At 43.1% G+C, this 119,789-nt stretch overlaps 2 protein-coding genes and 1 long non-coding RNA gene across 6 annotated transcripts; 2 read left to right on the forward strand and 1 right to left on the reverse strand.

Moving 5' to 3' along the window:
* Nucleotides 1-230: 230 nt before the first annotated feature.
* On the forward strand, nt 231-27,633 carry LOC142587146 (uncharacterized). Its single transcript, XM_075698032.1, has 5 exons — nt 231-381; nt 10,333-10,500; nt 11,571-11,738; nt 12,122-12,304; nt 27,315-27,633. The coding sequence occupies exons 1-5, from the start codon at nt 234-236 to the stop codon at nt 27,347-27,349; spliced, it is 702 nt and encodes a 233-aa protein (XP_075554147.1). The 5' UTR covers nt 231-233; the 3' UTR covers nt 27,350-27,633.
* Nucleotides 27,634-35,137: 7,504 nt separating this feature from the next.
* Nucleotides 35,138-110,457, forward strand: LOC142587944 (tissue factor pathway inhibitor-like). 4 transcript variants are annotated; one of them, XM_075699327.1, is made up of 9 exons: nt 35,138-35,354; nt 37,090-37,269; nt 45,181-45,231; nt 54,325-54,495; nt 55,208-55,348; nt 56,623-56,793; nt 57,527-57,667; nt 107,269-107,451; nt 110,317-110,457. In XM_075699327.1, the coding sequence occupies exons 1-9, from the start codon at nt 35,294-35,296 to the stop codon at nt 110,349-110,351; spliced, it is 1,134 nt and encodes a 377-aa protein (XP_075555442.1). In that variant the 5' UTR covers nt 35,138-35,293; the 3' UTR covers nt 110,352-110,457. The 4 variants fall into 4 exon arrangements, with proteins under 4 accessions (XP_075555442.1, XP_075555443.1, XP_075555440.1 ...); XM_075699325.1 differs by lacking the exons at nt 107,269-107,451; nt 110,317-110,457 and adding exons at nt 62,285-62,467; nt 65,332-65,502 and having other exon boundaries at nt 35,141-35,354; XM_075699326.1 differs by lacking the exons at nt 107,269-107,451; nt 110,317-110,457 and adding exons at nt 62,285-62,467; nt 65,347-65,502 and having other exon boundaries at nt 35,142-35,354.
* On the reverse strand, nt 83,289-87,146 carry LOC142587147 (uncharacterized). The gene is made up of 3 exons (XR_012829370.1): nt 86,965-87,146; nt 86,124-86,214; nt 83,289-83,354 (listed from the first exon to the last, which is right to left on the reverse strand). It is a non-coding gene; the product is annotated as an uncharacterized LOC142587147 (long non-coding RNA).
* Nucleotides 110,458-119,789: the final 9,332 nt, after the last annotated feature.

Raw genomic sequence — 119,789 nt, forward strand, 5'->3', positions numbered from 1 at the left:
GCAAGCCTTTAAGCAAAAAGAAAAACAAATTTACGGTAGACGACTGGGTATCGGCTCCCTTTCCGACAATGTACGAGTGCGCAGCAATCACGTATTCCAAATAAATTTAAGATAGTGTTTCTGCCTAAGGGTAAAAAAAATTACATATTGGTCAGCTATGCTCTTAAGTAATCAATTCATAAACGTCTTGTTCCGTTACAGGTAAAGCAGCATCGAGTCGACAATGCTCATCGATGCCCGGTGATGGTGACTGCGATAGTCAGATCGACAAATGGTATTATAATAAAAAACAAGAAAAATGCGAAAATTTTCAGTACGGAGATTGCCCGAGAAATGAGAACATCTTTGACAATGAAACAGTATGCCAAAATACTTGCAAGAGTAAGCCTGGTTTCAGTTATCTTTGCAGGGTGTGGTGTGCAAGGCGCTATTTCTTACGAACTGGACCTTGATCATCTGCTACTCTATCTCAGTTATTTTTGTTGGGGTAGTGTTTGCAATGGTAGGTGCATGTTTAAAGGCTGAATTATGAGGTATTGATGGTCTAATCTGTTCCGCTAAATACAGCCTAGGGTACTTTTTTCTGCGTTGCATTAAAATAGGTTTCGCCTTCACTACATAATCACTTAGGTGCGAAGAAAATATGTATTTGTTATTCAAATAAGTTGTTTATGGCTGCTGTGGCACTTCTTTATGTCATTCTACAGCCTTCTGTGGCCAATGTAACTTTTACTTTGTCGTCTGACCCTAATGTTCAAACATAGGTGCCCATTGATTACAATCTTACCAGTATGTCACCAAAACATGCGCCACAACGTATATTGTCATCAGAAAACAAATAGGAAACGCTATTCCCTGCCAACACAACAATATGCTGTCTCTGGAGAGGGCAGCACGAATTGCGAATATGTCGATAACATAAGAAGCCTATTCAAAAATTAGTATTCTAAAATTGAGAATCTAACAATTGTAGGCTAAATGTCGACCCCACGGCTTTTCTGTTCACGCAGAGAATTTCCAATAAGTACATAATGGGACGTTCCGGAGATGAAGATGCGTGCTCAGCGTAGTAGAACACGCAAATAATATAGAATATACAGAGAAGTGATTACCCATGACCGCATAAAATTGCGCGATAACAATCCCAGGAAAATGTTAAAATCATGTACACAGTAATCATGGCGGGGTTATTGTCACACAAGATGCTACGTTAACTGATATGATGTGTGCAGTAATCGTGGTGCGGTTATTCTCATGCTAGAGGCTATGTTAACTGATACAGTGACCAACGTGATGTGTATTCTTTAGCACCTGGTATGCAGACGCAGGGAAAAGGCTCTCAAAGATCGAGGTCAGTAGTCAAAACACATAAGGCCTCAAAGCCTGTTGTGGACAAGGCGGCGATTACGTCTACAGATGAGTGCAATCCGTAAATATGAAACGCCAGAGTCACAGCAGCAATGTCTCAGTAATAATAGTATGAAACAATTTATCTTCTGAAAGGCAGTGGTTATGGGGTATTGGATGAAGAATATAAGTCACTCAGAGTATTCTGTTTATGTAAAATAGTCGAAATAAAGTGCACTGCTGCGGACCCACATTCAGTGCGCATAAAAGTTTTAGGTGAGTGGTAGAATGTAGCAAAGCTTGTAGGTGGCCACCAAGTGTCCTGTGCGACGTGTAATGCATTGTAGTGGTAATATAACGAGAAATGTTAAGGTAGTGCCATTGTGACTGACTTCAGGTCTGGAATTATTGTTTTACGTTTTTACTTGAACACCGTAGGCTATCAGCGGAAATAAGCAGTCATATTGTATGCGGGAAATGACTTTCAGTGTTTAGTTGCTGAGGAATTTGCATTTCTAAAATCATATATGCAAACGCTTAAAGTTTCTCGTAGACTCTGAATAAATAACACGTTTATTTTTTATGAAAACGTAAACAGAAATGTCAAATGATTAAAAAAAGTTTGTGTGTCTGAGATGTCAAAAGCTGGTCACATGGCACAGGTGAGCTCCTGAAAAACACCTTTGGAAAGGGGTGAAGCGGTTTAAAATATGAACCCGGGACCTGAAAAAGCTGCGACGTAATGCTAACGCATTTAATGGCTATATGGCCAATGAATTTTGTATGTATTTGGAAGATCCTAGCAGCAAGAACACAAAGAACTAACAAACAATTATTATTGCAAAGAACCATTGCTGTGACGCAAATTCAAAGGCAGAACTCTTCAGCAAAATTTTTGACCACACTTAACTACGAGTTCTCATTATAGTGCTGAAATGATTTAGAACTGATTCATTACATTCATATACTGCTACATGGTCCTACGTGTTACTATTTCCTGTCCTAATATTGTAATTTTCCCGGGCGCTTGCGTATTGGCGGCTACGTATATAAACAAGGTCCTCATATTTTTTGACAACTTCGATAGATGTTGATATACACTGGTGAAAACTGAACGATAGAATTAAAGCTATATCCAAAGTGATGCACTAAAACATATTCCAAGTATTTATTTAATGAGAGCTTTACTAGCATACGCCTACTCCAGTTTCACGGGACAGGCGTAAGGCGATGTAACAGAGTTGCAGATTAGGGGCGGCCATGATATCTTTTAAAACAAACAAACCGTTTGCATTCGCTTAACGGCATTGACAACGTGTGAGAATTCGCAATATTTTCCTTGACAACCAGGAATCGTAGCAGAAATATTGCAATTTACCGTGTAACGCGACGAACTTACCAGACATGCCGTAGTGCGAGATTGCCGATCATTTAGGCAATCTGGAATTAGTTAGCGGGCACCCAATGCACGGCATATATTCTTTGTTTGTATTCCGCCTCAATTCGCATGCGGCCGCCGCAGCAGTGATCAAACTTACAACCTCGTCCTGATCACCGTTACACCAAAGCCACGGAGCTACCCTCAAGTGAGATTACCTGTGACCGTGCAGGCGACGTATTTACTGAGGCAACAAATAACCCCACAAAACCTAACGTGCCATTATTGATGCGCTGAATTCGAAGCTAAAAACATTAATTAAAGCGCTGCAAACCCAATGTAGAGCCCATACTAGCGTTTTTAATATGCTGGAACGAGAGTTCTGCTCTGGATACTGCACCGAACGAATTGCCAATTAATTATCATAGTGATCAATTTTAATTAGTTCTCATTTCACTGTTTTCATCATACCAGTACATACTCGCCATGGCCAGAGATAATGGGAACAAGTCATTTAAATTTTTCTTCGTGTGAAATTGACTGCAGGCTTTGTGGGGATAATATTATGAGGCCAAATACCATTTGTCTGCGTAGTTTTCACGCCTCCACGAGTTAAAACAAAATGGGCAAGTTTATCTGACGTTAAGATTTGTATGCGATTGCAATAGTAGCTTGAGCTTCATTAGGAGTCATACTTCAAGATAGTTCGGCTGTTAATTTTCTCTAATTACGTGCTCAAAGACTTGCTCAGCAGGTCACTGTCGTCTGCCTCGAGTGCGCAGGGTAAAATTCAATTGGTGGACATTCTAAATATTGCCATACACTGCATGTCGCTAATTATGCTTCCCAACTTGAATGTAAAACTTGTTTATGGAACATTCGTGAAAAGACAAATCGAGAATAGTACAGCCATCGCGAATAGCACAATTACGTTTGCTGTGCCCATATTTTCGAATTTACGTCCATGCTGGGATTCAAACTGAAACGAGCGAGCTATTGGACCATGCATTTGCCAACATCACCAGCCTCTGGCAGCTTGCGATGGTTGGCCAGTGGGATATAAATCGGCTGACAACGGACCTAATATGCGAAGCTGTAGTATGAAAGAATTAAAAAAACCAAATGATTTCTACGAACAAAAGCAAGGTGGCGCTGCGTCTGTCCACGCCATAGACGACAGTTATAGCATCACGGGAACTTCCTAGTAGTGTAGTTTTATAAATGCACTGTAGACAGTCATATCTTCATATAGAGTATGAGGAGTTCGGCGTCCAGGAGGCTTGCCTGGCATATAATTAAAAGCAGTGAGCACATGGGCGCTTGCTTACTATTTTATTTGATAAACATATATCACTGACAGAAATACACCATTCTTCTGCAGTCGTCTGCTCCAGGGGCAGTGTCTGCAAACTGCGTGAAACCTCTCTAACGTGCGTTGTCTTGCTTCGGAAGCAGCACGAGGGTGCTGCGAACCCGCTGCCTCCTATAGCTCTTGGAAATGTCTCCCCAAGTTTTGTCGGCAAGACGTGAAGAGAATAATACCCATTTTCAACAGTCGTCGGACTGCAATGTGCCTCTGAATATATCTGCACTTGCTTTTGCAGAATAGCTGGACAAAAAATATATTACTCATCCTTCTCACGAAAGCTCGCGGCCACATCCTTCGTGTAGAAAACAATACTGTCTTGTGAACCAGCCGGCGATCGACTTTTCTCGCTGACATAAAATGATGGTGGAAGGCGATGAGGCAAAATCATAAAAAACACCATACGAGCTCAACGACGTGTGTATTTTGTGCACTACTTATTGGACGCGCACACAGCTGTTTGCCAGCTTTTCCTCATAAGGACAGCATGTGTGTCGCCCGCTTAACGTCGACGCGGCAGCGCACACACAAAAAAAACCTTGCACAAGAATCAGTCACTCTGCATCTCTAGCTCGGTTCACATAGCAAAATTTTGGAATATACAAAACTGTCTCCGTAGGCATCAGTTCGTTTTTGATAATCAAACTACATATCACGACGCTATACTCTTAGATACAGTATATTGACAACTGCTTCGTACATGTGACGTAAAAAGCTATGGTCACAGCGGATGTTTCAGGAACGACTCCCTCTAAGGAATAAAAATACAGGATCCGATACCATTAGAAATTTCTTTTTCTGTAGAAGATCCGCAACGATTGAGCGCAATGGGCAACTTTCTCTGGAATGATATACCCACCTAATGACTAGCATTCACTTATTAACATCTTATTTATAAACATAAGACCTCCAAAGTTCATTTGACGTTTGTACCTAATAGAAAAATTATGGAAAGCGGCTGTTAAAACTGATGAAAAGTTCATATTTATAAAGAGCCCACTCATGCAAAAGGTTGCGGCTTAGTTTGAATGAGATACATAACTCAGTTCTTCAGGAGCGTACGTTACTTTGCCTTAAAACGATTTCCGCGCGAAAACCCACGCTACGGAGACTCACCATTCCGTGTAGCCTTGGCGTGACCAACAGCCCTTGACTTTAAAAAAAGAAGCCCACGATGTAGAGTTATATGTGAACAAGTTATCGACCACGGGGAGTCATTTTCGCTTTCACTTTTTGATCGACAACGCTAACAAAGCACTGACCATTATCCAAAATCACCTCACCTAGATCAACAGGGTGCTACAGCCGCCGCAGCGCAGAATACAACATATCACCTCACTGAACTCCACATGACTCCACTACATGGCTCAAGCACATGATTCAAGCACATTGCATAACAACATGACTCATCTGTATCATAATCATCATCGTCATCGTTATCATCATCCTTATCATCATCATCAGCCTGGTTACGCCCACTGCGGGGCAGAGGCCTCTCCCATACTTCTCCAACTACACCAGTCATGTGCTAATTGTGGCCTTGTTCCTGCAAACTTCTTAATCTCATCCGCCAACCTAACTTCACGGCGCTCCCTGCTACGCTTGCCCTTTCTCGGAATCCAGTCCGTAACCCTTAATGGCCATCGGTTATCTTCCGTTCTCATTACATGTCCTGCGGATGCCCATTTCTTTTTTCTCATTTCAACTCAGATGTCAATATTTCGCGTTTGTTCCCTCACCGAATCTGCTCTTTCTTATCCCTTAGCGTTACACCCATCATTCTTCTTTCCATAGCTAGTCGCGTCGTCCTCAATTTAAGTAGAACCCTTTTCGTAAGCCTTTAGGCACCTGCCCCGTAGGTGAGCACTGGGAAGACATAGCTGTTATACACTTTACTCTTGAGGGATAACGCAACCTGCTGTTCATGATCTGAGAGTGCCTGCCAAAGGCACCCCTGTCCATTCTTATTCTTCTGATTATTCCAGTCTCATGATCCGGATCCGCGGTCACTACCTACCCTTCCCTTACCACTTCCAGTGCCTCGTTACCTATCGTAAGCTGCTGTTCTCTTCCGGGACTGTTAAACATTACTTTCGTTTTCTGCAGATTAATTTTTAGACCTACCCATCCGCTTTGCCTCTCCAGGACAGGGAGCATGCATAGCAATTGGTCCCCTGAGATACTCAGCAAGGCAATATCATCAGCGAATCGCAACTTACTAAGGTATTCTCTATTAACTCTTATCCCCAATCCTTCCCAATCCAGGTCTCTGAATACCTCATGTAAACACGCTGTGAATAGCTTCGGTGAGATCGTGTCTTCATGCCTGACGCCCTTTTTTATTGGGATCATCTGTATACCCCGTGACAACTGTAAGGCGTGGTTATGCGCGTCGCTGGAATGGTTGATTTTGGTTTCACCGTGGAAATGACGAGAAACTATAAGAGCCTGCAAGCTTTATATAAGAATTCTTGCATGGGTTTTAGAGCTGATTTTTTTTAGCTCCCTCCAGAAAGTACACACTACCGATTAGCAGTGGCGTGCTCTAACGTTGCTAAATAAAAAGTAAATTAATGAAGGTTAGGTAACTCGGCTGCTAAATGAAGCAAAAGAAAGCTCTTCTTTCTCTGCTGTCTATGCGAACGTTTGCACAGCAAGTATAATAAAGCTACCAATACCCTATTTTTTTAAGGAGAGACAGTCGTCCCATAAACACACCAAAGACGGTATTATATTGAACTGTTTCATTAAACATCAATTCCAGCTAAATTTGACAGCACTATACCTATAATCTGCAAACTCACAAATTTCGAAGAGGGTATCTTGATTTACGTTTGAGTGGCCAAATATATCATTACATTTGGCCCATAGCGCTGTCAGATTCCAGATTACGGCTGTATATGGATGCAGCTGATAGCAGTGCATTTAGCTCTTTATTATGCAAACTAAGTGATTGGCTGCTCATGGTAGGTATGAGAGCGGCGTAGCGTTGCTCACACTATACTTCATTTACTGCAAATAAATAGTCCACAAATGTAGTTCATTCACTGAAAAACATTGCCCACAATGATTCTAGAAAGATCTGCGCAGTACCGACCAGACAAAAACCAAACTGAAGAAGAAAAATGTGCAACGGCAAATATTTGTAACGATTTCTTCAAGTCGGTCTTCACGGAAGACAATGATACACTTCCCCCTCTTCCACCATCCTGCACCTCAGTGCTTGATACCTTAGTAATAACAGACGCCGGCATCCACAATCTTCTCCTCAACATTGACCCTAAGAAAACAAACGGCCCTGACGACATTCCAAACGAACTCCTAAAAAAATATGCTGAGTGGTGCAGTAGATATCTGGGACAGATTTTTCGCAAGTCACTAGCAACTACTAATCTACCACACGACTGGAAAAAGGCTAAAATAATACCGATCCACAAGAAAGAAGAGAAAAATAATGTTGCCAGTTTCACACCCATATCTCTCACCAGCACTTCATGTAGAATACTAAAACACATCATTCTAAAACACATGACAGTGTTTCTAGAACGCGAAACATCCTATCGCCTCACCAGCACGGTTTTCGATCTGGCTTATCAACCCTCACTCAACTAACAGAGGTAGTTCATAATATTGCTCTTAGTATTAATAATCGTTCTCAAATTGACATGATTTTACTTGACTTATCTAAAGCTTCTGATTGCGTGAGTCACACTAAGCTAATTGCAAAAGTGGAGCAAGCCATCGGGAAGCAAGAAGTTACTGCTTGGATAACAGCTTTTCTAACACACCGCTCAGAATTTGTTATGTTTGATCATATGTCATATGATGTCGTTCCTGTCACATCTGGAGTACCACAAGGCTCGGTACTCGGGCCGCTGTTATTCCCGAACTTTATTAACGATATAACCAATAATATAGCGTGCAAAATCAAACTCTTTGCGGATGACTGCGTGACATAAAGAAATTAACAGCCATAACGACCCTCTCGATCTTTCTGATTACCTTAACACGCTAGCCGAGTGGTGCTCCTAGTGGCAAATGTCCATTAACGTCAATAAATCAGTGGCAATGAAAGTAACAAGAAAAAAGCAACCCTTTCATTTCACCTATATCGTTAACGGCACGCCTCTTTCGATGGTTGAGCGACAGAAATATTTAGGGATAACGCTGACATCTAACCTCAATTGGGAAACACAAATAACTAATATTACAACTACAGCACTGCGAAAGCTATTTTATCTAAAAAGACGCTTGAAGATTGCTCGCACGAACATTAAGCTTCTGGCCCACAAAACATTTGTGAGACCTATTTTAGAATACGCTAGCAGAATTTGGTTCCCTTACAGAGCAACTAACGTAACTAAACTTGAAGCCGTACAAAGAAAAGCCGCAAGGTTCATTCTCAGCAAATATCGTTCTACTGACTCACGTTCACGTCTCTTAGCTTCCTCAGGCCTCAACACATTATCGACGAGAGCAAAACAAGGTCGACTAAAATTCCTGTCGTCAGTGTAAAATTGATATCACCCAGTACATTTCATATTCGCAGTCTAGAATAACACGGCATCAATACGAGCATACGCTAACCGAGTATTTCATTTCTAATGACGCATTCAGGTACTCATTCAGGTACTCTACTAAACCTAAATATGTTTTGTATGCCGACGACGCTAGTATATTTCTATCTGCTCCAGACTGCCATATCTTACACAATGACGCGAATTCTCTCCTTACTAGGCTTAAAACGTGGTCCGTAGTAAACCATCAAAACATAAATGTTAATAAGACGAAAGCTGTAATATTTAGACCTAAATCGAGGAAGCTAAATTCTCATGTAAGCTTCAGTTATGGTGGCGCACCAATAGAAATCACAAATAGTATTAAAATTCTGGGTGTTACATTTTCTCAGAACATGCTATGGTGTAGTCACATTGATGCTATTCTAAGTTAGCTCGAGCAGTCGGCATTATTTCCCATTACAGATCATATCTCCCGTATCAAGTAAAGATCCTGCTTTATAATTCTCTATTTTCCTCTCATCGTAATTACTGTTTCTTGGCCTGGGGCACAACCACGTGTACAAATTTGCAAAGGATCTTTATACTTCAAAAAAAGCTTATCGGAGTACTTTTTAATATACCATACAACAGTCACTCGCAAGATCTTTTCCCCAAAGCATGCATAATACCAGTATTCAATCTTTACAATTATAAGCTAGCACTTGCATTTCAGCGCGAACTAAAAAATTATCTTGAATCTCTGCATGAGTTGTCATTACTGAAAAAGAGCACTGTGTTTTACACTACCCGTCATAAAGAGGAGTGGATTGTACCAACTCCTAGAACCAATTACACAATGGAAAAATTAACCTTCACACTTCCAACTCTATGAAACAACTGCAAAAAATCCGGGACTGACCTACGTAAAATACCTAAACGTGAATTGCGACAGCTTCACTGCATACATTCCTAGTAACTCCACCTGTATTCCTATAATGTGTATACTTAATCCTGTGTTTATTGTACAGCTTTATACCCTCCGCACTTAATGTATTGATTGTTGTTGTATTTCTTTTGTTTCTATTTTATTTCATTTATGAAATGATCCTGTTATTTTGGGTCTGCTAAATTGCGAAGAGATTATATGCATACTTGTGTGTCTTTCCCTGCTTTGCTGTTGTTGCCCTGTAGAAGGGGGCTGTGGGCCTTTGTCAAGCTGCCCTTAGCGAGCAGCTTTTACCCACAACCGCCTCCGTCATCCCGATGGAAATAAAGATTATTATTGTTATTATTCTTTCCTCGGGGAATCATAGAATGAAATGAACCTAACTCGTCATTAACCGCGACAAACTATCCCTCTTCGTTTCACAGCTTGAGCTCATCACAAGAGATTATTAACGAGTTTTAATGTTTGTTCCTTATTCTCTTGAAGTTAAACTGACAGTACATAGAAAACAAATTGTATACACTAGTTTGTTCCCAAATATTTCCCGTTTTTGCTTTGGCTATGATGTGCCCGGGTTATTGTTCATTTTATTCTCTATTGTTTAGTGTTCTATTTGTATTCTTTATCTACCTTATCTTTTGTATTTTGTTGAATATCGTTACTTTTTCATTCTTTGTATAGCTCGCACGTGTATTTATGTACGGAAAAGAAAGTTTTCATGCTCGTCTGCTAGGCTTTCGGCTGAAAGTGGCAGTATTGTAAAATAAAAATAGATTGTTTTCTATTGGTGTATTAGATGCAATCACAAGACCAGAAGAAAACGAGACGGACACCGGCACTGAATCTGTCAAAGGAGGCGGAGGTGGTGAATCGCCAGCGAAGACAATTAGTTCAAAGGGAAGCGACAAGTTGAAGACAAGAAAACCCAAGAAACCAAATAGAAGACCCGTCGGTGTATCTAAATGTAAGTCCGAACCTGTATTTCCTGTTGTGACTGGTGCGATTTGAAATTACGCATAAGTGAAGTGTCAGCGTAGCACAAACATGTCAGGCAGGCTTGCATGATGTCCGGCTAGGAAAGAGGTTATGTACTTGGATGGCCAATAAAAAGCCTTTCTCCTCATTCATTACGACTGTCCAGACATTAGTGGAGGTGCCAAGTAACTTCCAACTCTATGAAACAACTGCAAAAAATCCGGGACTGACCTACGTAAAATACCTTAACGTGAATTGCGACAGCTTCACTGCATACATTCCTAGTAACTCCACCTGTATTCCTATAATGTGTATACTTAATCCTGTGTTTACTGTACAGCTTTATACCCGCCGCACTTATTGTATTGATTGTTGTTGTATTTCTTTTGTGTCTATTTTATTTCATTTATGAAATGATCCTGTTATTTTTGGGTCTGCTAAATTGCGAAGAGATTATATGCATACTTGTGTGTCTTTCCCTGCTTTGCTGTTGTTGCCCTGTAGAAGGGGGCTGTGGGCCTTTGTCAAGCTGCCCTTAGCGAGCAGCTTTTACCCACAGCCGCCTCCGTCATCCCGATGGAAATAAAGATTATTATTGTTATTATTCTTTCCTCGGGGAATCATAGAATGAAATGAACCTAACTCGTCATTAACCGCGACAAACTATTTATCCCTCTTCGTTTCACAGCTTGAGCTCATCACAAGAGATTATTAACGAGTTTTAATGTTTGTTCCTTATTCTCTTTAAGTTAAACTGACAGTACATAGAAAACAAATTGTATACACTAGTTTGTTCCCAAATATTTCCCGTTTTTGCTTTGGCTATGATGTGCCCGGGTTATTGTTCATTTTATTCTCTGTTGTTTAGTGTTCTATTTGTATTCTTTATCTACCTTATCTTTTGTATTTTGTTGAATATCGTTACTTTTTCATTATTTGTGTAGCTCGCACGTGTATTTATGTACGGAAAAGAAAGTTTTCATGCTCGTCTGCTAGGCTTTCGGCTGAAAGTGGCAGTATTGTAAAATAAAAATAGATTGTTTTCTATTGGTGTATTAGATGCAATCACAAGACCAGAAGAAAACGAGACGGGCACCGGCACTGAATCTGTCAAAGGAGGCGGAGGTGATGAATCGCCAGCGAAGACAATTAGTTCAAAGGGAAGCGACAAGTTGAAGACAAGAAAACCAAAGAAACCAAATGAAAGACCCGTCGGTGTATCTAAATGTAAGTCTGAACCTGTATTTCCTTTTGTGACTGGTGCGATTTGAAATTACGCATAAGTGAAGTGTCAGCGTAGCACAAACATGTCAGGCAGGCTTGCATGATGCCCGGCTAGAAAAGAGGGTATGTACTTGGACGGCCGATAAAAAGCCTTTGTCCTCATTCATTACAACTGTCCAGACATTAGTGGAGGTGCCAAGTAAGGAAAAAATACGTTTTAGCCTTTTGAAACTCGGCATCCAAAATTCATATATGGTTCGTGTAGAGCGAACATATGAGGGGATATTTTTTCGGCATTTTAGTGGCCAATATAATTAAGAAAATCAGGATTCTTGGTGTTCTGGCGCAGCAGAATGACACTATAACACTTTTTCTTATTATTACAGCGAAGAAAGGTGCAGGAAGAGCAAACTGCGGAGTAAGAGCAAAGAAGGGTACATGCGAGGATTACACCGACATGTGGTTTAACGATGCAGAATTCTATACTTGTAGCCGTGTGCCAGAAGGGCGGTGCCCAACGCATGGTTCATTCTATGAAAGCTGTGAAGATTGCATGACGAGTTGCCGAAGTAAGTCTATGTCAAGCATCTTTATCCAGCTTGCCCGACGATGTTATTCCTCGTCATAAGAAAACGTGTTGTCATAGGATTTGTACATTAGAAATAAACGAGCTTCCGTAGGGTTTACCAAGGTTGTAGTCTTTAGCCTAAAGACAAGTGTTCTTGTGCTTAGTGAACTCGTAGAGCTACCATGGACAAAAGCAATAATTGTGCTGCTACAAGTAGTTTCTACTCAGAAGCAGGAATGAAGTGCGAAAATCTACTGATGCCTTTGGAAGTCCTATGCGCCGTCAGTGCGTTCTAGACGGGGGTTTTTTCAGACTAAATTCCCATGCGCACATGACGTCTGAATTCTGATGGACGTTCATATGCTTTGTACCTAATACAGACAAGAATTGTCCATGTGAGGAAACTCACATTTATTCATGTTCTGTTTAGTTATCTTCCCGGAGTGAGAACATGGCAGAAAACTACCCAAATATTCCAGCCTGCTGCTTTTGCAGCTGCTATAAAGACATCACAGGAATGTTTGTTTCTGATGGCATCTTCATCTTCCTACACTTCTTTGTTTCCACCGATCCTTTCTCCAGCGTGAAGTAGGAGGCTACAGTCACATAAGGTTGACACCTCCACATTTCTTTGAATAATGTTGGTCTATCTATCATGTTCATCACAAATTAAAAGCGGTAGCGAAATGGTGTGGTGTGTGGCAGTTTTATTGCGGAGTTAGAGCGGCATCGTTCGTTTTCAGTGAACCTGCTTCTAAGATGGAAATCGTGTCCATGCCAATATTCTCTAAGACAGCGCAGCGGCATTGATCTACAAAGATTTAACTATCAAAGCTTCCATAAATAAGCTCTTCCAGTACCGTCGTATCAAGATTATTCTAATTTGGGCTATTTCAGTTCCGAACCAAACTATACTGTAGAATCAACAGCCGGTGAGTGCCATATGAATAGGGAAAATGCCTACAAATAGATTTTTCAAGTCTGAGGCATTCGGAATAGTAGGTGGTGTAGCAGGAGAGATAAGCTGCCACGTTGAAATGCAAGTACCAACTCTTCATTTTATATCCTCACGCACTCGCACCGCTCGCGCCTTGGCGGATATTGTCACCGTTGGTGCGTAGACATATCGGCGCTGCGCCAGGGCTTCGCTCCGTATAGAGGGAGTGTTCAATATATGGAGTAAAATTAAAATAAAGACGGTAGAAACAAGCGGGGCAAAGTAGAGGCAAATAACTATGATGGCGTGAAAAATGCCGTTATCGGAAGAGTTGCTATATACAGAGTTACTGGCTAATGAATAGTTAAGCCCCACGAATATTTTCAGGCTGTCTACATGGTAGGAAGTTCCACATGTCGCTCAGACATCTCAGGCTGAGTTCTGGTGAAGGCGAGGGGGGGAAGGGGTAAAAATGTTATCTGGTTGTCATGGCTGAGAATGGCGCCACGCACCGGTCTTGCACGGCGTCATGGCACGAAGTATGCGAAAGAGGTGAAAGCACATGTTCTGGATGTGCCGTCAGTGTTGTTCTGCCGTCAATGCTTACCTCACCGTGACTGAGACGCCTGGAACCAGAGATTTGTTGGAAATGCGGTCGAGTATTGTGACGTGAGCTATGCGCCCGGTACGTAGCTCGCGAACGCCTGATGACGTCGGCGTCACTGCGATCGCAAAGCGCCTGGTATGGTAGCTGACCTGGTTGTTGAATACGACCACTGAGGGGTCCTGAAAGCGCACGCTGGAGACCACTTGAGGCACACTCCGCCATGCTGGAGCTGACTTTGGGCGTGTGGTCACCGTGACGCGTTCATTGAAACATTACCGAGCACCATGTAGTAGCTTAGGTGGTGTGGAAAACTCGGCTTGAGAATATGTAATTAACTGGACACAAGGAAAGATGGCTATGGTTGTGAAAGGTGGCTGATCCTCATGACCGACGAGCCTTGGGTTACGAATCGTGGCCAGCGTAGCCGCTCTGCGGACATTGGTTCGGGTCTGTTGGCTGTCGTCGTTACAACTGACAGGGTGCACGTCGTGATTTGACGGTGAGTCGATCACATGACAAGGCAGGTACGACGAATTGCGGGCGGCCACTACTGCTGTGCCGCTCATGCCAATGAACAGCGAGTGAGTCTCAATGCCGCTGAAGCCACGCGCGGCAGTGCCAGAACCTGGAAAGGGCTTGAGTTATGGTGTTGCAAGTTCTGTGCGCTGAAGCGGAACACCTTGAATGTCGGCTTTAAATGTGATGGGCTGATTGCGAAGCGTATCACCCTGGTGAAGCGTGGTTGATTGAGGCAGCTCAGAAGATATTGGAGGTACAGGGTGAGTAGGGATGAGACCTACCTGGGTGTAGTTTTGGCTGACTCGCGTTATTGGAAGGCGGTGTCGAGGAGACACGGGTAGCTGAACAAAAATTGGTTGGAGGACCACAGGCTTGTGCGAAACGTTGTAGAAATGACGGACCGAGAGTAGTTGTCGTTAGGGTATACTACTCAACTGAGCTGGCGCTGTGGTTGACAAGAGCGCCTGGAGTTCTGGCTCGATGGCAGTGAGAATGTGTCGTGGTGCTGGTGGTTCTGGTAGGGCCAGCACGAAGGTCCACAGTGCTAGTCCTGTGGCCCTAGAGGTGACACATTATGGCGCAGAAGTCGCGGCAGCATACCTACCGTTATTTGGTTCTTGTCTTGCTTTGGCGTGATGCTATTGAGGTAGAAACGCGCTTCCAGTGTGAAAACTCAGATGCTAGGTCTTCCAGGCGAGAACTCAACAAACTGCGGTTGTTCCAGTATGCAATGCATGGAGGTTTCTTCCTGTCAGAGCGCCATAATGATAGAGGGAGCCAGGATCTTGGCTGACTCAGTGCTTGATAGGTGCCCTGTGTAATCTTCTGCAAGGCGTTGTTCCGTGGACCGGCGTCACCACTGTGGCGAAGCTGGAAACTAATGCTACTACGTTAAAATTCAAAGACCAACTCTGTATTTCGTCTCCTCACGCGCTTACTCCGTCGCGCCTTCATGGACTTCGTCGTCCTTGGTGCGTCGGCACATGGGCACTGCGACAAGTATTACCCAAGGAGGCAAATATATATTTTGACAGCATGGATCACAATGGAAGTAAATGCGCGGATAAATGCCCCTTTAATTGCACAAGCATGCCCGATGCCTTGGTAGGGTGCAACAAAATGTAGGAATAGCTATACCAAACTCTTATTCACCCTGCAGGCTAGCCTCTTCGACAAACGTTACACCACGCAATGAGAGCGCCGCACGGGTCGCTAGCAGGGTGCATCCAGACATTAAGGGTCTACACTGTCACGGGCTTGCACTTATCCCGGAATCAAATGAGCCCTGAGCACTGCCTCCACACTGCCCGCACACTCCTGCCGTTTACAGCGTCACCAGGGCGTGCGGGGACACGCACCTCAATAATGTCCCACTGCAGCAGGCTTGTAGCCAGAAGCATGAATAAACTAAAGCGGCCGTGAGTGTTGGCGGGCCAGCCAAAGCTTTCTCGGTCTCCACCAATTCCGGGTTCCCTTTATACAGCTGCAGTAGATATTGCGGCTGATACTTTGCGTAGTGTAGCGGCGTTTTCAAGGCTCACTGTTCTGACTGCAATGTGGGAGACCCTCTGGTCGTGTGCGAGGCTTGACGTAAATAACTGCTCACTAACTAAGTACAAAGAAGTGCTCACTTTTTATGAATGTGCTAGGTGTCTGTTTGCAGGTTGTTGTTAACGATGGCTTTCACGGGAGCTGCGTTGCAGCATCACGTCAGCTTTTACCGCTGCAGCTTAACAACCTCCTAGCTGACTTCCAACGTAAGGCTGGAAGAGCCTGGCATGAAAAAAGAAAATTGTAGATTGGGCAGCCTAAAACAACGCGAATAAGTTGGCGGCTTATTTGATTAACTTACACACAAGGCAAACATTATTTTAAAATTATTCATAATTACGCCTTCATGTGAGCATAGGGATTCTTTTTGGTTGATTTCGAATTATTAGTGAAAAAAACGCGGCACGAAAGGTTTGCAGAACTCCGCTTAACCGCCTCGCTGTGGAAGAAAACTTCCGTTTCAATCCGTCTCGGCAAGACTGTCGACAATACTGCGATTAGCATTGAAGCAATCAACTGAGAAACTTTATTCTCACTGCTGGAACTCGTCATCTATTAGGCTTGCGCTTACGTCGGACTTCTCTCTCGCATTTTCCAATGGACGCGCTTTTTGTGTACTTGTGTACGTAATCTGTAATGTTATTGTAGTAATCTGTATATTGATTTTGCAGATTTCAGAGAGATGTGCGACTGCCGTAAATAACAGGCACCTTAGAGCCATTTACTCCAAGAAGCACGCTGCGCGTTTCGTCGCTCCTAGAGCTGAAGCGGTTTACAGTTGCGTAGACAGTTGAGCCAAGTGGGGCATTGTGTAGTGTCGTTGAGCGGGAATACGTGCGGGAAGAAATGGAGCGTACATCGGACAAACGGATGATACGTATAAAGAACAGACTCAGGGAGCACTCAGCGTCTTTAAAGACTGTTGCGGGTGGTATGAAACTACCTTCACAAAACAAAGTCTGCGGCTGTACTCCGCTATTCAGAAATGCGACAATTTTAAACAACAAGTCTACTTACAGACTGCCGCGAGAAATTATTGAGACTAGAGACAACCTGCCACGTGTGTCTTTGTCCCGTCAATTGCCCTGACCGATAAAGAAATTATGTATCTCTTTGCACGTCAGCATTTTTTACCGTTTTTGCATGTGTTTATGCACGAGCTTTGTATCAGCCTTCTCGCTGCGCATCTGCGCCCCTCCGGCTCCCAAGAAAACCTTTCATAAAACTTCAGTTGTAAGTGAGCTTCAGTCCTGTTGATTCCGTTTTTTCTCGCCCGTGTTCCGCTCTGCGAAACTATATGATTTATAGTGTTCCACTTTCCTGTCGAAAATGCTACGTCGGTGAGACTGACCTGTGCTTAAATGATAGGCTGAGAGAGCACAAGTGAAACAAAAAAGCGATTGCGGGTATTGGACATTTGGCAGATCATTGTCGTAGGTGCCAGCGGCGCCGCCGTTTCGGAGCCAAACGTCACTTCCGTGAGCGGAAAAAAGAGACAGGTAGGCTCTTATATGAATCATTCTGCATAAGGTTAGAAGTAAGTGTGTGTATAAGCCTCCCGTCAGTTGGAGAAGGAGGTGGAGTTTAAACATCAAGCTTTGCGATGACACGACTGCACAGCAGCGTGGTTTTGCTTGTCCAAATATATACATATATATATATATATATATATATATATATATATATATATATATATATATATATATATATATATATATATATATATATATATATTTCTTATTTTTGCTGCTTATCATGCTCTCTTTCAAACTGCCAGATGATAGCCCAGCATCTTTCTTGTCGCTGCCCTTACAAAAATTTTTATAGAAAGTCCATAGACAGTGTATAGACATTTGTCTATGAAGTCTATAGACTGTCTATAGACATTTCTTTAGACTAGTCTATAGACAGTCTATAGATTTATGGCCATACGCTTTTTATAGACTAGTCTATAAAAAGTCTGAGTCTATAGACTGTCTATAGACATTTCTTTAGACTAGTCTATAGACAGTCTATAGACTTATGGCCATACACTTTTTATAGACTAGTCTATAAAAAGTATGAGTCTATAGACTGTCTATGCACAGTCTATAGACAGTCTATAGACTTATTGCTATACTTTTTATAGACTAGTCTATAAAAAGTCTGAGTCTATAGATTGTCTATAGACTGTCTATAGACTTATGGCCATACACTTTTTATAGACTAGTCTATAAGAAGTCTGAGTCTATAGACTGTCTATAGACGGTCTATAGACTTATGGCCATACACTTTTTATAGACTAGTCTATAAAAAGTCTGAGTCTATAGACTGTCTATACACTGCCTATAGACAGTCGAGAGACTTATGGCCATACACTTTTTATAGACTAGTCTATAAGAAGTCTGAGTCTATAGACTGTCTATAGACTGTCTATGGACATGTGTATAGGCTTACAGTTCTACTTTTGTAGACTGAAGTCTATAGAATGTCTACAGATGAGATTTGTCCTTAGACATTTTATGCAATGCAGTCTACAAAAGTAGAACTATATATACAGTTCTACTTTTGTAGACTGAAGTCTATGGAATGTCTATATACAAATGTATATAGATAGTCTATAGACATTCTATAGACTTCAGTCTACAAAAACAGAACTTTATAGTCCGATACACTTTTTTTCTATGACATTCTGCAGACATTTGTTAACAAATATGAATTTTTTTTAAATCTATCGGCACTCTATATACACAGACATCTTATAGACAAGTCTACAAAGAGTGTATAAGGCCATAACTCCATAGCGGCTATCTACAAGTTAGTTTACATTTTAGTTTACATGCGGTAGCAAAAAGTTTTGAATGTATTTATGCATGTGCACCTGTTCCTTTTCATCTGCACTTATGCGTTACCGTTAGTAGATTAATAATGCTTCTGAACCAGCTGTACTTTCATATATGTTGCACAAACAGAAAGAATTTATATAGTGCTGAATCCTGCAGTGCGAAAAATAAAACAAATGCACCAGCAATGCATTCACCGTTTTTATTGCTCGATATAATAGATGAATTCCTTAAATTCACGTCGTATGCTATTATGGAAACAGATTAAATATTTACACTACTCCTTGGCAAGCATGGTCGCCAGGCTGGCCTTGACCTTTGTGTCATTAGTCCCAAAGGTGCTGCAGGTGTATGCTGCAAATAAGTAGATGCAGCAATATGAGGCAAAAATAACAAGTGTATATTCTTTGTGTGTTCATTAAGCAGCTTAATATATTTGCTCAAACCATCTAAGTCAATACTTAATGCGGTTTAACTATGACTAATGGCTGCTTGTCAATACAAATCAGCACCTTTATACAATGTTTTATTGCATGGTATGGTGAACAATTAAACAGTCACAACTGCTGCTCGTGCCAGCAACAGTATGTTCCCTTTTATGACAAGTTCATATATGATGCATTATTGTACTTACCCCAAATGGTCTCTATATTTATTGCTGAAACGCTACCCAGTTGGGCTGTCTGTACATTTTTTTTTGGCTGGTAGTTAAGTATGCCCGTACAGAGGGATATTTTCAGAAGACGTGACTGTAATATTCACAGTATCATGCCTAAGATTGTAATTTATTTTGCTTAATACACATTTAAATGTCTTTCTCATACTTTTAAATCAATGGGTGATTGGCCATAACTTCAACGGAAGGCAGATGGGATGATTGTATCGATATGGTCACTTAATTTGTTTCAGGTAATGAGGCCTCTTGGGTGTGCTAACAGGTTTCCAAGTTAGGTATACCACATGAGCACCCGAAATACCACACGAGCACTTTGTGTCATGGCACGACAGATATGCACCTCCTAGGAAACAGAACTGATAGTATAGTTTGAATGAATTCTATTACAGTAAATTATTTAAGGTGCTTTGAAAGATGAAATTTTTTTTTGGCTATCGAGGTTCAGGACGTTTAGTTAACCAAAAAAAAACACATATTGAGTAAGAAATGCCTTGTCAGTATGCTTGACTTTCTTTTATTTTTCAATAAATGGAACCAATTTCCTTCAATTTTTATCAGGTGAAACGTTTTAAAAATATATTTAACTCAGAGATTCTCTGGAAACTTTGTATGACATATAACACGACAGCATACCTATGTGGCCATTTTAAAATTTCCCGATCTTTTTCCAAGCCTTCCCTGGCTGTTTTCGTGAAAATTTTCTGGCAATCTATGACGCCTGCAGCTTAAGTGTAATAAAAAAAATATTGTGGTTTAATGCTTGCCAAGTACTGCCAGTCCATAATATTTAGATAAAACGAATAACACGTCAGTCACTTGACATGCAGTATTAGACTCAACTGACTTGAATCCCTTGATTAATAAAGCTGACAAGGGCTTCGGCAAGTTCGTAATTGATGGCCACACGAGTACAGCACGGAAGACACAGAGACACACGTAATGCAAATGCAACAATGTGAGGAAAAACTATACAATGAGTTATACAATTAGTTATTTTTACGGTTCAATAGTAGTTTTCAATATATTTTGCTCTCATCACTTATGCCTCTAGTTAACTTTGTTTACCTCTGACTAAAGACTACATGGCAATATTAATCATTACCATTATTATGTTTCGTTATACTACAGTATGATAAGCAGTTAGACAACCGTAATGGTCGCCGGTGCCAGCAACGGTACGTTTCGTTTTAAGACAGGTTCATGTGACACACAGTGTACTTATAAAAATAAAAGAAATGCGAGAATCCCAAACGATTCCTATAATAATACTTGTTGAAACAAAGATACCCGGCTGGACTGTGCACATTTTTCAGGTGTTAATGCAATATGCCCGTGCCGAACGAACATGCTCAGCATACTGACTGCAGTTTTGAACAATCACGTTAAGATTTGAAATTTATTTCCGCTTATTTCCGCTGCAATGTCTCTTTTCTCATACTTCGAGATGAATACATTTGCCACACTTTCAGTAGAATGCACATGAATGGGGGCGTACTGATCAGGTTACTTATCAACTAAAACATGTTACGATCTCTTAGGTGTGTTCATAAGGGTAGAACAAATGCAATGCCCACTGAATTATTTGAATAATCTGTGTGTTATCTACTTAGAAAAGACCACCAAATTGATAATCTGGCTCTTTTTTCTTTTGTACAGCGCATATTGTATGCAGTCTGTCCAAGACGACGGCACTACATGCAACAGTAATGAAAGCCGGAACACTTATTACGCACGACAATGGCTTCATACCATGCACGATTAGCACAATGCGAATCTGCGTCAGCAGCTGCCTTGTGATTAAGAGCACGTAAACTGCAGAACGCCGAAGCATCGGAAGCCGCTTAACGCTTTTCATATAGCTCGAAAGATAACTTCTGCTGCTAAATTGTTTAAAAAAGAGACAAAAAAGAAATCTTCCAACTACCGTCAAACGCAATGCCTTCAGTTTGAAATGTGTAAAGGTGTTCCCGGAGCGACTAATTTATTGTTCTCTAATTTTTTCGGCTAAGCTGCAAGTGACTCAGCTTATCGCAGGTTTCATGCTCCAAAAGCGTTTGTGGTTGCATATAAATAGATTGGGTGAATCTAGAGATTTCTACTAGATATTTCTGCAAGTCTCGTGTTTTGCTTGCTGTAACTTCCCAAAATTATTTAGATTGGTTGCCAGGAACCTTAAAAATACTGCAACTTTTAAACTATGCGACAACGGCAGCGCACACACTGCTGATGCCCGCCCCGCAAACACGGCCTTTCATCCGAGTACGCTAGCAGTTATCCAACTATGCCTGTCTGTTTGAAAATGCTAACACAATTTCGAGATATATACGTAAAGCGTGTCACGAGAATTTCACTACACATACGGTGCAGCATTCATCGCGGCCGGATCAAGTGCCACTAAATGAGATCTACCGCACTGGCTGCCCAACACACACAATCCGCTTAGTGGTAGCTCAGTATCAAGTTAAAACATGGTGTACTTCCTTTTTTTACGCACCTAACCTATAATGATAAAATCAACAAGCACGAGCGATCGCTCGCCGTAAAACATTCCGTATAGTAGAAGCGAGAACAAGAGCGCGTTATCAAACCATGTCAACGACAAACCGACACTATACCCGAGTCGCCTGCGCTACATGCAGCCGGTTCGCGCTACGAAATGCGCTCACATAATCATGAGGTATTGACGCAAAACGTCTTTGATAAAGCTTACCATTCAGTGTAGTTGACGTGTGATGCCACAAAGAAGACACGCATACACAGACACCAACGTTCAGGGAGACACCGCCCACCGGCACAACCGTTTACGTGCCTGGCGCACTCGTTGAGACGGCGCACCGCCGCGCATGCGCAAGAGCTCCGAGCATGCGCAGGAGCTCCGCGCGGGAGGGCGTGCGCACTCGGAGGAGTGTGAGCGCCTTTTCCTCCTTAATTTTTTTCTTTGTCTCTTTCTCTCTCTCTGCGCGCCAGGCGCGCCGGAACGGGTGGCTTTTCTTTTCCGTTATGCATTTTTTTCGTGGACGAAGGATATGCGCTGGCAGGTTGTATGACAAACGCTGTGGGCTATCGTATCAGACTGGAACGCTAACATGAACGCGCTGTTTGTAAAAGCCGTTACGGGGCCCTTCAGACGTTTTAGACGCATTATTGCCAGCGTCGATGAGTAATACAGCGTATTTGTAGCATATCTTCCAGCGTACCGCCAAATGTGATGCCCGCACGTATGTTAGTGCTAATTTTCTGTTCCGATGATAGGTCAAAGCAATCAGTACAGCATTGAGATACTCATATGCGTGGCTGCGCAGGCATACCGCCGGTGAAATACTGGGTGGGCTCAGAGAATTTGGCACCTATTTTAAGTGAATGAGAAACGTTGATGAGTTTATAGTGCAGGATATTAGGCAACAAAAGTCGCCCGATGTTAGTGACGCAGCCGAGATATGAAGACAATGTGAAACGTATCCGAGAATCGGACGACACACAACGCGAACACCACATGCGCGACATCGGTTCATGGCACATTCACAAAGTCCGCGTCGTCAGCTACAAACATTACGAGTGTCTTTGCTGTTAGCTTGATGCCTGTTTCGAATCCACTTGTATCTGAAACTGGCGTTCATAACATATATTTTAACAATTGGATCGGCGTTTTGCTTCCGTTATTCTACTGCCGCAAAAGTGATGCGACAACTGTGAAGACTGTCTTGGGATTGCCGAGAGCGACTACGTAGATCATATGTGGTCAACAAATGCGGAGGTATACACTATGTGTATACTAAAGTCTACAAACAGGCTCTACAGCAATCTCAGCAGTATACAACTTTAATGGCTTATATCAAATGCAGCTATGTATTATCCACCGGTACCTGCGCTTGGTTACAGCGTACACGGGTTGGGCCCAGATTAACGATGTTTGTCTATTGTTAATCTATAGACATGCAAGACCACGACAACTCAGAGGTGGTGAATTCACCACCTGGTCTGCGGGCTTTCGCCACTTATTTACCCCGTTTGCCACATCTTCACCATCTGACCTTCACCACCTGGTCTTCGCGAAGTGTATGTCCGGGAAGCAGCCAGGTTTAGGGCCTTCGGGTGCCTGGAAGACCTTGGTGACTCGGACAGTGCCTGCTCCGCCGCGATCCTCGTTCGGTGCAGCTGCACCGAACGCAGACTAGCAGTCTGCACGGTTTGCCCGCCGCGCCAGGGTTGCGGTGCCGTCGTGCATGAACCAGTGCCATATCATCGCGTTCGCAAAAGGCGGGGGGTATGGGAACTCGGAATTACATATGATCGACTTTCTTCTATAGACATTCAATACACCAGGAGTAGAGAAAAAAATAGAAACCTTGTCGACTATTGTCCATAATATAGAGAGTCAACAGACAAAGTATGGAAATATAAATAGAAACTGTATCGGCTTTCGTCTACAGGTAGTCCATATAGAGGGGAAGTAGACAAAGAAGAAACAAACTCCTTATCGAATTTTTTCTATAGACCGTCTATAGACAGCGAGTAGACAAAAAGAAATAGAAAACTTATCGACTTTCGTCTATAGAAAGTCTATAGACAAAGTATGGACAAAAATAGATAGAGACTGTATCCACTTTCGTCTATAGGTAGTCCATAGAGGGGAAGTAGGCAAAAAAGACACAAACACCTTTTCAACTTTTTTCTGTAGACCGTCTATAGACTGAGAGTAGACAAAAAGAAATTGAAACCCTATCGACTTTCGTCTATAGAAAGTCTATAGACAAAGTATGGACAAAAATAGATAGAGACTGTATCGACTTTCGTCTGTAGGTATTCTATAGAAAGGAAGTAGGCAAAAAAGACACAAACACCTTATCGACTTTTTTCTATAGACCGTCTATAGACTGAGACTAGACAAAAAGAAATAGAAACCCTATCGACTTTCGTCTATAGAAAGTCTATAGACAAAGTATGGACAAAAATAGATAGAGACTGTATCCACTTTCGTCTGTAGGTATTCTATAGAGGGGAAGCAGATAAAAAGGAAACAAACTCCTTATCGACTTTTTTCTATAGACCGTCTATAGACTGTGAATAGACAAAAATAAATAGAAACCCTATCGACATTCGTCTATAGAAAGTCTATAGACAAAGTATGGACAAAAATAGATAGAGACTGTGTCGACTTTCGTCTGTAGGTATTCTATAGAGGGGAAGCAGACAAAAAAGAAACAAACACCTTATCGACTTTTTTCTATATACCGTCTATAGACTGCGAGTAGACAAAAAGAAATAGAAACCCTATCTACTTTCGTCTATAGAAAGTCTAAAGACAAAGTATGGGCAAAAATAGATAGAGACTGTGTCGACTTTCGTCTGTAGGTATTCTATAGAGGGGAAGTAGACAAAGAAGAAACAAACTCCTTATCGAATTTTTTCTATAGACCGTCTATAGACAGCGAGTAGACAAAAAGAAATAGAAAACTTATCGACTTTCGTCTATAGAAAGTCTATAGACAAAGTATGGAGAAAAATAGATAGAGACTGTATCCACTTTCGTCTATAGGTAGTCCATAGAGGGGAAGTAGGCAAAAAGACACAAACACCTTTTCAACTTTTTTCTATAGACCGTCTATAGACTGAGAGTAGACAAAAAGAAATTGAAACCCTATCCACTTTCGTCTATAGAAAGTCTATAGACAAAGTATGGACAAAAATAGATAGAGACTGTATCCACTTTCGTCTGTAGGTATTCTATAGAAAGGAAGTAGGCAAAAAAGACACAAACACCTTATCGACTTTTTTCTATAGACCGTCTATAGACTGAGAGTAGACAAAAAGAAATAGAAACCCTATCGACTTTCGTCTATAGAAAGTCTATAGACAAAGTATGGACAAAAATAGATAGAGACTGTATCCACTTTCGTCTGTAGGTATTCTATAGAAGGGAAGCAAATAAAAAGGAAACAAACACCTTATCGACTTTTTTCTATAGACCGTCTATAGACTGCGAATAGACAAAAATAAATAGAAACCCTATCGACTTTCGTCTATAGAAAGTCTATAGACAAAGTATGGACAAAAATAGATAGAGACTGTGTCGACTTTCGTCTGTAGGTATTCTATAGAGGGGAAGCAGACAAAAAAGAAACAAACACCTTATCAACTTTTTTCTATAGACCGTCTATAGACTGCGAGTAGACAAAAAGAAATAGAAACCCTATCGACTTTCGTCTATAGAAAGTCTAAAGACAAAGTATGGACGAAAATAGATAGAGACTGTCGACTTTCGTCTGTAGGTATTCTATAGAGGGGAAGCAGACAAAAAGGAAACAAACACCTTATCGACTTTTTTCTATAGACCGTCTATAGACTGCGAATAGACAAAAAGAAATAGAAACTTTATCGACTTTCGTCTATAGACAGTCTATAGACTTTATATCAACAAAAGTCCAAATCTATAGAAAGGAAAGGTCGTCTATGAAAAGTCTATAGACTTTCTATAGACAGTCTAAAGTCATTTTTGTAATGGTGGCTTCCTTTTCTGATGTAATTTTACCTGGAAACTTTTATAATGCACTTAACGCAGAATCAAAAATACCATCTTGCAGCCCTAAAAGCAGGCGGCAGCCTACGAGCTCAGACGAATATTCCTACCGTTCCAATAAATTCTCTCTTTCGATCTGGATGGCTCGTAGAAAGAAAGCCGTCCGACATATTATTAACACTTGCTTTGATGCAGACACACCCAAAATATTTCGCGTTCGAAATCAATTGCCCCTAGAACACCTTTATGAATATGACCTGTTCTTCGAAAGTAAGAAAATATTTTTGGTCTAGCCCTGCGGCTTTCAGAAATTTGTGCAACGTAATTGAATAAACGGAAGTGTTATAGGAATTTAGGATTGAAAATCAACGGGTGGTGCTTTCCGCAAGAACTAATTACCATTTGAGGCGATTCGATTAAAAATAGCGAAAATAGTAAACTTGTTATATATTTCTCATACACAGCTGAGCACTATTATAGGGCACTGAAAGCAATTGTAAAAAATTATGGTAAATTCTTTACATGATTGAAATTCCGGCAACAACGTTTCTGGTTATCAATTCTGGTTTCTGGTAACAAATTCTGGTTAAGAATTTTTGTTGTACGGCTCGGCAATGTCAATATTACACATGAAATACTTCTTAGCGCAAATGATGACGCATATATCTATAATTGTTCATAGATTGTCCATGAAGAGCCTATACTATGTGCAGCTAAATGTATTTCTTAACTACAGATGTCGGTATGTTCGATAATGTTTCTATGACTGTAATTCATTCATCTATTTTGTATTCACTGTATTCTATTGCTAGAGAAATACCAAGTATTCCGGTGAAGCTGTTCTGCAGCTTTTTGTTCCTTTCCTTGCATTTTTTTTCTTCTATGTAAAAGAAGAAGAGAGAAACACACACTAAAGTGAAAGTTAAAGTTGAAAGATAGTGGTATGTGCCCCAGAACTGATTGGCCGACCCTACAAAATTATATGCAGCCTTAAATACGTGAAAGCGATGCATCGGGCCTCTCCCACAAGGGACATCTCCGAGCATAGCACAGCCGCTTGATGGGTAGCGGCTGCAACGAAGTTGCAGCCAGAATATTAGGGTTAGGAGGCTTTGCTACGGAGTGTCAACATGATGCAGTGCATATAACGAGACGTACTGTGTCTTCCTATTTTTAGACGTTGATTTTGGCAGCGATATTATCAGTTATTGGGTCTGGTTACGTGTCCATCAGGTTTCGTGGTTCAATGATTGCATAGAGATACGCAGCAGGTTACTAAACATGGCTATGCCTCACTTTGACAATTAAATTTGATGATTTATGCGTGAACTTGTTTATCGTCTCTAACAAGTGTTCTCTCTCTCCTGCGGTATTTTTTTCAGAAGCCAAGGTAAAGCAGTGCGCAGTGAAGAGCTGAACATCCACAACAATGCGCCAGTGTAGTCTTCACTTGAAGGGGACCGTAATTTGTACCCTGTGTTAAACCAATGCACTGCACCTAATGACCTAACAGAAAAGGCTTTTTTATTTCCAAGTTGAAGATACCACAAGCTCGCTGAAATAAATAAGTTATCCGTGGCTTTATAATATTTAATGAAATATTTTATCATAACTAACTGCCCATATCGCTCATCATAACCAACAATAAATTTATGTATTCTTAATGTAATCAATATTTGTATGAGGCAAATATTAACACAAATATGTTCCTCAAAATGTTCCTCGTGTTTTCCTGTGTGAGATCACAGTGCGGTGACTCTTCGACACTAAAAAGATACTTATAAGAGCGATTTAAATTTTGCTTTATTTTGCAACAGCAATTGAGTGACTGAAGTGCGGCTCTGCAAACGAGCAGCCCTGCATCGACACCGCAGGATATTTGTTAATCTTGCACCGAGAAGGTGTAATAGCAATATGTCCAGGGTATGCATATACAAGGAGGATGCGGAGCATGATATCACAGGACAGAGTGATACATCTGATAGGGGCCAGCGTCACACTATCTTCCTCTTTTTCTCACAACGTCTTTCCATTTGGGCATAGACTAGTCCGGCGCAGAATTACTGCGATTTGTGATAGAGTCGAGTTATTCCTAAAGAAAAGTTTTCGTGCAACGAAAAACCCGCATAATCAAAAAATTACTTCTTTTCGCATATTGCAGCTCTAGTAAAATAAAATTCGCATCGCTTGGAGCGTGCCGCAATACCCTTTCTGACAGCGGTATATGCTTATGAACACACCTGCCACGATGGCATCGTGGTTAAGGCGTTGTACTGCTGAATTCCATGTGACCATCAAAGTCCTTATTTGGACATCCAGCATGCGAACTACAACGACCCTGAGTGGTGTAGGTGAAAAACCACACAAAGCGCTCCATTGCGTAAAACCATTCCAATCTGATTTTATTACAATCTGGCATCAAATTTACGCAACCGCCAACGGAAGCATCGGGTGGGGAGGCGATGCGTTGTTTGAGCACCTCAACGAAATCGCTTGAAGGTGGTCAATTTTGTGTGCTTTTAAAGCGAATAAAATTGCCTACCCTGAGAGGTTTGTTCTCATTTAATTGGTTTGCAATAGGAAAATTAATACGCAGAATTGGAGAGGGTATTGGTGGGGCTGAATTAGTGCAGTGAAAGTGGATAACCGGACGAGGTAGGTGGTGCGCGCGCCTGCGATAGGCCAGCTTCGCCTTCCTTACCTTGCGGTGGCTGGTTGAAAATCGCGGCGGCGTGTAATGGAAATATAAGAGTGCCACTAAAATGGATCCCCGAAAATAAATCTATTCGCCCCGCCAGCTCCCAGTAGCCAGTGGCAGAATGATCAGCACGCAGCGATCCTCTATTCACTTCAGAACGGGCCCCTCTTCGGCTATTCGGAATAAAACCTCTTCATATTCTCGGCTTATTATTGCATCTTTAATGCGTTCACGTCACTTCGAGGTGATGAGTTCTCGCGGGTTTGTGACGCTGCGTGAGCGACAGACAAAGTAGGCGCAACCCAAAAAACACTTTAACCAATCGCTGAAGGCGAATGGTGAGAAAGGCGTAGAACGGGAAGGATATGTTTTTGTTTTTATCTGTCCAATTTGGCATAATCTGTGGGCACACGTAACATACGTTGCGGAATTTTCGCGGTTTTTGTAACGTTGCGTGATAGACAGGCTAAGTAGGGGTGCCCCCAAAATGCTTAACCAATCGTGGAGGGCTGATTGCAGAAACTGAATAAAAACATTTTGAAATAGCTTGATGGTGTAGCGCCCACGGACTGACCTAGATATGCACGCCTTTCGGAAGCAGAGACAGCAGGCTCCAAAAGGCTTTGGCTGCCACTTCCTTGATAAATAAAGGTCTTGTAATAACTATTTTCACCACAGCCTTGCGTGAAAAAAAGTAAGAAATTGTAAGAAAACAGAAAAAGAAAGGAAAGGAAACACTCGTGAAAAGAGATGCGGGCATGATTCCAGTCCCATTGGTTACATTTCGCTGGAAGCGAAGTGAAGAAAGAAAGATTGTTTAGTTGGGTCTAAGTGTTCGGTAAACAAATTAGTAAACTCACGAAATCAAAATTTATCCGGAGTCCCACAGTGCGACGTGCATAACAATCAGGTTGTACGTTAAATAGGTTGTTCTAATAATTCCGCTTTCCCTCTTTTTTTTTACTGTTAAAAATGTGCTGGTTTTTGGTTCTTTTATGTTTTAACGTGGAACTTGAAACGGCGAGTTTACGGGCCTGAATATCAGACATAGCAATGCCTATGCTATGTGGGAAACCTATGGCTTCACAACTGCGAAAACAGGCAAGGGCCTAGTTTGCATGGAATGTTTGCTTTTTACTTATTGCAGCAAGTACGTGATCCTGCTCTTGCTGAATTGTTTAGGCTCTCAAAACAATTATTGTAGGGTTCTATTGCATCCAGAACCTTCCTATTTAGTTATGCTGCTTCGTAAGCTTGTCGGTGGAAGCAATCTGAACTAGTCGTGCGCATTGAACAGGTGCTGGTGCTTTAACGTGCTTCCTACAGCGCTTGTACAATACTGTGGCGTTATGTGTTGTACGTTGTTGTGCTGTTATAAATAAAAGCATTCGCTCCGGCGGTGCTCAAAAATATAAAATATTACATTGCTAATCAAGTTTCAGCCAAAAGGCGGTTTCAGATCTATTTAATGTCCTTGTGCGAGTGAAAACTCGACACAATGTGAGTTGTGTGATTTTTGTCACCATCACTGCGCCCATTCAAGGCGCACTGATGGTAGCGCAATTGTGCACAATGAGTCGGAAGTAGGAGCAGAGCCCGATGAAAGTGCATATGGCCTTCAGTAACGTCTATTTTGGGAACTGACGACTGTGCAATGTTCTGGGAAGTTGGGGAGGACGCTGTCCTATGGATAGAACACGGCCTAAAAAGCGAATTTACGGGCAAAAATACGGCACTTCTTGACGTCCATGTGGAGGTCTGCATTCTTTAGGTACTTTAAGCTTGATGGAGACGGGTGAGAGGAGTCGCGAAATTCAAGAGAAAAGGCTCAAGAAAACTAGTCATCAAGTCAAACTAGTCATCAAACTAGTCATCAAGAAAACTAAAGCAGATGTTGCAAGTTATACCACGAGCGATATTGTCCTTCATGCGCTAAAATAGTAATTGCATTGCAGAGAACAAACCGCATGATGGTAAACTCCTTTAACTCATCATGTTTCACGAGATAAGTCTTAGGCAATCACCCAGAGACATAGCAGCATGTTAGTAGCCAGACCGAAGCTCTAACGATGAGAGATGCTCCGCGGCTTGTAAGCGATCGAGGGTACGGAGGGTACCAAGTAAGAGAAAGAAAACCATCAACGTAGTTTGGGTAAAACGATGGTAACCAAAACAGAATCGAATGCAGATATGTTTGTTTCCACCTAGCACAAGTAGGGACCACAACGAAATATGGGACGGCTGAATGACATTCCTCCATCTGCTCATTGATAAGCCGCCAATCTGCTCTTGTAACACGATACGGGCGTTGCCCTAGCCGAAGCTGTGAACAGCATTGCATGATAGCCTCCACTACAGCGACAATATTGTGTGGGGTGGTGTCAGCAGGGCCCAGTGTTTGTGCGGTACAACCGAAAGGTGTGCGGAACTGTTCGTGAAAGAAAGGTGCTGCTCGTACTTTTCTGGGGAAAGGTTGGCATCACTGCAAGCATTATTGACTTCGGCTGCAACTGGTGGGAACTTGTTTAGTGACGCAATGGCGTTGAGTGTGGGAGCTCAAAATGATCGAGGCACTCCCACTGACTGAGGAAACCTTATTGACAAAAATGAGGAACTCATCACGAAGGAGAGTGAGCGGGTAGGCAAACGAGCACGTAAACTAGCAACGCTATTGCACAAGAAGCTACGTCAAGAACGGCAAATGGAATTGTAAGTTTGCGCTCAATAAACAATGATAACGGAATCTACACAACAGGATTGTTGACCACAGGTGGTTGCATTGTTCCTGCACGTTGCATTGTTCCTGGTTACAATCCCGCATTGTTTTGCAGAGGCGGGACAGTGTGAGTGCGGCCCCGATGCAGTCGATGATAGGGCTATGATCTGATAGAAGTCCTACCGTAGTATTTCGCAGTGAAATTAAAAAGGCAGCACAACAGCTTTGACGGTGTAGCGAATGTTCTGGATAACGAATATAGAGGTGCGCGAAGCCTACAGTTTGACCGGACTAGTGCTGGTGGACCAATGTGCAGGACCAGAGAGTGACGTGGGGACGTTCCTGAATTCTCAAAAATAGGCCTCACAATGCATGAAACTGCTGCGTCCATGTCAAAAAGTGGGAGCGTAGCAGCTCCTTCGATCTGTATGTCCCTATTGTTTCCACAGCTGGTACAGATGTCACAAGTTAGGCTTACCGGAAGTTATTGCAGAATAAATCTGTTGGAAAGATCCTAAATCGGATGAGCCCAACACGTCTTACATCTATTAATGCGACAGCGATAAGGGCCCCATGTCTCAAAAATCCAATGTTCACATGGGGCGTCGCGTGGCGAAAGATCGTTCTGAACAACAACCACGCAGGCTAGCCGATTGGTGCAGAGGCGTTACTGAAATAATTGAATTTCTCAAAGTAGCATGCGTCAGAAAAATCGTGAAGTGATCTAAACACAATCTAGAGACAGCAGGGGTGTCGGATTGTAATTTGAGTATGCGAGAAAACAATCCTGTTTCGTGGAACCTCAAACAACAAACTGCTTTTCCAGCATTTCACCCAATCATAGGGCGGCCATGCCCTCCAAGATTAGCGCGCGCCGGCTGGTGCGCGCGCGCACTCCCGCCAATCTCGGAGTCCACGGCAAAGATAAAAGTTGAAGGTGAACGTTAACTGGTTATCTGAAATACGAGAGAACAAGAATGCCGCACCTAGAATATTTTGTAACCGCATAAAATTATTAGGCAGGAAGGCTGGAACAATACAATAGCATAGCCTGCAGATGAAGATGCAAACAAACTGGAAGGAGACGCGGTAAGTCACTACCACAAAATAACAGCCAAATCTTCCCAAGACAATGACGACGTTGTATTTGAGTAAAGACAGGGCATGAAAGAGAACCAGATGAAAAAGGAGTTGGTGCTCACAAATTTCAGCTAGAAGAAAACCGGAGAGAAAATTCGGAAGCACACAGCCACAGGACCAGACGAGCTTCTCGTTATGATGATTAACGAATTAGGACCAAAAGGTAAGGAAGCTCTGTGGAAAACAGTAGAAGGCAGTCCAAAAGACATACGAATACCATACCAATGGTGACAAAGTAGAATTAATTTAATTTTTAAAGGCAAGGGGGAGAAAGGTAGAATTCAGTCGTATAGACCGTTGACCAGCACATCGGTAATAAGCAGGTTAGCAATGCAGGCAATTAAGATAAAGCTGCAAGCATGGGCAGAGAATAATCTCATTTTGGGAGAACTGCCGAATGACTTCAGAATAGGTAGGCGTTTGGATGATAATATATTTGTCCTTACTCAGTCTATTGAAATATAAAGAGTAGAAATATAGCCGTTATATGTGGCCGTGTGAGACATTAGAGGAGCACAGACAATGTTGACCGCAACATTTAGGGGGATATTCTGGAGAAAGAAGGCTTAAACGACGGTTGTCTACAGCTTTTGAGAGACATTTAGCTATAAAATACCGTTTGCGTTGAATGAGAAGGGATGGGGAGGGAGGGGAAAGTTGATGTCAACAAGAAACTGAGGCAGGGGTGCCCTTGATCCCCACGGCTGTTTATGATGTACATGATGAGCATGAAAAGGGCGCTAGAAGGAAGCAATATTGGGTTTAATATATCATACGGACAGGCGCGTACAGTAGTAGAGCAGAACTTGGAGGTGTGTTATATGGGGACGACATTGTGCTGCTAGCAGAGAAGCAAAGTGATATGCAACGCCTGCCTAGTATCTGTGCAGAGGAAGGCGAGAATTTCGGTGTGAAACTATGCGTTAAAAATCAGGTGTAATGGTATTTAATGAAGTCAGCGGATAGCGACATTACACGCTCAGGAAATATCTCGCGTCAAAGAGCATAGATACCTTGGTATATGGATAACCGAAGGCAATAGATATATGGAAACACAGGAAAAAACAATAACAATAAAGGGGAAGAGAAATGCGTCAATAATAAAACTCAGATCGCTATTGGGATACAATAGGTACAAGGTGCTCTGGAGTATGTGGAAAAGTGTAATGGTTCCATAAGTAACATTTGGAAATGCGGTTGTTTGCTTGAAATCAGGGGTACAATCAGGACTCGATGGCTACCAAAGGTAAGTAGGACGCCTTGTACTCAGCGCTCACAGGCAGACTACAAATGAAGTTCTGCAGGGAGATATGGGCTGGACCAGTTCTGAAGTAAGTGAAGCTCGCAGTAAAATTATTATGAAGAACAACTGGGGACTATAGAAGAAAGTAAATGGGCTGGGAGAGTGTTCAGATATTTGAACAGGAATAACAATGATTTAGATTGGAGGAAAAGAACTAGGAAGCTTACCAGGCATTATGCGACCTGTGTGGTGAGCAACAGAGCATCAAAGGACGTCAATCGGAAGGTCAGGGAGCTTGAGGTAATCCCATGGGAGGCGGCAATGGAAAAGAAACCTGCCATGAATAACTACATAAAAAAATCAGGAAAGAAACTTTTTATGATTGCTTTAGTAAAGATCATTGTTTTTCGAGGCAAGATCAGGATGCATTAGAACACGCCCCTATAAAGCGAGATGTAAGGAGGAAGAAGAAGCATGTATTTGTGTCGGTAAAAGTAGGGAGACAATGGAGCATGCTTCATTAGAATGTGAAGGTATCTGCCCAGCGGTTGATTCAGGAATCCCTGGCCACCTTGAAGCCCTTGTGTTCTGCGAGAGCCAGGGTAAAGTAAACAGGTCCTCAATAGAAATTAGTAAGAAGTGATATGAATATTGGTGGAAGATAAGAAGGGAAACGACAAACTACGGAGGCGTAGAAAAACAAAGTTCACAATAGGGGTTCAGAAACATTGGCTATGAGAATTCATCTAGGATTTCTTTTCCTTTTCCTATTTTCTTCATTTTAACACAGGTAGAACATTAGGAACAAGAAAATAACAAGAGCTTGGTGGCACAACCCACCACTCGGTTCAAAAGGGGACGCTCATAACATCCGTCCGTCCGTCCGTCCGTCCGTCCGTCCGTCCGTCCGTCCGTCCGTCCGTCCGTCCGTCCGTCCGTCCGTCCGTCCGTCCGTCCGTCCATCCATCCATCCATCCATCCATCCATCCATCCATCCATCTATCCATCCATCCATCCACCCATTCACCCATCCATCCATCCATCCTTCCATCTATCCAGCGTTTGGCGACAGCCTTTCTCTGCCAGCGTTACGGTTACATAAGTTGCAATTGCCGGGAGGCGTGAGAAGCAGTCAGAGATATTTGAAATTTATCGCGTTCCAATCTTCAAGGCGAAACTTAAACGTCCTCACAATTTTCTTAGTGCCACGTTTAAGTCAGCAGTTTTCTTACTACTGCTGATCAACGATGTGTATCTTACCAATTCACTTTGAATATTATGTGGTAGAACAATAGAACAAGCTGCAAGTGTTCTTCGCTGTAAATGTACTGCACGTGTTAGCCCATGCATCACTGCTTTCATAGCTCTTAGTAATACACCTGGTTTAGGCTCTTCCATGAGTAAACTGCGTTTCGTTTCAGGGCTGCAAGGGAGAGGCGCACCGCCGCAGAATTGTTTCGCTGCGAGACTTTCGAATACAATGCTTCTCGACTAACACACTCAAGTGTAAACCAGAGAAGAATCGGCTATTTTCGAGACCCCTAAGGGTGGCGAACGGTTTGAAATGCGGGTTCTGCTGTGCGCTCTTGTGACCTGCATTAGCGTCTGCATCTTTCCTGCTGAAGGTAAGGTGTTGCACCTAAAATGCAAGTAAACCAATATTTCCCGTCATTCATCGCGCATTATTTCTTTCCCAGTGGGCTGACCCAATGGTCAGAATACTGATTTGTAAGATTCTACCAAAGTAAACTCTTTCATGCCCTAATGAAGCTAAAGAAAACTGAATAGTGGAGTTTTACCTGCGAAAACGAAGATGATGATCATGAGGCACGCCGTAGTAGGGGACTCTGGCTTAATTTCAACCACGTGGGGTTCATTAAGGTGCATGGAGTGCATGGTACACGGGCGCATTTTGGCCTCATTGAAATGTGGCCGCCAATGCCGGTATTTGATTGTTCGTCCTCGTGCTTAGTAACACAACGGCAAATGCCCTAAGCACCCACGGCGGGTCTAAAAAAATAGTCTGTTTTCATTATAATAGCAAGCCAGCAGATTATGTAGGTGGATATTGAGCATAATGCGCAGCTAAAGCATGCTTGAAACATCGCCTGCAGTCTCGCATTCTCCATGAACTACATGACCTTATTGCATTACGCGCTGTTTTTCAGTGTAGACGAGCTGCGAAAATACTGTGCAGGTGCGCTTAACTGCAAAGTTTGAAATTTTAAAGAAGAATCATTTTCTTTTGAAGACGGTGCCGAGGTGACAGCAAGGTCACGCTCAAGGGCGCGATGACGTTTTATCTTCAAAAGATGTGGGCCGATCACGGAGATAGTGCGGTGTAAAAGTGCGAACGCAGCCCAACTGCGCGGTACCAGACGCAGTGCGAACTTCGCGTATAGTCGTAACAGGGTAGCCCGGAATGGCAGGCGATGCAAATAAGCGCCGACATGAGCTCCAACACCAACATGCCGTCGCTCTCACGCTGTCGTCGCCATTCCGGCATCGCTATTTTATTACGTTCATGATATTGTGATCATTATTTCATTGCCATAGCATCGTCATCTTTCCGTCATTTTTATTTTGTTCCTGTCTCGGCGGTGTTCAATCGCCAGCATCACGCAGCCTTCGTTGTTATTCCACCATCCTCATTATTTTCCGTCCATCGTGTCGTAAATCACAGAGTCACACATAAGCACATAGCCGAAGCAGCGCAAGTCTCAGGATTGCAACTACAGTAAACTAGACTTCATAAGTATGGCGCGTGGCTACATTGCTCGAATGGTAATCGCTTTAGAATGGACTGTCATCGAGAGATCAGTCCTATCACAACCTTTATTGCACCTTTTCTACCCGTATTTATGTTGCACTGTGTCAATTTTACCATATAGGTCTCATTAATAAAAAAAATACTTATTGTCTTAGGCACATCTCACGCGCAGCATTACAGGCTTCAGTGAAAGTCGCCTGATAAAGCTGCCAACTTCAATACTTTAACGTGCATCTATTTCACGCTAAAGCAGAGCTTTGGGACTTCTCTGCTATTGAAGGCACATTCTTTCAAGAAAAAATAAGACCGAAATTAACCGTGAGGAGAATGTCACTGCATGGAAATTATGGCTTTAAAATGCAGCAGTATGGGGTTGTAAACAAAGTTTGCACTGATAATAGCGAGGGAAAGCTTGTGAAGCCCAAAGATGTGTAGTATTGCTGGAGATGCTTATACTCCTAGTGGGAGTTGCTTCGTAGAAGCCATGTGCCAAGCGTTTTTACTCCTTTGTACCAAACTATTACTGTTTCAGTGGCAAGTTTGCCTGTAAGCTTGCACGCCATCAAAGCACAACTTCTTTTATATTCTAGCCAGGAAAGGGTCAATCACGGATAGGTGCTCTAATCAGCCGGAACCAGGTGATTGCGCAAGCAGGCAGAAGTGGTACTATGACACCTCCTTAACGAAATGTGAGCCCTTCATGTTTGGGGATTGTCCAGCGAACATGGAATTTTTTTCAAGTTTTGAAGAGTGCACGGATACGTGTAAAGGTAAGTTCAGTTTAAAATGTTTATTCTGTTGTGGGTATTGATCACGCTCTGTGCTAGTCATGAAGTATCCATACTGCGCTAGTGAAAAGGGGGCTGCAGCCACATAAGCATTAACGTTTTGTCTACTTTCTCTGATGGCACGTCATTTGAGGACGCCTCCCTTCAATCGGCGAATGTATGCTGCGTACTGCTTCAGCGAACATCAGGCACATGCGATCACGAGTGCTAACACATTAATTTACGTGCATGCAGATTTATGATTTTTATCCTACGGATATTTCTCCTTTGTCATAGCTCAGACATGCATATTCTGCGCCGCCTTTGCTCGATGCTTGAGCGCATGTGTGAGTTACGAGAGAGAACGCAGTTATAGAGAACGTAGTTAGTTAGTTAGACGCAGTCCCTATGTCCCTATAGGGACATAGGGACTGCGTCTAAGTACCACGCAGAAGCATACGCTTTGTTCCGTTCATCCCTATCCGATGGCAATACGCACGACACGAGGACCAGCGCTTAACATCCTGCCATACAGGATGACAGTGGCCGACACAAAGTCCGTAATGTTTATTCTTTATTCTTTATTCTTTATTCATCAATTACCCCGCAGCGCCCGAAGGCGTTGCAGCAGGGGGGTTACAACATGGAATAAAATACATCTTCGTTCACACAATGCACTTGCTTTTCAGTCAGCCTATTCCACTGCTTAATTGTTCGAACAAAAAATGAGTTGGCATACATGTTCGTCTTGGCAGGGTACTCGAGGATTTTGCAACTATGATCAGTTCGTTTTGAAATGTAATGAGGTTTGTGTAAGTAAATTTCCCTATTAATTCCTGTTTTATTGTAGTAAATTGAATATAGAAATTTTAATCTCAGTTTATTGCGGCGGGCAGAAAGCGATTCCCATCCTAGCTCAGCCTTCATTGCAGTGCAGCTCTCCTTTCTTCCGTACCGCCCCAAGACGAACCTGGCAGCACGGTTTTGTATTTTTTCCAGAGCGGCAATGAAGGTTACCTCGTGGGGGTCCCACACAACACAGCCATATTCTAAGAGTGGTCGAACACAAGTTGTATATGCCATACGTTTTAAATTCGCATGTGAACATCGCAGGTTTCTCTGAATGAAATTCAAAGCTTTACCAGCTTTGGCTATGATATTTTCTACCTGTGGTTTCCACGAACATTCAGACGACAGTAGCACACCTAAATACTTATACGTACTGCCTTGCTTCAATAGTACGTTGTTCAGATGATACTGTGACTGAATTGGTTTCTTCTTTTTAGTAAATGAGAGATGTACACACTTTGTTATGTTCAAAGTCATTTTCCATTTAGTACACCAATCATGAATGATTGTTAGGTCGTTCTGAAGTTCAATTGTATCATTGTGATGGGAAATTTTTTTGTACACAACGCAGTCATCCGCAAACAACCGTATAGAAGATGAAATTCCGGCAGAGATATCATTAATGTACACCAAAAATAATAACGGACCCAGAACGGAGCCCTGTGGGACTCCTGACGTAACATTTGCATATTCGGAGCATTTTCCATTCAGTATTACACATTGCCTTCTTTGTGAAAGGTAACATTCAATCCATTTAAAAACAGTTGCATCAATGTGTAGGGTATTAAGTTTAAACAATAAGAGTGAATGTGATACCGTGTCGAAGGCTTTCCGAAAATCCAGGAACACACCGTCTACCTGTCCTCCTGCATCTACGCTGGATATTATGTCATGATAAAACTCAACTAGTTGTGTTGTGCAAGATAGTCCCCTACGAAATCCATGCTGCTCGTTAATTAGTACCTTATGCTTATTTAGATGATTTAGTATTTGTTTGTATAATATATGTTCAAGTATTTTACACGGGATAGACGTAAGTGATATTGGCCTGTAGTTACCAACGTCTTTCTTGGACCCACCTTTATGTATCGGAACAACGTGTGCAATTTTCCAGTCATGGGGTAAAATACCTGTCGATAAAGATTTTTCAAAAATTAAATAAAGGTACATAGAAATCGGCCCCGCGCAACGTTTGAGTACACGTGGAGAAATACCATCCGGACCACTAGATTTACTCTCATCAATATCTTTCAATAGTTTTTCAATTCCATTAATACTAAGCTCAACAGGAAGCATAGGCGAAATATTAGTTGTAGGTTGATGAATATGACAGGTGTGGTTGGGTAAGAATACCGAATGAAAGAAGTTGTTTAGGCAGGCAGCTTTATCTTCGTCTTCCATAATTATCCTACCGTTATAATTTAACTCCTGTATTCCGAAGGAATCTGATCCACACTGTTTTAAGTGCTTCCAAAACATTTTAGGGTTTGATTTCATTTTGTTGCTCAGCTCGTTGAAGTAGTCATCTTTAGCTTTTCCTATTTTTAGCTTATATTCGCGGGTAATCGTATGTAGTTTTGTAAAATGAGCAGCTGATTTGCTTTTCTTGAATGCGTTAAATGCCCTCATCCTTTTCTTGATAAGCTTTAGTATATGTGTTGTCACCCATGGCTGTTTGCGCTTTTTAAGCCGTGAAGAATCAACATTGGGGATATGTACACTTACCAGCTCGAGTAACATATCTTTAAAATTGTCCCACATATCGTGCACATTACACTCCTCAGATAAGCACTCGAAAACAGAAAAGAAATTACGAAGTTTCTCAGAAATTGCATCGTAGTCACCCTTCTCATAAAAGTAGACCCTCCTAGTCGTGGATAACTTCGCACGGTTCTTTTCTTTATGGATAACGGCAACAACAGCCAGATGGTCGCTAATTCCCGGAATGACATTCACATTTCTTATGAAATCCGGCGAGTTACAAAACAGCAAGTCTAACACAGCGCCATTGCGAGTAGGATCGGTGACGTACTGCGTCAGACCAAACGTGTCTACAATATTTTTCATCGCAAAGTTCAGGCGCCCGCCAGAACTTATACACGTATCATTGCACCAAGATAACCCAGGCAGATTAAAATCCCCCCCAAGAAGTATCGTCTGAGCTGACGCCTCTGTGAGAATGTCATATAATGTTTGCACTGTGCTGATATCTGAGTTGGGCGAGCGATAAACCACACCAACAATGAACGTGAAATTATCTGATAGGACTATCTTGCACCATACAGACTCCAGTGCATTGCACTTATAATCAATTGCTGAAGACTGTAGTGATGAATGAACAAGCAAAAAGACGCCCCCACCTGCAGTGGGCCTATCTTTGCGATAGACGACGTAGTTTTCTGGAAACACCTCACTATCAGCAATTGAAGGCTTTAACCAAGATTCGGTGCCAAGGACTATGTCAGCGTCAACACTTTCTATCAACCCAGAAAGTTCGGCTGTTTTATTAACGACGCTTCGGCAGTTCACGACGACAGCAACGAGTCGTCGACATCGGTAGTTCTGCTTTTTTCTGGTCTGTCACTGCCTACGCAATGGAACGACCTCTTCTTTGTCTTCATCCCACCTGAAAGCCCTGCCGTTGATAATCAGTTTGTCAAAATTCAGTTTTACTTTATTGTTCTTATCCTCTCTTTTTGCCTTAGCGTATTCCCATAACTTCTTCCTAATACTTCTTGTTTCAGTTGAGTAATCTTCGCCGACGCTGTACTGCGATTCCTTAAATTTTTTAGCATTAAGAAGCACTGCCTGGCGGTCTTTGTACAAGGAAAATTTGACAATAATCGGTCTTTTTCTATTTTCTTTATAGCGTCCTAAGCGGTGTGCCCTTTCCAGAGACCCGAGCTCAATTCCAAGGCTCGTTTTACAAATGTTCTTTACCATAGCTTCGGATTCATCCCATGATTCTGAGGGTTTATCTTCAACCCCATAGAAAACAAGATTTTTCCGGCGACTTCTGTTCTCTAGGTCGTTTGTTTTCTTCTGCAAATCTTTTACCTGTTGCATGAGATGCCGTATTATAGCTGCCTGTTCTGTAGCAATCACACTGATGTCCTTTATCTGGTTCTGAGTTTGGCTGAGATTATTTTTCACTTCCATCAGCATGTTCTCATTCCTTTCGAACCTGGCTTCGATGCCGTTTAACTTTGAAATTAAAGTTTCCTGCCCACTGCGCAAACATTGCAGCAGTTCCATCTCCGGTGCGTTAGTAGGCCCCGGATTTAGTTCAATGTCCCCCGCGAGTATTAACAACAAAATCAAGTAGAGCACTCTGTTGGAAAATAAACGGAATCCCTTCAGACGCAATCTGTGCATGCTGCATGCGCGATTTTTGTTACAAACACTTGGCATCGTGGGAGGAGCCGGCAACGCACACACTAGCTTCTGAAATTCAGATTGATAGTAATGACTAACCTGCACCAGCAACAGCGGCATTAGCGTCATGTCGGCAAGTGTGCCGGCTCCAAATCCCACAAAGCCATCGCACCGAGTGTCTATATAGCCTTGATCGGCATCACGTGGGTCCTGTTGGTCGAAGTCGATTGGTCGGTCCTCGCTGATCCATCCATGGTTCGCACCACGCATGCTGCCAACGATAGATGACGATTCATGCACACGGGTGGATGATAGCCGAGATATTGCAGACGTTATCCAGGGCTTCGACGAAAAAGGCCATGCCCCGTGTTCCTCTGCTTCGAGACGAACCGCCGAGACAAGGACCAAATGTACCTGCACCATCAAATGCAACAAATTCTATTAACAACGTGTAATTATTCATTGGTCAGCGGCCGCTAAAGGGATATTTACCTAATAAAACGGAAATGTGCATATTCTAATAAGGGGACTAAGTGACGAAAATTTCAAGCGACATATTTTTATAATAAGAGTAGGCCGCATTATTTACACATTTGTATCTTTGATACCTGTATGCTTTCAATTCTGAGGAACTTGCAGCCGCTTAAGCTGTGTAATGCTACAGGCGCATATTTAGAACGATGCCAATTATTTCACCCCCCTCGATGTGTTGCCCATAAAACCAATGCTCGAATAAAGAAAAACGATGGCAGAAAAATTGCGTAAGCTATGGTTCACCCCGCAATAGCGCATGCAACAAACGGACACTGTCGTGAATTATTATATGCCAATCATATTTCCTCAAACTATAGCTACGCCTTAGCAGTAACCGAAGGCAAGACAAAAAAAATAGCACGTACGCGGAAATATTGGAAAGCACAATTGCGTAATGTTAGTTACACGTCTTAAGTTCTTGCGCTTGCATTAGAATGGACGCTAACGATGAGCCACAAAACACATTATTTCATGGCCCTTGCACAAACAACAGCAAAGCCTATTTAAAACAGAACTTCAATTTTGCCATATTTCTGTGTAGTGTTAAGAGAATTAGAATCCATTCCACAAAAAAGAAATGTCGAACTTTTACGCCTGTAACTACGTTTCTTAGGGTGTACCGCGTATTTAGTTAAAATTTGAGCACTCGCTAAAAAATGCTAAGCACATTTTAGGCTTTAAAGAGAACAGCTAGAGTACATCATGGCGCGAGGGCTTTTTTCATGCAAGGTGCATCCTCGACTTGGCAGATACATCTCAAACAAGCGAGGCGTGGTGCTAAATTATTCTATACGCTACAAAGTTTCAAAAAATTCTTGCTGTAATCGCATTAATTTTAATGCAATCTGTAGTCTTCTAATTTGTGCCAAGTTTGCTGTTGGCGCTTCTCAGTGGGCTGATGCGCCACTGCTTTTATTCCAACCTCAGTTATTCTTCGAATGACTGCAATCTTAATTGAGGAAATTTGTACGATTTGACTTCCAACAGAGGATCACGGCGCAAGTTTCATTATATCAAAGACCACTTTCCGGCTAATCTCATGTTTTATGCAACCAAGTCACTATCTCCTTTCGTATGGCCATAATACTCTATAAGATACATTTCATAAGACTATTGTATATGGCATGTAGGGTGCAACTGAACTGTAAGGACACTAATGTGACGCAAAAACTGTAGGGCTTCAACGAAAGTGCTCCTTCCTCACACAGCTTTGCGCCAGCACCATAGCTTTCGAGGTTAGTCTCTATGCGGCTCAGCTGCGAGAGCGATCCCCCGCTATGTCTGCCAGCGAGATGCCGAGGGCCAACCCACAATGTGAATTGATTTGCAATCTTACGGCTGGTTTCTGCCTATAACTCGCACTTTTACTTCCTGCGGTGCACTGGTGCGAGTTATCGGCAAATTTCCACCCTCACGCGCCCTTGAAGGTGTATATCGGCTTACAGTACTGGTGAACGAAGCAAGCCAGCTATGTCCGCTACCTACGTCTGTCCCAGATACACCACAACGTACCAGCTCTCACAGCGAGGGGTGCCAGCCTAAATATATATATCCGGCGGTTTCACGGGCATTGCGGCCTCACAAGCAACACGGAGGGTCATCAGCTCACGGAAGCAGCGTATTATTTCGCGACGTCCAATTACCTCAGACAAGCCGACTATGCACCAACCGCCAGATGTCCCAACGAATAGGCGGCAATTACACGTGTGGTTCTCCAGTGTCAAATCCATCTAACTCGTTGCGATGATCGGCGCGCGTCGATAATCGTGGCGGTCTTCATACTATGACATATGCACACAACGGGAGACCCACCAAGAAGGGGCCGATACATTTGAAAACAAAATAATAGGAAGAAGCGAAGACATAAAAGCCAATATAATACTTGTAACAATGCGCAGCCCGGGCGCCCGGAGCTCATACGCGCACGCGAGTTTCCTTTGCGGCAGAGACGTATAAAGGACACGAGCTAATTTATCTCATTTACTTACCCGCTCCACCAAAGTTTCGCGTTACGTAGAGTGCTCAACGCACGTTGGAAGTGCAGGTATTATGCACTACAGCTTTAATCACGGCATATGAGCCACGGTTATGTGCTGCTCTACAAGAGAACCTCATTCAGACCTAATTCGGTTAATGGATAGATGCCACTGGGAATGTGGCTATGTTAATTCAGTCTATTTGACCTATTCATTTCTTGGTTTTCGCGTAATTTTCCATAAATGAATACAGAATCTTTATCCGATTAATAAGCCTATTTTAACAACTAACATAACGCTCAACAGAACTTAATCTATAGAAGCCCTACAAAGGCATGTGTTGGGTTAGAACTTCAAGTACGCCACCTATTTCTTCGCCAGCTCTGCAAAAAGGGCATGAGTCATATGTTCGATAGGAAACAACAACGACGCCAAGTTTGGTCGCAGGGTATGTCCAACTCGGTATGGGCCGGTCTATAGTGACAGAAAATACATTTGCAATTTCTTCGGTGCGGGACAGAATCAAACCCGTCTCAAATATTCACGCAAACTTGCCTGAACAAATATCTAGACAGGCGCCATGAGCTGACGTTGCGGTGGCTGCACTGTAGTTGGCGCAGCTTGTCCACAAAGAAGCGCTTCAGAAAAGTAAAACTGCACTACAGGTCTCATGCATGATGCTATTCAGCGGGAGCTGTACTGTGGGTCGCTGCGTTGATTCACTGCTGACTGTACTAACACCGAAAGCCCTCCGCAGGAAATTGCTACTGTATTTGTTATAAGTGATAGTTGTACGACTCCGTCGGAAGAGTCACGGAAAGTGAACTGTTCGACACATGATTATTTCTGTTTATTTTGAAGCAGGTCCTTTACACAGTGACAATGGTATTCATACTTTAGCTTAATCTTAGAAGAAGCTATATTTAATTGTAGGTTTCCCCTTGTACAAGACTCCAGATACCCAACCCGAATCTCGGATAGTTCCCCACACTGGGTGTGTGCATGCATCTTAGTGTGAACACTACAGTTAACATACGAAGAAGTTTTTGTACGTGTTTTTTATGATCGAACGTAGAATAATTATTCTTATTGGCTAAGGAATGATGTAATTCATGCAGTGCTAGATACTCATGTTTAATTAAGGGACATTGATTCAGTTCTACAATGAATTTTTTTGCAGGCAGTGCTAAGGAGCCCGGCACTACTGGGAAATACAAGGGCCACAAAAAAGGTTTACAATCGGATATTTCCAACCTGCGCCAAAGCGAACAAACATATGGAGAAACAGATCAATTAAGTTTAATTATGGGGTTTTACGTGCCAAAACCACTTACTGATTATGTGGCACGCCATAGTGGAGGACTCTCGAAATTTCGACCACCTGGTGTTCTTCAACGTCCGCCTAAATATAAGTACACGGGTGTTTTCGCATTTCGCCCCCATCGAAACGCGGCCGCCGTGACAGGGATTCGATCCCGCGACCTCGTGCTCAACAGCCCAACACCATAGCCACTGAGCAACCACGGCGAGTAGAAGCAGGTCAACGCAAAGAAAGTAGTACCAGTATGTAACAGCTCAGATGCCAATGTCGGAAAGATGGGAGATAACTACCGAGAAAGAAAATGTAATTCGCTTATAATACCTCGAGCATTGCTGACCTTATATTTTTCGAAGTTGCAACAGTATATAAAGGAATTTTTTTAGATATAACTGTTATTTTGTTCGAAAATAAGAAGATAGTGTATTATAAGGAAACTTGCACAGATGTTTGCGCTACCACCCGAAGATAGACACGCATGGAACCATCTGCAGACTAAAATTTGTTAATCTTTTCATTCTACATTTTTTTTCTTTCATGTCATACGGTAAGTAGTGTGGCACTAACACAGCACGAAATCTTACAAATCGCTTAGGCGAAGTATACAATCAATGATGGCTCCCTCCAAGTTGAAGCATGATGGAGGAAGAGCTCGTGCGAAATCTTTAACCGTGTTTGCGTACATAGTGGTCTTTTCATAAAGAAGATGTAAGTGGGATAGCTTATATTTCCAGCAATAAAAAGTCAAAATATTATGGCATGATCTGTAACTTGAATTGGCTGTCAGAGGAGGTTGATTCGGTCGTGTCTTTTAATAAAGGCAATCGTAGTTTTATCAAAAATTAGCTATTTTGCGTAGCTTCCGCACGGTTTCTCTTAAACACTTTCTTCTCTTGTGCAATAGCTTGAAAGTCTATACTCCAAGTACATTACCCTCATACAAAACATTCGTTTATGATTCGGGCAAATATGCTTCTTCTTGATTATGTGGCTCAAAATGCTTTTGAACTATGCAACAAACACAAGGACGGAAGTGCGAGATACAAATGATTGCTTTTTATACACGCTAAATGGCGTTAAAAACTCCAAATGGAACTTCTACTACCATTGACTTGCTCAAGTACCTGAACGAAGTGATGTGTCTGCTGCGTACAAGGCTATTGAAGTTAGGATGGATAATTGGGCGTGTTGGTTAAGCATGATCTGAAGTGAAGGCGCTAAAATGACGGAGGACAAATAAGAAACACACAAACACACAGGGCGCCTTACTTCCAACAATGTTTAATCAGGAAAACACGCCACTGATTTATACTAGGAGCGCTATCACAGCTTCTCAGGGCGCATTCGCGTTCAGGTAAAGCAGTTCTTTGCGTGACAGTGATATGGATGCAACACTTACGCAGTTATCAGCTGCTTCAATTATTCTTTTGGCCTCAATTATCAATCCAACCCATTTCTCATGGCTTCTGGCAACCACAGCGCAGGCGTGGAAGTCTGGCTTACATTTGCAATTTCTACAATGAATTGCCAGGTGGCCCTCCCTCCCATTGTTCACTTTGTTATTGTGTTGCCTCAGCCTGTCATTCAGGCACTGCTCTGTTTGGCCCACGTACTTTCTACCACAATGTAAAGAAATCTCATAAACAACTCCTGCCTGACATTCTACGTATTTGTTATCGTGTTTTGTAGCACAGGCCGGTGCCTTGCGGGAATAAGGGTTGGTCATTCTACAGAGCTCAGAGAGCTTGCACAGGCCAGAAAACACGACATTTACGTTAGCTCGCTTTGCAATCTTTTTCAAATTATGCGACATGCGGTGTATGTAGGGTATGACAGCAACTTTTTCTTTTTCGCGGGTTGACTCCTGGTCCGGTTGGCGCATTCGCGACTTCTTTAGGATTGTTTCCGCTACGGACACGAAAACAGGTTGCGGGTAGCCTGCCTCTTCCAGGCGATCAATCTGCTTAAGAAAACTCGCCGCAGCTCGATGTGGACAGGACTTCTTAAAAACATTCAGCAGGCACATGTTACCAATGCTGCGTTTAACTAGCTTAGAGTGAGAGGAACTAAAAGGTAGCAGAGGTTTAGTAGACCGAGATTCATACTGCCAACAGACGTGGTTGCTTCCTAAAAACAACCTAAGATCTAAAAACCTGATGGAAGAATCTACTGAAAGTTCGTGGGTCATTTCAATGGGGAATAAAGCCTGCCTGAAGGTTGTCAATGTTTGACTGACGACCAAGTCGGCGTCACTGCACTTTTTATCTACCAAAATTAGGAAGTCGTCAACAAATCTAAAAACTTTGACTACGCTACTACCCTCGAGACTGCTAGAAATGGTTCTGCCAGCACGAGCTAAAAATAAGTCACTCAGGATCGGAGCTAAACACGACCCTATGCAGACGCCGCTCTTTTGCAGGTACAAACGACTGTCCCATTCAATATAGGTTAAAGCCAGGTAATGTTCTAGCATAGCCAACAATTTGTCTTCCGGAATACCAGATTCGTTCTGAAAAGCTAGGGAGCCGAAACTATCAATGCCTTCCTGGACGCACTGAAGCAATTCTGCTTTTGGCATGCTATAATATAGATCTTTCAGATCTACAAAAAAGGCCTCTAATTCTGTTTTTGTCTTTCTTGGCAAGTATTCGACTACTTGTGCAGATAACTGCCCTCTAAGGGTTATTGCGTCGGAGCACAATACGTGGCAGAAATGTTTAGCTGCGTTTCTGTTAGAAAGGCTGAAGCTTCTAGCAGTAGACGACCCTTACCTGGTAAAGGACTCTGCACAAGTAGTCGAATACTTGTCAAGACAGAAAAAACAGAATTAGAGGCCTTTTCTGTAGACCTGAAAGATCTATATTATAGCATGCCAAAAGCAGAATTGCTTCAGTGCGTCCAGGAAGGCATTGATAGTTTCGGCTCCATTGCTTTTCAGAACGAATCTGGTATTCCGGAAGACAAATTCTTGGCTATGCTAGAACATTACCTGGCTTCCATCTATATTGAATGGGACAGTCGTTTTTACCTTCAAAAGAGCGGCGTCTGCATAGGGTCGTGTTTAGCTCCGATCCTGAGTGACTTATTTTTAGCTCGTGCTGGCAAAACCATTTCTAGCAGTCTCGAGGGTAGTACCGTAGTCAAAGTTTTTATATTTGTTGGCGACTTCCTAATTTTGGTAGATAAAAATTGCAGTGACGCCGACTTGGTCGTTAATCAAACATTGACACCCTTAAGGCAGACTTTATTCCCCATTGAAGTGACCCACGAACTTTCGGTAGATCCTTCCATCAGGTTTTTAGATCTTAGGTTGTTTTTAGCAAGTAACCACGTCTGGTTGGCAGCATGAACCTCGGGCTACTAAACCTCTGCTAGCTTTTAGTTCCTCTCACTCTAAGCTAGTTAAACGCAGCATTGCTAACAGGTGCCTGCTGAATGTTTTTAAGAAGTCCTGTCCACATCGAGCTGCGGCGAGTTTTCTTAAGCAGATTGATCGCCTGGAAGAGGCAGGCTACCCGCAACCTGTTTTAGTGTCCGTAGCGGAAACAATCCTGAAGAAGTCGCGAATGCGCCAACCGGACCAGGAGTCACCCCGCGAAAAAGAAAAAGTCGCTCTCATACCCTACATACACCGCATGTCGCATTAATTTGAAAAAGATTGCAAAGCGAGCTAACGTAAATGTTGTGTTTCCTGGCCCGTGCAAGCTCTCTGAGATCTGTAGAATGACCAACCCTTATTCCCGCAAGGCACCGGCCCGTGCTACAAAACACGATAACAAATACGCAGAATGTCAGGCAGGAGTTGTTTATGAGCTTCCTTTAGATTGTGGTAGAAAGTACGTGGGCCAAACAGAGCAGTGCCTGTATGACAGGCTGAGGCAACACAATAACATAGTGAACAATGGGAGGGAGGGCCACCTGGCAATTCATTGTAGAAATTGCAAATGTAAGCCAGACTTCCACGCCTGCGCTGTGGTTGCCAGAAGCCATGACAAATGGGTTAGAATAATAATTGAGGCCAAAAGAGTCATTGAAGCAGCTGATAACTGCGTAAGTGTTGCATCCATATCACTGTCACGCAAAGAACTGCTTTACCTGAACGCGAATGCGCCCTGAGAAACTCTGATAGCGCTCCTAGTATAAATCAGTGGCGTTTTTTTCCTTATTAAACATTGTTGGAAGTAGGCGCCCTGTGTGTATGTGTGTTTCTTCTTTGTCCTCCGTCATTTTAGCGCCTTCACTTCAGATAAGGCTATTGAAATTCGTTTCAGAAAATACTGAGCCAACACTCACCGTTTCTAAGTTAATCCAGTTTTCTAATACGCAAATAACACTTAGAACACGGGAAATTTTATTGGCCTGCTTCAGACCGCAAATTCACGAGCGGTAGTCTTTCAGACACTCGTTTCCAAGCACGGTCACTTGTGGATTGTATTGAAATGGACGTATACCTCAGGCTCTATGTTGCAGGTTTTGTTGTTACTATGCGAAACACGAGAGACCATTGTTACCGCGTGTTCGTGCTTATTTTATACGAGGCTGCAAACGAGAGGCACAGCAAATACTCGACTTGATGGTTCTGCAATGAAAGCGACGTTTGGCATCAGGGAATTTCTGGAAACCGCATTCGAATTTACACATTGCCGCTTCACACCCAGAGCACGCACTGCGCCTAAAGATGTTGACTGAGCGCAACGAGCAGTAAGCGAAAGAACACGCAAAGACACTGTACACGAACCATCGACATAGTGCTTACGGAAGTACCACATCGTTTCATTTTTTTTTTCTTCGCGAACCTGGCGCTAATGGCAGGGCTATGTTAAAGCTAATTTATTCCGGTGGGTAGCAACATTCTGCGCACTGTAGAGGTCATTCCTCATTACAACCACCGTCACTCTCTCTTTGCTTCTCACTTTCACTGCGCCGGCAATTTTCGCACGTTCACTGGCTACGGCGCATGAGACTGTCCCGTCAGCTTACCTTCACTTCACGGAAACCGCATCTAACTTGTTCTCGATGGCTGCTCATTTAGTATACTATGATTGTTAGCCTAATTTACCTGCTCTGTGATGACCGTCATGTTTATAACATGGTTGTTCCAGTGGTCTTTCTAACAAGAAGAAAGACGTGAAAAATGTTCGATACTGGTCGTTATTCCTCCTGGGTGCGCCAGCACAGGGTGCCCATTTTGTATCGGCTTGGCCACGATCAGAAGCTGGGGAAAAGGGGAGCTATTATGAGCGCATTCACGCCCCGGCACGTCACCGCTGACATGTTGGAGGACACGCAAGCAGAGGCGGACTCAACGCCCTCCCCCCCCCCCCCAAGTGACGATACGTGGTCCAGCGTGTCCAGAAAGAAGTGCGAGAGCGAAACGTAGCTGCAGTCAACAGCTCATACGTAAGAGGTTTTGGTGGTGGTTCTTTTATTTGTCTCTATTCAAATTTGAACAGACCACGCAATAAGGAAACAAGAGGCAATTCTCAACTCAAGCCAGACGTTCTCTCATGCCGGACTACATCCACATTAACTGTTAGATGTACGCCGGGTGGTCTTACAAGAAACTGTTCGATGGGTTATACACAATTTCCATATGCTACGCCATAGCATATTGCACCTTTTGCATTTACAAGGAATAAGAAGCACAGGTTGTTGATACGCATAGCCCATCAAAGCCTTAAACTTATAAGGGGAAAGGGAGAATTTTCCTTGTATGATGACTATGAGGCGGCGATTTAGAGGAGAATATTGATTTTGCGTACAAAAATTATACAGGTAAATTAGGCTAACGATAAGGCCCGCCGCAAGCATACGCAGACAGTTGAAATATTGTTTCGTACTTTCTCTCTCTTGCCTGTATTATCACGGCGGTTGCTTAGTAGGTATTGTGGGTGAGATTAAGCCATTGAGCACTTCGTAGAGGCTTTCTTTCGAGTGGACCCGTATTCCAAAGCTAACACTTCTTCAAAACGTACATTATATAACCGTGCCGCCGAGTCTTCATTTTCAGGAAGAAAGGCAGCGTGTCATCAACACACCTTACGGCCAACAACCAGAACAATGAACAATGAAAGGAGGGGAGGGGAGCGATTCCAAAAAAAAAGAAGTCGCAAGCACTACATTCTGCCTTGCAAGTAGGAAGCTCACAATATCAGCGGCTTACCAGAGACAGTACACTACAAACCTAAAGGGCATTTTATTTTTTTACGGATTGAGTTGATACGGTTGGTCGAACTGAACGCCTCTAGCATAATTATATTATTGCGATACGAGATATTCGTTAGGCACCAGCTGTAGCTTGCCACGATTTAGTATATTTTGCATACGAAACATATAGAAGATATCGCGATATGTAGGTACACGTAGCTACACTATACTGCAAATAGGTGAACTGCAGATTATGAGACAAATATTGCATTCAGAAGAAAAAACAGAGACTTATACAGAGATGACCCGATTTCCGGAGGCAGGCGTTCATAGCTCAAGAAGCGTCCTTACAAAACACACACACACACACACACACACAAACTGTCGACTAGGAGCGCGAAATTGTTCAGTGAGGCCCGCGGCCACCAAACTTTTATTATTGCACGTTGTGTACAATGCGAGTCACACGGTATCCTGATCACGAGAAAAAGTTAGTAGAAGAAGAAAAATGGATTAAAGTGCGTAGAGCAGGCATTATAAAGAAATGACCGGCAGCCTACGGATATTCTTGACAATAAAACTGCACAAGCATTCGTTGTACTTGTACGACACGTGAAGCAGAAACTCAGATGTTGACAAAGCAACTTGAGAACTTATGGGGTCGAAATGCAAGAACACCTGTGTGCTTAGATTTAGGTGCACGGTAAACAACACCAGGTAATAACAAAGGACTTTATTGGGGTCCTGAGGAGCTAAGCGTGGGCCTGCAGGTCCCTACCCAGCCGTTGGGTAGTCCCGTTTCGGAATAGAGAGGCCATGCCTCTCCGCTCGTTCACGGGCCATCTGGACAGCCAGGAGCTTGACTTCTTGTTTCGGGTCTGTGATTGCGTTCGTCCAGTCTTCTTCTCGGTTAAAATCCTTGAACACAGGGCACTGCCAGAGCATGTGCTTTAATGAGCTAAATTCAGTGCCACAATCTGGGCAGAGTGGGTCAATATCCGGGTGAAGCATGTGCAGAAAGCGCCTAGAAGGCTAGGACCCCGTCTAGAGCATGCGCAGCGTGCTAGCTTGTGGCCTGTTGAGCTTATGATGGGGGAAAGGAAAACTCTTCCTATTCCCTTTGTAATGAGAGGTGATTTCATAAAAAGTAACTAGTGGATCACTGTGGACGAGTTCTCCCGAACTCACCCGAGACACCATCCCGTCGCGGCATACGAAACCTCGCGCACGGTCGTGGGCTATCTCATTGGGGTTCAGGTGACCCGGTAATACGTCTGGTCCCATGTGAGCTGGGAACCAGACTATGTGGTGCACAATGTCAGAGGGGTGTTTGCCATTTAGAATTCTGGCTGCTTCTTTGGCTATCAATCCCGATGCGAACGCTCTAACGGCTGCTCGGGAGTCCGTGTACACCGTAGTGCGTTTTAGTCCAGTAATGCGAGAGCTATAGCAGCCTGTTCTGCCACATCCACCGAGGAGGTTTTCAGCGAGGCTGCCGAGAGGAGTTCTCCCCTGTCATTGACTATGGCTACGGAGAAGTTGTTGGCACTGGCGTGTGGCGCCGCGTCAACACAGGTCTCCGTTCCGGATATGTTCTTTAAGAAAGTTCCAGCCCTCGCTAACCTTCGACCTTTAGTGTGTTGTGGGTGGACATTTCTTGGAAAAGGGACTACAATAAAGGAGTTCCTTGTTTGAATATCAAGTGGCGTGGTATTTCCCTGATTGAACCTAAGACGGAGGCCTGCCGCATCCAGAAGTCCTCTGCCTGCTTTGGAGTTTGATAATCTAATAATTTGTACTGATCTTTGTGTTTCTATTATTCCGAAGTTGTGTTGTGTACTCCCAATGTCATGAGTTTCTCTCTGCTAGCCGTGATTGGCACGCCGATCACCCTTTCGATACTTTTGCGCATAAGCGTGTCTAATTTATCCATTTCCGTTTTCGTCCAATTGAGGGCCACGACTATGTAAATGACATGGCTGATGAGGAAAGCATGGTGAGCCCTAAGGAGTATATTCTCGCCTATGCCGCCTTTTTTATTGGACACTCTCATAATTAATCTTATAATGTTCTCAGTTTTCGTGGTGATTTGGGCTATAGCCTTAGCATTGCATCCCTTTGAGTTTATTAAAAGCCCTAGTATTTTGATAGAGTCTACTGTGGGGATGGTGTGCCCATCTCTGGTACGAACGCTAATGGTCACCTGATCGAGTGGCGTGAGTCCCCTAGCACCTCGTCTAACCTGTCTGTACAGCAGGAGTTCCGACTTTCCAGGCGAGAGTGCCAGTCCCGTACCTTCCAAGAAAGACTCTGTAACATCCAGAGCCTCCTGTAGAGCTTGTTCGACCGTAGCCTCCGACCCCCCAGGACACCAGATTGTAATATCGTCAGCATATAATGCATAACCTACGTAAGGAATTGCTGCAAGTCTTTCCGACAACTTGCTCATTGCTATATAAAACAGAAGGGGTGAGATAACTGCCCCTTGGGGAGTACCCCTTTTCCGAGTGTGAAATATTCCGAGACTGATTGCCTCAACTTTATAGCCGCCGTACAGCTCTCAAGGAAGGATGCAACGAAGGAGAAGAATTTAACTCCCAAGTTCACGGCCGATATCTCCTGAAGAATGTAGTCATGTGTAATTGTATCGAATGCCTTGGATAGATCCAGTGCGAGGTAGTCGAAATTTCCGGAGTCCCCCGCTACGGCGTGCCTTATAATCATAAGGTGGTTTTAGCACGTAAAACGCCATAATTGTGCTGAAGTTTATCTAGTTTCAAATTCGCCAATTCATAATACAGCAAGGTGACTATCGGGCAAGTGAGCTTATATTCAAATATTATTTATTATATGGTCCAGATAAACGACAGCGGATGTGCTCCGCGAGACCAGAAGAAGGTGACTGCGATTATGTAAAGAGGTGGTATTACGACCCAAGACGGGACAAGTGCAGAAGGTTCAGGGACGGAGACTGTGAAGGAGACCACACATTTTTTACAACAAAGAGTGAATGTATGGATACGTGCCAAGGTAAGCCTGATATTCATTTTTGTTGCTTATGATCTCCTAGTCAAACTACGCGGTAACATAAATCCACACATTGATCTTAAGTAGCGAGTACAATATGTGGCTAGATTGCGAAGTTCTGAGTGTCTCGGCAACGTTTTACCGTCAGGCGTAGATAGTGGAACTGCCAAAGTAGCCACAAAGATTTTACACTTGTTAAACAGAGGCGATATCATTCTTTTTTCTCGAACCGGCCGCAGGTTCACAGCGCATGCCCGGTGGCCCAACTCCATGAACAGCATCCCTCGGGCTATTATTTCTTTGCGATTGCAATTATGGAGTCTCTACCCAGCGGCCAAGCCCACTCAGCCAGGCCAATTCCGCTCTGTTCGCGCAGCCCAGCACATTGGCAGGCTGGAAATGTCAGAAATGTGCTAGAAATCACTTGATCCGCTGCTGGAATTAGCGCGAGAAAGCCAGAGCAAGCCGTGAGAGTTCTTGCTTTTTTGCTAATTTTTTTCCTTGAGCGGAAATTGCACAAGGACGTAGAACTAGAACAGAGACACACATAAGGCGATAACTTCCAAAAAAAGCTTTATTTCCGGGAACGACGCCACTTTTATACCCTCACTCTTTCACGAGCACGTGTCTGTTGATAAGCTAACAGAGGCACATGATAGTGTAGTAGTGTGACACGACAACCGTTGACAGATTCACTGTTTAAACATGTTCGCAGACGTGTCAAGGAAACCCCAAGATACTGGATACGTCGGCGAACACGGAGGCAAGGAAAAGGCGCCACCATCCACTACTACTACCAGCCCACCAAAAATGGAAAGAACGAAAACGAGGAAGGAGGGCGGCGGGCAAAACAAAGGTTACTGTGACGACAGACGAGCATGACTCGCTTGTATGTCGCAGCTGCCGTGGAAAGTAAAGGTGGCATATTAGCGCAATGGACAGGTTTGCCCCAAATCTTTTAAAGACAGTTAAATTGTAAAATGCATTCCGGGGTCGAACGCCAAAAGTGGGAGCTACGTCTCAATAAATCATAACGTCGGTCTAACTTATTAGTTATTTGACATTATTTGAACAACAGAACGACGTTAAGAGTGCATGTTGAGAAGAACGAACGAGTAATAGCAGCAGACGGAAACTGGTTGCAAGAGAGCCGCATGGCTGGTCACAAAGGAAGCTTTGCTTTAAAAATAGAATGTAAAATCAGCTATTTGTCACAATCGACTCGTATGTACCATACTTCAATAAAATACGAGCCTTTTCTAAGTATGTGACACCTAATTCTCTGACACCAAGGTATTGATACTCATTTTCCTAAATTGTTACCTTTCACAGGCTCAGTCTATGTGATCTACGCCTACATGAAGGATTTATGAGTTCGTGCCACTGTCAAGAGCCTGTCAAAACGCTATATAAGTTGGAATTTCAATCAGCTGGCACTGAACCTCACTTTACGGCTCTGAACGCCAAGAACAAACCGCAGAAAAGTAAGACATGCTCGAAAGAAAGAAAGCTGTTCAGACAAGTATAGGCAAGCAGGAGATATTGGAAGATGTGCTGGGAAAAAGGTTGAGTTTGAATAAATGGCATACTTATTGCAGGAGGTATAACCAATGATCACTATGTTGATAATGGCAACTTGTACAACATTCTGTGGCGAAGGCCTTACATTTGCGTAATGAGAACACTGCGTCTAAGTAGTATGAGAAATTCACAACGTGTCGTAGATAAGTGTAATACAATTGACGGCCATTATAATATTACTTAGAGGAGAAGAAGGGGAAATATGACATCCCGCGTAAAACTTCATAAACTTGTTGCTTTATGCTCAGTGATTGGCTGGATGTAGCCCCTTTATTCATACTGTCTGTAAAGATTGTCGTCAAACGTCACTTGCAACGCATACATAGAGGAGGCACAAAAAGGTCTAAGTCAGCGCTTGACTTCGTCGTCCTTTTTGTCCCTCGTATATGTATGCGATGTAAGCGATGATTGATACCATGGAATACCAACTAGCCCGTACCCAAACATTGTCATCAAGTTTGTTTTCTTTAGAATTCCCTGATTCATAACACAGAAAGTGACTATTAGACAATTGAGCATAGATTCAATAATATTTATTACATGACCCAGATAAACGACTGCAAATGTGCTCTGCGAGTCCAGAAGGAGGCGACTGCGATTATGTAAAAAGATGGTACTACGACCCAAGACGGGACAAGTGCAGCAAGTTCAGGGAGGGAGACTGTGAAGGAGACCACACATTTTTTGAAACCAAGAGTGAATGTTTAGATGCGTGCCAAGGTGAGTCTGATTTTAGTTTACCTTTCTTGCTTCTGATCTTCTAGTCAATCTAAGCGGGAACGTAAATGAGCTTGGAAGAGCACATTCAGCTTACGGCAGCGACTACAATATGTGGCTAGAGTGCGAAGTTGCGAGCGTTTCGGCAACGTTTTATAGTCAAACGTAAAGCTTGGAGCTATCAAACCAGCCATGGTGATTTTGCACTCTTTACGGAGGGGCATAGCCAACGTTATTTCGGGAACCTCCTGCATGCTCATAGCGGAGGTCCGGTGACCTAACTCCATGAACAGCATCCATCGGGCTGTATCTTAGTTGCGATAGCGAATATGGAGTCTCTACCGAGCCGCACAGCCCGCTCAATCAGGCCTAGCCCGGTCGGCTCACGCCCCGGAACATAGGTGGCTGGCGCGACTTATGTTGGAGGTCACGTAATCTGCTGCTGGCGCGAGCGCCAGGAAGGCACAGCAAGCCTTAAAGCTCTTTTTTGAAGCTCTTTCTTCTAGCGCAAATAGCAGAAGGACGTAGAAGAACAGAGACACACACAAGGCGCTAACTTCCCACAACAATTTCAGCTCCAGGAGCGACGCCACTTTTATACGCTCATTCCTTCACAAGCACATGTCTACTGACAAGCTAACACAGGCACATTATAGCATAACAGTGTCCCATTCTATACTATTCTCGCCACCAGACGAAAACCGTTAATAAATTCGCCGTGTAATCTTGTTCGCAGGCACGTCTAACAAACCCGAAGATACTGGACACGTCAGTGAACTCGGAGGCAAGGAAAAGGTGCCACCGTCAACCACTACTACCAGACCACCACAAACGGAAACACCAACAAAGACTGATAAGCATGGCAGGCAAAGCAAAGGTGAATTCCACTGGTCGACCTAGAGCAGGTTCGCGTTTTCCACTGGTCGATTGGCATCAAACGGCTCCGCTGCGGCGTTCTCCTCGTTGATCCAATGAACAGAGACGGATTTCATCAGAACTCCAACAATGCGTTGGCTTCACTTCCGTATAGGGTCGGGTGGCAGCGCTGTTTTCAGGTCCTTTTGAAGCATCATTAGTAACCCTGTGCAGTCGTTTATAGTTTAGAAATGGCATCGTTCAACTGTGCGGCAGTACTTCTTGCCTTGAACGATTCTGACAGCAGCTCTATTTGCTCGGAAAGTAGCAGCAGCTACTACGAGGAGTTGCACGTGATTTACAATATGGTATTTAGGTTGCAAATGAGGAAATCGCGATATCGCTGGCGGACATGGCGGACACCCAAATTCGGCTGCATTCCCTGCCGGAGCATGTTTATTTCTCGCTGGTCGAACCGAATTGGATGGCCCTGCGCCGGATTTTGTTGATCTCTCATGGATTATGCACCTCGCTTTAGAACGACCAGTGTTTTTTTTTCCATAAGGCGGGAGACGAGCATAACGCGTATGTGTATCACGTCTACCGAGGAAAGGACAGGCGCCATATTACCTAAAGAGACAGGTTTTCCCCAGCGCTCATAAAGATAGTCCGATTGTAAAAGGTATTCCGGGGTAAAGTGCACCAATTGGCAGGTGCGTCTTCATTAGGTGATAACGTCGGTCTTATTATTTATTTGAGATTCTTTGAACAACAAAGGCGAATTACAAGTGAACGGGGAAAATTGATAGCAATATGCGGTGAAAAGATAGCAGTAACTGCAATGGTAAATACGAAAATTAACAAAAGCTCTCATGAGTGGCAACATTAAAAGCTCTTTATGATTATTGAGCCATGGAGCATATAAGAGTGCTTCATTTAACACTACACTTCGCGATGGAAGAGTTGTTGCACAATTTAGCTCGGGAAGAACCCAGATGTGGCGCGTACACAGTGAAAATAAATTGGAGGAGATAAAATTAGGTGTTAGAATAGAATTATGATGAACTTTGTTGAACTGAGAAGTCAGAGAGTCATTTACAGACGCCTTTACAAATCACGTAAGATAGTGTGGTATTCAGGAATGAAGGAATGTGGTGACGAGAATAATTTGGTAAGACAAAGCCAGTGGCGACATTTTGGACGAATTGAAAGGCAGTGGGATGTACAACGTCAGTGCTGCCCCCAAAAGCGCTTGAATAACTTATTCTAAACATAATCTATTCTAAAACATTACGGTTACAAGGGCTGCAGTTGTGGTGAAACGCGAGAAGTAGTCAGTGTTTTTTTTTCAAAGCTATCGCGTTCCTCTTTTACAGGCGAAGCTTAAGCATCCTCCAAGTTTCCTTAAGCAGTTGGTGTATTAGAGAATATGGTGGTCGAAAAATATTATTATACAAAGATCCCAGGAAAGGCGAAATGCTGGAAGAGCAGGATGGTAGGAGAATTGGGACAGTCCAAATATTTTACGATCGTATCCACAGCGCAGTAGAGCAAATCCTTCACAAGTACAGCTAGGCTACGTGTGCTTTCGATTGTAGTTTTTTGCCACCTGTGTGATAATCTATGATTGATGCACGCGAACAAGAGTGAAACACACAACATTTTGTTCAATGATTGTGAAAACATCCAACGCAACGGCAGCCTCTATTGTGATGACGGCAGCCTCTATTGCGATGTGATTCCTAAACTTTTACATAGTTTGTTCGCTCACATTTGTGTTGCAGCTTTCGGACATATAATAATGGGCATGTCTCTGGTCCCTAAATATGGGTGACCCTATTATTATTTCATAGCTCATCTCACTTGGCCGAGGAATGTACATCGTTTTTGTAGTTTTCTCTCCTCGCTTACTTCTCAGTTTGCTAAGAATTTGCATGAGAGATCTTTATTCACAAAACGCTTTGGTGAGAAATCCACAATATATTACTTATTTAAACTTAGCGTGACAGTGCTCGTTTCTTACTGAGTATCACTGTGATGTCATTGCCATTGCATTGTAATTTTTGTCCGTGGCGAGACAGGGCTAGGAAAAAAATCATCCATGTTGTTTTGATTGTTTTTCCTAGTGAAAGTATTCTAACAATCAAAAGATATTTCACCAAAACAGAGCTAAAGACCATCATATATCATGGACCATTATAGTTGAACTGCTTTCCTGTTGTCTCAGAACCACCAATAGGCATTGCATGTGTAATGCCTTCTTCTCGTAATAACGGTCTCATACTGCGACAGAATGCCCTGAATATTAGCTCAAAAGTTCGATTTTCCACTCAGTACTCAAGAGGGTACGATTAATTCTTTAGCAGCAATGGTAGAGTATGTAAGTTTGCCTCGCTTTTGCTTGCGCCCTGTGTTTGTCCTGATGCCTGTGATTTCTATCTTGTGGTAGTTTTATACATGGTCTAATGCTCTTGTTTGTGACATCATTGTAGTTACGTAAGTACTCTAGGTGCGATTTACCCATTGCTCGTGTAGTTGTAGGATTGTTAGTTTATAATGGCAAATCTTTGCTGTTCCCTGTATACCTTAATTATTGCTCTAGCTTTCTGTGAGCCAGGGAAGCACAACGCGGATAAAAGGCACCTAAAACACAACAAATAACCATGTTAATAAATACTGCCTGTTGTGAATTGAAGTCACCTTGCAACCTCAGATTAGTCCAGCTCAAGATGTGGTGATTGTTTAAAAAGACAAAGCGTAGTGTCCCACTTTTTATTGTCGGTATCAAGGTCAGGTTCCATTACGCATAAAACACCAAGAAGTTAGTCATTTGAACTTTGACGCGGCTACACAGGCACTGTTCCTGAAAATATCTCCAATCCAGAAAAAAAAGTCACAGTTAGCACGCCAAGGGGGCCGGTATTACCAGGTCCGAAACAGTGGCGTATGACTGATCTGCATAGAAGGGTTGTCGCAAGCAACATGTCGACGAGCATAATACACGATTGAAAGCGTCTTTCAGCGAACATTTTCGTTTCAGCATCAGCATCAGCATCAATGGGTACCTAAGGAAGCACAGGCATGGTCATCATCATCATCATCAGCAGCAGCAGCAGCAGCCTGGTTACGCCCACTGCAGGGCAAAGGCCTCTCCCATACTTCTCCAACTACCCCGGTCATATACTAATTGTGGCCATGTTGTCCCTGCAAACTTCTTAATCTCATCCGCCCACCTAACTTTCTGCCGCCCTCTGCTATACTTCCCTTCCCTTGGAATCCATTCCGTAACTCTTAATGACCATCGGTTATCTTCCCTCCTCATTACGTGTCCTGCCCACGCCCATTTCTTTTTCTTTATTTCAACTAAGATATCATTAACTCGCGTTTGTTCCCTCACCCAATCTGACCTTTTCTTATCCCTTAACGTTACTCTTATCATTCTTCTTTACATAGCTTGTTGCGTCGTCCTCAATTTAAGTAGAACCTTCTTCGTAAGCCTCCAGGTTGGTGCCCCATACGTGAGTACTGGTAAGACACAGCTGTTATAAACTTTTCTCTTGAGGGATTATGGCAATCTGGTGTTCATGATCTGAGAATGCCTGCCAAACGCTCCCCAGCCCATTGTTATTCTTCTGATTATTTCAGTCTCATGATCCGGATCCGCAGTCACTACCTGTCCTAAGTAGATGTATTCCTTTACCACTTCCATGTGGTAAAGGAATAAGGGAAAGGTGGCACATGGTGTTCAGTGAAAAACATTTCCTTTATTTGCGGAAGTGGCGAGCCAATAAATGTGGGCACAGATACATCTATAGGATTTACGCGATTTTAAATATTTTTATTACGACGCAATGAGCGTGTACGCTGTCACTAGGCTGCTTTAACATACGATGATGTGTAGGTCCATTATATGTAGATATGTCAAGCCAAAAACAGAACCTAGCCTGTTCACATTTCTCGAAAGTTGTGGAAGATACATTGCCGTCGAATCGGTACAAATTTCATAAAGGCTGTCATCTGTTAAAGCATATTCCCTGCAGCATCCTTACTCAAGAGAGTGAAGGTAAGCTTTTGCATAGCGAGAAAAATTCCGGCATTTTTTGGAACTTCGCCTAGTGTACTCTACTGCCATGCAGTAGTGAAGGCGAAGACAGCAGCAAAACTGTGAATGACCAAACTTGCGTTCTTACTGCGCGAACCTCCACTCTCAAAAGCAAGTTACACTCAAGGAAGAACCGTAGCGGCGAACACTGTCGGCGTTGTCGAAAATCTAAACTGACGGTCAAGCGTATCTGCTTTTATGCCCGAGTCACTGAAGTTTCGAGCGTTATAGCCGGTGCCCCTCTGTCTTCAAGAAAGTACTAAACAATTCGAGTCGCGCTCACAATCAAATTACTCAAGCTTCGGTGACAACAGAGAACGTTCAGAACCATCGATGGCATTCCAGTAATTTCCAATCATGCAGGTACGTCTTGCGCTGAGCGATAAATTGAAGTTGTAAGTCGGTGAAATGCAGCAGCCGAGGAAAGGATAAACACGTGCACGTGTCACTGCACTACTCTTGCTTTGCGAAAAGGTTTGTGTACAGTGTATAAAAAGTAAACGTTAGTGCTTGTTTTCTTTATTTATTGTGTCTTAGGGAAACGTCCACCAGGCAGAGGGACCTGCTTCACGAGACCACGAAAAGGGAGGTGCGATGATAATAGCGAGAAGTGGTGGTACAATGGCGGCTTCTGGACATGCGTGCGGGTCAAAAAGGGATACTGTCCAAACCATGGAACATTTTTTAACAGCTGCGAGGAATGCATGCAAAAGTGCAGAAGTAAGTGCGGGCGATACCCATTTGGCACTCTAGTCATGCAGATAACTGTTGCGTACGAATATATCAAGATTTATTACCAAGAAAAGTGCACGCCTAATCTAGCTGCACCCTAACTGCGTTGTCACCTGCCAACTTTCGAGTAAATCAGTTCTTATTTGCTACAGCGAGGCAGCCTTAAGTTGTCTTTAGTACCTTTGCGGCGCTCATGAACGCAAACCCGGTCATCGTCATTTGAAGCGGGTGCTGCAGCCGCCGCTGCGGCTTCATATTATTATTTTTTCCTTAAACTTGGGAGCAAACGTAAATTCGAATGAAGCAGAGGCAGCAACTATAAAAGACAGCCAATTAGGCCAATTTAACTTACTGGGAGAGTTGAAGCAAACACAATTTAATTAAAACCGAACAACTTTTCAAACATAGCAATTTGTGACTGCGGCTTTTGCAAAATTTCTATGCCCTTGTGATAACCCCACGTGACCTTTACATTATATCGCAATTGTACACTTCATAGGCACTGAAAGATGCATTTTTGATACACTAGAATGATTGTATAAGGCGCAGAGTGGTGGCATTCATAAATTTCGCGATACAATATATTTTGGTCAGCAATATTCGCAACTTCTAGCAAAACAACGATGCCCTACATCGAAACAATGCATTTGTATGTATAATACTTCGCTTTTTTTTTAGAGCAACATGATTTTATGAAATCACTTCTGCCTTGGTCTATAATAGAGAATTTCTGTGTATCACATGTGTAATAATTTCTAAATCCATGTTGGGCTCGTAATAAATCCTATTCTTAAGCACGCTTGCGCTTTATATTTCATCTTTTAGCCACCTGTTAGGCAATAAAGTAGTGTGTAAATTCGTGGGGTAACTCAGACGTTGTGAAGCAGTGCTGCTGGTTTATTACGTTATTTCGTGCGAAGGCGCCTTAGGTGGGCTGTTCTTTTTTCAGACACTAGAGGAAACCTAGATGTTTCTTGCAGTCGAGATGTAGAAAGAAACGCTCGTTATACACACACGCGCTGAAAAAAAGGAAAAGAACATTGTGGCGTTCTTTTTTGTAGAAGGTAAAGACATCCTGCTCTATTTGACTGCAACGAGTTATGACAACGTCGACGCCAATGAAAGCAGGCTGAGCAGGTGTTTTAGCTATTTTGAGCGCACAAAACACACTCAAGCGAGCATGTGCCACAGCAGACGTGTGTAATCGTACACTGCAGGCACACGGCCGAAATCTCTCGGGAAACGGATCCAGTGTGGTTGAACAAGGAATGTCGCTGAAGCAAGCATTTAGACGAGGAAATAACTTGTTTTGTCTTTTCTGCAAAGACGGGTCCGCCGAAGTAACAATTTCTAGTTGCACGTTTACTTCCATTTCTGATTTATTCAGCCCTTTTTAACCATAAGCATTTCTCCCAGAGGTTGCATTTACATAGCAAAATGTAGCGGCCTCCCTCTATAGAATACACCACCACCCCATTCTTCTTAATTCTGACCGATACTTAATTGGCGCTCGGACTTATTTTCATCCACATCCCGCGTTGAGAGTGGGGGAGGGTTAAGTACCTGTACGTAAAAACGTCATTATCGACAGCGCATGTCGGCTCATTCTTTTACGCTCTTGCCCTCGGGGTTAGGTCGCGCTGCCTAGCCATACTCATAAATGAAACTCATACTGCCATGAGAAGGAGTTGCCACCCTGAATAAGACAGTCACCTTGCCGTATCATTCGCTACTGCGACATTCCTTGTTCGACCACAGTTAATCAATCTTCCTCGGAATATCTCGTTTCTTGTAGCAAAGCAGTCATTTTTCAGACTTGGTATGCCACCACCACATCCTTTGGAGCAAGCTTGCCACCCATGTCTCCCTACGTATCATAGGATCGCCCTCACAGCAATGTATTTCTATTTATCTATCTAATCTATATATATATATATATATATATATATATATATATATATATATATATATATATATATATATATATATACAGTCTGTTTCATCGAACACTTTATTGCGCTTCGTCCGTCCACGTCCTGTCCTTCCTTAATATCGTGTTTGTAAAACTGAGCGCAGTATAACCATGAACGTTCACCAACTAGCCCCCTTCATTGCTTTACGTTCAAGATAGTTTAAAGGTTGCCTATGGCAGATAGCTCATGTCCAGTTGATGGGCCGGTCTCTTCGAAGCGCCGGAGAATACTTGCACAAGAAATTGCGGTGCAAACGCGACTAGTTGATAAAAATTCACTAAATCAGATTTTAACTAATTACGTTATGGCCCATATTGCAATTTACAAATTCTGACGGTGGAGTTCGCAAGGCGGATCCACTTGGCCCGACTTTGCAGGATGACACCAGTTTCGAGATATAAATTCCTGAATTTTGCGGAGAACTACATTGGCATTCCAGTTAATTTGTTAAGAAAACGTCGTTTCATGCACTGAAGCACACAAGTAACTGGAACGCCAATGAATTTCTCCGCAAAGTTCCGGAAGTTATATCTCGAAACTAGTGTCGTCCTTAGAATTCGTTCCAAGGGGATCCGCCTTGCGGAGTCCACTGCTCGAATTTGTAAATGGCAAAAGGGTCATAAGTTATTACCTAAGACAAATAACTAGTAAATTCTTGTTAATTAGTCGATTTTGCACTTCAGTTCTTTGTGAAAGTAGTGTCCGCCGTTTCTAGTAGACGGGCTCATAAACGAAAATTGAGCTGTCTGCCACACGCAACCTTTAAAAATATTCGAAAGTGCTCGCTGATACGCCCTATGTATATATACCGACATGGCAATTTTCTCGCATTTGTTACTACGGTTTTCGGGAATTCACTGAACTTTCTTGTGAGTGTAGTTGGTCTATTTACAGGAACAATGGCCCGCACCTGCATGCACCGGACCTGAACCTGCTCTACACGACAAGAATCTCGAATGCGGCGTACCCTGTAGTGAAAGGCACAGTGTGCGAAATAAAGAAAATGCTCGAAATTATGTGCATGGTAAAAGAAAAGTGGGTGCGTCTAAATATTTGTCATTTTGTCGAGCCTATTCACGAAACAACAAACATGAACTTAAAGAAAATTCTCATTGCAGCAATGCTACTGAAAACCGTATTAGAAATTAAACGTCGTTCCAATTGGCCATGAAACTAGACGTTGTTCTCCACTTGGCAATGCAAGATGCCCATATATATATATATTTATTATAGGGCAAAACTATCTCAGGGTTAGCTTATTTCAAAACAATCATGAGGTATTAGTCACTTACCTTCTGATGTGAGGTTGATGCTACTTTCAAGAAATTGTGTTAGCATGTCCAAAATTTACCAATAGCAGCCGCTTGCTCCAATTCTTGTAGGTGCGCTTCAGCCAAGGCATATACTCTAATAACTTCTTCGTTGAGCTGCGTTTCAATGTCCAGCCATTTTTCCTGCTTTGCGACCACCTTGCGTGTTTATGTACCAAGTTTCACCGATTCCGTTCTTATCCTTCGTGCGTCTTTTTTTAAACTCCTTGCGGTCTAACTTTGCCCTTTGCTGATGTAACGCTGCATTCAATAATGCTTAATCTTAACGATTGTCTGAGGCCCATGTAAAATATCTTATGCCCGTGCCGCGAGTCGACGTCCAACAGACATTTCTAGACTATCTCCGGAAAATACAGAAAAAGCTTCGCTTTACAGAAGATAAATGATTTTCCTAGATAATTAAGCGCAGAACAAAGATGTTCTAAGATGCTGCTTCTGTAACAGAGAGATGTGATTTCCACTGTTGCACCCGGGTCCAAAATACAAATAAATAAAGGAGCGGTTCTATTCAACGGGCACGCCTACAATATTTCGCAATGAATATATTATTTTTATTTTTGACTAGTGTCCACTCCTTTCCGCGTGTAATCGAACGTAAGTATGCTGATGAGCTTATTGTGAAACATTACATAATTGCGTATTCACGCACTGTTGCTACTAATATGAAGGTACACTGATGTTCTGAATATCTGGAGAAATAAAGAAAGGCACTAGGTCAAGATACTGACAGATCGACCAATGAAACTCAGGTAAAAAATGTGTAGTTTAGCCCAAGGGGCAGAGCACTGCGTGTGACACCAAGGTTTAGCCTAGAGCTTGAACCTCTCGGCCGGTGTTCTCACTATAAACGGGTAGGACTGACTCGGACGTGCCATGCGGGGGAGCGCCACTATTTCTGGCACCTATAAAAAGCTTTAACGTGCCGTGCAAGGCCACTTATGGCATTGCACTTGCGCCATGACGCTGCCTATTAAAAGCCCCGGCAATAAACTTACTTAATTTTCCTGTTAGAGCACTGGTGTTGCTATGTGCTTTTATTATATAATAGTGTAAGAAGATTCAAGGTAAAACTCAAGCGCTGTCAATGTTCTGTTTCATAGCATTTTTGTGCGCTGCCAATACCGAAATTATCAGGATAATTTAGCCAAGAACGTAGGACCAGGTCTAAATAAAGTAGCAATATAAGCGCCATATAGGAATGGATAATAATATACCACAGATATATCCTAATATATGCAGATCCCCACGGCGACGCCGATGGCAACGACGACATTGGCGAAAATTCGTTTGGAGTGTCCATGCAATCGGTATTTGAACAAAATGTCTCGCCGCTCAACAGGTGGCCCCCCGACCCCCACATCTTTGGAAATCCTTCGCCGACTTCATCCCAACACTTGCCAAGGAAGACTAAGAAGGCACCGCTGGTGCATTTGGGACATCAATACACGTTTACTTTCCATTTACTCCCTCCTAAGATTATACCTTATTGCGCTAATTGCAACTCTATGTTCAATGGCGATTTATCGGTCACCATTGCTGTCGTACGTCAGGTATAACGTCTTACATATAACGGAATGATTACGTTAGTCGTTGGTCATTTCTAACGTTGAAATTCTTGTAAATAAGGCCCATGTCACGTCTCATCTACAAAATGTAAGCCGTTACGAAAATTTATTGAGCCATGTTTTTGCATTACTTCCTCGGGACCACGTGAACACACTGCCGAAGCAGTGAAGCACGGCTCAGCTGACAAACAAGGCAAATAAACAATTGCCTTCTTTTAATTCACAGAATTCTTTATTGTGTCCGGAAGGCGTCATATACGCACCTGCAGTGAGAGGCCCTTGTTATGGAAGTGTTGTTGGCAGAGTTTGAACAAGCAGTGCATATTTTTATCGAGTGTTTTCTGGCGCACAGTGCTAAGATAAATATATGACGCCATACCTAGCTTTTGAATATGCTCAAATGACTCAACCGGATATATAGTGATCCATTTGATGGTTGCATGAAGCTATAGAAGAAATCGCTACGTGTTTTTTTTAGAAAACAATCTTGGCTTTCGAAGAAAAACACACCTGGTGCCGGAAGTTTTATACTACGAAGGTTCTTTCTTAGTAACGCTATAGACTTCTTTTAGAACTTTGTGCCACTGTCAGCTGGAACACAGCTTTTTCTCTCCTGAATATCGCCCCAACTTGCTGATTGCTTAAAACTGGTCTCTCTTGAAAAGGCATGCTTCAAGCCACAAGTGGCGATGAAGATTCTGATATCTACATTCTTGACCTACTATACAATTTGCTTCACACCGAGCAATGGTAAGTTCGGGCCACAACAGTGGACATAAATTGTACGCACAGCGTATATTTCAATATTCTTTTAAACCCTCTCTTACAATAATGTATATTTGGAACTCTTTAGCACCGCTGCAGCATACAACGTGAAAAAATCCTGCAAGCAGAATATATGTTATATGCACTGAAAGAGCTGTTCTCTGAGAGATCGCAATATGTCTGCGATCAATGTACAATGACGGCGACTACGAAACGACTGGGCTCGATTAGCATCCAGGTACCTTCTTTGTCTAACCGGTGCAGTTGCTCAAAGACTTCGCACGCTGAAGCAGCATATCTGGTTATACTCCAACGGCGTCTTGAGAAGTGCTGCTCTGTCCGGTGGAATTCGAATGCGGTGTTAAGTCGCATCGTTCGACGAAGTCATTTTAGATTCGACAATGCGGAGCATATGTGCGACACTTTCTTTGTTCTCCTCTTCCCAAACTACGCCACTCGGCTAATTAAGGTAAACACTGTGCTAGTTGCAGTCACTCGATTGCAGAACCTATCTATTCTAGTTGAGAGAATGTTTCTCGGTGTTGTGATGGCACATTGTCAACTGATTCTATATTTAGAATCTCCTCCGCCAACAACACCTGTTCTAATAGCTTCTCAGGAGCTGTTTTGGACTGCATAAAGTCCCGGATGTCGAAGACATTGCGTACGAGTTCTTTCCGCACGGTGGCGTGTTGACTTTGTCTCGACTCAGTCATTCCAAATCAGCGCCTGTCGTATGTGGAAAGCGTATATGAGAGTGTAGCGCTACCATTGGTGCGCCTAGTATCCTTCATAGCCACTCATGGTTTATTTTAGACTAACTGGTTTCGTGGGCCCATTCGCCCAATTTTTGTAGTCGATGGCTAGCGGACAGTGTTCGGAATTTCCCCAGCAAAACAAAGGCGGCGAGGTTTCGTGCAACCACGTTGTTAGGCGCGTTTTTCGCTGAATGCCAACTGTAAGTGCACGGGATGAAAACCTGCACGACAGCAAACCTATCTACTAGTTACATAATCAAGCGACGGCAGTTTCTTGAAATTATTAACTTTACGCCTTGGTATTCTTCTGTAGAGCTCGTGTGCCTCACGGATCTGTCCTAGGGCTAGTTTTGTTTTCTCTGTACATTAACAACTTTCCTGGAGTTCTCAGATCTGCCAAAAGTGTCATGTACGCGGATAATACCGCACTATTTTTTCCAGGCGAATCACTTCATGAAGTAATGCACATTGTTAATACGTAATTAATCCGCGTTGCATCATGGTTTGGAACAGATAAACTTACACTAAACAAAGAAAAAAAACTGATGAAATATTTTTTTTTATTCTAGGCACAGTCATCCTAACAGTGCTTCTCTGCTAATATATCTTGGTGATAGCACAGTGGAGAAGGTGAACACAATTAAATATTTGGGCGTTACACTAGGCAGTACTTTCAACTTGAAGCCGCACATTGTTAACGTATGTTCAAATCTACCATCAGTGTGCTACGGGCTCTTAAAGGCGAGGACATGTTTCGATATTTCAGCATTGAAAATCGTTTACTTTTCTATCTTTCGTTGCCATATCGCATACTGTCGCGAATCATGGTCTGCCTCATTTAAAACACATTTTGATCGAATTGTACGATTACGAAAGAGAGCTGTGCCGATAATGACGTTTTCTTATCCGTTCGAATCCAGCAGTCCTTTAATTAGCAGGTAGAAAATACCTGACTTTACCTTATTCTCCAAAATGAAAGTCGCTATCTTAGTGAATAACATACTATTACCCGTTGAGGCCAGTTCATTCTGGCGTGCCCCAATCGGCCCTCTCCTGTTTCTCATTTATAATAATGATTTTCCGCAATGCGTGACCTCTGACACTCACTTAATCGCTGATGATTGTGTAGTCTTGCGTGAAATTATTGGCCAAAATGATGTTACGATCCTTCTAAACGATATCAACTGTAGATATAACTGGTGCAAAGTCTGGCTGATGTAACACAACGAAATGTAAAGTATTACGTATCTCCTGTACAACTTGCTCGACATCCTACTTGCTCGAGAATTCCGCTCTCGAATCCGTAACATCCAATTACTGCTTAGGTGTCCACATAACCTCCTCGCTTACATGGTCTCTTCAGATTAGCAAAATAATGAGCAATGCAAACCGCTCGTTAGGTTACCTCGGGCGCAATTTTTCATCTATTCCTGTTTCTTTAAAAGTCCTCCTTTACAAATCTTTAGTCCGAAGTAAACTCGATTATGCCTCTCCGATCTAGGACCCCAGCACTGCTATATTAACCTCTGCCCTCGACCTTGTCCAAAATATTTCTGGCCGCTTTATTCTAATAAACTACAGTAGTACTGCCAGTATCACATTAATGAAACAGTCTCTACATCTTGCGTCACTCGCCTGTCGCCGCATGTTTTCTCGCCTATGTCTCTTCCACAAAATATACTACAATCCCGCCCTACACAAGAACCTTATTCTTCCTCCATCATACATTTCCCCTCGTTTCAATCATGCACGAAAGGTGGGAATAATATCGTGCTTAGCGCAAACATGTTATCAATCATTTGTACCCTGCACCTCACAGGACTGCAACCAGCTTCCGAGATCAGTCATGTCCACTGCTCACTATTCCCAGTTTCATAATGTTCTAAACACAAGTGTATTGCAGTGTAACTAACCAGGCATGTAATTGTATTTTTTATCGGTCAATTGCTTAAATTTTGTAGCTTCCCGCGTTTATCTCATCTCTTTAGCTAACATTGTATTTACAGAAGAAAACCTGTATCGCGTCTTTTTTCCATTATTTCCACACCCCTCTGTAATGCCTCTGGCCCCGAGGGTAATACTAAGAAATAAATAAATAAAATATACAGAGCTAGATGGCGCACCCCACCGCTGGGTTCGAAAGGGGGCGCTCATAACATCCATCCATCCATTTACCCGAAGTGCGAGAGAGGAACCAGGTGGCAGATGAATGCGTTTCGCAGTGTTCGCGCACATGTGGGGAGGGGGGGGGGGCATGCATTTCGGAGGCCACGTGCAGGCTTCGCGGAACAGTTGATGCATTTGATGTTCTAATCGTGTGCTTCACTATCAAGCCTGCCTAGGAGTGTTCCTGCCATGGTAAGCAGATCAACCCGATGCGAAGCAAGTAGGGCGTGTTAGGGAAATGCTGCTTTAACGTCCACACACCACCTACGAATGACACCTTTTTGTTGCAAATTACATTAGCGGTAAATAATAAATTGTTCGTAAGACCAAAGCTCTCATTCATGCCTGCGTAGCACATATGAAGAGCATGTGGCTTGTACTTCTGTTCCCGATGACCGTGGCGCTTAATTTGCACCCAAGACACACTGTGAAGCCTTAGTGACAAGGGCCAACTACTGACTACCAAAAGCTGGCGCTTCGTCATTACAGTTTAGAAGCAATATTACTCAGAAAAACGACCTCAGATTTCTATCTGGTCACTTTTTGATTAAGGCAAACTGGCGAGAGTTGTCACATTTCTTGTGCACTGGAAAGACGGACATTGATTACGGGAGCTGAAAATACGTCATGGCCGCCATGCGTTGTTTACATTATAATTGTGCCTCTCGCTAGCAAGCATCAACTTTCCACAGTGCGATTGAAGGAATTGTGGGCACAGTTCAATGTTAACGACCTGGCTGCGTCGCTCACTGCTAGAGCGTTCAAAGGGAAACCTCCGACGTAGCCTCGAACAGTTTCGGGAGATACGACAAAGCGGCGGCTCAGCATTTCCTGATGCTACACAGTTCATCGCAAAATAGTGCTGGCGGACGGTGGGATGGTGTTGACAATAATTTCAAATTAAGATTTCGAGTTAAAATCAGCGCTATGAGCGAACTTACTTCTTTGTATAACATTATTCGGCCACGTACTCTCCCGAACAATGATAAACTGAAGACAGTCGGACGACCGTGTAATGAATGAATGTTTGATGTTTTATGGCGCAAGGGCCATGTAAGGCCAAAGAGCGCCATGTCCATGGTAATGAGTCTGCAGTGTAATTATGAGTTCTATGAAGTTGGTGTGACGTGGCTGTAAAGGGGCCGTAAAAATGGTCGCTCTAAAGTGCGTAAAATCTCTATAATAAGATAATGGCAATGACGTGTGACGTGTACTATGAACATTAGGATGCATTTAAAAAGAATCATACGATGGGTAAAAATATATCATGTTATTAGATATGCTAGAGCACTACTGCCTCCTTAGAGCCCTTGAAACAAAAGGGGCTGGAGGCATGTGCTATGCGAAACAATTATCGCAGCGGCATCCTCTGGATCGAGGATGCTCTACGAATTTAATGGGCTTATAACGTGTAGAACGACATCGTTTAAGAAGTTGAGGACTGCCTTGGTGTTAAAAAGTGGTTCCTTACCAAGAAACATAGACGGGTGTAGAGGGATGTAATAATGGTATGCAAGCGGAAAATGTTTCTTTTTGATTCGTCTTTCGGACACTCTAAGAGGACGTGGAGGACGGTCAGCCTCTCACTACATCGTCCACAGGTTAGGGGTTCATTTCCCGTAAGCAGAATATTGTGGGCACCAAATGAATGCCCTATTCTGAGGCGACAGAGTAGGACATCTGTTCGCCAAGATTTCGTTGGAGAGGGCTAGAACCTAACTGTGGCTTTATAACATGCAGTTTATTATTTATTTCTGCGTTCCACATGCGTTGCCAGTATTGTCGCAGTTTCTTTCTTAAGAAAGGCTTCAGATCTGTGACAGGGACTGCAGCCGTGGGAAAAGTGGTTAGTGATGCGAGTGATGTGGCCAATTTGTCAGCTAGTACATTGCCCTCGATGCCTCTATGGCCAGGTACCCAGAATATTACTACGTGCCGATGTGATAGATAAATATTGCATAAGAGCGAGCAAAGTTCAATGACAACAGGATTTGTATGCTTTTGTAAGGAAATCAGAGCTTTTACACGACCTAACGAGTCTGTAAATACTATTGCTCTATGGAGTTTTAATTTATTTATGTGTTTTACTGCAGACAGTACTGCATAGGCTTCTGCAGGGAAGACACTTGTTAAGGGATTCAATACGTCAGATTCAGAATATGAGCGACCAACAGCAGCATAAATACACCAGCATGTGATTTTGACGCATCTTTGTAGAATTCTGAGCACGAGTGCTTCGGTTAAGTTCACGGAAATGCATAGCGAATTCGAAGTCAGGTACGTGCTTTGTGACCTCTACAAAGGACATGTCACAATCTATCTCCTGCCACTCCCTGGGCGGTAATGGCTTAGCTGGAGGCATAAGGCGATGTTCGAGAACTGGGACATCCATTTCTTCGCTAAGTTCTCTTGCACGGAGTGACAAAGGAAGTCTCATGAAGGGTGTATTACGAAAAAGTGTTTCGCAGGTCAAGTCGTTTACGTTGTGAAACACGGATGTTCTTTATTAGATCGCACTTTGAGAGAGTATGTGACGCTGACGTGTGTTCGCTGAAAATGGAGTGACCACTCATCTGACTCTACATATAGACTTTCTACAGGGCTTGTTCTAAATGCGCCAGTGGCCAGGCGCATACGCAGATGATGAACAGGGTCTAACATCTTTAGCGCGCTCGGTGTGGCATAGTGATAAACCACGTCACCCTAGTCAAGTGTTGATCGAACTAGGCTCCTGTAAAGAGTCAACAGGCACCTTCTGTCGCTACCCCATGTAGTGTGGGACAGAACTGTAAGTAAGTTCATGGTTTTTAGACATTTTTCTTTAAGACATTTTATGTGTGAAATGGAAGTGAGCCTGGAGTAAAGAATAACACCTAGAAATGTGTGCTCTTTGTTGAAGGGAATTTGTTGTACACGCAGTTCTACACAAGGATCAGGGATGAGGCCTCTCTTTCTTGTGAAGAGAATACAAGAACTTTTGTGGGGCTTCACTTTAAATCCAATTTAGTCTGACCATTTTGACACCTTGTTTAAGCCCTGCTGTACCTGTCTTTCACATAGTGTGAGGTTGCAGGATTTGAAGCCTATTTGTATATCGTCTACGTATGTGCAATAAAAATTGCCGGTGGCAGTGAAGCACGTAGCGTGTTCATCTTAACGATATAGAGAGTGCAGCTGAGGACGCCTCCCTGGGGTACATCAGTTTACTGCGTAAAAAGACGTGACCGTGCATTACAAACTTTTACACGGAAGGTACGATTGGAGAAATAGCTTTCAATTATTTTCAACATGCTTCCACGGATGCCCATTCCCGACAAGTCTCACAAGATCCCGTAACGCCATGTTGTGTCATATGCCTTCACCATATCGAGGAATATCGACAGGAAATACCGTTTGTGTACAAATTCATCCCGGATATATTCTTCAATACGCACAAGATGATCGGTAGTCGATTGCCCTTGTCTGAAGCCAAACTGATAGGGATCGAGCATATTGTTGAGTTCAAGGAAACGTACGAGTCTGCGATTAACAATTCTTCAAAAAGCTTACACAGACAATTTGTAAGAGCTATCGGACGACAACTTGCTGCCAAGGAAGGGTCTTTTCCCTGCTTCAGAACAGGAACCACAATCGCTTCTTTCGATGTAGATGGTAGGTACCTCGCAGCCCAAATGGTGTTGAAAAGTTTGAGTAGTGTAACTTGTGTGTCAGTATGTAAGTTTCTGATCATGTCATACATGACTCTGTCAGGTCCCGGTGCAGTGCTTTTGCATGTGTTGAAGGCAGCGCTCAACTCCCCAATACTGAAAGGCCGGTTATAGGGTTCATTCTGTCTGGATTTTCGTATGTCTGGCTTACATTCTTCTGTTTGTTTATATTTGAGAAAGGATTGAGAACAATGGGTTGAGGTCGACACGCTCTCAAAATGCTGTCAACCAAAGCCATCATATGTCTGTTTCGCACTTTGACAGGAATGTGAAGTAGGCTAGAGCAAGTTAAATAAACAGTCTCAGTTGTGATCATCGGGTCGGACTGATCACCCTTGTTTATTGGTTTTTGTCGTTGGAGACTCTTGAGCGTCCGAAAGTAGGAGGACAGGGTTGCTGTCGACATTATTGACCCCACCTCTGGGAGCGTGCCAACAGAAGTCCTCTGTGCCGCCTGCAAGACAGCTCGGTTTTAGATGATTATGGCTTGACCAATCCATGCCGGACCGTCTGAAGTGACTTATATAGGTCTTATATTTTCTTCTGAAGTAGATGGTATGTCGTGAAGGCACTCGAGGAACCCATCCATAGTTTTAGGTGATTGTTTAGAACAATAAATGAACTTGAAATTTTATGAGAACAGAATATAAACTGTCATTTCTTAAATCAACGTAGTGCATGTAAGCATTGGTCTCATTGTTATGAAATTAAGAGTTACCATGCGCGTTACTACTCGATATTGTTATATGGCATTGGTAGCTATGTGACTGACAAGACGGCGTAGACAAGAGCTACAACGAGCGACTGGTTTCTAATTTGAAAATTGTAAGTTCAAATCCTCGTCCAGTACACTGAATATCAAGGCTTGTGGAGGCGCCTGATAGCGGCAAAACATACCGAGAGTCAGTGGGGCTATACTAGTCTAGTCGCAATCAAATTAGGAAGGCCTACTAAGCTTTAACAAAAGACGCTCCTTCTCCAGAACAGGAATTGGGCTCTCTGGCGCAGTATCCCGCCACCACTTCCCTCATGTCTCCAACAATTACCCATGTTTTTCAGTGCCCAGCAGCTTCGGGAATCTTACTAAGGCGGCGGTCAGGTCTCTTACGAAGCAGAGGGTTCTAAGAATCTCTGGACACAGACAGGCCACCGCTGGGAACTGAACCTGTCAACATTCAACATACGAACCCTCTCGAGTGGAGTCAGCTTACCAAGACTATTTGAGGGATTATCAGGCATTTTGTGGGATATTATTTGCCTTAGCCATGTTAGCTTAGCAATCTGTTCCGATTGAAATTTACAGCGATAAGTGTTGTCTTTTAGTCTCTTTCTTTCTTAAAACAGGATGTGGGGAACTTTGTTTCTTTTCTTAATCAACAGCACCTTCTTAATCAACTAATTAAAGAAGTTCTCAAATATTATATTTAGATGAAAGTGTCAACGACAAAATTGTAGAGCGACATGAAAAACTCCCGATAGAGTTTTCTCTTTCTCAATAGGCGACACATAAAAGTGTTTTTCCGAGCGTGAAAGAAGCCCCCTAATACACACATTTTGGAGCGCGACTGGCCACTTGATGAACTTTGCGTGTTTTGGAAGCCCTCTTTCACGTTCGGAAAAACACTTTTATGTAGCACGCATCGAGCAGCATAAAGCTGTATCGGGAGTTTTTCATGTTGCTCTACAATTATCTCATTACCGCTTTTCATCTAACCATATTATTTGTAATTTTGATGCATAATTAGGACTAATAAGCTAATTTGGCGGAATTTGAGGGCAAACAACTTTGCCTATGATCAGTAGAGCTAAGTGGCATTTGCATATCTTTAAAGTTTCCCTAAAACTAGCTGGGACGCCATGTATATGTATTGCATACAGGAAAATATATTTACATAGATAACTGCGGCACAGAACATTCCTATATATAGAAAGAAAAAACGAGGAATCACTGCGGTTTCAACGTTTTACCACTCAAATGATTCCAGTCTTCTATTGTGCGTGGAAAATATTTTCATTTCTTGCTGCATATGAAAACGCGAGGAATTGGTATATTATGCGGTTTTTCTTGAGTATGCTACGGAAAGTCAATATGGCTCCTTTATGTAAACAATAAAATGGCAATTTTTTTGTCAATATGAATGATTGTATCTCGGACAGTGGTCTCTCAGTTCACTTTTTTCTAATAGGTCACTCTTCGATCTGCCGAAAGAAACTGATTAAGATAAAGAAAGGGGCATATGTTTTACTTCTTGTTTATTGATGTCGATTTTGTAAGAGGGTCCCAGTTTATCCGTCATAGTCTAATATTGGCTATAAAAGATACTTGTACGCCATTACTCGGTCGCAATTTGGAACGGATAATTTTGAAGCACGCCTCGTAAAACGGAAGAAATTATTTGCATTTGTGACAGCATAAGTAACATGCTTGTTCCAGTTTAGATTGCTCGAGATCTGATAACCTATTTTCATGTAGTTACTTGGGATGTATAACATTCGCACTTTTTCACGACAGCGAAATGTTTTGTTTTTACGAGTTATCTTCGTAAGCACTTTTTTAACATAGGTTATTACCTTTTTGTACTTTTCGTGCCATGCGACAAGATTCTGTAATATCTTACAGGTAGGAAATAGATATCGTTACCTACCGCGCTCGATACCTGGTTGTCGGATGACTAGTGTAGAGCTGTTGAGCGAAATGTGGCCTCATCGCGCTGGCACCACTAATAATAGCGTTTGATGAAACTGCTTGCAATAGAGCGCATGCAATTAACCACAATATATTTTTAATTTATTAGCTAACACAAAATAAAACTAAACCCAGAACAGAAAAGAGCTGCAGGCATATGGCCAGTGCGACATCTATATACAACTTGACAAAAGGCGGGGCATGTTTGTCAAGAATGAGACACTGAATTCAAACATTTTTTGGCGTTCTAGCGTGAGATGATTGCCTAAAATATTCTTCATAAGGAAACACCAATTCCACCGAACTTAATAATAATATACATGGAATAATGTGAGGTAACAACCAAGCTCCGCGATTATTGTTGTGCATTGCGACTAATGCAAGGATGTTTTTATATAACAGGTGCAAGTGACACAAATCCTTCCATCTGCCAACTCAACCCTGATACAGGACGCTGCAGAGGTAGCTTTCCACGTTGGTACTTCAACCACAATAATTCTACTTGCTACCCCTTTACCTATGGTGGGTGTCGAGGCAATGAGAACCGTTTTTACAACTGCACGGAATGTATGAAAGCGTGCAATGGTAAGTGGTATGCGAAATCTATGCCAGGTTTGTCACAGTAACTATGCGGGTCTGTAAGAAGTTAGTTCACAAGAGGAAAGCTAATCGGCTTCTTCAAAGTAGTCTTCTAGAAAAATGCACACATTTGCTGCTTTTTACGCTGGTTGTATGGTAACCAAGTAGTTTTGCAGAATCATACTAAAGAAACGTTGGCGAAAAAATATTCAAAAATAAAATCGAGTCTGCTGTGTCAGAACACTGCGCCTTTAAGTATGCGGAACGATTCATCAGAACATTTTTAGGCGTGGCAGTGTATCTCTACAAAAAGAACATTGATATTCGTACACCGAGAAGGCAATATTGTACAGCTCCTGCTCCTCTTAAACACCATGCGTAATCAACGCGTATTTTGATCTAACTAACGTTGATCTGTTCATGAGTGGTATCGGCAGAGATTCAATGCTGGATCATCAGTTCTCGGAAATGACTGCTGCCCTACAAAGTATTTTAATATGTAGCCCTATAGAGGTGTTCGCGTCCCTCAAGTTATTCCACGCATGTCACTAGTTATGTCAGCCAGTGAAGTGGAGCACACTTGTGGTCTTCGGTTGCTCTGAGAATAATAGGCACAACGGCTGATGTTATTTGCGCGTCACACATTGCCTTTAATATGTGGCGAGTGTGCAGAGTAAAGAGCGGCTGGAAGCATACTGAATTGCAGGCGCTTTTGAAAGAGAAGACCCTGGTAATAATTATTGATGAAGGAACTCACCTAGACGGGACGATCCGTATGCAAAGTAAACGGATCAAGGAGGGGGCCACAACCACTACATTTCCAAAGCTCGCCGTTGATATAAAGCGAGTGGTTCCTTCAAGCGTCATAGGCGTAATTGCGGCTAGCTGGTTGAAAGAGTTGCCGTGGTTTGGCCCGAGCTCTTCATATAGTTCCAATCATAAGCTGGTCATACGCATGCATTAGTATAGACAAGAATGAAAACCTAAGGAGTACTTCACTAGCTGCAAGTAGATTCGAAACTGCTTCAAGAGCCTTGAAAGTGAACGATCCAAAAAATGCGGCTGCCTCGAAGAACGCTGGCAGGTTGCCAAGCGTCAATTGCTGATTGTGTGCTGAGTGGGCCGGGAGCGACTACCATTGCACTAAAAGGAAACTCCAACACAATTTTGCATGTAGGTAGAAGACATAGAGAAGCCTTTATGCAACATTTCACGTTTCAGATAAGAGTGCTTGTAAGGAGTAATGCTCAAAAAAGAAGCCATTTTTGTATCAAAACTGAAAGAAAATGGCACATTACCATATATTAAACGAAAATACATAGTTTCACGTGCCAAATCCATGAAAGGCACGTCGTGCAGGGAGAGCCCGAAAATATCGACGACTTGTGGTACTTTAACATCTACCTAAATCTACGTACACTGGTTTTTTCGCATTGCGCCCTCATGAAAATGCTGCCGCCGTTGCCGGCGATTCGATCGTGCGGCAATCGAACAATGTTGCAATTTCATAGGGGATTAAGGCGAATTCGAATTGGGGTGTATCGCAAAAAGTAGAAAGTCATTTTAGCACATGCTCCAGAGGGTTAAAGCTCGCTCACGACACATTCATTTATTTGACATTCTTATTCGAATGAAATGTTACTTCGTGCTACATGTTTTCTCCCAGCAAACCACGTGTCTTCTACTGCCATAAATAACTCTATGTCACTTAACTGTCTCTTAATTAAATTGGCCTAATTAATACCAATGTAGTATGAAGGGCTGCCACCAATGGTTGCGGTTTCCAGCATTAAATGGGACAACATCAATTTTGGTGCCATGGAATTTTGGTCCACCAAAGGCCTAGGGTTTGACTCCCACTGAAGGTTTCGGGTTCAAGTGCCTTCATGAATTTTGCATTTGTTGCGGCGCGATTACCCCCTTCAAAGGCGGTGAAGAAGACTGCTCAGGGGCACGCAGCGTGAGGATAGAACACGCTGGCGCTCTGGACAACCGCGCCCGCTCCCGGTATGCCGCCGCCACATGCCTGGCTGGTCAAAATAAACCGCGACTACCTCTTCGACCCTCTTTCCACAAATAGGTGACACCGGACGACCGAGCCCAGCCTTGCCAGCGTTGGCGTGGCAACTCAACCTATGCGGGTGACGTGGCCTCACGTGGTCCGGGAGAAGTCCCGCGGCTGTACAGTGCCTAGGAATTCTACATCGACCTGCTGGACACCTGCTTCCTACCGCGGTACAGCCCATTTCGTAACAACAAGATTCAATACCCTGGCGGCGTTCCAGGCTGCCAGGGTATTCCAGCTGCCATCACACCCGGCCCTGATCTACGAACGAAGACTTGCGAGCAGCCGTCATTGCTCATCACGCCACCTTGAGTGCTCAGTAAGAACTGTTCTCGCTCTTCTTACCGCCGCGTGATTACAGGACTTGTCCCACATCGTCTGCGCCCGCCCGTGCCGATTGTCAGCACGTGCAGGGCCCACCAACGAAGCTCTTTTCGGTCCGTGAACCTCCGCATTTTACGACCCATGAGCGACTTCGGGCTTTCGCATTAAAAAGAAGTCGTCAGAAATGGTATCCGGCCGTAATAGCCTTTTCTTCTTCCAGCAACCTCGTTCAGTGCTGAAAGATCGCTCAAGCCAGATGGTGCTTTTTTCGTTGTTTTTGTGGCGTTACGCATTTAAAATCAGTGTTCGGCTAAACAACATGCTCCGATACTTTGTCAGCATTAATAATTCCTGCAGGCCCATGTCACGATGGCTGTCCATGAGACTGCAATTGACATTTAATCGAAGAGGCAGCACGCCGCATCGATTTATGGTCTCTAATGGTTTTACCGAGCATTCCTTGGTTCGACTGTGTACGAGAATAACTGTCTCCGGTATCAGCCCACATTTATCTGGCACTCACTTTCCACAGCCGTTATTGAGCATGACAGCTACGCAGTTGCTATGATAAAAAGTGGAAGAAAGAATTACTTTGATACACAGGCAAAGGCGGCATGACCGTGACCGCCTGACAACACGGAATGGCGATTCTGAAATGATGACATCTGCGTGAAGAGAATGAAATTACGATGAGTGTCTGAGAACAATCCCCGTATGATGATGAAATTAAAACAACCGGATGACAAGCTGGAATGAAAACGATGGTGTGACCGACCGAGCGACCGACCGACCGACCGACCGACCGAACGACCGACCGCCTGGCTGCCTGCCTGCCTGCCTGCCTGCCTGCCTGCCTGCACTGGCCTGGACTGGCCTGGACAGGGCTGGACTAGGCTGACTGAAAGCGCCTTAATTTCGCAAAGAATGCTAATCGCATTAAAATTAGCTGGGAAGACCACGTAATGCATAGGGCGGATAATCGGCTGTGTATGAGTGATACCGAATGGATGCTACGAAAAGGTAAGCGCGATAAAAGGTTCCAAAGGATTTTGTAATGCAATAAAATTTGAAAATTTGCAGGCGACAATTTAAAACAGCTAGCACAAGACAGAGGTGATTAGAAATCCCTGGGCAAGGCCTTCCTCCTGAAGTGTACATATACGTCCATAATCATCATGATGCCGAAGGTAAACTGGTGGCATCTGCTCAAAAGTCTGTGCAGTGATACGAGAGCTATCAATTCAAATATGAGCACGTCAATGCCTGTATAATATTGTTTCTTTTTTTGACAGGTGGCGCAAACACATCTGAGGTCTGTAAAATTTTGGTAAAGCACGCTGACCAAGATGGCTCAGGGAATATCGAAACATGACCGGCAAACACAACTGAATATGGGCTATGTGACTACGAGTGTTATAGACATGGGCAATAAAAATTAATTTTTGGTATTACAGGGGCATCCTTACTGTCATAACCCGAAGATTTCCGGTGGTATATATGTGCAGTTATTTATGATTGGTGCACGAGTGTACACAATACTCTCTCAATACTGGCTCTACTAAAAGCTCCTTATGTGTTTTGTGTACCTTAAACAGTCACAAAAGCTTTGTTGAAAAAAAATGATGGGGTGTACATACCAAAACACTTTTTTGATTATGAGGCAGCTTACGTCGAATACACCCTTGCTATGTACTCCAACTGAAGTTGTTACCGCAATGCTTGGGCACCATATGAACGTAACAATCAACAACTTTGAGCAGAATATTAACAGCACTAAATGAACTGGCCCTTGAAGATCCTTGATCTGAAATCCTCAACGACTTGTTGTGGCATTTAATCTGTCGAGCTCAATCTGTATTCTCAAAAGCTGGCTCTCGGCCATAATTTCTCTAAACGCAACATCAGCTTAAATCTCAATATAGGGTTGACCTGTAAATAAAGTGCATAATGCATGGCATATATCATGAACACTCCTACATGTTAACCAGAGGGTTCACTCATGCAGCCATGAAATTGTGATGCAGACACGATATATTGAAGCTGGTTTTGTGAAGTGTTTCATGCTTCCAAGGCTTCTTCTCCAGTTGTGAAAGCTGTCTCCACTAGCTAAATAAGCGATGAGAATAAAAAAGAACTTCATCATGCTCACAATACCTTGGCCATTTGCAAGTAAACAGCAGCCTTTTTGGGCGTTCAGGTTGCCTGGTGCATATCTACTATGCCACAGTACTTGCGTTACCCAGTACCAGCCACATTAAAATGCAATGTGTTCAGAGCCCTTTCCCTCTGTTTTTCTGCTTTGGAAACAGTTTACCATGTGTTCAGTAGGCGTCGAGAAAGGGGACAGAAAACACTGTGCACCACTGATTTCTAATATGTTTCGCTGGATGCAGCACACCGCACTGGATGCAGGTGAAGCCAGTGGAAATGCGGTGTCATGCAGTCGTTTGTCCTGGAGGCAGGGCATATGGTGGACTAACTAGTGCGTGCGGTCCGATAATATTGTTGCCGAAAAACCTTTCTTTGTGGTTTTTCACATTTTAGGAGGTGTCTACATGTCTGGTAAGCGCTTTTAGGACAATCTGAACCCGTATACGATAGTGTTCTCTTACGTCAAGTTTTTTCTCATTTACCAGTGTTTCCATTGCACGCCACTTATGTTAGCGACACTGTAGACACTGCAATAGAAAAAATCTGGACACCTCGAAACACTGCTTGGGTAGATTATGGCACATCAGGCAGGCATGTTAGGGGAAGAAATGTCACACACCCGTGCAAACGAAGTGCTGCCGCAAAGTTGTGCAGCACCAACTTCCGGGACAAGGTTGGCTTCAGTCAAGGGTGCTCGATGTGCTGTCCAAATCCTGTAGTAGAGATCAGTGATGTGGAGCCTTTTATACTGGCTGTCTTTTCTGGTCGGAACCTTGGCAACAGCTTTCGCCATACTTTTTTGAACCTGCAACATGTGCAGAGAAAGTCACATCACCATGCGTTGATTGTATGGCTTTGCTGTTCTACACATTCTATCAAATCATTAAATAATACAGTTCGCACATTTTTACTACTGTATATAGACAGTCTAGTTGCTAGACACGCGAAACATTACCATCCCTCTGACAGAATGCAACAATAGAAGCGTACACTGTAAAGCTACACTAAAATTAAAATTGATGTGACAGTATGAGCATACAGTATGCTTGCTGTATGCTCTTGCCCTGTGTCAAGTAAAAGTTAATTGTCAATCATTTATGGTGTATTTTTTATTTATTCTGGGTCATCAAACTGTACAATCAATGTTCCAAGTTTACACAATGTTGGCTTTTGATTGCCTATGTGGCCCGTTTCCTACTTACGCATGCAGTAATACCACTGTAATAAGGAAAAAGACTGAGAAAAAGAAATGCCGTGATAATCTTCCACATTTGCTAAGGGCCGGAGCAATGGCCAATAGCATGTGGTTGAAGCTACATAAATACTCAGTTTTCACACAGCTTAATTTTTCAGCAAGTAATAAAGAGGTATGCTGTGCACCTCTGCATGAACAATAAATTCTGACTACTTGACACTGCACTAAGGCTGCTGCTTGGTATTGTTCGGCAGTTCGCTTTGGTTTACTGATATACAAAACTGTTTAGGTACCAGTAGTTTACTTTGCGATAAAATGGAGCTTGGAGCACTGGTTATTTGCGCATAAATAATGTGACAGCAAATATAACACAAGGATAGGAATATGGGTCTCTTGGAAAAAGTACGTACACATTATGATTATAATGTGATGTGATGCCACAATGAAACAGAAAGCAACGCATAGAAGTGGACGGAACTTCCATGCCACCAAGGTTATTCGACAGACAGTACTTCAGAAGTGCCTGCAGCACTATGTGTTGGCGGGCTAGTTGGTGTGAATCCATAAATACTTTGTGAAGCGCAAAACAATGGACACAAGAAAGACGACAGCACAAGGCGCTACTCTCAACTGACATTACAGTTTTGCGTCGCTACTTTATAGATTGTAGAATCTAGAAGAACATGCGCAGTGCGCACCATGCGCAGAAGCCGCCAACAACCGATCACAAGAGCGCACTCATGAGACGGGATCCAAAATACCATATTGAGCACTGCACAAGGTTAAAGAAGGCACACAAATGCACTGTGACCCCAATGACTGTATGAAGAAAGCTTCCGATAACTCTCGGGCGGTGGTATCACAGCACTTTTTCAAAATCGTAGTATCACAAAACATGGCTTCGCACTTCCATATTTTACAATGTTGAGCCAAATGGGAACCTGTGGCTGTTCGTATGGATCGCTTATGGTCGCAATGTTTCGTGATACTACGATTTTGAAAAAGAGCCCTGATACCACCGCCAGTTATAGGGAGCTTTCTTCATACAGTCATTGGGGTCACAGTGCATTAGTGTGCTCTCTTTAACCTTATACAGTGCTCAATATGGTTTTTTTTTTGTTTATTCTGTCGCATGAGTGTGCTCTTGTGATCAGATGTTGGTGGTTCCTGCACATGGTATTCACAGCGCATGTTCTTCTACATTCTCCTGTCTACAAAGGACGGACGCAATAAAGTGAAGTCATTTGAGAGCAGCGCCTTGTTCTGGGGGGGGGGGGGGGGGGTCGTCTTTCTTGTATCCATTGTTTTGCGCTAAAAAAGCAATTATGTATTCCTTGTGTGTGTTTGAAGACAGCTCCACACGCAGTGGCGATTCCAGTATTGCTGCCCAGTGGTTTAGCTCTCCGCAGTTTGAAGTGCCACAAAATATAAGGAGAGAAACCTGCATTATAGTCTTGTTGCAAAGAAGAATATAACGCGAAGAGCATTCTGAGGCTAGAAACTACAAAAAAAATTTCATGATGCACCACTGTGCTGGGTTTTATAGCAAAGTCAAATACATTTAGTGTAAATATCCCACTATGATGGTAGGCAATGGTGGTAAACTGCAATAATATAAAAGGTGCCCTAATGTTACAACAAAAGTTGACATTACTTAATAATAGCCCTGTAAAATTTAGCATGCAAGGTCACCACTTGGTTAAACAATAGTGATGTAATATCTATGTACACAAGCATTACCCATGATTTTCTGTCATTGTCCAAATGGCATAAATGAATGGGTAATACCTGTATATATAGATGTTACATCTCTATTGTTTAACCAAGTGGGTAAGCTATGTCTGCCTCATACAAGATTAGAATTAAACCAAAAATTATATATAGTCACCCTAACAGTAACACCTCTTTTGAACTTCACAGTAAGTTGTCGCCTGTTGATGCCAGCCTCCCCCAATGCTAAACTGTGCTGCATGCGTTACAGAGAAATTATAGTGGTATCACTCAACTCTGAAGCTATTCAGGACTGCAGCACTGTAGAAGACATCTACAAATGTCCCATTTCATGTATAACAGCCTTAATTGCTTGCACATCTTAGCAATTGCAAATTAAAATTACTTCTCCTTGTTTAGCATTTTTGCCTGCTAGACCACAATCCAATGTCATCAATATATTACCATACTACCTCAAAGAACCTAATTTAGCTTATAGATTAACACCTTCGCATACTGCCACAGCTGCACTCTGTCATATGCGTTGCAATCATAAAGGAGTGCTTGTCCACCAGCACTCCAATGTCACTAACAGTGATCACCTACACAGCTAAGTATATGGTCATGATTCAGGTAGCAAATAGCTAAGAGAAAAAAATATCCACTCACTTTGAGAGCTACAATACTGCGATAACTTGAGAGAGATGGACCCATTGCAGGCAGCAGACCTCTTCTCAGCTCCAGCACAACAGCAACTTGCCTTTCAGTAAAAGAAAAGGATTGATTAGTAATGATAAGTTACCTTGTTTTTGCTGAGTATCAATACAATCTGACTTTCACGCATATCCACTCTCCGCTTTAGTAATACAACTGAATTATTCGTCAAATAAAAGAGTCTATGGTTATACCATTCGCTTCTCTTGTATGTCCAAATTTTTTCGAACTGATACCCCGTTTACTGCTTGCTTACTGACACGAATGACTTGACTGCCCAGACATCATTCGAAGGAACACGTCTTGCTGCGCCGCAAAAAGTTGCACCAAGGAAACACAGCAGAGCAGCCAGAGCAAAGAACTTTTTTTACTGGTCACAATTAAAACGTGCACCCAAGCAAGAAAGTAACGGTCACAGGTAGTGAGCGACTGCTATTGCCTCCAACGTTTATTTCCGTATTCTAACAGAAGTTCTTGTATCGGATACAGTATGCTCTCAAGCCAAAACAAGCGTCAATACAAGTGCGCAACTGAACGCAGTTTTATTCTACGCTTTAAACGCGAGTGAGCAAAAGGTTAGAAGTACCTCAGGGAAATTGCGATCGAGCCGATCGCGCTACGACTGAAATCGATCTGAAAAGATAAGGTGGTCCCTTTCCCCATTAATGCTTTATTTTTGCCCTAAGACGTTGCATAGTGGTCTTTTGAAACAATGTTTCTGTTCGCGACACCGGCTTACCACATATCATTTTAACACTTACGTTATGCAAATCAAATAAGATTAGAATGGGCTTACCTCATGAGCAAGTTACGAGCGCGCGTAGACTGTTGAACACCCGTTGAGAGCAAGCAGGCTATCCGTGTCCAAGCGCATACGTGCACCCAAACACAGGACAACTTCTTCGATGCCGCAGCGTGCAGAGTTTTGTACACGAAGTGAAAGACATCCAGCGCGAATATCTCCGCGCGATGACGGCAAATGACGAGCGCACAAGCGCACAAAACACAGCGATAAATTCGGAACTTTGCCAATTCGAACGTGCCGAGACCCAAGCAGCGTAACCATCCATCGTTTCTGTTTTTCGCTTCCGATGCGTCAATCTCTCTTCCTTGGGGCCTTGCTCCACTCTTGAGTACAAATCAAGAGTTATTTACGGCAAATTAACAACTTTTAATACACGACACGAAAAGTTCCGGCTGACTACACATGTGCAGCTCCGTCTGCCACTCCTAACGGACGCGCAGCGTGGGCTGCCCCCTGGTGCCGCACTCTGTGAGCGCGGAGAACAGAATAGAATCGGTTTCGTATTCGCATTTCACCTCTAGTTAGTGGAACTGCAATATAATTGCTTGACAATTAATTGAATTCTAAAAGAGGAGAACGCTTTCTCTCCCACAAGTTAGTGCGTTTTATACAAAGAGAGAGAGAAGCAGAAAGGCAGGGAGGTCAACCAAAGCGTTCGCTACTGAGGATAGTAGACCCCTGTGCTGCAATGAAGTGCAAAGCAATGCACTGCGATGCGTCCACAAGCTCTAGTATGTGATAATTTGGGCTGGTTGGTGCATATAATGAACGGTTAAATAATGAGTTGTGTCATAACATTACCCATGTATAAAGCACATGGAACTAATGGTGTTGCATTCTAGGTCAAAAAGAAATAAACCTTGAATCGTTACATCTTGGCACTAGGCATTCTTTCTTTCCGCATTATTTTTTTCTTCTTTTTGACAGTACACACAGTACTAGCACGGCAATAGATCCTTCATCTTCAGTCACCTTCCAGTAGTTTGCACACATGTCGGTGCATGTTCGCGTTCGTTATTCTACCGTACAAGAACGAGCGCGCTTACCGGTCTTGTTTCAAGATGAAGCGCCAAATGTTTGCGATTACATCTTATCGCAAGAATTAACACATGAACAGAGAAGATTATGCGTAATCGATTTGTCTCAATGAATGGGCAGTTATTGTCAGAGACGAGACATTTTGTAAATATTATGCGAATGAGTTAAAAGGGCATTGCAGTTCAGCAATGCCCTTTGACACTTGCGTTAATTGCTTGCCGCATTCGAAAATTTCATCCGACCGTTGTACTTGGATCTATAGGCCGCCAGTCCCATTCGAGACCATTTGTTGCAAAATGTAAACACAGTTACGGTCATTATACCATTCCCTGCGTTTCGGTACTGATTTAGAGTGCGCACAATTTTTGGCTTATAGAGCACCAACGTCATTCCCAGTGCACAAGCACCTGAATGCTGCAAGCTTGTTTACGTATGCACGTATGTCCACGGCTCTTCATTCACTTAAACATATATGCTGTGTTATTACCTACAAAGCGCTTAATTTGAGAACTTTGCGAGAACACGCATATATTTGCGCATATGATCAGCGTTACAAGGCCCATATGCATGCGCGGCAAACTGCGACCGGAATAGATGATGCGTATATATATTTATACGATCTGTTATTGCAGCTTTTGGTAGAAGGCTAGCTGTCACATTTTGTACGCATCTTCATAACGCGTTCAGTTTGCGTGTTCCATAAAATATTGTTAGCTGAAACTTTATGAGTACGAGCGCTCATTCAAACAGCTTAAATTTTCTTTATTCTTTAATAACTTTGCATTTGTAGCGGCACGATTATCAGTCCCAGAGGCGGCGAAAAAGACGACTCACGGGCACGCAACGCGAGGGTAAAACAATCTGGCACACTCGACTACCGCGGCTGCTTCTAGGAGTCTGAAGCACCATTACTGGCTGGTCAAAATAAAGCCCGGCTACTTCTTCGCCCCTCTTCCCAAATATAGGTGACACCGGACGACCGAGCCTCGACGTACCAGCGTTAGCGTGGCAACTCAACGAAAGCGAATGACGTGGCCTCACCTGGTCCGGTAGACGTCCCGCGCTGGAGGAGTGTCCAAGAATTCTACATCGACATGCTGGACACCTGGCTCATACAGTGGGACAGCCACTTTCGTAACAAGATTCAAGGCTCTGGCTACATTCCAGGCTCCAGCTGCCGTCCTCCGGTCGTTACTTCTACGAGGACTTGCGGGCAGCCGTCACTGCTCATCACGCCACCTTGAGCGCTCAGTCAGAACTGTTCTCGCCATTTGAACCGCCACGTGATGTCACGTCTTGTCCGACATCATCTGCGCCTGCCCGTGTAAATTGTACACATGTGTCGGGCCCACCATCAAACCTCTAATCGGTCCGTGACCCTCAAGATTTTACTACCCATGAGCGACTTCGGGCTTTCGCCTTAAATAGAAGCAGTCAACAATGATATCCTGAGTAGGAGCCTACTGCTCTTCCTGTAAACTGGTTCTGTGCCAATAGATTCCTGTAAGATGGTGGCTTTTTCGTTGTTTTTCTAGGCTAAGGTATTTGAACTAAGGATCCGGCTAAACAACACGCTCTAACACTTTGTCGCCATTCCTAATTCCTGCAGGACTCATCTCACGAAGAATGCCGACGCGACCACAATTGAAATTTAATCAGCGTGACGGCACACCGCATCGATTTACGGTCTCTCGTGGTTTTTTTCGAACCTTCCTTGCTTTGATTGTATACGAGAGTAACTATCTCCGGTATGAGCTCACATTTCTCTGGAATTCACCTGCAAAAGCCGTTATTGAGCATGATGACGACGCAGTTTCGATAATGAAAAGACGAAGAAAAAATTACTTTGATGAAAAGGCAAAGGCAGCATGACAGTGACTGCGTGACGACAAGGAATTATGATTCTGTAATGATGACGCTGGAGTAAACACAATGAAATGACGGCAAGTGTGGGGCAACAATGACTGGATGATGATGGAAAGAAAACAACCGGATGACAAGCTGGAATGACGACGATGGTGTGACGACAAAGGTACGACGCGTGTCGCACGACAAAGCTGGAATGGCGACAATGAAATGACCAAGACGGCATCAAGTCCATATTTCCATGCTCAGTTGATCTAATTGAATATCTTTGCCTGCTGTGTAGGCGTAATGGTCTAAATAAATGAATAAATACTAGTAGATAGATTGATAGATACATAGATAGATAGTCTGAAAGCGCTCAAATTTCGCAAAGAATTCTAACGGCATTAAAATTAGCTGGGCAGACCACGTAATGCAGAGGACAGATAATCAGCCGTCTATCAGCGATACCGAGTGGGTGGGAAGAAAAGGTAAGCGCGATCAAGGATGCCAAAAGATTAGATAATGCGATAAAATTAGAAAATTTGCAGGTGTTACATTGGACCAGTTTCAGCGAGATAGAGGTGCTTAGAGATGTCTGGGAGAGGCCTTCGTTCTGCGGTGGGCATATAGGCTCATAATCATAATTATGCCGACGGGAAAACTGCTGCCGTCTGTTCAGAAGTCTGTGAACTGATACCAGAACTATTAATTCATTTATGAGCACGTCAATGCCTCTCTGATATCGCTTCCTTTTTTCTCAGATGCCTCAAACATAACTGACATCTGTACAAAACTGGAAGAGCTGGCTGAGGAGGAGTACTCATGGGACATCGAAACATCATCGGAAAACACAACTGTACGTGGGCCAGGCCATTACGAGTATACTGATGAAGGACATTAAAAATAAATTGTTATCATGGCAGGTGTATGCTTATCCTCATAACTCGCAGACTTCCGCGTTGCTTGACCAGCTATTTACGTGCAGCTGTATATAATTGTTGCATTAATGTGTACAATACTCGTTCATTATTGAGTTTACTATAAGTTCCTTATGTGCTTTTATACTTTAAACAGTCGCATAAGCACTGTTGAAAAATATTAGGGGGTTTTACGTGCGAAAACCACTTTCTGATCATGAGGCACGCCGTGGGGACTCCGCAAATTTGGACCACCGGGGGTTATTTAACGTGCACATAAATCTAAGCACATGGGTAAGCTTTGTTGAAGTAAATTGTACTAAAATGGACGGTCGCCCTACAGAAGCATATAAATTCACTTTTTTCGCTGCTGGTATGATTACTTTGCGATATTGAATATCAGTTTATGCAACCACTCTACTTCTGTAAAGTGGAAAATCTCCACTGTGACAAACCTGACAATATTCAACAGCTAAACAGTCTTCACACCATACTGTTAAATTCACATCATCCGTAAGTACGCGCTATGCCAACATGGTTACACGAATAAACGGGCTCGAGGTGATTTACTTGCCCTTGAATAGTAGATTGAATCATTCCTGACCAACATGAAATCGGACTTTGAAAGATTGGGTCGCATGTTCTTGTAAGCTGAGTGGGCAGCGTAGCAGCCGAGCTATGAAGCCGCGCAAGCGTCTTAGCCTCTTTTAGGCAGCTGTTTGCGGTGTGATTCGTCTAAGTAGACTACAGCAGGAAAGGGCACCAACGTCATTTGGACCACTTCTTTTTTTCTGCTGGGCGGCTGCCAGCGAAGATGTATTCCAGATTCAGTGAGACCGACGTGTCTGACTTTAATTCGCTGCCGAACATAACACAGAACGGCCTGCTCAAAGCACAGCCACGGTAAACCGCCCCCAAGGATTCTTTGCCAGAGGGCAGCATAACTGCCGCGACTAAGCATGTGAGCCCTTCTTTCTTTGGCAAGCGTTTGCGGCATGCTTTCTCGAAAGCGACTGCAGCAGCAAAGCGTGCCGGAGTCACCGGAACTCCTGGTTTCTGCTGTGCAGCTGCCAGTGATCGCGGATGAAGCGCCTTCCGCAGCAGGATTCCGTGAGGACGCCATATACGGCTTTCATTCGCTGCCGGACTTACGACGAAACGGCCCGCTATCATCGACAGCAAGTGACTTAACGGATACTGCTTCCCAGACATTTTTAGTGGGCTTCGTAGAGGCCTAATGATGTAGACAGAGAAACGTGTTCGCATTTCTCGTGCACTCTATTAAATACAACAGAATCTATGAATTTAAAAGCGACGGATTGTGCTTAGTAGTGCTGCCTTGTATGGGAGTTTGCTGTGTTACTTTGATTCGCTTTGTCAGCTTCTTTTTCTGAGCGGAGATATCAAAATGAACCTCGTTCTTAATATTGAGAATTCGTTCGCAGCGATAGTAGACAATCGGAAGAATTCTGCGAAAGACGTAATGTAAGTTCCCGGGGAACTATTCTCACACATATTGGCAACAAACATGCTACTGGCGTCTATTGCAGGAAATCGAGAATCATTTCCCCAAAGAGCGCAGAAGATTGATGGATGTGAGTGTTGTATTGCCGGAAGGCAAGGTCACACTTCACAGCTGGCAAGCAATTTAGATGAGCTTGAAAATCCCATTCGACATAAGAACTTGATTCTTTATGGAGTTCGTGAATGTGAAACAGAGTATGCACGCTCACTCCTGGTCGCTGTTCTCACCAATATCTTCGAAAATAAAACGGCCATTAAAGTCAGTATTGCTGAGCGCATCCACGTATTAGATTAAAAAAACGGAAAACACATTCGGCCTATCGTCATGCGGCTGTAAGACAAAGAAAACATTTTGACTCCGAAATGCCTCGAAACTAAAGGGCACAAATATCTCAGTTTCAGAAGACTTCTCGCAACGTATTACGTGTTTACGAAAGTTGCTATGGTCGACTGTGAAGAATACAAGAAAAACACACGACAAAGTTTTCGTAAAGTATTATAAACTTGTGGTGAAGAAGAATACATGCATGTAGAATGAGATCAAAGAAGAACGACGGAAGCTTATGGAATCTGGTCAAAGCCTGCCTTGTCATTACACTTGCAGTATTCGGGCCGGAGCGCAAAGGAAGGAAGGAAATGCCGCAGAAACGGTCACGGGCACTGCGTACGAAATGGGTAAGGTGAACCGTCAAACTATTGTGAAGAAATCAACAGATATTGAGGCATTACTTCTTGATCTCGATCCAACTGTTACGTTACTAATGGAAACATGGTTGCATGCCGATGTTCTGAAGAATTAGGTTGTACCGCGGTTATATGAGCTGCAATGAAGTGATTACCCATCGCGCTGTGGGGGCGTTTCACTAGCGATTATAGGAAATTGAAAATCTGCTATTCTTCCATCCATTGACAATCATGAAAACATATTTTGCAAGCTGACGTTTTACGTCAGTATTATTGTATTCGGAGTGGTTTATCGGCAATCAAATGACGATTTTGTATTTCTTGAAAAGCTGTCCGATTATTTTCAGCGCTTTCGGTGTGACAATGCTCAATTGTGGTTGAGGACTTAAACCTGCCTGGCATTGACTGGCGAAGCTGGAGAGCTACGGGTGCCTATGCCAGACATGGGAAGCTTCTTTTGGATACTGCTTTTTATTGAAGTTTGTCTCAACTTGTTTCTGTTCTCACAAGGATTTCTGCTACGACAAGCCTTGTTCTAGATATGCTCTGTTAATCTGTCTAAAAACCTTGATGTTTTAAGCACATGAGAGAGAGAGATGAGACGTTATTCCAGCACCGGAGCTCAAACTCAACTAACTTGGGTTTCTTCGATCTCTAGTGCAGGCTATGCTGCCGCACCGCTCGTGGCCTCTCCTAACCTCTTCGGACCTCGTTCGCCTTCCTAAGGCTATCGCGTTGATGTAGCTGGCGCTACATAGCTTACAGGATTCGGATACGACAGTCCATCGAGGATTAAATAACAAGGATCTCATCGCAGGCTTCATGCAAGGCCAGAGTCGGGAGCACCAGCTGAGACAGCGATTAGCTGTCATACTACTGCTGAATACGAAGCGCTTTCAAGTGAAACGTCATAGCGTGAGCACGCTGCCATCTCAAAGCGCGTTTGTTGTTCGTTGCAAGAAACTTATGTGATCGTGCCACTTGTGTGGAAAGAAAGTCTTTATTACTGGAGATAGCTCGAGAAAAAATGTGTGGTCCTCATTTCCTAGCGAAAACTTTTATGGTTCTACCAGCATCAACTAGCACTGCAGAAATGTGTTCCAACGGAGGAGCTCTGAAAATAGTGTGGTGGATACGTTTGAAGGGCGATAAGATGGCTCGAATACGCATCTATTGGGGCTAGCACCTGAACCAGGTGTACGAAATCAAGAAATGAAACACGCTTTAGGTCCAACTGTCATCTCATTATTTAAATTGAGGTTTTTTTAAGAATTAGCGAACAGCATAGGTATTTGTGCATCGTATTGAGACAAAGCAAATGCACGTTTTCAATTGTTATTCTTACCAATTCGAGTTTGTGGTTCAGGAATTGGCGAATCTGACTTCGCGAGGGGGTCGTTTTTCAGAGGCCCCCGTCCAGCGCACTCGGCCGGTGAGAATAGTACCTGTTTAGATTCTTTCTCGCCAACATGAACATTGAATAAATCACGTCAGTTGTGCTTGTATTATGCTTGAATATCCAAGAAGTAGTGGGAAACACTGGCCGCTAGCGAACATAAAGTCTATGCACTCAACCATGTTTTGGCAACCGAACTCTCAGAACCCCGACCCCGTTTCGCTACCTTCAGTAGTGCCATAGAGCATAGAGTTTTTTTCATTTTCTGAGTTTCTTTATCGTAATTTAAACCGTAACTGCTGCTTTACCCAAATAACAGATAGCATATGCTTAGCCAGCGTGCACAGCACAGTCGCCTCGCCGGCAACGAGCGCGTTTGGACGTAACATGTTTTTGAGGGTGTTTCCTTGTAGCATGTTATCCTCCTCGTGCTAATATGGATCTCGGTAAAATCCTCTAGTTGCAGTAGTAGACGGTTTTTGTTCTCCAGTGTACGAGGCCATAATACGGGACTGTCAAGGGTGTCACAAAAGCTTCGTGGATTACGCATACAAACCACTGAACACAAGACGTTTTGAATATGCGTTGGACCAGCCAAAATTAACTAAAACGTCAGCTATTTAGGACGACTGCAAGACGTCTTTTTGCTCACGTCTGCAAGACATTCTGCAAAACAGGGCTAGGAGACGTCTTCGAAGATGTCTTTTGCTTATATCTTGTTAAGACATCTTTAAAACGTCGTCAGAAGATGGCTTGAGAATTGTTTTGCATAAACGTATGGAAGTTGTCTGGGCTAATCTGTTTTTTGGATATGTCTAAAAAGAGATATTTCGGGGCTTTTAGCGGCTTACACAGCTGTTCCATATCATCCCAATATGACTATACCTAGTATAAATACGTGCACGTGTTGGTGGCCTATCATAGCCTCTACACGTACGTCACCGAAAAAAAGCATGGATAGAGCGTAATATAGTAGCGTTAAGCTCTGTTGACTAGACACAGACCAATATCAGCCAAGCTTAAGTAAACATGCATTTTCGTTCAGAATAAATACAAGGACGTGCGTAAATGCACATGAAATACAAACACACCGGGCTCGAATAACGTACTGCACAGACTTTGGCGCATTGCGATACGCGCTGTAGTTTGACCTATAGCTGCAGCAGTGTTTCAATTATTTTTTTAAAGAGAGATACCTATACGCGGCTGGCTTTATTATTTGTACTTTTTCATAGCTTGAACTAATTCTATGTCAAGGCTATACCACCGCTTGTCGACATACAGCTCTTGCTGCACGAAGCGCAATACACGCGTACCCGGATATATGGCGCAGCATTTTTTTTACTGTCGCCCAAAGTGGCGACTGCACGAGCGTGGCATCAACTCATAGTGGGCAGATATGCCCACTTGTTCTGGTGACAATATGCTGGCTTTTCTTTTGTCCATTGCTTTCTCAGTGGAAACAGGAAATATAGAAGTTGGTCGGAGAAGCAAACTCGATCATCCGAACGCGTAGCATAATCGCTCTGCATGCCACCAAAGAATTCACAAAATACAGTAACTATTTATTGGTTTATGTAGAAAAAGCATTCAAGTACATGTTGGGCTACTACTGGGATATTGAACATGGTGTGTTTTTCGCGAGCATAAAAATTCATACCAGCGTATAAATCAGGCAGCTTCAACTTAAAAAAAAAAGAAACGTCGCCTTTGTGTGGAGCACGGCAGTCGTGCTTGACCGTGACTCGTGGCATCAAAAACTACAAGCGATCACGTAAAAAACAGAGTAAAAATGTTCAGTAAATTCAGAAAGGTTCTGCCCAAATACTTTACAAACACTGCACATTAAATGCATCCTAACAGCCAGGAAAAGGAGTTTGAATACATTTACCCAAGGAACAGAATCCGGTTCAAAGAAGCAATCTGCCAAGCGTACGACCTATCGAAAAAGACTATAGATCAGCCAGTTAAAATAGGCGTAACTAATAGGCACATAAAATAGCATGTTAAATGAAAATGTTGGCACACATGTGCGTAGTACTTTCTTCTACCTTGGCGAAGATAGTTAAATGGCTAACTAAGCAACAGGACTGGCAAGCAGAAAATAATTTATCTCATCAACTAGATGCAAAGCGTGTTCACATCTCTAATAGGAGACCCAGCAGTTAATTGTGCTTTGATGTTTCGGGGCCAGGTTTTCATTAAACTTGAAGCTCCGACAGTTCAGACGAGCTACAACTTCCCATGTGAAAATTACCAATATATTGGGGCCGTTTATAAAACTTAAAGCAGGTATTTGTCAGATTTCATTCAATTGCACTGTGCATAGAGAAAAAAATTGTGGTGCAAGTCACATCCATCAGAACTAATAGACGCTACGCATGTTAGACACATCGCTTTATCACAAGGTGAAAGAAAGCTTTCCGTAAGTCGCACCGACACAGTGCATGTTTGCTTTTATCACTTGCTTTACAGAGGTACAGTGTTCAAAGCACAATATCTGACATCCTGAGGACACAAACTGCTCGGTCTCCTATTACAGATGTGAAGAGACTTTGCATCATTTTGATCATTTCGCCACCATAGGAAAAAAAAAGAACCCACAGTAAACAACGAGTCACCTGCAACTACACATAAATATACGTACAGCCATATGTAGGCACGCATTCCGTGCAACAAACTAGTGCAAACAACCTCAGATCGCACAGTAAATCCAAAGGTGACCGCAGCAGCACAGAAAAATCTCTGAATTGCAACACCAATACGTATAATTTGCTTCGACGCGCAGCCATTCCGAAACAATATATGATCAGCGCTTGCTCGTTCCGGATGTTTGCCGCTTGTGGCATGGTTCTGACAGGTGTTGTAGAAGTCGCGAGGCGCTTTTCTGGTTGCCGGATGTACGTTGAACAAGCTTTCTCACGCCTGCGGCGTTTGTGCTGAGTCAGTCATGCCGTCTTATACCTTTCTGCGGCTTATGGCGCCATACCTTCAATAAAACATCACGTATTTCCTCGGGGCAGCAGTAGAGACCGGGCCTCCTCTCCTGGAACGGTATCTTCGCTCGTGCCAGGCTTTTCGTATGCAGCTCTCTGTGACCTATCGAAAGCATTTTGTGATCCGCTTTGATTTATGTAAAGGTCCTTCTGTAAAAACATTTGCAAAAACTAGTAGGCACGAGCCACGCAGTTAGCGAAATGGAAGCAAATCAGGTATGTGCGACACACCTTTATACAATGCGTTATTATAATAGGTGTTTTCCTGAGGCCTCCGTTCCCCAGTCACATGTGCCCTCCTGGAGCAGTGCTTGTGAAAACTACAATATATCGTCGCGGCGATAAGAGCACCCAGCAATGAAAAAAGCGCCCCGCGACTTCTACAACACCAGTCAGAACCTTGCCGCTAGGCTCAGCCAATCCCTCGAAGAAAATGCAAGTACGGTCGCCCCTACCGACACACAAGACGCACATTCTTCGAGCACATGGGCCGTTTCTCTGATTTATCCAAAAAGAAGTATCATAATAATAATAATAATAATATTAATAATAATAATAATCATCATCATAAGCCTGGTTACGCCCACTGCAGGGCAAAGGCCTCCCATACTTCTCCAACAACCCCGGTCATGTACTAATTGTGGCCATGCCATGCCTGCAAACTTCTTAATCTCATCCGCGCACCTAACTTTCTGCCGCCCCCTGCTACGCTTCCCTTCCCTTGGGATCCAGTCCGTAACCCTTAATGACCATCGGTTATCTTCCCTCCTCATTACATTTCCTGCCCATGCCCATTTCTTTTTCTTGATTTCAACTAAGATGTCATTAACTCGCGTTTGTTCCCTCACCCAATCTGCTCTTTTCTTATCCCTTAACGTTACACCTATCATTCTTCTTTCCATAGCTCGTTGCGTCGTCCTCAATTTGAGTAGAACCCTTTTCGTAAGCCTCCAGGTTTCTCCCCCGTAGGTGAGTACTGGTAAGACACAGCTATTATATACTTTTCTCTTGAGGGATAATGGCAACCTGCTGTTCATGATCTGAGAATGCCTGCCAAACGCACCCCAGCCCATTCTTATTCTTCTGATTATTTCCGTCTCATGATCCGGATCCGCCGTCACTACCTACCCTAAGTACATGTATTCCCTTACGACTTCCAGTGCCTCGCTGCCTATTGTATATTGCTGTTCTCTTCCGAGACTGTTAAGCATTACTTTAGTTTTCTGCAGATTAATTTTACACCCACTCTTCTGCTTTGTCTCTCCAGGTCAGTGAGCACGCATTACAATTGGTCCCCTGAGTTACTAAGCAAGGCAATATCATCAGCGAATCGCAAGTTACTAAGGTATTCTCCATTAAATTTTATCCCCGATTCTTCCCAATCCAGGTCTCTGAATACCTCCTGTAAACACGCTGTGAATAGCATTGCAGATATCGTATCTCCCTGCCTGACGCCTTTCTTTATTGGGATTTTCTTGCTTGATTTATGGAGGACTACGTTGGCTGTGGAGCCGCTATAGATATCTTTCAGTATTTTTACATACGGCTCGTCTACACCCTGATTCCGTAATGCCTCTAAGACTGCTGAGCTTTCGACAGAATCGAATGCTTTCTCGTAATCAATGAAAGCTATATATAAGGGTTGGTTATATTCCGCACATTTCTCTATCACCTGATTGATAGTGTGAATATGATCTATTGTTGAGTAGCCTTTACGGAATCCTGCCTGGTCCTTTGCTTTACAGAAGTCTAAGGTGTTCCTGATTCTATTTGCGATTGCCTTAGTAAATAGTTTGTAGGCAACGAACAGTAAGCTGATCGGTCTATAATTTTTCAAGTCTTTGGCGTCCCCTTTCTTATGGATTAGGATTATGTTAGCGTTCTTCCAAGATTCCGGTACGCTCGAGGTCATGAGGCAATGCGTATACAGGGTGGCCAGTTTCCCTAGAGCAATCTGCACACCATCCGTCAACAAATCTGCGGTTACGTGATCCTCCCCAGCTGCCTTCCCCATTCGCATAGCTTCCAAGGCTTTCTTTACTTCTTCCGGCGTTACCTGTGGGATTTCGAATTCCTCTAGACTGTTCTCTCTTCCATTATAGTCGTGGGTGCCAGTGGTACCGTATAAATCTCTATAGAACTCCTCATCCACTTGAACTATCTCATTCATATTAGTAATGATATTGCCGGCTTTGTCTCTTAACGCGTACATCTGATTCTTGCCAATTCCTAGTTTCTTTTTCACTGCTTTTAGGCTTCCTCCGTTCCTGAGAGCATGTTGAATTCTATCCATATTATACTTCCTTATGTCAGCTGTCTTAGGCTTCTTGATTAACTTCGAAGGTTCTGCCAGTTCTATTCTAGCCATAGGGTTAGAGGCTTTCATATATTGGGGTTTCTTGATCAGATCTTTCGTCTCCTGCGATAGTTTGCTGGTATCCTGCCTAACGGAGTTACCACCGACTTCCATTGCACACTCCTTAATGATGCCCACAAGATTGTTGTTCATTGCTTCAATACTAAGGTCCTCTTCCGGAGTTAAAGCCGAATACCTGTTCTGTAGCTTGATCTGGAATTCCTCTATTTTCCCTCTTACCGCTAACTCATTAATCGGCTTCTTATGTACCAGTTCCTTCCGTTCCCTCCTCAGGTCTAGGCTAATTCGAGTTCTTACCATCCTGTGGTAGCTGCAGCACACCTTGCCGAGCACGTCCACATCTTGTAGGATGCCAGGGATAGCGCAGAGTATGAAGTCTATTTCAATTCTAGTCTCGCCGTTCGGGCTCCTCCAAATCCACTTTCGGCTATCCCGCTCGCGGAAGAAGGTATTCATTAACCTCATATTATTCTGTTCCGCAAACTCTACTAATAACTCTCCCCTGCTATTCCTAGCGCCTATGCCATATTCCCCCACGGCCTTGTCTCCAGCCTGCTTCTTGCCTACCTTGGCATTAAAGTCGCCCTTTAGTATAGTGTATTTAGTTTTCACTCTGCCCATCGCCGATTCCACGTCTTCATAGAAGCTTTCGACTTCCTGGTCATCATGACTGGATGTATGGGCGTAGACCTGTACAATCTTCATTTTGTACCTTTTATTAAGTTTCACAACAAGACCTGCCACCGCAGCTGCTGGTCACTGAGGGCCGGGGTTTGATTGTTGTGTTCATATAGGAGGTTGTGGCCAAGTACTGCACCAGGGTGGCCAATCCTGCTCTGGTGAGGGAGTGCGTTACCGGTTCTGGTCACCGGGATCAGGCCACACTCCGGGCCTGTTTGTGCAGTTTTATCAACACGCGGATTTTTTTTAATCCGGTGGAAAATTGCCGGCACCGGGATTCGAACCACGGACCTCTTGCACGCGAGGCGGGTGTTCTACCTCTATGCCACCGCGAAGAAGTATAATATACGAAAAAGGGAGAGCGAAGCTGCTTCACCCGTCAGAGCTAAACATATCACGGCCGCGCCGACGGGCTAGAGGGGCGACGATACGCGCCCGGTCGTGACCACATATGTTTAACGACGCGCCCACGGCTAGAAGGGAAGGAGGATAAGATTGGAATTTTGTACTTTCCCTCATGCCCTAAGGCCCAGGCGGCATCACGACGCCACGAACTATCACACGACCGAAAGCCTTGAGAGAGGGCGTTGCTTAAGCTGGCCCTCGCTCTGCCTTTAAGCTTTCTCGCCCAACCTTCCCTTCCAATCTTTTTGCCCTTTCACACCATTCTGGCAGGAAGCGGAGCTGGTTACCCGGTGGAGTCACTTGGTTCGGGTCGGCGCCTGTGTGGCAGGCGCCTTTTTTTTTAATTTCGAACACTCGCACAGGAAGCTGTCCATTTTGCGGTTTCCACGCTTTAACCAACGACCCTTGTTGACCCTTGCACTACACGGTGTCTCTTCTTTGCCTCAGAAAGCGGGTTCAGCCTGGTCGATGCCTGCGTTTCGCCGACAAAAAAGTGAGTACTACATGAAGCGCTTTAATTGTCACCACGAAATGTCCTTTGCATGGACATGTCACGTTAGCGCACCGCACTCGAAAGGCATACGGTGATCTTGGCGTGGCGCGCAATCTAACCTTAAGACATGTAATTTCGCAGATAAGTGAGTGCTTTTTTCCACATTGTGAGCGAGAATTTCTCGAGTTTTCATGTCTTTTTCCGTGATCCTGACACCCTTGCAAGATGTAGTGCTGAAACTTTAATTCCTAATTGCAGTTATCTGGGGTTTGTCGTACGCGTACAGGAGAGTGAGTATCACTGTATATACAGGGACATTAGAAAGAGCTAATTATTCATGACCGGCTTGTTGCTTTATGCTTGTTCATTGATCGTCTGGATATAGCCCCTTTATTCATACTGTCTCTAAAAATTGTCGTCAATCGTCACTTACAGCGCATACATAGACGCGATATGACTATGTATGCGCTGTAAGCGATGATTGATACCATGGAATACCAACTAGCCCGTACCCAAACATTGTCATCAAGTTTGTTTTCTTGAGAATTCCCTGATTCATAACACAGAAAGTGACTATTAGACAATTCAGCTTAGATTCAAGAATATTTATTACATGCCCCAGAAAAACGACTGCAAATGTGCTCCGCGAGTCCAGAAGGAGGCGACTGCGACTATGTAAAAAGATGGTACTACTAACCAAGACGGGACAAGTGCCGAAATTTCAGGGAGGGAGACTGTGAAGGAGACCACACATTTTTCGAAACCAAGAGTGAATCTTTACAAGCGTGCCAAGGTGAGTCTTATTTTAGTTTACCTTTCTTGCTTCTGATCTTCTAGTCAATCTAAGCGGGAACGTAAATGAGCTTGGAAGTGTACATTCAGCTTATGGCAGCGACTGCAATATGTGGCTAGAGTGCGAGGTTGCGAGCGTGTCGGCAACGTTTTGTACTCGAACGTCAAGCTTGGAGCTATAAACCAGCAATGACGATGTTGCACTGTTTACAGAGGGGCATGGCCAACGTTATTTCTGGAACCGCCTGCATGCTCAGAGCGGAGGTCCGGTGACCTAACTTCATGAACAGCATCCATCGGGCTGTATATGTTGCTTATATATGGCGCGACTTATGTATATATGGCGCGACTTATCTTGCAGGTCACGTGATCTGCTGCTGGCGTGAGCGCCAGGAAGCCAGAGCATGCCTTGAGAGCTCTTTTTTTTTTGCAGTTCCTCCTTCTAGCGTTAATAGCAGAAGGACGTAGAATGAGAACAGAGACACAAACAAGGCGCTAACTTCCCACAACAATTTTAGCTCCTGGAGCGACGCCACTTTTATACGCTCATTCCTTCACAAGAACATGTCTACTGACAAGCTAACACAGGCACATTATAGTATAACAGTGTGACATTCTATGCTGTCCTCACCACAACACGAAAACCGTTAACAAATTCGCCGTGTAATCTTGTTCGCAGGCATGTCTAATAAACCCGAAGTTACTGGATACGTCAGTGAACTCGGAGGCAAGCAAAAGGTGCCACCGTCAACCACTACTACCAGCCCACCACGAACGGAAACACCGACAAAGAGTGAAAAGCATGGCAGGCAAAGCAAAGGTGAATTTCATTGGTCGACCTGGAGCACATTTTCTTGCTCCGTGGCAAAGAAATTGAATTCCACTGGTCGTTCTAGAGCAGGTTCGCGTTTGCCACTGGTCGATTGGCATCAAACGGCTCCGCTGCGGCGTGCTCCTCGTTGATCCAATGAACAGAGACGGATTTCATCAGAACTCCAACAACGCGTTGGCTTCACTTCCGTATAGGATCGGGTGGCCGCGCTGTTTTCAGGTCTTTTTGAAGCATCATTAGTAACCCTGCGCAGTCGTTTACAATATCGAAATGGCATCGTTCAACTGTGCGGCAGTGCTTCTTGCCTTGAACGATTCTGACAGCAGCTCTATTTGCTCGGAACCTAGCAGCAGCTTCTACGCGGAGTTGTACGTGATTTACAAAATGGTATTTAGGGTGCAAATGAGGCAATCGCGACAAGGCTGGCGGGCATGGCGGACACCCAAATTCGGCTGCATCACCTTCCGGAGCATGTTTATTTCTCGCTGGTCGAATCGGATTGGATGGCCCTGTGCCGGATTTTGTTGATCTCTCATGGATTATGTACCTCGCTTTAGAACGACCACTGTTTTTTTTTTTCATAAGGCGGGAGACGAGCATCACGCGTATGTGTATAACGCCTACCGAGGAAAGGACAGGAGCCATATTACCAAAACAGACAGGTTTTCCCCAGCGCTCATAAAGATAGTCAGATTGTAAAAGGTATTATGGGGTAAAGTGCCCCAATGGGCAGGTGTGTCTTCATTAGGTGATAACGTCGGCCTTATTATTTATTTGAGATTCTTTGAACAACAAAGGCCAAATACAAGTGAATGGGGAAAATTGATAGCATTATGCGGTGAAAAGATAGCAGTAACTGCAATGGTGAATAGGAAAATTAACAAAAGCTCTCATGAGTGGCAACATTAAAAGCTCTTTATGATTACTGAAGCCATGGAGCATATAAGAATGCTTAATTTAACACTACACTTCGCGATGAAAGAGTTGTTGCACAAATTAGCTCGGGAAGAACCCAGATATGGCGCGTACACAGTGAAAATAAATTGGAGGAGATAAAATTAACTGTAAGAATAGAATTATGATGAACTTTGTTGAACTGTCAGAGAGTCATTTACAGACGCCTTTACAAATCACGTAAGATAGTGTGGTATTCAGGAATGAAGAAATGTGGTGACGAGAATAATTTGGTAAGAGAAAGCCAGTGGCGACATTTTGGACAAATTGAAAGGCAGTGGTATGTACAACGTCAGTGCTGCCCCAAAAAGCGCTTGAATAACTTATTCTAAACATAATCTGTTCTAAAACATAACGGTTACGAGGGCTGCAGTTGTGGTGAAACGCGAGAAGTAGTCAGTGCTTTTTTTTTCAAAGCTATCGCGTTCCACTTTTACAGGTGAAGCTTAAGCATCCTCCAAGTTTCCTGAAGCAGTTGGAGTATTACAGACTATGGTGCTCGAAAAATATTATTCTACAAAGAACCCAGGAAAGGCGAGATGCTGGAAGAGCAGGATGGTAGGAGAAGTGGGACAGTCCAAATATTTTGCGAGCGTCTCTACAGCGCAGGAGAGCAAATCCTTCACAAGTACAGCTAGGCTACGTGTGCTTTCGATTGTAGTTTTTGGCCATCGGTGTGATAATCTATGATTGATGCAGGCGAACAAGAGTGAAACACACAACATTTGGTTCAATGATTTTGAAAACATCCAACGCAACGGCAGCCTCTATTGTGATGACGGTCGATTTCGCGCATTCTTAAACTTTTACATAGTTTGTTCGGTCACATTTGAGTTGCAACTTTCGGACATATAAAAATGAGCATGTCTCTGGTCCCTAAATATGGGTGACCCTATTATTATTGCATAGCTCATCTCACTTGGCCGAGGAATGTACATCGTTTTTGTAGTTTCCTCCCCTCGCCTACTTCTCGCTTTGCTAAGAATGTGCATGAGAGATCTTTATTCACAAAACGCTTTGATGAGATATCCACAATATATTACTTATCTAAATTTAGCTTGGCAGTGCTTGTTTCTTACTGAGTATCACTGTGATGTCATTGCGATTGCATTGTAGTTTTTGTCCGCGGCGAGACAGGGCTAGGAAAAAAATCATCCATGTTGTTTTGATTGTTTTTCCTAGTTAAAGTATTGTAACCATCAAAAGATATAACACCAAAATAGAGGTAAAAGACCATCATATATCATGAACCATTATAGCTCACCTGCTTTCTTGTCGCAAAACCACCAATAGGCATTGCATATGCGATGCCTTCTCGTAATAACCGTGTTACACTGCTATGGAATGCCCTGAATATTAAGTCGAATGTTCGATTTTCAACTCAGTACTCAAAAGGGTACGATTAATTCTTTAGCAGCAATGGTAGAGTATGTAAGTTTGCCTCGTTTTTGCTTGCGCCCTGTGTTTGTCCTGATGCCTGTGATTTCTATCTTGCGGTAGTTTTATACACGGTCTAATGTTCTTGTTTGTGACATCATTGTAGTTACGTAAGTACTCTAGGTGCGATTTACCCATTGCTCGTATAATTGTAGGATTGTTGGTTTATAAAGGCAAATTTTTTCTTTTCCCTGTATACCTTAACTAATGCCCTAGCTTTCTGTGAGCCAGTGAAGCACAACGTGGATAAAACGCACCTAAAACACAAACAAATAACCGCTTTAATAAAGACTGCCTGTTGTGAATTGAAGTCTCCTTGCGACCGCAGAATAGTCCAGCTCAAGATGTGGTGATTATTTAAAAAGACAAAGCGCAGTCTCCCACTTTTTATTGTCGGTATCAAGGTCAGGTACCTTTACGCATAAAACACCAAGAAGTAAGTAATTTGAACTTTGACGCGGCTACACAGGCACTGTTCCTGCAAATATCTCCAATACACAAAAAAAAGTCACAGCATGCCAAGGGGGCCGGTATTACCAGGTCCGAAACAGTGGCGTATGACTGATGTGCATTGAAGGGTCGTTGCAGCAACGCGTAGATGGAGGAATTGGAGGGAAAAAATAAGCTAACGCCAAACGCAAGCAACAGGCCGGCGAGCATAATACACTGTTGAGAGCGTCTTTCAGCGAAAATTTTCGTTTCAGCATCAGACATAAGGCTCAAGCGAAACAAACAGAGTATCAATGGGCACCTAAGGAAGCACAGGCACATGGTGTTCAGTGACAAACCTTTCCTTTATTTACGGAAGTGGCCAGCCAGCGAATGTGGGCACAGATACATCTATAGGATTTACGCGATTTTAAATATATTTATTATGACGCAATGAGCGTGTACGCTGTCAGTATGCTGGTTTAACATACAATGCTGTGTAGGTCCATTATATGTAGATATGTCAAGCCAAAAACAGAACCTAGCCTGTTCACATTTCCCAAATGTTGTGGAAGATACCTTGCCGTCGAATCGGTACAAATTTCAGAAAGGCTGTCATCTGTTAAAGCATGTTCCCTGCAGCATCTTTACTCAAGAACGTTAAGGTAAGCTTTTGCATAGCGAGAAAAATTCCTGCATTTTTTTAACCTTCGCCTAGTGTACTCTACTGCCACGCAGTAGTGAAGGTGAAGACAGCAACAAAACTGTGAATGACCAAACTTGCCTTTTTACTGCGCGAACCTGCACTCTCAAAAGCAAGTTACACTCACGGAAGAACCGTAGCGGCGAACACTGTCGGCGATTGTCGAAAATCTAAACTGACGGTCAAGCGTATCTGCTTTTATGCCCGAGTCACTGAAGTTTCGAGCGTTATAGACGGTGCCCCTCTGTCTTCAAGAAAGTACTAAACAATTCGAGTCGCGCTCACAATCAAATTACTCAAGCTTCGGTGACAACAGAGAACGCTCAGAACCATCGATGGCATTCCAGTAAGTTCCAATCATGCAGGTACGTCTTGCGCTGAGCGATAAATTGAAGTTGTAAGTCGGTGAAAAGCAGCACCCGAGGAAAGGATAAACACGTGCACGTGTCACTGCACTACTCTTGCTTTGCGAAAAGGTTTGTGTACAGTAATAATAATATTTGGGGTTTTACGTGCCAAAACCACTTTCTGATTATGAGGCACGCCGTAGTGGAGGACTCCGGAAATTTTGACCACCTGGGGTTCTTTAACGTGCACCTAAATCTAAGCACACGGGTGTTTTCGCATTTCGCCCCCATCGAAATGCGGCCGCCGTGGCCGGGATTCGATCCCGCGACCTCGTGCTCAGCAGCCCAACACCATAGCCACTGAGCAACCACGGCGGGTTTTGTGTACAGTGAATGAAAAGTAAAAGATAGTGATTGTTTTCCTTTATTTATTGTACCTTAGGCAAACGTCCACCACGCAGAGGTACCTGCTTCACGAGACCACGAAAAGGGAGGTGCGATGATAATAGCGAGAAGTGGTGGTACAATGGCGGCTTCTGGACTTGCGTGCGAGTCAAAAAGGGATACTGTCCAAACCATGGAAAATTCTTTAACAGCTGCGAGGAATGCATGCAAAAGTGCAGAAGTAAGTGCGGGTGATACCTATTTGGCACTCTAGTCATGCAGATAACTGTTGTGTACGAATATATCAAGATTTATACCAAGAAAAGTGCACGGCTAACCTAGCTGCACCCTAACTACGTTGTCACCTGCCAAGTTTCGAGTAAATCAGTTCTTATTTGCTACAGCGAGGCAGCCTTAAGCTGTCTTTAGTACATTTGCGGCGCTGATGAACGCAAACGCGGTCATCGTCATTTGAAGCGGCTGCTGCAGCCACTGCTGCGGCTTCATATTATTATTTTTTCCTTAAACTTGGGAGCAAACGTAAATTCAAATGAAGCAGAGGCAGCAATTTTACAACACTGTGCATGAGCAGCTATAAAAGACAGCCAATTAAGCCAATTTACCTTCCTGGGAGAGTTAATGCCAACACAATTTAATTAAAATCGAACAACTTTTCAAACACAGCAATTTGTGACTACGGCTTGTGCAAAATTTCCATGCCCTTGTGATAACCCCACGGGACCTTTAGATTAATATATTGCAATTGTACACTTCATAGGCACTGAAAGATGCATTTTTGATACACTAGAATGATTGTATCAGGCGCAGAGTGATGGCATTTATAAATTTCGTGCTACAATATATTTTCGCCAGCAATATTCGCAACTTCTAGTACAACAACGGTGCCCTACAACGAAACAATGCATTTGTATGTATAATACTTGGCTTTTTTTCTCTGAGCAACATAATCTTATGAAATAACTTCTGCCTTGATCCATAATACAGAATTTCTGTGTATCACACGTGTAATAATTTCTAAGTCCATGTCGGGCTCGTAATAAATCTTATTCTGAAGCACACTTGTGTTTTATACTTTATCTTTTAGCCACCTGTTAAGCAATAAAGTAGTGTGTAAATTCCTGCCGTAACTCAGACGACGTGAAGCAGTGCTGCTGGTTTATTACGTTATTTCGTGCGAAGGCGCCTTAGGTGGGCTGTTCTGTTTTGAGACACTAGAGGAAACCTAGATGTTTCTTGCAGTCGAGGTGTAGAAAGAAACGCTCGTTATACACACACGTGCTGAAAAAAAAGGAAAAGAACATTGTGGCATTCTTTTCCGTAGAAGGTAAAGACATCCTGCTCTATTTGACTGCAACGAGTTACGACAACGTCGACACCAATGAAAGCAGGCTGAGCAGGTGTTTCAGCTATTTTGAGCGCACAAAACACACTCAATCGAGCATGTGCCATAGCAGACGTGTGTAATTGTACATTACAGGCACACGGCCGAAATCTCTCGCGAAACGGATCCAGTGTGGTTGAACAACGAATGTCGCTGAAGCAAGAATTTAGACGAGGAAAGAACTTGTTTTGCATTTTCTGCAAAGACGGATCCTCCGAAATTTCAATTTCTAGTTACACGTTTATTTCCATTTATGATTTATTCAGCCGTTTTTAACCATAAGCATTTCTCCCAGAGGTTGCATTTTCATAACAAAATGCAGCGGCCTCTCTCTATAGAATACCCCCCGCCCCTATTCTTCTTTATTTTGAACAGTCTGACCGCCACTTAATTGGCGCTCTGACTTATTTTCATCCACATCCCGCATTGAGAGTGGCGGAGGGTTAAGTACCTGTACGTAGAAACGTCATTATCGACAGCGCATGTCCGCTCAGTCTTTTACGCTCTTGCCCTCGGGGTTAGGTCGCGCTGGCTAGCCATACTCATAAATTAAACTCATACTGCCATGAGAAGGAGTTGCTACCCTGACAAAGACAGTCACCTTGCCGAATCATTCGCTGCTGCGACATTCCTTGTTCTACCACAGTTAATCAACCTTCCTCTGAATATCTCGTTTCGGGTAGCAAAGCAGTCATTTTTCAGACTTGGTATGCCACCTCCACACGTTTTGGAGCAAGCTTGCTACTCATGTGTGTCCCTACGTATCATAGTATCGCCTTCATAGCAATGTATATCTATCTATCTATCTATCTATCTATCTATCTATCTATCTATCTATCTATCTATCTATCTATCTATCTATCTATCTATCTATCTATCTATCTATCTATATATATATATATATATATATATATACATATATATATGTATACACACAGTGTGCTTGAGCGAACACTTTCAAGATCGTTTAAAGGTTGCCTATGGCAGATAGCTCATGTCCCGTTGATGAGCCGGTCTCTTCGAATCGCCGGAGAATACATGCACACAAGAAATCGCGATGGAAACTCGACTAATTGATAAAAATTCGCTAAATCAGATTTTGACTAATTACATCATGGCCCATATTGCAATTTACAAATTCTGGCCGTGGAGTTCGCAAGGCGGATCCACGTGGAACGACTTTACAGGATGACAGCAGTTTCGAGATATAAATTCCTGAGTTTTGCGCAGAACTACATTGGCATTCCAGTTAATTTGTTAGGAATACGTCGTTTCATGCACTGAAGCACACAAGTAACTGGAACGCCAATGCATATCTCCGCAAAGTTCGGGAAGTTATATCTCGAAACTAGTGTCGTCCTTAGAATTCGTTCCAAGGGGATCCGCCTTGCGGAGTCCACTGCTCGAATTTGTAAATGGCAAAAGGCTCGTAAGTTATTACCTAAAACAATTATTTAGTATATTCTTGTTAATTAGTTGATTTTGCATTTCAGTTCTTTGTGAAAGTAGTGTCCGCCGTTTCTAGTTGACGGGCTCATAAACCGAAATTGAGCTATCTGCCACACGCAACCTTTAAAAATTTTCGAAAGTGCTCGCTGACACGCCCTGTATATATGTACCGACATGGCAATTTTCTCGCATTCGTTACTACGGTTTTCGGGAATTCACTGAAATTTCTTGTGAATGCAGTTGGTCTATTTACAGGAACCATGGCCCGCAACTGCATGCACCGGACCTGAACTTGCCCTACATGACAAGAATCTCGGATGCGGCGCACCCTGTAGTGAAAGGCATAGTGTGCGAAATAAAGAAAATGCTCGAAATTATGTGCATGGTAAAAGAAAAGTGTGTGCATCTAAATATTTGTCATTTTGTCGAGTCTATTCATGAAACAACAAACTTGAATTTAAAGAAAATTCTCATATCAGCAATGCTACTGAAGACCGTATTAGAAATTAGACGTCGTTCCAATTGGCCATGGAACTAAACGTTGTTCTCCACTTGGGAATAGAAGATGCCCATATTTATATATTTATTATAGGGCAAAGCTATCTCAGGGTAAGCTTATTTCAAAACATTCATGAGGTATTGATCACTTACCTTCTGATGTGGGGTTGATGCAACTTTCAAGAAATTGTAGTAGCATGTCCAAAATTTACCAATAGCAGCCGCTTGCTCCAATTCTTGTAGGTGTGCTTCAGCCAAGGCATATACGCTAATAACTTCTTCGTTCAGCTACATTTCAGTGTCCAGCCATTTTTCCTGCTTGCCGCCACCTTGCGTGTTTATGTACCAAGTTTCATTGACTCCGTTCTTATTCTTCTTGCGCCTTTTCTTTAACTCCTTGCGGTCTAACTTTGCCCTTTGCCAATGTAACGCTGCAAACAATAATACTTAATCTTACCGATTGTCTGGGGCCCATGTAAAATATCTTATGCCCGTGCCACAAGTCGACGTCCAACAGGTATTTCTAGACTATCTCCAACAAATACAGAAAAAGCTTCGCTTTATCAGAAGATAAATGATTTTCCTCGATAATTAAGCGCAGAACAAAGATGTTCTAAAATGCTGCTTCTGTAACAGAGAGATGTGATTTCCACTGTTGCACCCGGGTCCAAAGTACAAATAAATGAAGGAGCGGTTCTATTCAATGGGCACGTCTACAATATTTCGCAATGGATATATTATTTTTATCTTTGACTAGTGTCCACTGCTTTCCGCGTGTAATCGAACGTAAGTATGCTTATATGCTTAATGTGAAACATTACGTAATTGCGTATTCACGCACTATTTCTACTAATATGAAGGTACACTGATGTTCTGAAAATCTGGAGAAATAAAGAGAGGCAGTAGGTCAGGATACTCACAGAGCGACCAATGAAACTCATGTAAAAAATGTGTAGTTTAGCCCAAGGGGCAGAGCACTGCGTGTGACACCGAGGTTTAGCCTAGAGCTTGAACCTCTCGGATGGTGTTCTCACTATAAACGGGTAGGACTGACTCAGACGTGCCACACGCGGGAGCGCCAATATTTCTGGCGCCTACAAAAAGCTTTAACACGCCGTGCAGGGCCACTAATGGCATTGCACTTGCACCATTACGCTGCCTATGGAAAGCCCCGGCAATAAACTTACTTAATTTTCCGGTTAGAGCACTGGTGTTGCTGTGTGATATAATATAATATAATATAATATAATATAATAGTCCAAGAAGATTTAATGTAAAACTCAAGCGCTGTCAATGTTCTGTTTCATAGCATTTTTGTGCGCTGCCAATCCCGAAATCATCAGGATAATTTAGCCAAGAACGTAGGACCAGGTCTAAATAGTGTAGCAATATAAGCCCCTTATAGGAATGGATAATAATATAGCACACATATATCCTAATATATGCAGATCCCCACGGCGACGCCGACGGCAACGACGACGTTGGCGAAAATTCGTTCGGAGTGTCCATGCAATCGGTATTCGTACAAAATGTCTCGCCGCTCAACAGGTGCCCCCCCGCCACCCCCACAGCTTTGGAAATCCTTCGCCGACTTCATCCCAACACTTGCCAAAGAAGACTAAGAAGGCACCGCTGGTACATTGGGGACATCAATACACGTTTACTCTCCCTTTACTCCCTCCCAAGATTATACCTTATTGCGCTAATTACAACTTTATGTTCAATGCCGATTTATCGGTCACCTTTGCTGTCGTACGTCAGGTATAAGACCTTACATATAACGGAATGGTTACACTATTCGTTGGTCATTTCTAACGTTGAAATTTTTGTAATTAAGGCCAATGCCACGTCTCATCTACGAAATGTAAGCCGTTACGAAAATTTATTCAGCCATGTTTTTGCATTACTTCCTCGGGGACCACGTGCACACACTGCCGAAGCAGTGAAGCACGGCACAGCTGACAAACAGGGCAAAAGAACAATTGCCTTCTTTTGATGCACAGAATTCATTATTGTGTCCGGAAGACGTCATATACGCACCTGGAGTGAGAGGCCCTTGTTATGGAAGTGTTGTTGGCAGAGTTTGAACAAGCAGTGCATATTTTTATCGAGTGTTTTCCGGCGCACAGTGCTAAGATAAATGCATGACGCCATACCTAGCTTTTGAATATGCTCAAATGACTCAACCGGATATATAGTGATCCATTTTATGGTTACATAAAGCTATAGAAGAAATCGCTACGTGTTTTTTTTTTTAAATCAATATTGGCTTTCGAAGAAAAACACACCTGTTCCCGGAAGTTTTCTACTACGAAGGTTCTTTCTCGGTAACGCTATTGACGTCTTTTCGAACTTTGTGCCACTGTCTGCTGGAGCACAGCTTTTTGTCTCCTGAATATTGCGACAGCTTGCTGATTGCTCAAAACTGGTCTCTCTTGAGAAGGTATGCTTCAAGCCACAAGTGGCGATGAAGATTCTGATATCTACATTCTTGACCTACTATACAATTTGCTTCACACCGAGTAATGGTAAGTTCGGGCCACAACAGTGGACATAAATTGTACGCACGGCCTATATTTCAATATTCTTCTAAACCCTTTCTTACAATAATGTATATTTGGAAGTGTTTAGCACCGCTGCAGCACACAACATCAAAAAATCCTGCAAGCAGAATACATGTTACCTGCACTAAAAGATCTGTTTTCTGAGAGATCGCAATATGTCTGTGATGAATGTACAATGACGGCGACTACGAAACGACTGGGCTCGATTAGCATCCAGGTACCTTTCATGTCTAACCGGTGCAGTTGCTGAATGACTTCGCACGCTGAAGCAGCATATCTGGTTATACTCCAACGGCGTCTTGAGAAGTGCTGCTCTGTCCGGTGGAATTCGAATACGGTTTTAAGTCGCATCGTTTGACGAAGTCATTTTAGATTCGACAATGCGGAGCGTATTTGCAACACTTTCTTTGTTCTCCTCTTCCCAAGCTACGCCACTCGGCTAATTAAGGTAAACACTGTGCTAGTTGCAATCACTCGATTGCAGAATCTATCTATTCTAGTTGAGAGAATGTTTCTCGGTGTTGTGATGGCACATTGTCAACTGATTCTATATTTAGAATTTCCTCCGCCAACAACACCTATTCTAATAGCTTCTCAGGAGCTGTTTTGGACTGCATAAAGTCCTGGATGTCGAAGACATTGCGTACGAGTTCTTTCCGCACGGTGGCGTGTTGACTTCGTCTCGACTCAGTCTTTCCAAATCAGCGCATGTCGTATGTGGAAAGCGTATATGAGAGTGTAGCGCTACCATTGGTGGGCCTAGTATCCTTCATAGCCACTCATGGTTTATTTTAGACTAACAGGTTTTGTCGGCCCTTTCGCCCAATTTTTGTAGTCGGCGGCTAGTGGACAGTGTTCGGAATTTCCCCAGCAAAACAAAGGCGGCGAGGTTTCGTGCAACCACGCTGTTAGGCGCGTTTTTCGCTGAATGCCAACTGTAAGTGCACGAGATGAAAACCTGCACGACAAACTTTGATGGCACGTAAGCATGAGTTCTGATATGGCATATGCAGATATGACATTTGCAACGGTAAAACATTGTTTTTTTGTAAAATTTCGTTACATAGCCATAGCTCAACCAGGATGGGTCGCCCCACAATCAAGGAGCTCATGAAAAGAGGCAATATGCGACGATTCATATGTTATCGCGTAATTAATTAAGCAGAACAGATCTACACATGTAATGAATAGCCGGGTTTGTCTGCACGTGTAGTCAGGCGAGAGCTCAAAGGTTTTGAAATTTCAGATGCTGTGTTAATGCTCCTGCGAATGATATAATTCTGGTTCTTCATCTGATGGATCCACCACCGTCATACATTTACAGCCCGAATGCAAAGTTTATTACGAACTGCTTCCAACTACTTATCCTACGGTCGCGAAGCTGCATGCCCTCGAAGCGGCCTTCCATCCTCTAATGGCCTAATTTCTTACTACCTTCGATCATCTCGTCCAATTACATGGACGCTTGTCGTGAATTTTTACATTGCTGACTTGCGGCGGCATGTTGTATTTCTCAGTACATGATCTTCAGGAACACCGCAGTTGAGTTTCCGTGGGCAGAAGTTCTTGCGGGAAGTGTCGGGGAACGAGCCGGCTTATCAGCCCTTCAATGTAACTTTCCACTACACTCCCGACATTCTGGTACCAACAGGAGACATTTCACACTACGCTCTCTGCAGTCTGAATTTCTTTGATGGCAAACGGTTGAATCTCTGGAGCTCTTCAAAGTCCATAATAGCATGAGATTTATTGTCAAATTTCAATTTGCACCTTTTCATATTGACTGTTCTTGAAATAAACAAGTTGACTAACAAACATGTGTCATCACGCCTATCAAAAGTGAGAGTATCTAAGATTCCCCAACTGAAGAAGGAGGACATTCGTCGTCATTCTAAAAAAACGTGTTACAGTATGAGACCTGCACGATCAACACGCAAACACGATCGGATGCTACACTAGTTTCCGAATTCCAACAGGTTTTGGCGCATATGGCAGTATGGACATTTAATACTCGCTGCCCGTCTTCCCAGCTCTGTAGTGGCTACGGAGATATGGGCGATGCGGAACACTTCATAGTCTTGCCGACGTTACACTGGAGAGAGAAACATTCTTTTGACACCGTGATAAAAAAAGAAAGAGTTTTCCCGCATGATTGCGCACAATTTCTGATCTTTCCAGAAGGTCACTAGATTATCTCAATAGAGATGTTACGCCTTCTAGCGTTCCTTAGGGACAGTGTACATTGAGAAATGTGGTGACAAACTGTATATCCAGAAAGAGGCGCTACAGTTGGAGCCGACCCTTGTCTTCCAGGTTAAAACCACCTGTAACAACATAAACACCACACTATAGCCTGCCATCATACAGGCTCCTTCAGCGTGATTTCGCCCGTCCAGCCTTCGCTTTTCCAGCCACTCCCTCTGTCTGGGGTGGCTGCGGGAGAAAGTTCCATTACCACTACAGATGTACTCGTTAACGGCGGTGTTCTCTACGGAACTACGCAGTGAAATAACATATGGTATCTAAATGTATAATAACAGCTATCTTTGTTCAAGCGTATCAAATCTTTAGTAAAGGGAATAGCTTTCCAGAAGCATTCGTCTATTCGCCTACATTCGCAATCATCAAGAATGGCTTCTGCATGAATTCGTTTTCTGCTGATTGATTAACTTTACTGCATGGTCAGGACAGGGTTTGGGTCTCTGAAGTTTTGAGTTAAGCACTCGTTTCAACTCGTTACCAAATATGTGTGGACATCCATGATTTGTGGACATCTGAAACCAATGGACGGATGTCCAGTGGCTCCAGATGTCCAGATGGCTCCTCATTTCCATCGACTGCAGCACATATTTTTTTTACACCATGCTCTAACAGATACGTCGACATTTCAAAGATCATACAGTGCAAGTTTATCTTTTAAGGAAGATTACCCGGAGAAGCGGACATTTCTTCCATGCCAGATTTAATGGTCAAGTTATATAAAAGACTCGGAGTTTCGCCTTAAAAGTGATGCATCCATTGTGATAGGAAATTATTAGACTTCTATAAGTAAGGATAGCAATTTAGCGGCCATGTGAACTCGTAAACATATGATTACTGTCTAAATTAACAAGCATGGCGTGATACACGAACACGCAATCATGAATACATCCCGCTCGATGATCGTGGACACTCGCTATCAAAAGGCTGCGTGAGGAAGTGCAGCAGTAGTGAGGGAATTGATCTTGTATTACTTTTTGCTTCAGCACGAACCAGCGTCGAGAACACAGAGTGCACGAATCTATCAGCACTGCGCGCACTCTGTCCCCACCGCAGATTGCTTTAGACATACGTATTTTGATAATTGACACTGAAACCGTTTGTATTGTTGGCAGGACCGTGTGCATACTCCAGGAATATCTCAAGCGGTGCACAATTAAATAGTGGAATGCTGGCTGCCCTAACGGGTGGCATATTGACGCTCAAGAATTCTGAAGACACCTAAGCACATCTGAGGAGTTCTGAATGTGAAAACATGGATGTCAATTTGAACGCCACTGTGTGGTTCTTCGAATTCAAACACCTCACGTGCAAGCGAGCGCACTGAAATTTTTGGCCAACGCCTGCTAGATAGCACACTGCGGGTGAACTCCGATTCCTGACGTCTTGCTATCTTGCCCGAATGGCTTAGAATCTATTCGGGCTTCTCCCGAGTAGGCAGCAGTGATTTTGATTTCGCCGTCACCGTTTTTTTACGCTGGCTTGGCAATGAAAACTTCGGTTCAAACGATGTCTTAAAGCTGATTGCACAGTCCTGCTATTAATGGGGCGCTTGCTTAACCAAGCGAGTAAGGCCCCCGGCAGAGGATCAAGTGGACGTAGGTTACTAACTCGCGAACCTTTTTCCTTTCATGTTTATTTTCTATTTTAATACATAGTATCATTTATTGACTTCTTTAGTGACTGCTGAGCCAAAATGAGAACGTGGGCGCCAACTTGCTGGGTCAAAGAACGAGTCAACGAACGAGCGCACAACAAAGGATTCTGAGGCTGACGAAGCATTGCGGCGATGGCCTCTTCTCTCACGCATCACCTAGTATGCCAGCGCGGCACCAGGTTCCCTATCGCTCGCTCTGCTCCGCCGAGGCGCGCACGCTATGTGGCATTGCAGCCAATGGGAACTTACGTGCAGTTTCGCTGCTACAGGCGCCTGTTTCTTTTTTGAGGCAATGGACCTTTTAATTCTTTCACATCAATAATCGCATATTTCTAAATACATGCTTTATTACTTTTCTATATGTATTTGTGAGCACCAATTAGTGTCGGGAAACTGAGCTTCCCTTCGAGGTACTACCAATGCAGTTTCTCTATTGCAGCTAAGGCAACCCCACCAAACCAGCACTGCTTGGCGATGCCAGAAGAAGGGGAAAATTGCAATGTTTCTCTCACTCAGTGGTATTATGACAATAAAGAAGGAAAATGCAAGAATTTTGCGTACGGAGATTGTCCACAAAGTCAAAATACTTTTAACAGCGAGGAAGAATGCAGCCAGACTTGCAAGAGTAAGTACAAGTTCACTTCCGGGTACAGGCGGAGTGTGTATGAAGTTCTTCTTTACGTGCGCGTTAATCGATCTATGATTGTGTTTCTAAAATTAGGAACGCGGTATTAGGAAATTTGTGTCACTTTTAATAAAATGTTTTAATGTAGACAGGCGGCCCATGTGCAATTCTTGCTACGCCAGGAAGTGAAGTATTAAAGGCTTTTCCTTCTTTTTCTTATCTTTCTCCAAAGCTAACCATTCGTAAATACTTGCGGGAACATCTGCCTTACTTCTTTTTCGTCATTTTTTGCACGAACGTGCTGGCCAGTAGCAGAGGGTGGAGTCAAATATATTCTTGATCTCGATGGCACCTGTAATGAAATTCATTGTCTCTGCTTCAGTGGTGAAGTCCTCATTGTCTGGGATGTCCCGGTGTTTACATACTAGCACATTTTTGCTAGCTCTATTCACGGGCTTAAGGCAGCCTTCGACTCTGCTACAGAATCGCCTAAATACAACAAAGATAAATATCGGGCATTTTAATAAATTTTGACGGCTCCTGTCAAACTTTTGGGAAGTATTCTAACTGCTTCCCCACACTTAGTTCTTAAACTGTCATCTTTCGCTATCTAGCAGCATAGTTGTCCCTTTTATACAAGATTGTCAGCATGTTCAATGACCCGATGTTCTCAAAGATTCCAACCGAATTAATCATAGCAGCGTCCATCTAGCCACAATGTCGAGTAAAGAGAAATGTATTACTTCCGCACGCAAGCATCTGATCCTGCCAGCACAACAGGGTGCAACTATTAGAGGGCGCAACGGCTGTAAACACGTGCAATAATTAGATGTTGCTACAGGAGCTAATTTGCCAGGAAACAATTCAACGATATCTATAAACTATGCCCCGTTTCGGTGGACTGAGTAGCCTCTTAACTAGTATCTGTTCATACACGTATCTCTTCATACACGTGTCATATGTGGCAACAAAATCACCTTCAGCGCTTTTTTTCCTCAAACGGTCCCTCAGATATGCTTCACCCAACACCAAACTACTCGCGTACATGTCACTCATTCGCTCCGTTATTGAATACGGCGCCATATGCTGGTTTCCATACACTAAATGTGCCATAGCGAAGTTAGAGAACGTACAAAGAAAAGCAGTAAGATTCATTTATAATAAATACCGTCGTCATGATTCCCCAACTGAACTTCTACGCTTAGCCGGACTCCCAACAATTAGCGATCGTGCTAGATATCTCCGACTAAAATTCCTGTTTATGCTCCAGAGGAATGCCCTAAAAATAGACAAAAATAAGTTTTTAGTACACTCTAACGCTAGAATTACAAGAAAGAAACACAATAAACAATTATCTGAGTATAGGTTTCACAATGACACCTTCAGATATTCATACTTCCCGCAAGCTATCAGAGAATGGAATATGTTACCACAAGAAGTTGTCGATTGTACATCCTTCGATTCTTTTTTGTCTAAGCTGTCTAACCATATCTTTGTTGCTACATGATGAAATGTGGTTTTTCACATTATGTTCTATTGTCACCATGAGTGTGCATTGTCTATATCGCTGTACGTGACTATGCATAAGCTTGTTTTTAAACCAAAGCCAAGGCCTCTTGTGAACGATTATCGTTGAACCCTGTGTGAATGATGTATTTTCCCTTTTATGAATGTACCCTTTCCTGCCAAAGCCTTCGTTAAATCTAGCAGTATGTACCAAATAAATAAATAAATAAATAAATAAATAGTGCTATAATGAGGGGGGCCTGCCTATAAGGAAAGAACTAAGGGAGCGGTGATCTGCCCTTGCATTACAAGTTATTGCGATAATGTTAGCGGGGAAATGTTATGCACAAAATATTGGTTTCAGAAGCAATGGCGCGCTTCGAGTAAAGCTATTTTACACTTTCGCCTTAAAAAAGTGCAATCTTTACCCTGACTTACGGGCTGCTTATAGAAAACTAGGTCACCAAGGTCGCTTATATACAGAGGTGAGCAAAGACTACTGTAATCGAGCATTTCAAGTGAGCAAATGGTTAGCACGATGACAGTAGTCGCTACCAAAAAAAAAGTACACGAACTATAATAAAAAATGTCTCTGCAGAGAATCGTATGTCAGTACGAA

This window comes from Dermacentor variabilis, chromosome 7 (genome assembly GCF_050947875.1).
Source record: "Dermacentor variabilis isolate Ectoservices chromosome 7, ASM5094787v1, whole genome shotgun sequence".
Lineage (NCBI taxonomy): Eukaryota > Metazoa > Arthropoda > Arachnida > Ixodida > Ixodidae > Dermacentor > Dermacentor variabilis.

Coding starts and splice junctions, on each gene's coding strand:
- LOC142587146 (XM_075698032.1), top strand. CDS start 234: ATGCCCGGTGATGGTGACTGCGATAGTCAGATCGACAAATGGTATTAT. Junction 382..10,332: donor ATGCCAAAATACTTGCAAGA/GTAAGCCTGGTT, acceptor TTGGTGTATTAG/ATGCAATCACAAGACCAGAA. Junction 12,305..27,314: donor TTGCATGACGAGTTGCCGAA/GTAAGTCTATGT, acceptor TATTTTTTTCAG/AAGCCAAGGTAAAGCAGTGC.
- LOC142587944 (XM_075699325.1), top strand. CDS start 35,294: ATGCGGGTTCTGCTGTGCGCTCTTGTGACCTGCATTAGCGTCTGCATC. Junction 45,232..54,324: donor ATACAAGGGCCACAAAAAAG/GTTTACAATCGG, acceptor TATATGGTCCAG/ATAAACGACAGCGGATGTGC. Junction 55,349..56,622: donor GGGCGGCGGGCAAAACAAAG/GTTACTGTGACG, acceptor TACATGACCCAG/ATAAACGACTGCAAATGTGC.